This window comes from Thunnus thynnus, chromosome 15 (genome assembly GCF_963924715.1).
Source record: "Thunnus thynnus chromosome 15, fThuThy2.1, whole genome shotgun sequence".
In the NCBI taxonomy this organism is placed as follows: domain Eukaryota; kingdom Metazoa; phylum Chordata; class Actinopteri; order Scombriformes; family Scombridae; genus Thunnus; species Thunnus thynnus.
This window is the reverse complement of record NC_089531.1, coordinates 24,546,861-24,691,039: the sequence shown is the minus strand read 5'-3', so window position 1 is coordinate 24,691,039 and position 144,179 is coordinate 24,546,861. Positions and strand designations below refer to the sequence as shown.

At 40.0% G+C, this 144,179-nt stretch overlaps 6 protein-coding genes across 20 annotated transcripts in view; 3 read left to right on the top strand and 3 right to left on the bottom strand.

Moving 5' to 3' along the window:
- Positions 1-38,745: 38,745 nt before the first annotated feature.
- Positions 38,746-83,338, top strand: LOC137197956 (hippocalcin-like protein 1). Of its 2 annotated transcripts, XM_067611502.1 has the most exons (5): positions 38,746-39,204; positions 70,994-71,162; positions 74,522-74,803; positions 78,476-78,581; positions 79,806-83,338. In XM_067611502.1, the coding sequence occupies exons 2-5, from the start codon at positions 71,067-71,069 to the stop codon at positions 79,901-79,903; spliced, it is 582 nt and encodes a 193-aa protein (XP_067467603.1). In that variant the 5' UTR covers positions 38,746-39,204; positions 70,994-71,066; the 3' UTR covers positions 79,904-83,338. The 2 variants fall into 2 exon arrangements, with proteins under 2 accessions (XP_067467603.1, XP_067467604.1); XM_067611503.1 differs by lacking the exons at positions 38,746-39,204; positions 70,994-71,162 and adding an exon at positions 71,523-73,562.
- A 444-nt stretch (positions 83,339-83,782) lies between these two features.
- On the bottom strand, positions 83,783-92,389 carry tmem54b (transmembrane protein 54b). The gene is made up of 6 exons (XM_067611501.1): positions 92,253-92,389; positions 90,736-90,932; positions 89,669-89,728; positions 87,153-87,344; positions 84,909-85,055; positions 83,783-84,753 (listed from the first exon to the last, which is right to left on the bottom strand). The coding sequence occupies exons 1-6, from the start codon at positions 92,263-92,265 to the stop codon at positions 84,403-84,405; spliced, it is 960 nt and encodes a 319-aa protein (XP_067467602.1). The 5' UTR covers positions 92,266-92,389; the 3' UTR covers positions 83,783-84,402.
- Positions 92,390-93,281: 892 nt separating this feature from the next.
- Positions 93,282-95,069, bottom strand: LOC137198324 (gap junction beta-3 protein-like). The gene is made up of 2 exons (XM_067612078.1): positions 94,951-95,069; positions 93,282-94,406 (listed from the first exon to the last, which is right to left on the bottom strand). Exon 2 carries the CDS (start codon positions 94,315-94,317, stop codon positions 93,595-93,597), a length of 723 nt encoding a protein of 240 aa, XP_067468179.1. The 5' UTR covers positions 94,318-94,406; positions 94,951-95,069; the 3' UTR covers positions 93,282-93,594.
- Positions 95,070-96,532: 1,463 nt separating this feature from the next.
- LOC137197954 (gap junction beta-4 protein-like) lies at positions 96,533-99,861 on the bottom strand. Its single transcript, XM_067611499.1, has 2 exons — positions 97,077-99,861; positions 96,533-96,868 (listed from the first exon to the last, which is right to left on the bottom strand). Exons 1-2 carry the CDS (start codon positions 97,610-97,612, stop codon positions 96,574-96,576), a joined length of 831 nt encoding a protein of 276 aa, XP_067467600.1. The 5' UTR covers positions 97,613-99,861; the 3' UTR covers positions 96,533-96,573.
- Positions 99,862-100,070: 209 nt separating this feature from the next.
- Positions 100,071-117,447, top strand: zgc:91944 (uncharacterized protein LOC436941 homolog). Of its 8 annotated transcripts, XM_067611495.1 has the most exons (12): positions 101,813-101,903; positions 101,989-102,077; positions 102,421-102,509; positions 103,236-103,665; positions 103,947-104,032; positions 107,284-107,394; positions 108,745-108,969; positions 109,979-110,135; positions 112,628-112,710; positions 113,936-114,031; positions 114,161-114,279; positions 115,492-117,447. In XM_067611495.1, the coding sequence occupies exons 4-12, from the start codon at positions 103,244-103,246 to the stop codon at positions 115,636-115,638; spliced, it is 1,446 nt and encodes a 481-aa protein (XP_067467596.1). In that variant the 5' UTR covers positions 101,813-101,903; positions 101,989-102,077; positions 102,421-102,509; positions 103,236-103,243; the 3' UTR covers positions 115,639-117,447. The 8 variants fall into 8 exon arrangements, with proteins under 8 accessions (XP_067467594.1, XP_067467592.1, XP_067467593.1 ...); XM_067611493.1 differs by lacking the exons at positions 101,989-102,077; positions 102,421-102,509 and adding an exon at positions 100,071-100,292 and having other exon boundaries at positions 101,792-101,903; positions 114,164-114,279; XM_067611491.1 differs by lacking the exons at positions 101,989-102,077; positions 102,421-102,509 and adding an exon at positions 100,073-100,292 and having other exon boundaries at positions 101,792-101,903.
- Positions 117,448-142,437: 24,990 nt separating this feature from the next.
- The window catches only part of khdrbs1b (KH domain containing, RNA binding, signal transduction associated 1b), a 15,867-nt gene continuing 14,125 nt past the window's right edge, over positions 142,438-144,179 (top strand). For all 7 annotated transcript variants that reach the window (XR_010931541.1, XR_010931546.1, XR_010931545.1 and 4 more), the window contains exon 1: positions 142,438-142,866. Coding sequence is in view for 1 of the 7 variants with exons in the window: in XM_067611489.1 (XP_067467590.1) it covers positions 142,773-142,866 (94 nt within the window). In the remaining 6 variants the exon portion in view is untranslated. The remainder of the gene's footprint in view (positions 142,867-144,179) is intronic.

Below are 144,179 nucleotides of genomic sequence, written 5' to 3'. Positions count from 1 at the left end.
CATTTTTTCAAAGCTTTGCTAGAAGTTTCCCCCGCTTCCAATCTTTGTGCTTTGCTAGGCAAATCACATCCCAGACCTACAGTATCTCTAGGCGCACAGGGATCAAATTGACATTGCATTTCTCATCTTTTCTTTTGTGTACTCATCACATTTGAGTGTTTCCCAAAATGTTGGACTGTTCCTTTCATCCCTGAACTAAATCCTGGACCTGCTGTATTTCTATCCCAGACTCAAAGACTGGAGATGAGATAGGATGCCAGTCATTGTGAATTGAATGTTACTACTGCACACTTAATGACACTGGCTGTCCAGACTCCGAGACTCAAAAGGTACACTCTCTTAATGCAGATCATTTACCATTTACCATGGCCTCTGATGCACAAGAACAGCAACTAATAGCGTGATTTTGATTTGCTAGTGACAGTGTTCCTACCTAGCTGCAGCTGCTGCTCCTGCTGAAAGTACTCTACAAATCTTTCATGAATCTGCAGAATAAGATGTGTCCAGACTAACCGATGCCAAGACTAGGACCAGCTCAACCACAGTGCCGATAAATCTTGCCAGCTTGTGGATCATTGTTGCATTATTCTTGCATGTGACAACAACACATTGCAGGGTAAAGACACTGCGAAGCTAGGAGCTATTCTGTAAAACCCCATCTGGAAATGAACTACTTTGTAGTTGTGCCAGTGGTTGCAATGTCAGAAAACACCTGTTCAATTGGAGCTGTTTATGTAAATGACATGCTCAGTGCTAAACATGTAATACTATATTGAAGGATAAGGCTTGCAATATTCTCTGCTTGTGTTACTATCAACAGATCCCACAAAAAGACCAAAACCGACAAAACCCTGTCAGTCGCTCTCATTTGTTTCTACTGAAGATGTAAATGTTGTAGTGAGAAAGTCAAGTGGATGCTGGGATGTAGTTTAACTTGCAGTGACTTTATTCCTGCACTTTACAACAAAAACAAGCCAGTGTATGATTGCTATATTGTCCACCAGCCTGTTTAAAATTAAAAATAAAAATACTAGCTTCTACCACCAATTGCAATACACGATAATAGAAGGAGAGTTGCTCTTCTTCTACTACTTCTGTTTCAAAACTTGTTTGACTCTCTCTAAGGCACCACCTGGTGGTGGAAGCTGTGCAGCACATTCACAAACATCAGTGCTGCATAAAATCCGAAATTATGAACCCTGCAGTCTAGATAAACATTGCCTGCATATAAAGGAATAAGAACGCAATTGCAAGTAAACTTTTTAGCTGAATTAAATTGTGGGTACCTTATTAAATAGTTAACAATTAGCCTCTCACATAAACCTTTAAAACTACAATTTATATTTTAGTTTATGGAAAAGGCTAAATAATTTTTTACATTTTACATTTTTTACAAATGTTAGTCAAACCGGGTTAAACACTGTACTTGATTGAACTGATTTGGTGCACTAGTATTCCTAGCAGCAGAACAATGCACGTGAGTGACACTAAATAAACTAATTGATGTTTTTTTAATTGTTTTTGGACAGCAATGTTGCTGTACAGCACAGAGGAATAAGATACATCAGGCTTTGGCTACACAGGCGATACTTGTTCAAAGGATCAATTGATTGTGTACACTTTGGAGTGCTTCCCTAATCTTTACTATTACTGTAAGAAATATTTGCTCTTCACACAGATAAAGTACAAGATCATACACACGCAGACGCACACACACAGTCAGTGGTATGAGTCACAGAGCAGCTGGATAACACACAGCACAGATGACAGATAGAAAGAGGGAAATAGAAGGGCAAAGAGATGTAGACTGTAAATTTGCAGAAAAGAGGGGAGGTTTAGAGATTTGGAGAGATAAGGAGGCCAAAAATAAAAGAGGGCAGAGGAGGTGGATTATTAAAGCTGTGTTTCCTCTGCCCTGTGGAACCGGGCAGCGTTTTATCCCAGCAGAGCAGATGAAGCAGCCAGCTGTCACTCAAACAACAACCAGTACAACCCACCAGCTACAGTATGCACATTCATTCATTTACATGCACATTCACACACAAGTTGTACACACATACACACACACACACACACAAGCAGGAGTACACTTCACTCCATCGCTGCCATAGTGCGTCTTTCTCTCCCAGAGGGCCACCTGGCAGCGACCGCTCTCACCCGCCGCGGTACAGGGATTCAGTCATGACTGATGGCCTGTCACACACATGACAACACACACAGCAAATGAGCAGATGCACGGCTGTGCTGTGAGCACACACACATACACACAGACACGCAAACACACTCACTCACTACCTTATTGGGGTCAGCGGGGTCTCGGCAGAATGTGTGTTTGTTGAGCTGGAAATGCTGGTGTGCACTGGTGCTCAGGTTGTAGAGGCAGTTTAATTCTGCAATTTCCTACAAACACTCCATTGTTTACACAGGAGTCCTAATACTTGGTGTTGACTCCTACATGTACTTTTGACTTGCTGTCAGGTTATTGAAAGATCAAAACCATAGCACAAAAAGTAACAATCAATCACAAGCCAATCACTACAGTGATGCACCCTTCAGGCAGGATTTTATGTTTGCTGTTCAGAACACTGTCTTGTTGGTGTTTACTTCAGTTAATGTATGAGTACACATGATGTAATGTGTTTAAATTTGCAGGTTTAGAATAAATAGAAGAACTGGGTAGTTGCTATGAGCAGTGATAGTCACTACTGAACAAAAATCAACAGAAATCAAATGTCTGTCCACCAATTTGGTCCTGACTGAAATATCTCAACAACTACAGGATGGATTGGCATGAAATTTGGTACACACATTGATTGTGAGCACCAAACTACCTGTGATCTGTACCCAATGTAGTGCCATTATCAGGTCAAAATTTTAATCTGCCAAAAGTGTTTGGCATTTGGGCATAAATACCTGCAAAAATATATTCCCATATATATAGTATATACAGTATAAACAGTATACTGTATATATAAAATACAAATAAAATAACTTCAGGATATTAGCATGCCTCACAGAGTTGCTAGCATGCCTGTAGACTCTTAGTCCCCACCTATGTCTCCTTTTCAACATCCATTCAAATGTCAGACTATATGCTCTATATGCACAACATCACAGTTCCTGCATTGAAAAAAACATATGGCTGTTAAAGTAATTAATTTAGCTAGTTTATAAATGTAATTAATAGAGGACAGGGTTGGTATCCACATTTATCTCTTGTTGTTCCTCTGTGTTGTTCTGTGTATATCTGTGTTGGTAAGAATTAACAACAACTAAGAGTGACAACAACATGGATTTTGCTGGTATGTGAGACTAAGTTGTTGAACAATGCTTCATGCAGCAAAGGCAGAAAAACTAGATTTCACTGGAGATCCAACAAGAGAGTGAATAGTGTGAGTATTCCTTTGTCAAGATTTAAACTGCTGCAAAATAAGAAGCGTCTATGGCCACAATAAAGCTCATTTCTTCCCTCTCCTTGTTGCCTTGTGTGAAATCCAACAGGATGCGACAGTGATGAACTGCAGTGCCTCCCTCGCCTCTTGTGACAGGCAGGGAATGAGTGTATGTTCGTGTTTGGCTTGTATCCATTAGCTAGCCAGCCCTGCTGCTCATTCCACCTGGGTGGTTGAACACACACTGTAGCACACCTTGATAATCACTGGCACTCACTCCGGGCCCATGTGTACATTGATGAGTGGAGTGTTCAATATGTGGTGTGTGCAATGCACAGGCTTGTAGAATCAGTACACAGTATGCATGGAGGCGGGAGTGGAGAGGGGGCAGGAGGAAGGAGAGGGTGGAGGAGGGAAAATGGATGGTTTATTAGTGAGAGGAAGCAATGAGGTGTTTGTGAAATGAACTTTGACTCAAATTAGAAAATTGATTAAGTGGAAGGGCAAACTGTAAAGTGATTTAATCAGTTTTTCTTGATTTTGGCAACAACTCTCACACATTCAAAATTTCACAGCAGAGTTAAATCAATGCAAAAAAATATATGGATGTAAACTGGTCATTTAGCTCATTATGTGTTAAGGCTAGGGTTAGGTTCAGGGTTAGTGACTCTTGTTTCTTGAAAAGTCACAAGCTAAATTGCATTTGCAGTCTGCATTGCATTAGTGACTCCTAATTTTTTGAAACGTAATCTTTTAATCTGTCCCAATATTCATTACTGTTGCACTCTACTCTCCAAGCTCTGATTTGACAGAAAATCTGTGAAGCAGCTTTTGCGGTCCACCTCACCCCCACATTTAATCAGCCACCACCACCGGCCAGATGTGCACAAACTAAATTGACTTCACGTGCCAATTTCCACGAAGGACTCGGCCAAAAATCTTCACTGTGAATATGCATATATCTCCATGCTCTGACACCTCTCGGTGAGCTGAGGTGAATGTAATGAGACAGAGGAATATGAGTCTTTTAGGAGCTTTAATCTTTCTCCACAATACAGAAAAAATTATATTTAATGGCATTTGTAGATTTATGTGTTTTGTCCCCTTTACTGCTAGCAGGATTTTTATCTTAGGGCAACTGAAAAGCTTTACATACTCACAGCACTGCTGTAAAAATGCTCATCAGTCTGATTAGAGCTACACATGCATAGTGAATGAGTTGTGGCTCCATAAGGGGTGTGTACTGTAATGATTGTGTATAATGATTTCAAAATAAAATTCAAGAGACAACAAAATGGATTATATGGCCCTTCTTGATGATTGTCTGACCAGGTTAAACAAGGGTTTGTTCCAAATTGTGTAAGTGGGCTTGAGCACTTGAACGCAGTTGAGCTTGATTTATGAAATGCAATCATGTATGAACCATAAACCATAATGAAAACTTAGGGTAACTGAGGGAAATGAGACATAGATGACTCATGTACCAAAGTCCAGATTTGGTTTACAAAGCCTTAATCATACAAGAGAAGCTCACAGTCCCCCAGGAGAACATATCAGACCTGTTGTTTGAAACCTACCTGGCAACAGCCGGGATCACTCAGGCTCCTCTCCTCCCAGCGGCAAATGTAGCAACAGATTACACCAACCACAGTGGAAACCTCGCTCATCCCACCGCCTGTGGGAATGATTCTCTCAATGGCCCTTGAAGCAGAGAGAAGTGCCTCTCTCGACCGCATGCCAGAGATTATTTTTCGCTGTACAGTTGGTGGCCATCATAGCTTGTTTGGAGGAGCTTGTTTTGTCAGGTATCGAAAAGAAATGTCTGTGTCAATTGTATCTGTACACAGTAAGCAGAATGTCACCTTACATCAAGCACTCAAAATTACTGTTTGTCACACACTCTTCAAAACACTTGCTGGCAGCAGACTATAATTTATTGATGGCTTAGTCTTTGAGTCAGTTACTCAGTTACATATATATATATATATTTACATACTGTCATTTGGATTTTTCTAGTCTGTCTAAATACAACACTCACATCCCATATGTTTGTTGGCAGATGTAAGAAATACTGTAAGAAAGAGTTGCTCCAAAGTTAGATGGTCCAAAAACTGTTAATCTATCTTTGACAGTGATACTCCACTCAACATTTAGTGAGGATGAAAGAGTCTGATGCTGCTATTAATGAAGTACTTGTAGCACCATTCACATCCTGATTGAAGGATAGATCAGTCCTTGCGTTATAAACTCACACCTCACTGAAGTGTTTTTTGGCATCATTTTCTGTATGTATATTAATTTATTATTAATGACATGAGCACTTTTCTACATCTTCCTTAATCAGACGTGATTTATTACTAAAATATTGCTTCTTTAAAGATCCTCTTCAGACAATGTTGTTGTTGTGTCTGTTATGGTTTTTACTCAAAAATTAAAAATTAAAAAAAAATTAAAAATAACTGTATATTGAACCACAATTGGCTTCCAAACTAGCTGTGATGCTACAAAATCATGCTTGTATGTACAGTACATGTTTTAAATTCAGACTTAAGTTGTGCACAGAGAAACTTCCAGTGTCAAACATCCAACTGAAGGAACAAGAAGAAAAACATATTTTACAGATTTGATCATAAATTATTACACTTATTACTTTACTAAGCGATACAGAAATGTATTTGGAGTTACATGCTGTAACTAGTTCTTGGCACCCTGCAGCTGGGCACAGTAAAAGAAAAATTTGTAACTCCCAATAAAACATACATTTTGATGTTTTATCTTAAATGTACAGATTAAACAGGAAACAGGACAAGATATGTGTTAACAAGTGCACTTTTGAGTTGCATGTAGGCATATTTTTTTTAACTTTGGGGTGAACCATGCTAGCTGTTTCCAGTCTTCATGCTAAGCTAAGCTAATCACCGCCTGGCTCTAGCTTCATATTGTACTTAGCTCTGAGTGGTATTGATCTTTTTCCATCAAAGTGGATCTCCCAAAACATCAAAATATTCTGTTAATGATTATTAAGTGGAGACTGATGTGATTGTGTCTGATTTGCTTGCAGCCTGAATATAGTCACAATGAAAATTTAATTTCCTCCTCCTCTCAGCGAGAGACACAAGAGTGTGTTTTACTAATCAGCGCTGAATTAATGTATGTAGCTGTGTGAATGTAAAGTACAGCGTTATCTGCATAAATGTTAAAAAGCTGTCTTTTCCCTGCTGTTAAATCAATGATGACCACATGCCTTCATCACCATCCTCCCAGCAGCCCGGCCCTTCCCCAGCGCAACAGCGCAGCTATATTTAGATCCAGGACCCAGAATACAGTAGCCAAGTAATCACCCCCATCCTGTGTGAGTGATGAACTGCTCCCAGCCTCCCCCCCAAGGCTCTACAGGGGGCTGAGGAGCCTCTGCCAAACAGCACTGTGCTCTGTATCAGCTGGTATGTTACACAAACCTTCACCTCAGCGTCTGCAATCAGATGCACGCACCCACACACACACACACACAAACACACACAGGTCCAGAGAGCTGTGAATGTAACAATCTGAAACATGCACATAGGTGAGCGTGTAAACACACACACACACTCACACACTCACATGCAATGTTTACACACAGAGAGAATTCTACATATAATATTCTCTGCGATTGAGATCATATCCTTCTGCTAGATAGTCTGTAAAATTAAGTGGAAAATCAAGACTGACTTCTAATTTTTAAAACTTCCTTTTGATGAATAAATATTAATATTAATGTAAAAATAAAGCTGATATCTCAATAAAACAGATTAGATCTTAAGTGATGTAAAACAGTAAGGGCATGTGGAATATGCAGTATGGTACAGCCCTCTCCTCCTTTAACATGACTTAAGATCTCAATCTACCCAAACTTGGTTTCCATAGTAACAGTCCCCTCCTCTTTACCTCTCTCTCTCTCTCTCTCTCTCTCTCTCTCTCTCTCTCTCTCTCTTTCTCTCTCTTTCTCTATCTCCAATCTGTTTTAATTAAAGTGTGTTAGATGCCAAAGGCCAGTCAGCCAGTCTAGTCGTTGCCTCCCTGACTCTATCCTGTCATGTTTGCTTTGACTCATGCAGACATTTCCCTTCCGTCACTCCATCCCCACCTCCTGTATATGTAAACAGTATTCCCACTGTTTACTTTCTCTATGTCCTCCCTCCCCCGTTCTCTAAATCATCCATTTTTTAATAGTACCTGCCTCCGTCACAGGTTACTGCAGATAAAACAACTCAGGCTGGTATTGTTGCAGTCGATTTGTTGTCGACAAATAAAAGCTTCTGAAGTCGGATGATGGAATGGAGATGGATAATAAAAGTTGCATTTTCCTAACTTTTACATTCTTTTATTTTTTACTTTAGCTTAACGCAAAAAAGTCAAAGTTGATGATGCTTGTGCACTCTGTCCTTATATCTGCTCTGCCAGATAAAATAATAAAATAAAAGAGAGGATATACACAAAGATGTCACATTGTGTCTTGGAAAAAATATGTAAAGGCAAGTTTCAATAATTATAGCCTAACATTTGTGAAAAATATCCATAACAACTTCCCAAGGTGTTGTCTTTGAAATTAGGGAAGGAATGTAATTAAATACATATACTCAACTACTGTACACTGCAATATTGATGTACTTGAGTATTTCAATTTTATGCTACTTTACACTTTAACTCCTTTAACTAATATTGTCCCTTTACTCCATCAGCCATGGTTACTAGTTACTTTATAGATTAAGACTGTATACAAAATATATGCATGTTTTTAAAAAGATTGACTATAGTATGTAAAGTATAGTTAAATTATCTGCACTCTGACCAAATACAACATTAAAAGGCTGTTTACATGTGAATACTTATAATAGTGATACAATAATATAGCATACATTATATTCAATAATATAATAATAAATCATTTAAAAATGCTCAGGAAGGCACCATTCTGCATGTGAGGTCAGCTTTTACTTGCCACTAATACTTACATGTACTATGTAATAAAATGCTGAATAAGGGGCTTTTATTGTAAAACTGTAATATTTCTACCTGAGCAAAAAAAATTCACTATTTCCTACTTCTTTCACCACTGTCCAAAATACTTGTTTTGCTTGACCAACATTCTCCAAGCTTCAAAGTTACAATTTAAGTTACAATGTTATTGTTATTGTTATTATTATAGAGAGAAAAGCAGCAAATCATCACATTAGCTAAGGTGGAACAAAAGGTTTTGCTTGATAAATGACCTGAAGTTGCATTTAAAAAATTTTTTTGACACTTTGGAAGAGCAAAACTAGCTAAAAAAGAAATAAAAACTACATCTTTCTTATAACCATATAAAGTCATTATAGCAAAGCTAACAGTGGTGTATTTATTCATGCAGCAGATGCAGTGCAACATTTATTTGAAATCATGTTTCTGGCTACATGACAAATATAAGTCCAACTTTCTCTCTACTTTTAGTTTTGTTTAAGTCTCCAACAACTCTTGAAAAAAAACAGTGTGTGTCTTTAGCTGCTAAAAGCTCCAGAGCTAACTTTGTCTGTCTGCCATTTGGTGCTGAGCAGGTAGTGTTCAGTGGATTTATTAAAGCTTTTCAGGAAAAAGATGTTGTTTGTTTTTTTGTCAAAAAATTAAAAAATGGTTGATGGGATTAAAGTTCGAGGGCTAGGAAACCAAAAAAATTAGCTAAAAGATGCTAAAATAATAATTCTCTATGTGTTCATCACTGCGAGTGGCCCCTCTCACTGATTTGTGAAGCTTATAGAATAGTTTTGTTTTGATTTTCTGTCAAGTCATCTAATCCACTGTTAATTTCATTGATTCAGTATTAGCTTAGAATATATATCAAAACAATTTACACCTTGAAGCACTCTTATTTCTTTCCTTTTGTCCCACACAGCAACATTCACTTCACTCCATTTCCCCAATCTTGTTCAAAAAAAGCTAAAGCACAACTTCAAGAAGGAAAACAAAAAACCTTAATTGACACCCAGAGCATGGATATAAGCTGTTTATGATCATCACATGGTCGAAGCAAACTGTGTTTTGCTTTCTAACAACATGCCGTCCCCTCCCCCACATCCCCGGAGGCGAAATCGGAGGAATTAGATATCAGACCACTCATCTGTCACATCATATTCTTAACGCAAGCGAATTCCAGCTAATTAATGTGCAGAGAGAACAAATCAGAAACATTTGACCTCCTCCAGCTTAAAAATAAGTCCCAAAATCCTTTGGGTTTCTAGAACTGCGCAATGGGATGTCCCGATTTCCAGCGCATAAATGTGTGCACATGTGTGTGCGGCGGTGATAATTATTGCAGTGCAGAGGCTAATTGGGCCAATGTATATTAATTCATTAAAATGTCTCCCTACTGGTATCCACTTCAAATCTGGGCCTCATCTATGGAAGGGTAGGTGTCCTAGCAGGTTCCTGAGAGAAATACAGAAGAATTATTCTCAGGTAATATCCAGAGATATCGAGATGTCTGTCTGAGTAGAGCAGATATTCAAAGCTGCCTTCTACTGTACAACTTCTGATTTCCTCTCAAGTGTGCTTGAAATAGAAAATCCTCTGAAGATGTCCGATCTTCAAAAAGAACATCTCAACTTTATGACACCATTCATCCTCTCCGTTTCTTCCTGCAATTAAGACGTCTTTGAAAACTGATGTCCACAAGGTCCTTAAGCTTTGTCGTGATCAGTGTATGGATGTGCGTGTGCATGTGTGTAAGACAAACACAACTAAAGGCTTGTGGAGCCCATAGGGGCTGTTGCCGGGGCCTCGGTTGAGAACGGTTGCCATAGCAAACTGCTTAGTATTGACTTCTTTCAACGGCTGAGATCCTTTGGTTTTTGTCTGATCCCTATCCTGTGCGTGCGTGTGTGTGCATATGAGTGTGTATTTTTAAGCTGCTCATCTGAGAAAGCCTTTTATTACATGTTAAATGAACCAAATGAGCAGATAGCAATCAGCTAAAGGGCAAAATGAGCTTCTGCACAGCCACACTGAATACAATAGAGACAGGCGGTGACCTTAAGCCATAGTGCATGTGTGTGTGTGTGTGTGTGTGTGTGTGTGTGTGTGTAAGTGTGTGTGCAGCCTACCTGAGGCCATTTTATGCCTATATGCACCAAGGGATAGACACAGAATATAGTACGCCATAACCATTCATCCACTCAACTATAAAACCAGAAGAATATGAGTCACAATATGTCTTGTCTATGTTCTTTATGATTTTTTTAGTCATTTGAAGAATACATAATTGAAGCTGTAGGCAAAAAGGCTATTTACTTGAATGGAAGAGGATGGTGGAAAAAAATCTAATTATGGCTAATCAATGGCCTAATAGAGCATTTGAAAAGCAGCTGAAAAGGAAGAGAGGAAATGTAAATAAAGGGGGGGAGAGCCAGAGTGAAAGGGTGAGGGAGAGACATATGACAGAGTCGTGACAGAGAAAACGGGGAAAAATGTCCAACTGAGTGGTTTATGACAGTGGGAGAACCAGATGATGATGAGGGGAGGAGACAAACCAAGTTGGAGAGAGGGAGGAGGATGAAGAGGAAGAGTAGGAAGAGGGAGGGAGCACTGGGAGGCTCAGCAGGGGCATTAGAGGGAGTAAAGCTGATGAGCTAAAAAGCAGAACTGCCTCGACCCATTATTATCTACAACAAGTCTACACTGGGAACTGAAAGAAGAAGCGAGCAAAAAACTGCTTTTACACATATGATTCAGGAACATTTTACTGTACACAGACTTGAGTGTGTTATGATTTAACCCCTTAACATCCAGTTTACTCCTTTTATTTCTCATTAAAGCTGCTCTAATCAATATGTCACACTAACAATGGATCAAATGACTGTGTAATCTGAAAGGTGTTGGTCATAATGACGAACCCAGAGAGAATAATCACCCAGTTCTGCACTTCATCTCCGTTCTATGAGGCCTTTCAATGTCTTCCAGCTCATGGTTTTGGTTCACTGTTTTGTTTCACTGTTCACCACTTTCATCAACTTTGTTTCCAGCAGCAGCAGGCACCTGTTTTTTTCTTTTTAATCTCTGTGATGAAGGCACTGTGCTACCTGTCCAATACCAAACAGCAGACAGATGACGTTAGCAGTTAAAGACACAGATATTTCCCTCAGGAATTGGTGGAGACCATATAGAGCTAAAGGAGAGTGAGTCTTGGCCACAGCTCCAAATTAATGATAATGTTGCTCTGTGTCTACTTGTGATAACAAGTAAATGTTGTGTTTACAGCTTTTTGCACTACCCTTAAGTGGTCAAAAAATGAATTAAGGCAGCTTTAAATAGTGTTAAGGTTGGAAAAAAACACCTTTTCCCACCCTGTCAGTGTGTTTCATAGATATTCATGTTAGCTGGACTGGTTGTTGTTGTTGGCTAGAATGTTTTTAGGTGATGGTGCTAGCTGGTGATGTTATAGACAGAAGTGTATGCTTTATTGCTTGCTAAGGTGAAGTAGCTGAGCAATATTTTGAGTCCAGCTGCCTGCTGACAGTAACAGCAAAATGCTAAGAAGCTTAAAGATCCCCTCCAGAAATGTTTTATGTATATAAAACACTCTGCTTTGCATAATAATTTGTGAAAAAGTTCAACCATCTCATTAAAATTCTTAAAATTCCATCTACTCCTATTCCCTCCAGAATACAGAAAAAAATCCAGAGTCTATGAATATGCAAATGTTTTTCATTTCAAAAGTTGAATTGATGGACACAAGATGTCCTCTCCTTCACTGAAAATTCTGTTATGTGCAGTGGAGGCCTCATGTTTCCACGTTGCACACTGGACCACAATTAGCTCCAAACTGATTGTCAAGTCACAAATCCTGCTTATAGGCCCGCCCCTTAAAATCTGATTTTCAATGAGCTCAGAGAAACTTTCCACTTTCAGCAGATGAATGTGAAAACAGCTTTCTAGTGTCAAACTCTCCACATACATTACTCTGCACAGTGAAGCTCAAACATCCAACTGTAAGAACAAGACGAAAAACACATTTTTGAGTGGAGGGGGACTTTAACATGTTGCGTGCATGCTGTTTTGGATAACTTCATTTATAGGATCCGTAGACTGAATCTGCTAACAGTTCTGCTAAGATACACGTACATATCTGGGGATCTGCACTGAGGAGGCTTGCAGAGGATCCCACACGCACACACCTCCCAAATCTCAACAATGTGTCACACGGTCTGGCGTGTCACTCCAGTGCTCCAACTTTCTGTCAGGAGGATGGTTTCTGCAAGTTAAATACAACATAATGGCTGCTACAGGCAGCTAGCTTCTCTGTCAGACTCAGAAACAAACTTTTGAAGCGATTCATGTAAAAATCATGTTCATTTGAAATAATGTAGGAGGCTCAGCAGCTTGCCCCGATACTCGTTGCTTTGTGCATTTATAACTCAATCTCTATAATGGAGCTGGAGAGAGCAACAACAGCATGACACATGGAGCCACAATGGCCACATGTATGGGAAATACATTAGATTGAAATAAACTGGAATTCCCCTTTCATGTTCGTACACCTGCTTATGTGCAGGAAGGAAAGAGATCAGAAATGAGGACAGAGAGGATCTGCGATCAGATTAGCTACAGGTGAAGCAGGTGTTCACTCTCTCCTTAGATCTTGCAGTTACTCAGTGTGAAGACAGCAGAGGAATCAATAATCAATAAACTCTCTCCAGCTTTCAGCTCAGCCCTCATGTTCCCACTAACATATTCTGGTCAGTCTTCTTAATAGCACTCCTTATAACTCTAGCAACTGAAGAGACTGAAACTTTGAGGAGAGGTATCCAGGAACGTCACAGTAATTAATTGATGTTGCAGTCAGCGCAGCCCAGAATATTTTCATCTTTAATGGTGCCACTCGGGTATGCACTCAAGCAAAGTGTGCATTACTGCTTATCTATAATTGATGTGTCACGTTCACCACACAGAGCCTTGGCTGTGAGAACTGTAAAGGGATATGCCACACACTCCAGATTGAAATGAGACACACATACACACACATAAGAGAGACACATATGTTGACATGACCATATTTCTTCATTCACCACCTTTATTTCCCAACGTTAACTCTCTCTTCCTCTTTCATAAATGTTATCCTAATTCTTAACCAAACCTCATTGCAAATTTTGGCCATTTTAAATGTTAAGCCCCTTTTGACTGTGAACATATACACCAATTAATCTACGTTTACTGAGGAGTCTAGCTTTTGAAACTCACTTTCCGCATATTCTGTTGGGTGAACAGCGATGTAAAATATTTCAGGCAGGAAATGCTGAGATGAGAGAAGAAAGGATGAAAGGGTCCCAGCTGGTTTTGAAGTTTACCCCTCAGTTCAGACAGGAGGAAGTTTCCTGTGCCTACTGTAGACTAACACTAAATACCAATGTAATTACTGTATCAGCCTTTCAGACTCAAAAAGTGATGGTTTCATTTTGAGTATTAGGAATATTTATTACATTTATTTGAGTTCAGGTGTCGAGAATGGTGGGCTGTCCTAGTCAATTTCAGGAGACAGTTGGCTGATGGTGAAGGTTTGTCACCTGGGATCTCAGCTATAAAAGCTGGCACATGAGCTACTTCTGTCTTTCTGTCTTCTTTTCATTTTTGCTCCATCCCACACCTCCACAGTACATTCATAAATTGCTAACATTGTTGATCTCCACACTTTTTGTTTGCTTTATTTAAATTCAGCTTAAGTAAGTGATGTTAGTTGAATATTGTATATATTACTGTGTGGACTCTTCCTTTGTCACATTTCCCCGAGCCAGTTTGTGACAATTCCAATTTTCCAATTCAATATATCTTCATTGTGTTTTAGAGTTTGTACAGAATACTCAGAATGTGACAGGAGGTTTGAAAGTCCAGCTGATATACAGTATAAGCAGAAGCCAAAGGTGACTGGATTTATTGTTGAAACCCAGTAACAGTACCTTTGTTGCTTCCATATATCCAGTTCATGAATTTCAAATAAAATGAGAATCTCGTTGTCTAGAACTTGAACTTAATATTTTTACACCCATTTCCATAATTTCATAACTGCTCTGTTTGCAGTGTCACAGTCAAAAGACTATTTGAAATCACTAGAGCTCAACAAATGTGTTTCCAGGCACTGACAGGTGCACTGCAAATGAAAAACAAATTCACTAAGATTAATTAAAGTTAAGTAAAAACCTACCTGTGGAGTTCAATCTACCAAACAGTGAGTGGTGTGGGGATGAAAGAAATCTATTGAAGCTTTAATGATGCAGTGACAATGCTTACTGACATGAAGGCGACTGACTGTGCGTTTTGCTTGAAAAATAAATGAGATGGGGTAAGAAATGTGAGTCTATCATTAAGGTCAAATAAATGCAGGTACAATGTCCTAATTTCCACTTAATGGGGAAAAATTGTAGCTGCTAGTTCACAGTTCAGCTCTGCCTGATAACATTACCTGGCTCGGACCCTAATTTAACCCCTCGTCATCTTTGTGCCATTTGATGATTCTAGAAATAAATATACATGACTACACACACACACATATTAACCCAAGTATTCTAGGAAGATTTAATCCCAGAATGTGTGAGTAAAGCCATTTCACTGCCTCGGCTGGCTGCCACTGTTAGTACATGCATACTTTGTCAGGGGCTTATGGATGAGGCCAAACATCGTCGAGGCAACAGACAAAATCCACCCAGCAACACTCACACTTTCTAAATGAGGAAAACTCATCAAGGGATGCGCACTTGTACATTTGCACACACGCACAAATACACACTAATACGACAACACTAAGTAATCCCTTCATCCTAGCGCATTCATAAATACACACACACACACACACACACACATACATGCTGATATCACTTAAGAGTCTGATGTGTGATCAATTGCCCACAACAAGGTTAATGAGTTGCTATTGTAAGACGCAGCTGGGTGACCCGTCCCTGACGCCATGCGACGCAGCTACAGTCGCTTTATGCTAATGCACGCACTTCAAACAAGAGTATGACAATAGTGAATTATTTTAGTGTGTTGTGTTGCATTACAGGAAGCATTTGTCAAACCTAGAAAGTTATTGCTCTTGTGCTGGGTGAGGTTGGCTATATTGCCTTAGTCTCTTATCTCTCTTACTGTTGGCAAAATTGCTTGATGTGTTGGTTGCTGATATGGGTATAGTTTTATTGAGTTGGTAAAAACATGAAATTAAGATAGAGAAAGGCAGAGGGAACAGTAACAGAGAGATACTGTGTCATGATATAGGCTTGAGAGTATCTGTTTGTGTGTAATGTGTGTGTGTATTTGTGCAGATCCTGATATCCTCTCAAGGGCAGTGAGGTGAGAAAATTGGTTTGGGTTTAAGGTTGGAATTAGAAATATTATCAGGTTTATTTTGGAGTTAAGTTTCACTGTAGGGAAGGTTAGGATTAGAGTTTGGAAAATTATGTGGTCAATATGAGGTTCTCATAAGGGCTGTACTAAAAATGTGTGCGTGGAGGGCATGGGATTGAGCCCATCCACTAATAAAATCACTTGCCTCTGGTTGATTTGCCTGCATTCTGTTTTTTGAACCACCCACCCTGGACTCCAATCCAAGGACTCATCACTCACTCAGTATTTGATCAAACTTGTGCTGAAGAAACGCCCTCCATCCATTTTAATGAAGAACTGGGCAAAATGCACATATGGATTACACATGGCTTTCATCATCACGCTTCTCCTTATTTCCATTACAGTTAGGCTGGCAGGTATGATTTAGTAGAATAATCAGCACTACAGTAATCAACCTCACCCAAAGTCAAAACCTGTCAAATTTGTCAAATGTGTAGTAAACTACTGCCACTACCAATCAGAAAACCCTCTATAAATTCCAACAAACTGTAAATGTATACGTTGAGTTATGTCTAAAGGGCAGGTAGGGGTGGCTGTTAGGTCTTGAGGATCACGGTTTACCTATTTTTAACCCCTGCACACAGGTCACACACTTCACATTTAAAAGTCATAATCCTTAAGATTTGCAGTATATCAAATCCCATTTTTGATTATATTAATAGTCAGCATTTTACAGTCATTCAGTTTATTTGCTTTGTAATCCCCTCTTTATGAAGTAGTTTTATGTAACAAATACTGGCAAAGTCTGTGTGGGATTCAAATCAAGTACCATCACACAGGAATTTAAATCAAATCAGTCTTTATTTGTCACATATGTTGTTATACAAGAACAATGTGTAGTGAAAGGCTACAAAGCAATTTACAAAATATTAGTTATATGATGTAGGTATATTAGGTATATTATTGGCTAAGCATTCAGTCATCAAGCAAGGTCCATGTTTAAGAAAGAAACCCCTTGCAGGTCTTCAGGCTGTGTCAGCACCACCTTGATAGCAGCAAGGAGAAGAGACCATTGTTGGAGTGGCTGGTGTCCCTAACAATTTGCCTTGTTTTCGTCCTGCAGTGTTTGGGTAATGCACCACCAATGGTGCACTCTGACTGCACCACCCTCTGTGCTGCTCCCAAACCAAATCTCTGGCGTGCCTTCTTAACTGGGGTGTCAATAATATATGTTGTCGAGCAAGTGAGGTGCTCAGTGATGTGAAGCTGCAAGTATTTACAGCTTTTCACCCTCTCCACTGAGTCACTGGTGATCCAAATGTGGTGGTAGATCCTGTCCTGCTACCTGGTGAAGTCTACAATCAGCTCCTTTATCTTGCTGACATTCAGGAGCAGGCTATTGTATATGGTGTTGGAGTTGTGACTCTGTATTTGTGTAAAGAGAGTACAGCAGGGGACTCAGGACACATCCTTGAGGGTAGCCAATATTAATGGTTGGGGTGGATGAGTTGTGATTGCCCACACATAGTGCCTGGGGTCTGCCTGTGAGAAAATCCATGGATTCATGGATGTATGAACATACTGGACATGATGCAGAAAACAAAAGTTGATGCTGGACGACACTGTTGACCCTCTTCTTCAGCCCGTTCACATTCCCAGGGTGTCAAACTTTGTCACGCCCCTCGGTGATACAGACGCACAAGGCATCCTTTAGCGTCTCTGTATGAGACGCCAATGTAAACCCATCTGTGCCATAATTAGATGCCATGAGACCAGATGGCTAGATAGTCAGATGGCAAAAAGTGGACTTTCAACTGTGAGTGTCACATTTCCAACCGCGATCCAGGAGATTTTTGTTGTGGTGTTTACTGCTGCCATGACGACATATCAAGAGATTTTAACCCAAACCATGATCTTTCCCTAAACCAAACAATTGTTTTTTCTGCCTAAACCTAACCAAACCACACCAGTTGCTCTGAGCATGTAATATTGCCGCGAATGGGTTTACATTGGATGTAGTTGAAAGCCCTTGTGCATCTGCAGGGGCATGAAAAGTGTCGGTCACTTGCAATGTGTACAGTCCGCGCAGACACAAATTTTGGGCTGCACACAGACGTCTGCAGAGGAGTCCATGCAGATATGGGCAGATCACGATATTTACGTCACACAGACCAATGCAGACCCTCGCGGCCATGCAGACGCGGAAAGCATGAAGTGGCCTTAAGTTAATTGTGGAACAAGATGACACAGCTAGGGAACAATTGTGGTCATGGTTAAAAAAATCTACATTGACTTATGTGCTGCAAACCTTTGAAAAATGGACCATTACCCGCTTTCTGTGAAGGGGTTCCTATAAATTATACAAATGTACACATAGTGTGATATCTATGCATCATAATGTATCAGGATGATCTACCTCAGTGAACTCAAATATCATCTACTCTCTGTTAATTTATTTGCACTAGTGCCCAAAGTACTTACAGTAACCTTCACGAGAGTATGTCTGTCTATTTCAAGTACGAAGTTAATGCAAAGTAGTGAAACAGCTCGAGGAAGAAAAAGCCCAAACCATAAAATCAGAATTGTTAGGATGATTACCATCACACATCCAACTTGTCAACATCCATTTGTCTTCTGTCATTTCCTGTTGGTTCTCATGCAGCACTTATGTCCTGGGGCGGGTTACAAAATGGCTGCTGTGCTGTAGCATGCTAATGAGGTGAGAATCCAATATTTCAGGATCCATAGCTGAGGCCTCCTGAGGTTGCAGTTCGTTAACTTGGGCTGCGAACAGAGGTATGTGTATAGAGTGATGGAATATGAAGACTTATTGTAGGCTAGTATACAAAGATTAACACATATGCACATGTGAATAATTAATTCAGCAAAGGTATGGGTTTACATTAGGTATTTTATCAAACTCTTCAGATTTCTTTGTTTCACTGAAAAGTGAGTATGGTTTAGCAAATACAGAGCCACACCCACATTGTTGGATCAGATACAAATGACTTAGACCTTAAAGGGAAACTTGTGTATTTTTCAACCTGGACCTTATTTTCCCATCATTTCGGGTCTAAGAAACTAATGGGGACAAAAATTTTTGAAATTGGTTCAGTATTGAGCAAGAGCGCGTCAGCCTGCAAACATGTAATGGGCTGCAATGTAATCCTTGGGGGCAATCGTGCCCGTCAGAGCACGTCCACTTAAAGTGATTATTTTTGCCACTGACAGGCTCATATTGTTATTATAAGTGTCTGACAATTAATGTAAACACGAGAACTAGCCGCTTGTAGCAGCATTGTGATTATTTTTTTTTAGTTTCCTTACAGTCCAACCACAGTGAAAGTCAGCTTCATAAAGGTAAACTGACCGGCGAGCGCAGATGAATATGTGGGTGACTCACGCATTGTAATTCCTCACACAGTTGCATGTTGAAATCGCATTTTTCTAACCGTGTGGGGCTGAATGTTTGGTCCAGCCGGCCTCACTCTTTTCATCCAGTTGATTTTGTGGAGATGTCTCCAGGACGACAATTTTGATAAATGCTGTAAATCAATGTTTAGTAGTTACACAGCTGGGATTACTCATCTGTGGACACTTCTAGATTATCCAACTCTGGCAGCAACAGGTCCCACTCTTTCCTCCTCACTCTTCAGGACAGCAGTGACTGCATGAAAACCAGCAGTCAGAAAACCATCAGTTACTTTGACAGGCACAATCGCCCCCATCAGATTACTTGGCAGTCTGTTTCGTGTTTGCTAACTGAAGCACTCTTGCTCAGTACTGAACAATTCCAAAATCTTTTGTCCCCATTAGTCACTTAGACCCAAAATGATGGGAAAATAGGGTCCAGATTTAAAAGTATTGAAGTTTCCCTTTAACCATATTCCTTGAAATGTAAACAATGTTTTTGCCAAATACTGAAAGTTTTACTAAAAATGCCATACTGCTTTGCTAACTACTACAACTCACAAGCTAATGGTCAAGTGCTAAGGGGCGGGGTTAGCTAGTCGCAACAAATCACATTTGATTGGATAAATGACATACCACTAAGAGATAACTGAACAATAGACACTTGACCATAGAAATAGAACTTGGAAAATAAATGTTTTATTGCACCATCTTTAAAAGGGAAATATGCAAATTTTCAGGTCTGTATTTATATATTATGGGGCTCTACTGATATATCTTTGCATGGTTCAAAAAACTCTTTATTTATCTTATACCAGCCCACACTGTTCTGATTGGCCAGCTCTCAGGAAGCAGCCCCTAAGCAGACTTCTGGCAGCCCAAGAGGCTACATAAACAGACAATATTAGTAAAATTAATTTTTTTTTTAACTTGAAATGGAAACCTCTTAAATACATGCCTATATTCGAGTCCAAATCCAGTCTGAAATATGGGAACGCAAACAACCAATGGAACAACCTTCGCAACATAGGCTTACGGAACAGATGGCCATTTGTAGGCATGCACAAACAATCTGACGTTATCACGGGGAGGAAGTAGAAGTATACATTTTTTATGGTCCTGCTTAGCCAACTGAACACAGTTTGATAAGGTTAGGGGAACATTGTGGTCTGGGTTAAATACTGAAGTCATCACGACCCGTCATCAAGTCAGCATTGGCATTTTCAGTATTCAACCAAGATCGTAATCTTTCCCAAACCTGAACCAAGTGTTTTAGCCTAAACCCGACAACACGTGGGACACAGAACACAAAGCAATTGGAAATTGAATTGGAAAAAAGAAAGTTGACAGTGAACATAGTCCAGGAAGCAATTACATGTTCTCCAAAATGTTTCATTAGAAGTAAGAGTTGTATTATATAAACATATCTGTATATAAATATATTTTAGGAAATAGGGTTGACAGGAAAAACAAGTGAGTCATATAGGCATTAAGTGTGCTGTGTGGTTATTGAAAAATAATACACAACACAGAGGTTCATTACTTTTTAACATTTTATGATAGCCACTCTGCATTATATCAAAATATTTTTTTTCATATTTCGGGTCAGTACACCCTTTGAATATAAACTTTGTGTTGGCTCTATCTACTCCAACATGCTGTAGGAGAAGCTGTAGCCTAGTAACAGCTGAAACCATTAGTCTGAGTATTAATTTAGAACAGTGATGAGGCCACTACGTCAGAGCAGATAATGCCCGTCATCTGTCCAATCGAGTCTTTTCTCTGGTCATAGCGGGGGCCAAAATCATGTCATCAAGGCAGCAACATCATCATTAATTATCTTCAACAGTTTGTGTTTAGTGCTCAATTTGGAGCTATGTGTGATAGTATTTTCTATTAGTAACTCCCCAGGCTTGGACAGTTTAACAAACAGTTCCAGTAGCAGATTTATAGCATGACTCACAGGCAGTCTCATTAGCTCAGTGATACAGTATGTATGATGCTAATTTCTGACATCCACAAAACCCTAACCCTCCAAACATTTTTGTCATCTTCATTTGAGATTTAGATATTGATCCTTTTTGTGAGGACTGTTAAACAGGGCCTGCAGCTGCTGGAAAAGCAATTTAAACATGATGATTTTAAGGTCACCAGTTTTCCCATTAAGTCTCCTGATCTCTGCAGAGGACTATTGCCAGTAGGATTTCCCCTTTTCAGCAAATATGTTTTCTTCTAAGGGACATGAAGAATTGACTTGCTATTTCCTAGTTCATTTTCAAAGAACATAATCAAAAACTCATTTTGCACACATGCATTATATTGTACATAAGAGTTATGAGTTAGTGGCATAAATCTGCAATCTGTTAGATGTGTATGACCACGTCATTGTGTTAATAGCTTTGTGAATCTTGTGCTCTCGGACATGTGTTGAGCTTAGTTTGGTAAAATAATATTTCAACGTTAACTGTTGCTTTGACCAGCTGGGATTTCAGTGCTCATTCATGACATTACTCCATGTTGTGATTTTGACAGTCTGGTCATTCACTACAACTTGACCCATTAAAGAAAGAAAGCTAAACCTAGCTTGACCCCCCTCCTTTGTATTATGTTGGACAAGCACAACACTGAGTATGTGGGAACTGGTTGAGTGTCAGAGCTGCCGAGGATGCAGCAAGTGTTGAAATAACATGAAAGAAAATGAACATCTAGTGGGAATCAGTGCTCTTTTTAGCATGGTAGGCTAGCTTTGCATTTTCCAAGTGAAAGCTAGCTAGCCTAGCTTTCTAAGCAGGTAACAAACTTAACAGCAGGTCCTCCCAAGTGGTGAATTGTGTAAAGAGACAGACGGTACAAAACCAACACCATGAGGGCTTGAATAAGAATTCCTAGGATATGCAGTCTGCAGTAAGTAGTGCTCCACAGAATGTACAGTATGTCTACTAACCACACCGGCTGTCAAATGTCAGTCAACCACTGCAAAGCGTAACACCCACCCAGAGCCCAGAGTTTTATCTTGAAAAATGGAATATGCACAACAGCATATTTTATATTTCCTTACACAAAAAGCAAGGAGAATTCCAATTCTAGTTCAACTTTAAAGAGTAATTTAGCAACACCTGAAAATTGTGTCTTTTTCTTGGTGTATCTACTGAGGTCAAGTGGTTTAACTTATCAACTTGCTGCAATGATGTACAAGTGTACTCAAGGACGCCACAACATCACTGTTGGGTGTTCTTTCAGCCAGAGAGGGCAGCAAAACACTGCTTTTCAGCCTGGTGTTAAATTACTCTTTTAACACTGTACTGCAAATTGTATAAAAAGGTTCTGACAAGCCACAGACATTTATAAAGTGTTTTGTCTGTGAAATGATTTGGAGATTTGGGGTAAAAAAAAAATAAAGTCATGACTTGTACTGTTGGTTTTATGCTCTCCTTCATCCCCAGCTCCAGATGAGTCATTCCTGCTGCACTCAACTCATCAATATTACAAAACCCTCCCTCCTCATGCCAGCGGGCCCAGGCCGCATTACTAATTTAACTTTTATTTTTCAGTTTTCACTCCCTGCCTTACCTCTGTCTGCGGAGAAGAGTCTAGGAGGTTAGAAGGAGCATAGTGATGAGCTGGGAGCTGCAGGAGATCAAACCTTGCTGTCGAGTCATTGATTCAGTGTACCAATCTTACGTATCCCTGGTGAAAAAAAGCGTGCTCACATGCAAGCCAGTTATGTGAGATATTTTAATGCAAGATTTAGCTTGAAAAGATCACAGAAAACATGTACTGTGATCTATTTTTCAGAATTGCAGAACTGCATTACTTATGTTTTTAGTTTTATATTTCTAACCAGGAGTATTAGTGTGCATGCTGGCATTGTACTGTATTGTTAATTAGCATCCTCAGTGCTGTGGGATTTATTCCTCTAAAAACCACAAAGGTCACTCTCAGCCTCACCTCATTGGTCTCCTCTGGCTTTGACAGTTAGGGTGTTATTGGACATCGATCCTGCATTATGCATCCTTGAATTGGCGAGAGGTCAAGCTTCAGGCCTTGGCTTGTTTTTCAAGGCTGCCCCTTGACAGTTATGACAGTTATTCACAGTTACAGTCCAATGGTCAGATGTTATTGTAATATTGATCACTTCAACTAGTTTGTATTGATTCGATGGGTTGTGGGATTTTTTTTCTTTAGATACAAAGCCAGCAAATGCAATACTTTTGACAAATTTGTGTGCTTAGAAATAGGCGCGCGTGTGTACTGTATTTGTTACATAACCACAGTGTAGCCTTGGTGTATTCTCCACTAGATGCTATTAACTAGCCCTGGGCATTTAGCCAAGTCTAATCCTCTCATACAATTGGTGGTACTGTCATAGCTTGCTGGTGAGCAACAGTTGTATCAAGTGCTACTCATCACATCACAGTTTGCCATTATACATTATAAATGGTCTGCCCTTGTTCTACTATAGCTCTGTCTTTGGACGCTGAAAAGGCTTTTGACAAGGTGAAGTGGAGCTTTCTGTTTAAGATTCTGGACCGATATGACTCTCCTCCTTTTTTATTTATTAGTTGTACCTTAAGTTTATATTCAGGGGATAATGCTTTAATTATCAGAAAAGGCAAGCATCCCCCAGTTTTATTGTCATTTCCATTGGGGTATCAATCAAGGGTGCCTTCTTTTCCCGATGCTGTTTGTTCTGGCCCTTCAACCCCTTGCCATTGCTGTGAGAGGGGATGGAAATGCATGGGAGATTAAAGGCTAAAAGAGGGTTTAACCAACCGAATATTCAGCTGTGTCACTGGGCGTTCACTATGTATACATATCTGAAAATGTAGTCATCAAATCATACATGTATTTAGGCATGGTGAAGTAGGACAGTGTATGTTCATTATTTCAAAACTGTTATTGTCATCCATATTTGAAATTAAAACTAGAGGAACTGGAAACGATGAGCCAAGTGTTGTCATCTACAGTATGAGGAGAGTGCTTTCAAAGCCAGAATGCCAAAGACATACACAGTGAAAAGCCTCATTATAACAGGAAACTTTCATCACGATGGGGACGATGCTCTCGCAAATGAACACTTGCTATCTCATTTGCGGCTTTATGCATAGTCACTCGGCTTCATCTGAGAGATGACACTCTTCATCTCTGCACCAAAGTCTCTGCTTCTCTGCTTCATTAGCGGAAAGCAAAAACAGAGTATCTTTTCACCTTGGTCTAGAAGCCCTTGGACCATCTGCCAATTTCATGATTAGGTTATGATGCACAGAGTACTGTGGGGATGGAAAACACTTGTGTATGGAGTAGCTTTGTTCTATAGGAATATAACTCCTGGAAAAATATGAAGAAAATAAGCCTGCAGAATATAAAATATGCACAGTTTTATTCAGCACAGTGCATATTGACCTGTAAAATGTGACTGGGAGATCCACAATCGACTGAGATAATGTACTCCTGTTCTTGAGGTTAAATATCTCAAAATGGTTTATTAGAAGTGGAGTTATCTCATGTCTGTCAAATGTTTAGAGGTACAAATTTAATATCTGCGTAGCTGTAACAGTCATTCATCATAATCGGTCCAATCACAGCTCCCTCCCCTCTGTTACACATTCATTAAGTCCTCCTTCGTTGATCTTACAGGTGAGAACATCCTCTACTCACAGCCAAATGAGATTAAATGGAAGCATTACAGTGTGCAGTCAAAGCATTAGTGAGAGTTGCTAGGTGCATTAAAACTAGCCATCTCTGTCTGGCTGGACTGGCTGAGTGTTTAAGTCTGTGAAACCAGAAGAATAATGCATCACTGAAACAGCAACAGATTACAATTCTGACTCACTCACTGGTTCTCTTAATTGGTTGTAATGTTTTTTTTTTTCTTTTTACAGCGGTAATGTGTTCCATGTTTGAAACAAGTTGTTTCAAACATGGAACACAGTTGCATGTTTAAAACAAGTTGTGTGAAATAGTTTCCAGGGATGATTTTCACTGGGATTACAAAAAGAAAGTCCATCTTCCTCTCTCAGAAATAGCTCTGGTATAATCCCTCTATCTGAGCACAGGTGATATCAGCTGCTGCAGGATTAACTGTCACACAGTGGACAGGTGTTGAAGGAAACCTGGCTCCCCCCCTGATAAATAATCTGGTCCATGAATTTTGAAATCAGCATTGTCATTACTAAAACCACATTCTTTAGTAAAAACACAAACTAAAAAGAAACCACCACTCTAAAGCTCACAAACGTGAACTTACTCTCCACATGTTTGAAATTATTGTAACTACCTTAGGAATCTTGAATGTGTTTATAAAACTGTATTTTCAATATAGGAAGATCAAGTATATCAACATACAGTTCATGTTCCACTAAATTTGAAAATAAAATATTAAAATCTAATAAAATATTGCAGAATATGCTCTTTATTTGTTTAGGGAAAGTTTATATTCCATCAAATCCAGCCAAACTTAAACTTGAATTATGTAGCATTGTGTATGCCAAATTAATGAACTGTTCTTCATCCTCAAGTTTAAGTTTAAGTAAGCAAGTCAGCTACAGCTGAAAAAATCTGCTATCAACAGCTGCCATTTCAGCCAACAAAATCCACAGTCGTTGGCCAGAAATGAGAGGTCTGATTGTGGTTACCTCTGTGTGAAATCGACCTGTTGTTTTGAAAGGTCTGCAAATTTTGAGTCATACATCTTCCACCACTATCATGAACTGCATGTTCAAGAATGAAAACCTTGACAGACATAGCAACAATGACTAAGGGGGGCTGGGCTTAGTGAATGGTCAATTGTAGATGTTCAAATTGCATCTTTTTCTTTTAAAGTCTTCCTATCCATGTTGGCTTAAAAGTTGAGTTATTATGGAATTGTAAATGTTCACTTTTACATTTCCAAAAATGTAAGTAATTCCATATATTCAAACGTTTTTTTTATATCTTACATTTTTCAGTGTTAGTGTAATTATTTCCCCCCAAACCTTTCTGCTGCCACTCACAATAAGTACTGACAGGTTTGTATGTTTTAGGAAACTATTTTTTCAGTTGAGTTAAATTTATATTGCCAGTAACCTTCAGGTGGATTCATTCTTGGCATACTATCAGTCTGGACACCCTCCTCTGCACATCTCCACCCATAACCCCAGTGAACCACACAGATTTATTTCTGCAGTTGCATCAGCGTGTCATACAGCAAGCCAGACACATTTCAAGTAACACACCAACTGGACAAAGTTGAGCTTCAGCAGAAGGTCTTGTAGATCTAAATTAACACTGCAGCTATAACAAAGTGTCATCTGAAATACACCTTGGCAGAGGTGATTTCTTACCAGATCACCTTGAAACCTTGGAACTTTTGCTTGAAATCTGAACACATAATATATTCTGTAGACCTCAAACATGATATATAGTCAAGTTTGTGCCGCTTCATCAGAACAGGCAGAATAACCAAAGTCCCATCAAGTTCAGATGCTAAAGGGAAGCTTTTTAGCCACACTAGCTATGTGGCGCTACAGATGGCAATGTCGGTCAGTCAGTTGGTCGGTCTACCACTTGGTCCAGACTGAAATATCTCGACAGCTATAAGATGGATTGCCATGGAATTCTGTACAGACATTCATGGTCCCCAGAGGATGGATGTTAGTGATCCCCTGACTTTTCCTCTAGGTTCAATACTTAAGTTTATGAACAAATATCGCCAAAACTAATGACATTCCCATCAGCCTAAGCTGTACTTTGTTTTTAGTGCCAAATGTTAGCATGTTTATGTGCTAAACTAAGATGGTGACCATAAACATTACATAGTAAACATCAGCAAGTTAACATTGTCATTGTGAGCATGCTAGCATGTTGACATTAGCATTGTGCTCAAAACACTGCTCAGAACAGCGTTGTAGCTGGTTTTTAATATATCTAAGTCCCTGTCTACTCAAAATTGTGCTTTTCTTCCTGTTCCTATAGTTGGGTGTTTGAGCTTCATTGTGCAGAATGATGTATGATTTTGACACTAGAAGGCTGTGTTAACATTTGTCTGCTGAAGATAGAAAGTTTCTCTGTGCCCATTGAAAATCAGATTTTAGGGGTGGGCCTACAAGCATGACTTGTGACATCACAACTAGTTTTGAAGCAAATCCTCGTCCAATAAGGATCATATGTGACCCAAAAGAGAAAACATGCATATGATGAATATGTAAAAGAAGGGCTTATTGTAACATATTTGGTCCAGTCAAGCTACTGTATAACACATTGAGCAAGTGTTTGATTCACAGATTTAGGATTGAAGTTCAGATCAGGTGGCGGGGTGAGTAAGAAACGCATACAGGGTCATAGAAGTATGGCTATTTGTGACTAACCATCTCTCTCTTGAAATGATATCTGCTCTTTGTTGAATGCTTAATTCTTGGAGACAGAGCTCCCCCGCAGAGCTAGTATCTACACTGGAGATGTGAGGTTCAGGGCAATGCTGCTGCCATTGTATATCCTGAAAAGACAGATATCCAGTTACATGTCCAGCTCTATTCATGGATTTTCCACATGTCATGGAGCTTGGGTCGAATGAAGCAGTGGAAAAAATACACTGACAGACACCATTAATGATTTTTTTACTATCACCACCTGTCATGAGATAATAGGCTCTCATAGCTTCTCCCAATAACTGCACTATTGAGGCTTCTTCCCCCCATCTCAGCACTGAGGAACTCACTTCCTTATTTAATACCACCTGCTCTTCTATTCTGAATACTGTTGCTCCCCTTAAATTGAAAAAGCCTAAGCCTAAATGCCTGCTTTGGCTTAAAGACATCACCAGAGCCCTGAGGAGGGAGTGCAGAATATCCGAACGGAAGTGGAACAGTGATAAGCTTCAAATTTCCTTTGAAATTTTGAGAAACAATCTTCACAAATATCAAGAGGCAGTTAAGACCGTGAGAGCAAAATACTTTTCTGACCTAATTTCCAACAGCTCTTATAATCCCAAGGTCTTATTCAGTACCATAAATTCTGACATCTGCCTTGCCCCCAGTACCAGTTTAGATGTGTCCTTTGCTAAGTAGGAAGAATTTTTAAAATTTTTCATTAGCAAAGTTGAGGACATTAGAATGAACATTCCCCGCCCCCTGTGACCTAGCTGTCTCACTGATCTGTTCCTCTAAATTGGACCGCTTCCAACTCATCATGCCACCCTCCCTTACAAAGACTGTTTCTATCATGAAACCTGCAACTTGCCCCCTTGGCATTGTCCCCACTGCCCTCCTGAGGAATGTCTTTGACATAGCTTTGACATCCTCTATTATCAACAGCTCCCTGGCCACTGGTACCATTCCAACCTGTTTGAAGCATGCAGTGGTCCAGCGCCTCCTGAAAAACCCAACTTAGACCCTACCTTGCATTGTAACTACAGAACTATTTCTAAACTTCCATTCCTGTCAAAGGTTCTCGAAAAGGTTATTCTCAGTCAATTGCTGCCCTACCTACACCAAAACATCTTGGAAAGATTTCAGTCAGGTTTTAAGGCTTATGATAGCACAGAGTCTGCCTTGTTCAAAATGTACAATGACCTGCTCCTCTCTATCAACTTCAGTGACTGTGCCATCCCAATTCTTCTTGACCTCAGCACAGCTGAATGAAGGCAAGTCTAATTTTTTCCTGTTTGGCCCCCCTGACTGCGTCAAAGTGATTAACCAAAAGTCTTGGCAGTTGCAACCCCTAGACTATGGAACAGCTTTCCCCTCCCTATCAGATCTGTACCCTTCATCGACTCTTTTAAGTCCAGGCTCAAAACTTACTTTTATTCACTAATTTTAAATCCTCCTGATGGGGCTGATTTTTGGCTTGTGCCTATGCCAATGTGTGCCTATGAGCTTTGTGCCTTGTTGTTAATGTCGGTGTTTCTTGTATTTGTAATTTTAGCTATCTGTTCTGGGGTCTTATTTATAAAACAGTGCTTAGGATCCATACTAAAAGTGTATGTGTGCACAAAAGCTGAAAATGGCATGTGCCAAAAATAATCAGATTTATAAAACCGTGCATACACACAAATGCACGTATATTTCCCATTATAAATCACAGTCCACCTGGAAATGTGCACACATGGACCTGTCTCATATCCGGCCCTCTACACGACCACATTCAACCATAAATGGTTGATGCAAAAGTATTCATGAATATTTATGTACATGTGTTTCTTTCGCCATACCAATCAGATTCTCTGTCTTTAGATGCCTGACCAATCAGTATCAAGAGCTGTATGTGCCCTTTCACTTGTCACTTGTACTGGGGCAGAGGATCAATAAACATTTCTGTGGATCGTAACATCAGACATTTCTTGTTAAGTTCTTACCAGACACCCTGCAGTGGGCCACTTCCCACTCAACCTGTTTTCAGTACTTTTCACACCACTCACTCAATATCTAAAGTACAATAAGCAATATATTCATTTATATTTACTCCCAGCATACAGGTGTTTCTCTAGTTAACACAGTGTATATATGATTAGCTAGTGAGGGTGCGCCAGTGAGGTGATTGGAGAAGGCAGAGTGTGTGGCAGCCACTGCAGTGTCTCCAATGCACTTTGTACACCTGGCAGACCATTTGTGTTTACTGCAGCAATTTTACACACATAAACTATATGGAAACTGAAATCATACCTGGTGATATATGCACAGTATTAGAAGATATTATTAAAAATCTATTAGCGCTCTGTTCTGCTTAAGTTACTTTTGTTTAAGTTATTTGATGACATCTTGGATTTCTACAACCAATGATGATATTTTCATCAGTTAGTTAACATGGTTGAGGTGAAAAGGAATCAGTATATTCATGCTTGATGTCGGGGAAAGGCAAGCCAGACTTTCCAGAGCCCTGTCACATCCTGACATCATTCATTTCAGCTGCTGCTGTGCTTCTCCTCAACTGACCCTCTTGTCTGCACTCCAGGTGAGACAGCACTGATGAAATGTTGAATGGACTTCAATTGAAGATTTGAGTTGGCTTATATCTTTTCAAATTGAAAGGTGCTTATGGAATAGTTATGGCTCACTACTTAAGCCAATTTCAGCTGTCTCCAAAATATTCATAGGCTTGGGTCAGAGTTTATGTGCAGGCGTGCACATTCTCCCATCAAGTTTGTTTTTATAGATCACAACTTTTGTGTAGTGTACATCTCGTCTCATTCAGGCCCCGTTTTGTGCATATGCAACGGTTATAAATGAGACCCCTGGTTTATACAACACTTTGGTCAATGTTTATTGTTTTTAAATGTGCTTTATAAATAAATTTGACTTTGAATAGTTGCGGTGCTGTCAAGTCATCTTGAAATCATAAGTTCATAATTTGCACCACAAACAAACTAAATTGGTCCAAGTTTATTTCAGGTTGCATTGTTTTTCTATGTGAATAGCTGGCAGGAATAAGCATGAACCCAAACTGTTTACTAGCAACATAATTGCAGTGCAACCATCTGTAAACTGGTTGCAGGTCTTTAAACACACCATAGCTGTGTTTGTTTGGCATTTGACTTACTGGCTTACTGACTGCAGCAGCGCTCTGGGAAGTGGAAAACAGACCCTGAGCACTTCGGCTTGATAATAAAACTTTACTCTGATAGATGCCTGCAGGACTGAAAATGTAAATGCTTAAGAACCTGGCTGTAATTCACAGGAGAAATATCTTGTTTTGACAAAATTTAGAATTCTTCTAGACATGAACCTGCAGTTTAAAGTGCTGTTACGATATATGCAGAGAGTGTAGGGAGCTGCAGAAAGCAGCAACACATTACTCAAATTCACTCCTCTTGTGGAAATAACATCCTTCAGCTAATTTAGCAGATCTTCTGAATTGGCACCGCAAGCAACTCATAATGTTTAAAGCAATACGACTCTTGTGTTGGCAAAGCCTCACCTAAACAGCATATTAAAAATGTTACTTTCTGGTAGTTTTTTATTGTTTGTTTTGTTTTTATTGTTTTGCCTTTGTTATGTGGCCTTAGCTCCTGGCTCATCTACAGTTTGACAGTCCATTACTTTTTCTCCTCACTTTGGACTACCTACTTATTTCATTAGGACTACTGCTGGTCTCATTACTTTGGTTTTCTGTTTGGCAGCAAAATCAACTTTTCACAATAACAGCTCTGAAATTGTGAGATGCCTATGGTTTTTTTGGCCTGTTCTGTTGCATCCACATCACATGACTGTCAAGTTTGTCTGGAAAACAACAACAACAAAAAAAAGGCTGCCATTCCTTTTATTCTCTGTAGAAAATGCAATATAGTTATAGTAAATTGTTTTGCATCAAAATGCATTTTGATAACATTTCTAGTGAGAAATGTGCATTTTATTTTCATAATCTTCATTCAGTGAATGTATATGATGTTTAGTTTGTTAGTTATTACAGAGATTCTTGCAGGCTTTCTATTGTCGCTATGGTGGTTGCTATGAATGCTGCTAAAACCACGTAGTTGCATGTTGTTTGAATCAGTGTCTTTGCGTTGTGTAGTTATCTGAGCTGTTATGTTATTTGTGTTACTTTATGTAACTGTTTGATGATGTTCTTTCAATAAAAACTTAGATTTTTGAGCGCCCCAGGCATGAACTGAGTTTGAAATTCAGATTTTGAAGCTTTTTGATTGGCTGACTGGAGTACCCGCCCAGAAGTATTTTCCTCACTGTCTCCATGTTAAGGTTTTCTTTTAATGATTTCTTTGACATTTCTCAACACAAAAACACGAAAGTATCCTTGATAACTCAACAGTACGATAGATTAATGTTAAGGCCATAACTTTTAGTTATTTGTCCTTCGATTCTGAGAAATAAGGTTTACTTGTCAGTTTTTGATAGTGGAAGAGCATTATGTTGTGGGCAGACTTGACGCGTTCGACTATTGTTTTGGGTTTCTTCCATTGGTGGGCTTCATTCCATTTCAAATTGCTTCCGGTTGGCTGTAACCTGAATCCAAACACCACTATCTCTGTTAAGAAAAGGCGTTTTATAACCTGAGATTGTAAAAGGTGATACATTTTGTTCTGTGGACCAACATAGCTATTACACATTTTGATGTAAAAATGGGTTGGTAAAATTCATCAGTTTATATCTGTTTACTTTTGATATTGGGGGGGAAAAATATAATACAAAAATCTGGTAAAAATGTAAAACACAAACATCTCTTGTTTTACTTACTTCACTTGGACTCTGTCCAATAAGCATCTTCTGTGACATTTCTCACCATCTTTCTTGTTCGTTTTCATAACCACAAAAGGACTTTGTTTACTATGAACTATGGTGATCTGTAGTGTACTACATAACAAATTTTGGCTGCATGGTTGGCATTTGGTGCAGACCTTTTTTGAGGGAAAGAATGATCCATTGTTGCCTTTTAGTTCTGGTCTGGTTCATGACCACTCTACTTTGCAAATGAATCAAGATGAGTAAATATTAAGTCACATGGACTCACTCACTAATCAGTTTTGGTGATGTCATCCTGCATCATCAGTGCTACATAGATCCATGAGGGGAAATCAAATCTCAGAGACACTGATAGCAAGTCACTTACTAAACTTAACCTGATGTGTTTATTTATATTCTCTGGTGTCACAAAGAATTCTATTGGAGAACTGCTACATACAGAGTAGGACGCAAGCTTAACACACCTCTGGTTACACTCTTACGTGCTCTAAGAGTGCTGTCATACTTCACTTTCTTCACACAATCACATTCAACTGATTCAAAATCACATATCTACTGCATCCTGTGGTTGGTCTACTTTGTATTCACACTGCAAACAAACTGCACCAGAAGTCACTGACTGCTTTGATCCTTCATCCTTGACTGAATCACAACAAGCAGGTTAGGTGTGAAAGCAGTTAAATTGATCTGCTCCTTTTAAAAAGATCTGGGTATTTTTTTGGAAACTCTTGAAAAACCATGAAATAAAAGATAAACTTTATAAAAACACTCAAAACACACTACAACTAAATCAAACTGACTGTGGCACCTTTACTGTATGTTTAATCTTTGGTAAGGTGTTCCTTATGCTGACATAATTACACAAGTCATGATCTGGATGATTTGATTTAACGTCTTGGCGCCGACAGGTCAGCTTCTCTTACAGCAATTTCTCCCACCAATTAGTTTCATCCTCTCTGCTCACCTCGTGTGATAACATGGTGAATGATATTAATAAATAACTATTCGTATTTTGGCTCCAGTCAAACTTTTAAAGGTCACCTCCAAGTGGAGATGCCTATAGAATATTAATGAAACCAGGAGACAGGAGGAACTGTAGATTGGCTGATAAAAGTGAAGAAAAGCAAGAGTTCATGCACACTTTAACAGTTTGACAAACACCTTCCTACTGGCAATGAAGCCATTAAAAATAACAATGGCTCACTTAATGGCCCACACTCACATCAATCCCATTTCCAGTTATGGACAGTCTTATCAACTGTGATGAAATATCACCCAAAGAAAAACCACCTTAACCCTTCAGTCCTTAGAAAATTGATGCTACTTACTCTCTTACTTACTTACTCTCTCTTATCTTTAATTTCCCATGTTACCACTAATGCAAAAAAATTATTAAAATGCACCTTTTGAGTTTTACCTTTAGTTAAGTCCTATAGACTTGCCTTCTTCAATGACTTATTTTGTTTGCAAAATACCTCTGTCATGTTACCAGCAGATTTGATGTTTCTGGTGTGGCGGTACTGATTCTCCAGACCTCAGCTGATCAGAAAGAAGCCTGAGAACCAGTTCCTAACCACATAAAAGATACAAAAATAATATTTACTCGGAGAAACAACCTCACAAATTTCTGCACAATGAAACATGTCCCCTTAATAAACAAATGCCCCTTCAATAATAATGAACAAATGCCTCTGATAATAAACAAATGCCTCTTCAATATTAATGTATAACCAATAAACGAAATAACAAAATAAAGCCTGCAGGCGTTAGGCCATCATTAGGCAAGCAAAACCTCTTGCAGGAATAGAACTAAGATCTACCCTAATGCAGGTAACTTGGCTGAAAGGTTTATTTTTTCAGTATTCCCTCAACCTGGGCTACAGAATGCTCAAAGTCACCCTCGATCAGAAGTGCGAAAGACAGCAAAGAAGACTCAACCTGGCCTGAACAGACCAGAGTTTCTGGCTGACAATCTGTAACAAATGAGGTCTGCTGCAAGTCAAGGAAAGATCAGAGTGACCTGGGTGTGCAGTTCCTCTCCTGTCTTAAATCCCAGACAAAGGGCGTTGTCACACCCTGATTGGCCAAGAGGGAAATGTACCCAGCTGCTTTCTATTACTATTTGGGAGCCAATCCCCACACTCTGCACAATAAGTTAAGTCTGAGTTGATTCGAATAACCCTCCAATCAAGGAGGGATTTCAACATGTATATACACAAATTCGGAACAGGGATATGACAGCAAGTCCCAAGAATGGGTGACTGCCACACTGGTATCAGCTGTTTCATTCAAACTTCACGATCCCTACACTTTTTCAGCCGACTAGTAACATCCAATCATATTAATGCAGGTGTACAGCATGGCCATTACAGCCCAACACTTTTCACTATCACTCTGCTGCTGTGCCAACTCTGTTTACTGCAGCTCCCTCTCCCACCCCCAACCACCTCCAAATGTTGTATTTTTGGTATTGTTGACTTGACTTAGATTTCATGTTCATGTGTGTTTACTGAGGCAGCGATTTGTTCTATCAGCAGAATCCTCGTTGCTGCTCGGATTCTTTGACAACTCCTTGAAACAGCAGAGCCTTTCTGACAAATCTAACTGTACAACCATTCACTATGGTCCATTCCTTCTTTTTAAAATAACTTTTGATGGTCTTTAAATTACAGGTAGTTAAATTACAATGTATTCAGTTCCAGTCATATTACTGATGAGTAAAGAACATTTCATTTACTTTGTTTCCTACAAATTATATGTTGTAATAAACCCCTACTGTGTTATTTTTCTTGAGTTCCTTATTTTTACTTCAATTGCAGAGAACATGCTGCATGGGAATACCTGTATTTAAACACCTGTGTGTCCCTTGTGGTGAGTGACATTGAGAACAGCAGAAAGCTGAAACATTCCCATCAATAAATCATGAAATAAACCAATTGTGTCTTCTGTCATTTAAGAGTGCGAGTCTTTGTCTAAAGCATCTCCCTATGCCTTATCCTACTTCAACTAAGGTCAAACAGGTCTAATGACGCGCTCCTTTGGGGAGGCGAGCTCAGTGCGCAGGGAAGGAAGTCTTTCTAGAATACTGAAATGAAGGTCAGCTTTCTGGGCCGCTGTTTCCCACAGTGACCATTCCGCCTGGGGAAGAAGAGATGGAGGATGCAAAGCAACACGACCGCTGCACGGTTACGCAAGACCAGAGAAAGTGCAACAACAGCATTGAACCCTGGCTCAGAGGAGGGAAAGTGCCAACAGTACACAAAAGACAAAGGAGAGCGGGAGGGAAAAGAGAGGGAACAAGAGGAGGAGGGGGTAATTCAATCACATCAGCGTCCTCATTCACAGGACAGAGAGACAGAGAGAGAGAGTTATGAACAACTAATGAAATAAGCAAAAGCTGAGTCAGATATTTGTCCCCATCTCGCTTTCAGTGAAAGTGTGGGTGGAGGAAACACCAGGAGCAAAGCTGGACAGAGCCCACGCTTTGCTACAGTAACTCCTCCATTCCTTCAGGTCAAAAGGTCGTGAGTACAAGCAAGAGAAAAATTCCGCCATGTAACTTCCCATCCACCCTAATCCCTCTTCCCATCCACTCTAATCTCCAGTGTGAGGCCTCTGGACTCCTCCAGCGACTCTGATGGTCACCAAACAGACCTCTGATGATTCAAATCAACCCTATGGTCAGAAAGAACACAAACACAGAAAGAATTTAATGATTCCACAACACTTTTGCATGTCTAATGACACTTCTTTACGCAATATCTGTGCATATATACAGTACAGTAATGGTTAAGATTAGGGGATGATTGTGGTTGTGGTTAAAAACAGCAAACACTGACTGCAGGTCTGTGAGAGGATGCACGAAAGGCATACACATTACCTTCACACCTTTACTTTCCACTTGGCTACATAAGGGCAACACTACTTCCTGCATTGACACAGATGTAAATCATGCATTACAGATTCATCTGATAAGAATTCCCAAGGATACTGGGCTGCTTTATATAAATGCAGAGGAGTCTCACCACTAAGATTTCACCAAGACACAAACAACAAGTCAGAAGATTCATATCTGATACTGATGGTTTACGTTGGTCATATCAAATCATGTGATTTAGAGAGGTATATTCCAAACAGAATACGTCAGAAAAACGAGTACATTTAGGAAATTCTTGGGGAAAACATAAAATACCTCATCATATTTAAGAAAAACATATTTACATAATGGAAACCCTGCTGCTTCTTTATGGAAAGTCATGGAAAAGACTGTCTTGAAGACTTAGAGAAGTTCTCACATCACATCCAGTCTAGCCTCTGTTTCACTTATTTCTGTAACTCAATGGGGAATTTCTTTTGTAATCATTTTTTCTGAAAAATGAAAACACTTAACTATACATGTGCAAAAATAAATGAGCATCTGCTGAAGCACTTGCTGTTACACTTTGAACCCTTTATGATTTGAAGAATGATGAATTTGTTAGCGGTCAAAAAACTACAGCTCCCATGACATTTTTTTGGCAGTGTGCATATTATGTTTGTTATTATCGTATGCATGATATTCAATTTTCTCTTCTAATGTTATCTTTTCAGTTTTTTATCTGCAGTCTCTGCTGTTTAAAAAATCTCCTCACCATTCAGCTTATCTCAACTGACCCTTGGTCTGCCAGCCTGGTTTGTTTTTGTGGGAGTGAACTGCATGAGCAAAGTTATGGTCAGGCTGGATTGTTCATAATTTTCATTATCACAAATGTCAGTGTGATTTTTAAATGAGATTCACTTATTTTGGAACAGATCACAGAATTTCCAGTTTCACTTTAGCCCTCTATCTTGAAACCTGAAGGTTTCAAAGTGGTTTCAAATACCTCCTGTTCACAAATAAGGTCAGCAAGAAGTGGCAAAAAAACAAAAAAAGGTTCAAGGATGCTCTCTCAGTGTGTTTCAGTCTAAAGTTTAACCTTTCCATGTCTTTCATTTATACTTGCAGCAGTGTCTTTTCACTGGACACCCCTGCATGCATAAATATAACATCATCCTACAGACATCTGAACAGAGAGTTTGAATGCAGGAGACTACACCTCCCCTCTGTGCACGCTATGAAACCCATGCTGCGCACGGAAATTGTAATTCCACTCCTGCCATCCTCCAGTTGTATCTTATTCTGCGTTTGATTTGTCCAACCCTGCTGCGACTCCTTCTCCTATCCTTGATGTATATGCCAGTGTGTATTATATCTAAGCAATTACATTCATCTATAAATTATTCCTTTTAATCAGAAACATAACTTTGTATCTGCAGCAGCCTCAAGCTTGTGTCATTCTTGCACTCTTTGAAGAGGTGGAAAATTGACTGTGATTTTCTGATCCACATTGTGAAATGATAACTATGACTGGAAAGAATCTGTGGCTTAACTGCCAGAGGGATTCATCACACAGCAGAAGTGAATGTGGTGAGCGGAGAGGGCGCACACGGGCCGTGTCAATATGTGTTGCCTAAATGACTGAGGGCTAATGAGACATGATCATCGCTCGTTACAGCAGGTGATTAAGAAGCTGACCATCCTTGAAACCCCTCTGCCTCTTTCCTCATCTAAAATCCATCTTGGCATAGACTGGCTCAGAAAGAAATTGTTGACTGGTGCTGCTCCGAGCACTTAGGTGCTCCCTTTAGGAGAGTGTCGTTTTTGATTTTTTTTCTGTTGGGGTAGCAATGGATACGCAGGCCAGCTGTCCCTTCAATGAGCAGCCAAACGAAGACCGGAGAGACCACCAACTGTGAGTCATCCCCAACCTTTGGAGTTAATAAAAACTGTCCCACCGCTCTCTCAAGTTCTGTGAGGTGTGACAAAGTATGGCTGATGTCTGGCTCACATGGTGGACCTCAGGGCTGGTGTTCGGCCTGTCCCATCAACACTGATATCCACTGACTGTCTAATGTATGTCTGGAGCCTCTATTTTCTGAGGTATGTGTGTGTGTGTGGTTGCCCTGTAAGATGAAGAGCATACATTCCATTTAAACCAAAAAGCAGACTTTTATGTCTTATTGAACTATATGTTTTTCCACTTCTGTGCGAATGAATGCTTTTGTGAGGGCAGAAGATAATTAAGATAACTGAATCATTTTTCACCAAAGACAATGTAGTCTATTGGATGAAATATCACAACATATGATATATAGGCTATTAGTACATGTGCATGTGTGTGACCCCTATGGAAACCTTGTCCCAGCTTCTCTAATCACTACCATAAAAATGTGGCGCAGTGAGTTATATTATTAAACACGCAGCATGGCGCGCCATCATTCTATGTTGTGACACACATCTGTTTTACTGGAAGAGAGAGGGAGGTGATAGAGAGGGGAGGAAAGTAGGAGGAGGGCTGTGCGCAACGTCGGTGCCAATAGGCGCAGCGCTATCTAATTAAACCCCTGCCACGTAATCTCAACGACACCATCCCCCCGTTTAAATCCACTCCACCGGCGCACACCATTTAAACACACTGTCCTCCGCCGCTATCCCGTCCCATCCCGGCCCCTGGAGGAGAGGAAACGCCAGCAGCACCGCGCCGCACCGCAGCACCGTCACTGCTGCCTCTCGCCTGCACGGTGACATGGTTTGCAGGGCTCGGCTGCTTTAGCCAAGGGCCACTTAGTCAATCACTCAGCCACTCGGTGCGTGTGGATGTGTGTGAGTGTACAGTAAGGAGCAGCAGTAGTAGTAACCAGCCGGAGATCTCGATCGGTCCTGCAACGCTATTCATTAGGAGCTCTGGAGGGAAGCGTCCAGAGCGAGCCGAGCATCCCTGCATCTCTCCCCGGCTGTCCTGCACACCGGCCCCGCTGAATCGGAGCAGGGACACCCTCCTCCTCCACCGACACTACCTCGGCTTTATCGGGTAAGGACAACATTTAGTCGACATTCGTATACCTTACACATGTCTTCCAGATAGATTAAACCTGCATGTTTGCAGTAATGTTATCACTGCAATGAGGTTCGTGGAAAAGCGACGCAGCCGCTTTTGTTTACCCGTGGAAGCGGTGCGTATTTCGGATGTGTGGTGACAATAAACCGCGGAGTATTCAGCAGAATAGCCAGTGTGGGCTGAAAACATTCCCGTGAACCCCCTGCAGTTCGTTTCGTTCCTTTCAGACAGATGTTTTGTATTACTGTACGTTCTTCGAGCTATTCACTACAATAATCATGAAAAGGGTACTTTGTTCAGCCAATAGGATGTTAGCGATATAGGCCTGCCATATTTATGAATGATCTCAACGCGGGACAAGAGGCGGAGGACGGATGCGCGTGGTGGTGCTCTGGATCCTCACCTCTTCTCCTCAATGAGCTGCATACTCACCTCCCTGAATGCATCATCTTCTCTGCTGGCGAATTTCCACACAGTTTATAATTACTTGTAATATTCCCGTTGCGGCTTATTGTGTGACACAATTAATTACACAGCGCAGTAACATTGTTATGGTAATATTCCTATAGACGCTTGAATTGTGTCTATTGTGTTTCAGTAGTAAGTTTATGGTGATTTTTATTAAATATCTCTATCTTGTTACACAGGGTTTGCTGTATAATTAGAATGTAAATAATGTATAACTGTAACATAAGTTGAATGATCAAAGGTGTAAGCTTCTTTTCAGTAAGACTGAGGTTGGGGACTTTGCAAATGAGGCTGTCTCACTTCTTTGTAACAGGATGATAACAGCCAGTGCGGTTATAAAGCAGTTTACGAGCTGCTCAGTTAGCCTACACCCTGTGAAAGTGACGATTTCTGCATCCAATCATGTAAATTTTATCATTTTATCCATATTGGACATAGAAAATTGAAGCTGTCTCACTGATTGACAGTGGTTAGAGACTAAATAAATGAAATAAGAGACAGGGGCCCAGTGGCCCTCAGGGTATTGAATATGTCATCTTTAATTATCATCTGTCACATAGATATTTAGGATCTCTGCTCCTCTTTTCCACCTGCCCTCCCCAGAGTTCAGGTCTTGCTGTGCCATGCACTGATATGATCCACTTGCCTCCACATTTCCTCCTAAATGCCACCCAGTTGTTATATTCCTTCAGTCTAATCCTTTCAGAATTAACTGGTTCCTGTCAGGCTTGGCATTAGGCACAAAGATGTGGAATTTGTGCAGGAAGTCACCTGTCATCCATTTAGGAATATTCAAAAGAGTCGTTCGCACATGAGTGGCAGTTATAGGGTGGAAAGACATTCTCTAGTTGTCATTTAGGGACCCTATAATGAAAAGAATGATGAGAGGTACGATAATTTGGCTGTTATTGGGTGTGACCTCAGGTTAATAGGAATGTGGTGCACAGTGGAGGCACGACCCTAACAAATTGATTTGTATTTGGGGATCATGCCCTAAGGAAACCCGCTCACCTCTATCTGCTTAGGTCGTGAAATGGGCAGAGTCCCGCCTGCTGCTAATGTGTGTTTGGGTAGAGGCAGCGCTTAGCTTGCATGTGCTAATGCTAGTCTAGTTGTTACATAAGAAGATAAATGTGTCCTGGAGCACTACTCTCTCAGTCACTCAGGCTCATAAACACACGCTCATACACACACACACACACACGCTCATAACTTGTATATATACACATCAGCAGAGGCTTTAACCCTCAGGCAATAGCTAGCAAATGATGGATGTTGTAGTCAAGGTGTTTTGCAATGAGGCAGGTGATTCGCAGTGCAGAGAAAGAGGTAAAGCAAGAGGGACTTTTTGCAAAAGGTTTCCATATCTTCTCTTACTCTTACTTTAATGGCTATTTCATGCATGCCTCCTCTGTGTACAATGCATTTCTTTCTATATTCTAGACTGCAGGCTTTCACAGGAACAGGAACAATCCAGTGTTGCTCATATATTGTAGGTGACCTTGGTTTCATACTGTATGACGCTGCTAGAAATATTTTACAAGATGCCCCTGACTGCTTGTATGCATGGAATACATAAGCACAAGGCCTGAAAGTCACTTTGAGTTAATGTTTCTGTCTCATCACATGAAGGCAGGTCAGGAGTGGATCATGAGATACAAACACTCAGCTCTGTGGCTTGTTGCTCTTTCTTCCAAGGAGACAAGCGAGAGCTTTCAATCTGATGCTCCGAGACCTTGGTTGAGCTGCGGGTCAGCTTAACTCCCCCCACAGAGGCCTGCTGTTTGTACATCTTCCAGCAACATGATGGATGTGGAAGGCCAATGGAATTATCTCGGAGGACAACTGTAAGGGCTTTATGGAAAAAAAGAGAGCATAATCATTTAGAGAATATTTAATGAGGTGGACATAAAGGCTCCATGTAAAATGGCTCTGTGGTCTGGTGGTATAGCACAGTAATGGGGAGGAAATGGTCCTGTTTATCCTTTTCTGAGTTATGTTACATTTTGTCTTTAGTGTTTTTTAGTAATTAGCAAGTACTGAGCTGCCACTTTGCAGCAGTATCACCATTACTGTAATGATGTTGAGTACCATTAGGTTTTGAGGCACTCAATACAAAAGACTGTCCTCAACACAAATACAACAGCATTGGCCATTTGTTTGAATGTATAACCTTTTTTAACATTTTTATGACATGCAACCTGTAGTTGCGCAAAATATGACAGTCCTCACTCAGAGGCCAAGGTGGAAGTAGTGTAATGTTGATATTTTGCTGAAAGTTTCTGATTTTGACAATAGAGACTATGGTTTTATTATTTAAATATTAAGTATTTCATGGAAAAATAATCAATAATTAAAGTTAAAGAGCTAAAGCATTAAAAAACTCAATTAATCTGTATATTAGGCCCACAACTTCCATCAGATGTTGGTTTAAATGTTGGTAAACTCAGAAATGCATGACATAACCGCATTACACCAATGTTTGAAGCTGCCTGACTAATAGTGTTTTCAAGAAACTGGAAAGAACTGAAAACATATTAAAGGGGTACTCAATTGATTTTGTATTGCACTTCCAGAAAGTTTGGGGACTCACAAGTGATAGATTTAAAAAAGAATAGTCAAAATTGAGGCAGCAGAGGCCAAGATATTCTATCTTTTAATCCTTAGTACATGTCAAACCCCTTAAATGCTGAATCATACAATTCCCATAATGCAACTGAAAAGCATCTTTCATTAGACCCTCCCTGCTTCCTAAATGCCCACTTCTTTCAAACCCCACATCTAGTTTTTAACACAGGCTTTCTGTTAAAAATGTTATATCTCAAGACCAAGCAAAGATAACCCTGATGACATCACTATGACATCATCAGGGTTATTGCTAAAGATTTGCAGAGCTCCTCCAGAGCTGCAGAGGATATTACACAACTGTTTTCACATGCTGAGTAGTGCTCCTCATGACGAATAAATTCATGTTCAGTGCAGTGCTCCTTTAACGAACTACAGTTACCATAATTCATTATACTTTGGAAGTGGTGCAGAAGAAAGAAAATCAAACTTCACACATGCGCATGCACGCGCAATCCAAAACAACAGCTCTGCCATAAATTCTGCATTTACAAAGCTTGTTCATTCTCAGTTTTTGTTGACATTGTCAGTAAGATGATAATTCTACTTTATGTTTATTATTGAGGTCATAGTGTGTGGTGGGGGTGTACTGAGGTGCATTATATTGAAATGTGTTGCTAATATTTTGCGTCCCGCATGTATGTTAATGGAGTGGACTAAATATTAGGAACACCATTCAATATAATGCACTCCAGTACACCTCCTGAGAAGGTTCGCTAGTAGCTGCATGCTACATCCTCCACTGAAGTGAAGAGTCATGTTTTCATGCTTTGTAATTCCTCTCTGGGTGACTGTTTTCATATGTAGGGGAATGGGATGAGTGGGATGTGGCCTGCATGGGTTGACATGAGGTCTGTGTTTCCCATGCGCGCTGCCGGCCCTATAATCTGCTCTGATCCTACTGGGAGGGGCATCTCCTGCCCGTCAGACATCCAGTCTGATAAAGCCTGCAACGAGACTGAGAGAGCAGCTGCTCTGCTGGAGGCAAAGGGCTTGAAGGAAAACACAGTGCGGCCCTAAACCAAAGATTTTCCAATTGCTCCAGGGTGGCACTGGATATAGCTTAGAGCTCAGAGTCTGTAGTAAACGTTAAGGCGTCCTTCGTGTGTGGTTTAACCTGGGAATTGTGGTTATTATTGTTTGGATCTGTTGCTTCTCTTTTATGAATGGACCGGACTGACTGCACCTATGTAGTATGAGCAAATCAGACATGAAGCTTGAGCACAAATCCCTTGTTATAGGAAGGTCTAGCTGCTCAGCCACGAGTGAATCCAATCAAAAGACACTGTGTGGAATAATTTGACAGAACCGGTATGTGATTCCTCCTCTTCTCTTCTAATAAAAGCATGAAAACAAATTAGGGAAGTACAAGAAGATGCTACAAAAGAGCAAGCAGGAATACAAGCAGTGGTTCAAAACAACAGAGCAGCTCACATGAAGGATAAAAGAAATCACATTTAAGCAATCGTGAAAATAAGTTTTCGAGCGGAGATTTTTAATAAATGACAGCAATTCTACTATTTCACCTCCTGTTCTCTCCTCTAGCCATTAGGAGGCTGAAAGGGCAGCCAATTACTCCCAGAGCTCGGCATGTGGTTAGGCTAATGAAGTCAGGGGAGGGAGAAAAGTGTGGGAGTGTGTACAGTATGTGTGTGTGTTCCTTAGCATAAAAGGGCCAACAGCTCTCAACTGATAAGGCGTGGTGGAGAACACACACTCGCCGCACACTCCAATACCTCTGTTGAGATGATATCTCAACGCAGCCTCTTCCTCTTTCCCTCTATCTATCTGCCTCTTCTGCCATCCATCACTTCTCTTCCTGACCACAGCATTATTTCTCTCCCTCCCTTGCGTTTTTTGGATGCGATTCTTCCCTCCATCTCTCCCACTCAATCATTAGATCTCCTCTAGTCCCGGTTTAATTTTCCATGTTTTGCCTTTCATCTTCTTTCAGTACATTTTTTTTTGAAGTTCTGTCCATTTCAAAAGGCTCCCTGAGAAAAACAAAAATAGTTTAATTAGTCCCTTCACACTGAAAAGCTGTATAGTAGGCATAATGAAAAAAATATTTTCTGTTCTCGTGGCTCTCCCCTGACTCTTGACTCCTCGAGGGTTTCTCTCTCGATTTAGATGCCTCCTTTACGCCTGAGCAGAATGTCAGGAATTTTATGGAAGAATTATCACCAGCTGTGTCTCCACCTTCACAATATAAAATATAAACAGAGTGGTAGATGTTGTGTCTGTATTTTTTTTTTTTTTTTTATGAGAGGAGAACAGTAGTGCCACAGTGAGTAGAGTGAATTACAATGTTCTGGTTGAAAAATTATAACCTGTTTCATACCGTGACAGCATCAATTAAACTCAGCGTTTTCACCCGCCTGCCTCTCGCAGGACTCTCTGGGCAATAACAGAGGGCCAATCAGAAATAGAAAAATCGATCTGGCGCCGGCTGGCTTGGATGCATTTACAAGCAGCCATAATGACTGCAGACTCATTTCTCCAGCTGCTGGTGCAATCACATAGCAACCTTTTTCTGCGGAGCTGTGAGCAAAAGAGCAGCATTATTCTGTTGACTCTGTTCAATTAAATATGCTGTCTGCCTCTCAGGACGCAGCATGATACTCTTAACATATAAGATCCTATAATGCTGTTTTCTCCCATTTGTCTTATTTGACAAGCAGTTGTTTGTTTATGAAGATACTTTCATTTATTTTGTATAAAGTGTAAAATTTAATTTGTCATCTTCAATCAATCACGAGTGATTAGACTGACTGATTTAGGGGAGGCAAGGCTTGACCCTGAATATAGGCATTCCTGTTTTAGGGAGGACTGTAATTTCTAGCAGAACGATAGTGATCCGTAGTGATGAAGCAGTCTCACCAAGCCCCCATAAACAGCGCCAGGCTTTTAAGCCAATTTGTCACAGTGGCCAAACTGTGTAATTACAACTTCCACGTCCATCACGTGATGCACACTGGCCCAAAAAGACTATCAGAATTGGATCCATTCAGTCTTATAACATTTGGCAAGTCTAGAAGAACCGCACAATTGAATTAATTTAATTCCAAAGTAACCCAGTCAATCATTCCTGTGTAGCCGTGGAGTAGATTAACCATAATGTAAAAAAAAGAAAAAGACTGTTTTCTTTCCCAAAAACGTGACATCACAACTTGATGTCAATTCAATTACAATGATATCACAAAACGTATTCATACCCACCTTGAAAATCTCCTCTATCTATTCATATATGTATATTTGTGTTGAATCTTCTGGACATAGGAGACACAATTACAAAATGTCAGTTTACATTTTTAGCTTTTTTCCATAAAAAGTCTCCTAGAACTGTATAGTGCTACTCACATGCTAAATGATGGCATTTCTAACTAGTCGGACTTGTCCTGAGTGACATATATAATGACTTTGCCTATAAATGAAGGAAATTGAAAATGAGCAAAAACACCCCAGGGTTCAAAGGATTAAATACTTTAAATGACAACCAACCAGCAATATAAACAAAAATTGGAAGACTTACTGCAAAACCATTCTGCATCTTTCCTGTCAAGACGATTACTTCGGCAAAGCAGGGTTTTATAAAAATTGGATGGTAAAACACAACTAATACGATTGTTTCTTCTATTTTAAAAGTCCATTCCCTCAAAGGTCAGCACTGTCGAGACAATTTACAAATTGGTCAATGACACAAATTTATATGTCAAAGTCCACCAAAGTTGAACTTTCTCTTACTGAAATGATTTTGGTCCAAAACTGAAATAACAACCCAATCACCAGAATAAAACATTGGCATTGTATGTTTCTGCACACCACAGATATGTTTAATCTCTACATTTCATGTGTGTCATTTAAAATCACATTAAATGGCCTTTATCAGTTGAATAATTATTTTTTATGTTGTGACAATGTTGTGGTTAACGTCTGGTTAGGTTTAGGCACAAAAACCACTTGGTTAGAGTCAGGTAAAGATTGTGGTTTGGGTTAAAATTCACGGTTTTGTCCCCAGAAAAATGGCTGCAAATGTCCCAACATCTTGCTAAAAATACCTTGTTATGTCAGTTTAAACAGGAAGCAAGCAGTGGTCTCTGCTGTATTGATGCTTTTGCAACTTTGTGCCATGCAACCAACCTCCTAGCCAGCCACCCAACTCGCCTCCTCCTAACATGAACATCAGCTCATATAGATGTCATCTGAACTACATTACTCTCCCTTTGATGCGTATTATAGAAATGTTATGCTACGCATTAAACATATTGAAACAGAGATTCAGCGTATCCGTGGTTTGCAGAAATGTACCATGCCAACATTCTATCAACATTTTTCTGGCGACCGGGCTGAAAATAAATGCAAGAGGAAATAATCTCATGTTGCAAATCACAACTTGCATGTTACAAATTTGGTGAATCAGACCCCTGGTCTCTATGTAACCATGATTAAACAAATAAGAATTCTCATATTACATGTATGCATGAATTTAAAGAAGTAAGCTACTTAAAAGAGCACAGAAAAATCTGGATCCTAGCTGCGTGTGGGTTTTTTATACTTTGCTCCGATGTCTAAAGACCTTTCAAATAAAATGACATTCCAAGTCTTTTTATCATGCACTCAGTTTCAAATAATACTTTCTTTCATGATTACAGTCAGACAATACAGTTCAATTTCATTCTTCCCCCTGGTGTGGGAGGACTTTGACAACACATGGTTTCTGGACCAAATAACCATGATAAAATGTAAAACCACCCTCACGCAGACCACAAAAGCCAGCATTTAATAGGATAACATGTTTGCATGTGTCATAATTATACATTATACATTTTCAGAGGATCCCAAATATGTTTTCATGTTTCTCAGAGCAGGGATAAGCAGGTTGGCTGTCAGTTATAAATAGAACCATGTCTGTCTATTTAATACATATAGCAGAATATGTACAGTGCCTCGCAACTTACCAGGCTGTCACTGATAGGGGTGCTGTGCTGCTGTACAAGCTGTGACTCTCTGCGGTGGAGATGTGAGATGTGTCGTTGCTCAACCAAAGAAAGAGAAAAAACAGATGGAGAGAAAAAGAAGGATGGAGAAATGAAGGAAGGAAGGAAACAAAGTCAAGAAAGTGAGAAAGGACTTATGCAGGATTTTCATACAGAAATTAGTGGCGTATTAACAGCTATCAAGGAAATTCAAGCTAACATGAGTGAACGCAATGGTTGCATCGCACAGGCAGAAGATCATGTATTCACCACTGAGGACGCAATCAGCGGTCTACAATCAAAAGTCGACGTGCTGTAAGGAAAGGTAGAGTTCTTTACAACCAAGACAGAAGATTTGGAAAACAGAAGCTGACGCCACAACATGAGAATAAAGGGCATACCAGAGAAGGAAGCAGGGATCCTTGTATTTTTATGTAAAAATGGTTATAGAAACCCTTAATGTGCAACCCCCAGTGGTACTGGAGAGAGCACATTGTATCACCGGACAAATGCGCAATTCTCCCTCTCTGTGAACTTTCATTGTGAAATTTTTAAACTATCAAGACAAGGAACGCTTGTGGAAAGTATTAAGAGCAAAAGGCCAGCTGTTCTACAAAAAACAACAAAATCAGGTTCCATCTGGACCTATCGGCTGAAACATACAAACAATAATGAGAATTCTATGCAGCACAACAAAAACTACGGGAGAAGAGGATCGTCAAAAACTGTATTCTTTTCCCAGCAAATCTACTCATGACTCACAGAGACTGCACTCACACTTTCGACACACCAGCAGCAGTTAACCAGTATATCGCTGGTCTGGGAGAAGAGGCGTAGAGAGGAAATGGTGGATATTTGACGGTAATAGACAACTGTACACTCTGAACATTGCCCCTCTTTACTTTCATTTCTCGATGCTATGAATGGCCCATTTTTTGTTTGTTCCTCTCTTCTCTCCCAGAAAGAGAAAGAGAATGCAAATGATAACTAATGGCTCACTACTTGACTATGGAGGTAAGCTATTAATATTTTGCTTGGTTAATGATAGCCTTTTTTATTTAATATTATACTTTTACAAAAAAAAAAATCCATTTTTTATTATTTTATAGGCTGTTTATTATTAAAATTATTAGAAGCCCTTTCTCTTAAGACCAGACGAGGTATTGGAACTTGTTGCTGTTTTTCATAAAAAAGCTGTACTCAAATACTGATGCACAGGCTCTGAAAAATGAGATGGCTATAGAGCAAATATAAAACTACCAAAGTTGTCTGATGAGGCATCACAAGCTATAGATGGTCTCATAACAAGAGAGGAAATAGTGGAGGAAATTAAGGGGTTGAAAAACGGTTTCCAATGGGTATTCTAATGAATTCTATAAGGTTTTTATAGATAGAGATAATTACCTCAGTGATACATAAGGAGGGTAAAGACCCTACGGAGTGTAGCAGTTATAGACCCATTGTACTCCAAAATTCTGACTGTAAAATATTGACCACCATAATTGCAAAGAAACTTAAATCAGTTATCACAACTCTTGTAGATCCAGATCAGGCAGGCTTCACTGTTGGTCGCCAGCTGTCTGATAATATTTGCAGGATAGTAAATGTTATGTGTCATGCCAAATCAATGCCAATAGCATGTATGGCGCTGGCTTTGGACGCCGAAAAGTCATTTGACAGTGTCTCCAGGCCTTTTCTTTTTAAAGTATAGAGGAGATATGGTCTAGGGAATGGCTTTGTTAAACGGTTCAGCTTTTATGCTCATCTCCACAGATGTTAGTGAGATCAAATGGGCAAATGTTTCTTGCAGAAGTTCCATCTGGGGAGGGGTTGTAGGCAGGGAGATCCTCTTTGGTCTCCTCTATTTGCCCTCAGTATAGAACTGGTCACACAGCTAATAAGGGGTAACACAGATGTAATTGCTATTGAGGTGAATGGAGAGGAGCACAGGCTATGGCTATATGCAGGTGATGTAATTGTATATATCTCTGACCCTGCAAAGTCTATCCCAAATTTAATGAAGTGTCTTGAGACTTTTGGACTTTACTCAGGTTACAAAATAAATGTGACCAAAACAGAAGCACTCCCCATAAACAGTTTGATCTCCCCTCATTTGAAATCCTTATTCTAATAGCCCAGGGAAGGCAACAGGTATTTGGGAAATATACCCCCTGACCTCAGTCTGTATCAGACCAATTATACAAAATTGGTATAAAAAAAAAAAAGAAGAGACATTTAAGTCACTGTCCTGCACTTCCCCTTACTTTAATAGGCAGGGTAGAGGCTAATAGAATGAATATACTCCCAAGACCTCTTTTTCTTTTACAGACTTTACTAATTGCCCCTCTTAAATCTATGTTTGCCCTTATAGACTTATAGTCTCATCTCAAGATTTATATGGCAGGGTAAAAGGCCCAGGCTCAGATACAAAGTATTACAAAGTAATACAAAGTAAAACAACTGGCAAAGCCTGAAACATTACTGGTTAGCGTCGCAAATATGAGCAATGATGATGTGGTTATCAGATGATACAAGTAGAAGATGGCTCAATATGGAAAAAAGTTATAGTACTAATATGCCTATCGGTGGTCCCCTTTACTGGGATTAAATCAGTCTCCTCAATCAGAAATCTCCTGGGAGAATGGTCAAAGATCACATATGGAGCTTGAAAACAAGAACAGCAAATGTTTAAGTTGCTATGTGATCTCTCTATCTTGAGCTCAATTATTAATATTAAAGACTTTTGCCTTTAAAACTTGATACAGGATTTAAAAATTGGACACACTTGCATAATTAAGAGCAGATTTCAATTGATCAAGAACATTATTTTTAAGATATCTACAGTTAAGAAACTATATTCAAACACCCAAACTGGAACATATTGATAGAACCCTCCCTCTTAGAACAGTATTTATTGAAAATTCAGGATGGAAAACATGGGGATAAGCCAATAACTTACTAATATAGAATCCTAGCTTTAATGACAAAGAACAATACTTATTATGTGAAAGAAAAGTGGTACAGAGAGCTACAACAGGAAGTAAGGGAGGAAGATTAGCTGATGATCTGTGCTCAGGCCCATACAGTCACTTACGCCAATTTGTGGAGAGAATTTCAATGGAAGATAATAGATAACAGATTATTCAGAACACTGCAAGTTGTGGCAAAGATGAACCCAAACCAGTTAAGGAGGGACATAGAGAGACCATGGTTTCCATTTGCATATATTTTGGCAATGCCCATTGTTACATAACTTTTGGAAATCAATTTTTATCACTGTGAACAAAGTATTAGATGTTGAATTGGCAAGAGACCCTCTGATAGCAATTCTTGGGATGAATCCAGATATAATTGACAGTAGGAAAAGGATGTATCTCTTACAAATATTATTAATAGCAGCAAAGAAAGCAATTACAATAAGATGGCTTAAAAAGGACCCGAGCCTATGCTGAGTGGTTAACAATCCTAAGAAGTATTTATACAATGGGAAAAATCACATATATGCTAAGATTACAGAGGGATTTTTTCATAGAAAGATGGACACCACTAATGGAGGTAATGGGGGAACATGGGGATTGATAATTGAATGATCATAAGGAATTGGACTGCAGGTGGTACCCTGATAAATAATATAGATATTTTCCTGTGTATATTGGACTGAATATGCATGTCTGTGTAAAGTGAACTTATATATAACCCATGTTTAGTTTTACTTTGAGAAGTTTGTATTATTTATGTTAGTTATTCTCGGTATTGTTATTATTATTATTTCAATTTGTTTTGATGTCTTTTTATACATATTTTCAGGTTGAATTGTTCAGATATATAAAACTTTATAAACATTGTAACCCCTTTCACCCTATGCTGGCATATGTTTGATGTAAAGGGGGGTGGGAGAAGAACAAGTTTTTTTTTAAAAAAGAAAGTGAGAAAGAGGGAGAGAGTGAAGGAGAGAGTAGGTGAGAGAGCTACAGCTGGAAATACAGAATGTGCATATCCTCAGATTGAAGCAATAACTGTCATTGATCTCTTCTGTGGAAAATACAGTAATGTTGGGCTTATTGATTGCTTATACAGCTTGGTTCTTATAGACTTTTGGTCTACAAGTATCCTATTTCATGTCATTTACAGTAGCTGTACTTTGCAATATAACTGTATCTCAGCTGTAAATGTAGTCAAATATACAAAGAAGTGCAAGAAAGTTGTCTTGTTGTGTGATGTTGTCAAAGGTAAATTTTTTGTAAAAATGTGAATAATTTGTGTGTTTTTAATATTTTAATATTGGATTTAATATTAAATTTTAAAAAATGCCTCACTGTATAGTATATATTTAAACTTTTTTTATACTATGATATACTTTACACTGTTGTGTTACTCATTTCTATCCCAAGCACGTTAAAGCAGGTTGTCCAATCTTTGGTTTTGTCGAAGCTGGACTATTGTAACCCAGCCAACAATGATCTAGATTAGCTTTCGATCTAACTGAGCAGCTGTATAGTCTGGGTCTGAACTTATCATTTAGACTAGAGGTTGAGAAAAAGCATGTTAGTCATTTCCGGCTGAGAGTGGACGAGAGTTTGATTTATAGTCATTTTCTGGGGTGTATGTGTTTTTAAAAAGCCAAACGGTGTTTACTCAAGGATAGCCCCGTCCACGGAAAAACACAATAAAACTGAAAAAAGTGATGACAGATGCAATCTCTTTCACATCCCATAAGTAATGCCCTAAAGACTTTGAGCTCATTTGATTAATTTACCATGCATTATCATCAAAGGCCAGGGTAAAATTTCCTTTCTAAAAACAGTTTAAGAGTTAATGAGTTATTGTTAGAAAAAGTTCAAACAACTAAAACTAAAATGCATACATATTCAAATTTATTAGAACACAATCCAGGTAGCCTAAACCTAAACTACACTGTAAAAAGGTTGCCACTTGTGTAATGCAGAATAACACATAGATGAAGTTTATGATGCTTACCTTTGTGAAATATTATAACTGAATGACACCTTGTTTTTATGAATCCAACACTCTTTATGTCTTGTGCGTGATTTGATACACAGGTCAGGTTCAGGTTCAATATGCAGCGCTAATTTAAGGAGCAGAGTTGATTTTCATCACGTGATGACAGGTTTTCTTATCACCCAGGTGTAGTAAAGAGCCACACTTCCAGCAGTTGTAATCCACACTTGAGTGGTAAAAAATCAGAATGAGAATTAGATGTGATTCTTTTCTCGGTAGTAGCAGAGTGATGTGTGAACTTCACAGTCAAGCCTGCGGGAGATGAGGAGGGAGGATCTAGAGCGGCAGCATAAGAGAGTCTGCAAGCAAGACAAGGAGTTGTCTGAACGTGTGATCTTTCCATCTGAGCCCACAGCGAGCCCTGCACACCAGTACTGTACAAGTCACGGCACTGCATTGTGGGATATCTCCATCACGCAGCTTGCGGGCCTCTATCAGTGTGACATGATCTCTTGTGAAGGGGAAATTCTCGCTGAGTTGGCTGTTTGCCTTCCTGACAAAAGAAGGGGCTTGCTGGTATTTTTAGATACCTTTTCTCTCGTTGTCACCAGCGCAGGAAATGGTAAAGTGAGACTGTTATAATGTGGAGAGGTGGTATGGCGTCGTCCCCTCTCACTGCAGCATCAGATTTAGGTTAGCTTTCTCCACCTCCCCTGCATATCATACACTGCATACCTCTGCCTTGTTTGGGTGTTTTGAGTCACATATGTGTGCTCTAGACATTGAGTTTGCTGATGTATTATTCTCCTAGCACTGTTAAAATACTATCAAGGCATTTGATTTTGCTTTTTGAAAAAAACCTGCTGCATATGCGGAAATGTGTAATCAACTATATTTGATCAAATCATCATTGGATAAAGAGAAGTTGGTGAAGAGCATGAAATAAACAAGACTGAGTAAGAGTTAGATTATGGTTGTGAGAACGAGAAGTGGAGGCTAAATCCTCTTTATGTAAGTATATTAGAGAGCGATGTCCTTTGCCTTATATTAATGTGATGACTTTTAGGCAAGAGCTTCCAGGCCTCCCCCCCCCCCCCCCCACTCCTTACTAGAGGGAGACACTTCAGAGCCCCAATCAACGTAATCGCCAAGTGTAGCACACCAAGGGGATTTTGTCTTCGTAACATTTGCAGATCTACTCTGGAGAACTTTGCATTATGTAAAGATAAGATATACAGAGCGCGAAGAGCAGCACAAGACACGCCATGAACAGCAGATATCTTCATTCAACATTCATTACTCTGTGGCTGTGTGAAGATGAAGCAATATGGCAAACACTCACAGTTCATCTATACATACACACACACACACACATATATATATGTATATATAGACACACACAGGCTGTAAACACAAACAAAAATGTAGTTATTTTTATAGATTAATTCATTCCGTGTATGATATGAGTCATACGTTTCCAGAGATATGTGATCAGCATGTGTCGGATGCGAGGGGGAATGTCAGCCGAGGAGTAATTGGGGGGGATGGGATCGACAACGGCCTGTGCTGGTGTCTGTCACTGGGTGATTAGAAAATGTCATACATTAGATGTGCCTGCGCTAGGAGAGATGTGATAAGTGGAAAGAGTAAGATAAAGAGAGAGAAGGTGTTAGAAGATGAAGTGGAAGACAAAAAGTGAAAGCCAGAGGGGTCACAACCTTGTCGTCAGTATGTGTGCCAGCAAGCAGCTGGAAAAGACTGATGCTCCTGCCTCCCCCATCTGCCTTTCTCACTCCCGCCTCTCCTCAACTACACATGATCAGAGCTTCCTCTTTTTTCCACCATAAACTCACCTTCTTTGTGTCTCTGTTTCCACCTTGTCTTATGCATTGCTCCCCTTCACTATTGACACTCTCTTGACTCGTGTTGTGCCTCAAAAACCCCAAATGATCTGACACTTGTCCAGTGTCAGATCATTAAGCTCTGGCAAAGTCCCTGCATGTAATTACATTTACTGTAAAATCGTCCAAATCCACTTACACTGACTAAATTTCTGGGAACAATGTAGAGGAATGAATGATGAGATATGATTTGGTCTATGTCTGATGAAATATCAAACCTACGTCACCACAGCTTAGAGGGTACACTCATCCTGGATTGGATCACACCATCAATTCTTAAATCCATCACAAGTTTGTGTTTAAAGTCCTTCTTAGGTCTTTAGTAACAAGTATAGCTTCTAACACTATTTAAAATTACTTTCATAATGTGTACATTGTGGCTATGAAACAAACTGTAGAGCTGTCCAATCAAAAGCAATCAACTATGTAAACAGATACATGTGTGTTTCAAGTGTTAGATTGACTACATGGGAAGTCTTGTTATGCTAAGCTAACCAATGTTATTCAATCATTTAATAGAAAGTATTGGCACAACTTTTGGAATTTGAGATATATTGTGTTATTTTTGTTAAATGTAACTTAAAATCCTCTCAGTACTTCCCAATGTTACCCCTTTTACTCTTCAAGCTAACTGGCTAACGTTAGTTTTGTTAGTTCAGTTAGCTACACAACAGTTACACCTGGCAGTTTGTAAAAACTAGTTTGTGTAGTGTAACCCAGTTTAATTTAGTGATGCCTATTCTCCTGTAGTAAACACTCACATTATCTCTGGGCTAAGTGTGAACTTCCGAACAGCTTGTACAACCAACCTCAATGTTCCTCCGAGGTCCAGATTTCCAACAGTTTCTGCAAATGCTTTTGATTGTTTGAACAGAAATCAAACTGGACTCAATTAAGCTAAACCATGGGAAGTGCCACATCTTGCCAAACCCAACTGATGCCCATGTAACAATAAGTGTATCTTTTTTATTACTCATTTCTCAACGCCGGAGCAATCCTTGACCTGAATAAGTGAATAATTGCCTCCAGCTACAAAGGAAGGAAGTTGATGCTGGGAGAATAATTACCATCTTCATCTGGGGAAGTGTGTGTCCCTGCAGTGTGTGTCTTTTTGTGACAGAGGAGTGCATGTGATTCCTGCATGTGGCCGTAAGTGTGTCTTTTGGGCTCTATTGCTGCTGTGCCGGTGCAGCATGCTGCTCTGGGACATGAGCTAAAATACACTGCGGTGCCTCGAAAGCCCTTCACCCTGGAGGCCTCTCACAGTGAGGGATGTCCCCTTTTTCAGAGCCTGTAGAGAGCTCAAAAAGCAGCGCAGTAACCCTTTAAGGGCTTTTGCATGTGGGACAATGCACTTCCCAGGCAACGTGATACTGTTGGCAAGTTGAAAGGAGAGAGGTTTGATTCAGTGTCCTGTTTGCCCTTACAATATCATTTACACTGGAGCTACAACTAACCGCAAGCTTCAGTATGCTGGACGGACATGAGAAGAATACAGTCTCTCTCCTGATGCATGCAGGTTTGTACTTACACAAAACTTTTTGAATAATTGCATAGTGGTGAATGGGCATGCATGCAGAGAACCGAGCCATCTCATTAAACCTGAGTGCTGGTCAGGTGTACAAGGTTTAGAGTCTGACTGTTCTCAGCCTCCATGACTCCTCTAGTGTCTTTTCCAAGCAGCCAGGCAGCCAAACCAGGACACTGCGACAGCGCTAATGAATCCTAGCACAATACAGCGCATCTGAACCCAATTTTCGGTAGTCTAGTAAGGAGGAGAAAGGCCAGAGGGCTGGGTTCTAGCGGTCCTCTTGCCAGTTTGCGTTGGCAGGATCAGGACAGAAAGATCTAGAGCAACGATACCAGGGGAGCTCAGGCAGCAGCAAGCTAGGCCCAAGGCATTTAGCAACGATCAGGGGCTGTTAAGAAACGACAAACTGACATTGGAGACGGTTTAGAGGAGAAGGGAAATGGATGGAGGAGGGAGGAAAAGAAAAAGGAGAGACTAAATGAGAGGATAGGGAAGACGAGTGTTGTATGTCAGCAGATCGATTGCAGCTAAGGATAGAACTATATCAGGATTCTCCTTCACCTCAACAGCAGGAATAGCTACACTTCTGACCCCTGAGGGGAATGTGTGGATGCTATAGATTTGTGTAGGGTCAGTTTCACAGACAGTGTCAATTATATCTTCGATGGGAATCTTGGAATATTATTTTGGTCTAGGAATACACTAAATGGATATTTCTCAAACTAGGAATTGCCCCCCATTGACTTTGTTGTGGAAATATAAACTATTGTGAGGTTGATTCTGAGACTTTTGAGTTTCTGGCCTCTGTTACTTCATCTTAAAGGTGTTCAGTACGTGAATGACCAAATCTTTAACATCAAATCCTGAAGAGTCTGCTGACACATCAGTATCACTTACCAATTTAGTAGTATTTAGCACCGAAGCTTACCTCACTGCTGACAGAAAACACTACCGTCAGCTCTTCCTGGCTATTGAAAGAGTTTTAAGATTCACAGAAACAATCGTAATGTGATAACTCTGTTGAAGATATTTGATTACTGAGCTATAAATGTTATAAACAAAGCTTAAATTGGCCTTTTGACTGAGCTGAATGAACAGACTGAACATACAAATGGTTTCAAACAGAATCTACGAGTTGCTTACGATGATACAATCACTTAACATGAGAAAAAACAAACCGCATGGTCAGTGACTGTTAATCTTTTAATTGAGCAAACCTATTCGAACCAGCAAAGTGGTTCATAATTTCCACCTCTATTTCATATCCAGAAGGTGCTTGTGCATAAAGTCCGTGCGTGCATATCATTGGTGAGAACTGCTCCAATAATCTGCCTATAATCCTTAGTTTATCCACAGGATTACCCTGATAGCTGTAATGTGTTGTTGCTATACCTTAGCACGGATGTTAGCATGAGACTAAATTAACTTGCATTAGGGTTCAGATAATGGTTTGGCTCGAATGAAGGACGGATGTGTGTTTAGTGTGATTGTTTACTATTGGAAATGGACTTATTTAAGAGGCAGATTTTGAGGAAGTCCTTGCTTTGTTCAATGCATTTTGCACAACAATTTGTACATGTTCTTTTTTGAAAAGCAATGTGATCAATCTTTGGTTCCTCACTACAGTCCAATGACAAAGATAATTAAAGGTTTCAGTGCTTTTTGGAAGGCATTTATCTTTAAAAGCTTCCTCCTTTGACTGGATTCATGGATTTTTAAGTTAGTTTGTATTAAAGCATGAATATCTGCCAAAGATTCCTGACAATGCGTAGGATTAACTTGGAGGAGAGAACAGTAGAGGTGTCTTAGATTGCATCTAAAAATATCAGTGTGCACTTGAAGTACTGTACCCATGTCTCCTGAAGTGTGACTAGCTCAACTGATGAGGTCAAGTTGTTTCCAAGAGGAAGACGAGCTAACTTGTGGCCGCATCTCGCCCCACGGGAGCGAGGCTGCTGCTGAAATAATAGGCTGTCTGGGTGGAGGGCCACGATTTGGCCTGTCAGCAGCCGAGCCTCCAGTCTTCACTTCACTCAGTGTGCTGCAGACTCTATGGATTTTCATATATTATTATGCTTAGGCTCCATGCTAGAATTACATACTCGTTAAAGGTCAAAGCGCTGCATGGAGCAGATACCGAGACAAAAACAGAGGGAGAGGGGGGAGGAAGAGAAAAAGAGGCATTAATTATCCATCAGTGTTCCTCTTGTCTTCTTTAATCTTTTCATTTTGATCTGCTCTCCTTTTCCTTTCTGTCTTTATCTCCACGCTCACTTCACTCGGTCCTCCACCTCTACTAAATACACTACACCCATACCCCGAATTATAGTCTTACATAATGTGTAATCAACAAATGCAAAAGCTTGACTCCCTTTGATGTCCCAACTGTGCAGGCACTCGGCTCGTCATCTCCCCGAACCTGCCCATTCCCACAAACACATGGCGCGCTACAGTCAGGAAGCTAGCTCGAGCATAGACAGATGCAGCGCTGACCTAAGCCGTATGCTGGTGAACACGAGTCTTTCTCAAAGCAACAGCTCAGAGTGTTTACAGCGCCGAACCAAATGCTTGATTTCCCGTGTGTTTTAACACATAAAGCTGTTGTAAACAAAACAACAAGACTATAATAACTGCCCACACTTTTCTCTTTGTGAATGCTCACCTTGCTCTATTATTGTGTACTTTAATCATTTGCATGCATGAAATTGATGGCGTAAACAGAAGAAAGTGCATTTGAAGGATTGCTTGTGCAGTGTGTGTGCGTGCTTCTGTTTATTGTTCACCTCCCAAGAGGGTACAAAATTAAAATTGCATAGTTACAGCACAAAGTCTTGAATGAATATTGCTTTTGTCTGTGACTCAGCGGGACAAATTTCATTCATATCATGGTGTGCATTTGCTTATTATATGCAAATGTCCAGTATAATTCAGCATTAATATGCAATACTGTCTCTTACATGTAGAGAGGGAACAGTGTAGCAGATACAAGACTGAACTGGTTAATAAATGTGTTCCGGCTACATGGTGAATTTTGTGATGCCGACTGTGGAGATGAGCTTCCCAGTGTAAATATTTCATAAGGAACGGCTGAGAGGAGGCTCTCTACGAGTCCCGCTCCTTGAAAAATATTATATAAATGGAATATAAAAATATCTCTTGTTCCTCTTGTTATCAGCTGGTTGATATGTTGACCCTGCAAGGAAAGAGTAAAGAATATTTGTGTGTATATTCCCGTATGCTGACATATTTGTTCATGTGCATATTTGAATTTTTTTTTTCTTTCTGATTAAAAATTAAGCAGCCAAAGTGGATTTTTGTGGTGAAGGATATCAATGGAAAAAGACACTCAGAAGAAAGTTGTTTGCTGGGGATGATTGGAAAACAGCGATAAAGTGAGATGTCTCGTGATTTAAAGCTACCAGTTGGGCAAGAAAGAAACATGGCTCCTTGTTTAACAGGAACAGGAATGAAGGTGCTTCAGTCTCGGGGAAATGAAATCCCTGTCCAGTGCCAAGAAAGCTATTATCACAAACTGCCTTATTCTCCACTGAGGTGTTTCTGGGAATAGATTTACCTACGTGACTTAAGGGCCCTTAAATAGTCCCAGATTTCACGGCAGAGAATTGATCTGTATTTACTTGCTTGGGATACGTGGTGGCACTCTGCTGCTTGAAGTTTTCGGTCACGTAATCGAGATTGTTACTTCTTGATGGAGGACATTATTTCTTGTCTTTGTGACCCAGATGGAAATAGCATTGCCCTCCAATGGACATGATATAAATGGGGTCAGTCTCCTCCAAGATGGAGTTCTTGAGAAGAAAAAAAGAGGTCTAGTACTGTGTACCCTCTTTCTTCTCCACGATGAAGTGTTTGTTAAAGCGACATTAAGACATTATACATGCTTGAAATCCCATAGAGTGGCAAATATACAGTCCAGTGTTGCAAAATATGTCTGAAAGGTAATGCTTTTAGTGATTTCTATGACATTAAAAATCCCCTATGTAAGGGAAATTTAATATTTTTTTCACATTCATCATTTGAAAGCAACCAACAGATGGCGTAAACTGACTCTTTCCTTCCTTCACAATTATTCAAGTCTGTCTTAAAACAACAGTCAGGTGTCAGGTGTATATGAACACTGAAAGAGGTTTTCCTCACTGAAATCATTCCTCCTGTTGATACTGGCTATTAAAAGATCCCCTTCAAATGTGCTTGTGATGGGGACCAAAAGCATTTCATGCAAAAATGCATTAAAAAGTTTATCTGGAGCTTATATGAGGCTTCAGCAGTCTGAGTTAGTCATATCAAGTGGATATCTGCCACATTTACAGTCTTTTTAGCATCAGATTCCCTCTTCGTGTTTCCTCAGACAGTGTTTCCCTGTTGAAATACGATAGAAGTATAGTAACAAAAAGAGGGAGTTCGGCACTACTTGGTTTGACTCATTTGGACGACTGGAGCTTCATATTAGCTTCAGTTCAATCAGGAGTTGTTTATTATACAAATGATATTTTAGATTAAGTGTTGACAAAAGTCTTTGGCACTTAGACTCTACAGGGAGATCTTGAATCAAAGGACACCAGTCCTGAGCAGCAGCAAGGTAGATCCCCTTATGGAGTCCAGATACTGGTGGTGGTGGTGGCTGATGACTTCTGCTGAGGCTGATGAGGTTGATGAGGTTGATGAAGACTGGGCAGTGATGGGGAGGTGGCGGGGCGTGCAAAACAGCGGCATGAAAGCACTAAGGCAGAGAAGGAAAAACGTATTTAAAAAGACAGCTGCATTATGATAAGCTGACAAATGACGGTGTGTCACCATGCTGTTGGTTAGATGTGATCAGCTGATGTGAACGGCTGATGTTTTAATTGACACTCAGTGGAATGACAGCAAGGAAATTATAAGTGAGCGTGCGTTAGGGATGCGAATGACAGATGGTTTGAGAAATAATACTAACGACCCGAGCATGCAATAGATAGTCTTCCTGACTGAACTTTCACTAAGCTTCATATAAACTTTTAAATACATTTTTGCACTGTGGACTGTGGATTTTGGCCCCAATCACTTACATTGTAAGTGCATTACGAAGGCCAGTATGAACAGGAATGATTATGGCAAGAAAAACCCATTTCAATGTCCATTTGTTTTAAGACAGACTTGAAAAATTGTGAACCTTTACGTTGGTGAGTTAAATGTCTGGCTGGTGGGTGGAAGTAGCAAAGATGTTCAGCTATGATGGAATATTCCAGTTTTCTCAACACAGAGTGCTTGCTGCTTCCTGTGAGACAAACTGTATCTTGGTCTTGATATTCACTCTTCACATTTATACCCAAAACCAAACCCCAAATCAGATTATTTTATGTGGACAAATAGTGCAAGTCTTTGCAGTCTTAACTGGTGGGAATGGGATTCTCCTCTTTGTTTTGGCCTCATTTTATTACAAGATATAAAGTAATTATCTCTTGCATTGCAACTTCTCACATTCCTCTTAAAATAAATGAGACCAACATGTTAAGAGTCACACTAGAGTGCATGGATCCAGTGTTCAGCATGGAGAATTCATATTCAGGTTAACAAGAGAGAGTAAATCCTTTTTGCAGAATATGATTTTTCCATCAGTAGTTATTTCACCATGAGTCCCATCAAAAAAAAAAAAAAAAAGACATCCCTGATTTACCCCAACTCTCCCTCTCTGTCTGTCTGTTTCTCTGTCCGTCTCCCGTCGTCTCTCTCTCCAAAGTGAATACCACGTTAAGCCTTTTTTTTAAGCCTTTGCCTTTGACCTTCATCATATGCTCCTCTTTCCTGCTCACTCTTAACCCCTCACCAAATCATCAGCGGCTATATGTTTTATACAGCAGTGATTCTAAAATAAAAAAGAAGCGAGACTTGAGATCATTCCGTGCTACAGTATAAGGTGTGTGTGTGCATACATGTGTGAGTGCACGTATATGCATGTACTCTCTTTTTGACACAGAGTTATTATCTGGATTTGGACATGCTCTGAAAACTCTCTGAGTGCAGCAGGAGAGAGCTCCACACTGAGGACCAGGCCTCATTCTTATTTTTAACCACTCCATTAACGTCTTTTCCTTCAATAACTTCCCTGTGTTCTCATCCTTCCTCTATCTCTCCTCCCTCCTCTCCCCGTGCTTCTCATTGCCTCTTAAGATGGAAACACGGTTAACGTGAATTATGAGACATTAGCACTTTTACCACAATTACATGAATTGATCAGCAGTGTTAATCAGATTAGCAGTGGCTAAAAAGGAAGTCTGGAAGCATCTGATTTATAGGAAAAGTAGTATTTAAAGTCCCCCTCCACTCAAAAAGTACGTTTTGCTTGTTGTTACTTGACTTGGATGTTTGAGCTTCACTGTGCAGAATGATGTATGTGCAGAGTTTAACACTTGAAGGCTGTTTTCACATTCATCTGCTTAAAGGGGAAAGTTTCTCTGTGCTCACCAAAAATCTGAGTTTAAGGCGTGTACCTATGAGCATGATTTGTGACATCACAACTAGTTTGGAGCCAATCATGGGCCAGTATTCAACTTATACAAGTGTGATGTGGAAACGTGAAACCTCCAGTGCACATACACTGAGAATGGACTTTTCGTGAAGACACCTTGTGTCAGCAGTTAAACTTGAAATGAACTATATTTGCATATTCATAGATTCAGGAATTTTAATGAGGGAAAAGGAGGAGATGTAATCTTAACGCTATAAATGATAATTGAGATAATTGAGATCATTGACCTTTTTTGCAGAAAAACTATACTAGATTATATGTAGAGTATATTATATACATCTTAAAACATGTCTGAAGGGGATCTTTAAACCATGTTTTAGCACACTTTAACAAGCTTTTAAACAGAGTTTTAGGTTGATTTTAAGTTTAAACTTTTAACAACTTTCCTGGTTCCTGGATGGTAGGGAGAAGAGGTTGGTGTTGGTGTAACGGAGGCTGCGGTAAGATGTGTGGTGGTGCAGAAGGTGAGAGAGGTAGGAGGGAACCTGGTTATGGAGGGCTTTGTGGGTAAAGAGAAGAAGTTTGAATAGAATCCGTGGGACAGGGAGCCAGCGGAGGTGCTTTAGGACCTTTAGGAGTGATGCGATCACAGGAGTGGGTGTGAGTGAGCGGGCGAGCAGTAGAGTTTTGTATTGGAGTTGAAGGAGTTGGAGGACTTTGGAGGATGTTAAAACGCTATCGCAGTAGTCGACTCTGGATGTGATGAAGGCGTGTATCGGAGGAGTTTCAGCAGCAGAGAAGAAGACACATGACCGGAGACAAGATAGAGTGTGACTTTCAAGTGGAGAAAGGCAGTTTTGGTAATGAGATTTGTATTGTGGTTCGAATGAGAGGTTTTTTACTCCAAGGCTGTGGATGTGCGTGTTGGGGCACCATGATATCACAGAAGGGAAGAATCTAGAGGATGAACAGGAGAGGACCAAACAATGATCCTTAAAAAGATCTCTTCAGCCGACACTCAAGTTGACAATGGCAGAGTTTCCTGCTAGTCCCTGAATACACCAACAAGGATGAGTTTTCAAAACCATCACTTCTCAGAACATCATTGCCACATTTACCACATTGCTATATTTTAACTTGTCAACTACACAATACACCTCACACTGCATTTACAACTCATAGTCACCATCAAAAGTGACAAAAAGAGGAAGAAATAAGACTACGAGCCGTCAGCGAGGACCATTTGAGAAAAGAAAGTCAGATAATGCAGGGCTATCACTTCTCTCTCTAGTGTGACACGGAGAAAAGATAGGATGGAAGTTCCATGAGAAGAAAAGCAAAATCACTAGGCATAAATTATGTGAAATTGCGAGCAGGATAAAAAACATGAAAAGCAGGAGGGGGAGAAACAGAAAGAAAAGAAATATGGATGAAAGGTGTAAGCTGCCCGCCGTCTCAGGTGGCCTCTCAGATTGCAGCGCTTTGAGAAGAAGCAACGGGAGACGGGAGGCAGAAAAGTGAAGAAGAAAAAAAAAAATCAATGGTGCCTGTCAGTTTTTTTTGATCTGTCGCTTTTCTCACATGGCACCAGCTCTGTCTGCTTTATTCTAGTGCTGCATACCACTTCAGCAACCCCCCCCTACCCCCACCCCCTTTGTTGTCTATTTTCCCTTCCCTCTCCAGTCCTCTTGCTTTCTTTTCTCTCTCTCTCTCTCCATCCCTCTTCTCTAATGACTGAGCTGTTGGCAGGCGATATGAAGGCGGCATTTTCTCGTCTTAAAAGCACATTAAACAGTTGAGAAAAAGACTGGATCTCTAAAATGTTAAATTGGACTTTGGACTTATCTCTTCTCTAACTCTCTCTTACTTTCTCTTTTTCTAGTTCACATTCCTCCTGCCTCTCCTCCCATTTCCCTCTCTCCATCTCAATCTGCTCTCCACTGCTCACTTTCTCCTTCTATTTATCGGAGCTGAAGTTAGGCTGACGCACTGTAACAGCCCCTTTATTGAAAACCTGATATTGGCCAGCCGGTGCCATCTACTTCTGTGATGATGATGGTTTTTTCCCTGACCACAGCTAGTCAATATGCTTTTAATATTTTTTATTTCACATGGCTGCCCAGAGAAATCATTTCAGTCTGGCGTGGGAGGATTCTACTCAACAGTCTGTAAAACCTGCAATGAAACCTCCTTCAGTCCTCCTTAAGGAGCAGCTAACCCAACTCAAGGAATTAAATTAGTTTTAGTGTCCACTGATGTGCTATATGGTGCTGCTGAGGGGTTCTGGTCAATAAAATTGCCATATTAAAAAAAAAATCCAATTATGCTGTTGGCACAGACTCATCAGCTGTTGGCAGCTTCGATAAAATAAACATCAGAATCTGCTTCAAATACTTTATCTTTATATTTTCAGTTTAGCTCCAGTTTGTGCCTCTTATGTATTACCGTTACATTCAAGTCACAGACCTAAGTATTCATTTCTGAAAGATAACGCTTACCCCATTTTTGAAGATGTCATATTCTCTAACCATCAAAGAGTCCATCTGGAGGAGAAAATATTCCTTCTGCTGCATGACAATAAAAATATAATTTGACTATTTCTTAATCTAAACATGCTAGTATATTTCTCATGTCATATAAAAAGCAAAGTTATGCTAGCCAGTGTTGTTAAAAATGTCATCACTGAAAGAATAATTACTCTACTAATTTCTCAACAACAGAATTAGTATAAAATTAGTCACGTTACTTATACTTTAACGTTAGCTTAACTTTAGCCCTGTTTTACTGCACTTTCCAATATCAAACAAAACAGGTCGAATCCTGAAAGCATAAGGATAATGTTAGCAAGGCAGCTAAGAGCACACAACATGTAAATGAGACAATTCTGGAGTTACTGGGAGTGGCATTTCTCCTCTTTCTGTAGAGGTTAACTGCTCAAAGCTAATACATACAGGACCAGTCTATCTACTGAACGCAATTGATATCACTCTTCATCAAGCTGCCAGTAATACAGCAAACAGTTGCCAATCGTGAAATAGTAACGCAGCGTTACTGCAATTAGTAACTGATATAATTGCTGAATTTCAAATTCTAATGCCTTACACGCTGTGTTATAGTTGCCACTTTGGAAACAGGATTTTTTAAAAAGTGTTGTTACTGGCATGCTACATAACGCAAGCTTGAATCCGGCAGCGGACCCTTGTTGCATGTCACCTCCCATCTCTCTCTCCCTTCATTTCCTGTCATATCTACACTGTCCCTGTAATAAATGCATAAAATTCACCCAAAAACATTTTAAAAAGTGTTGTTAATGACCTGGGTTTATGAAAAGTTGCCATTACTTACAGTAGCTGTGTCATTTAATGATAATACATGAGAGGCAAAAACTGGGGCAAGTAGATATTCTGTTATCAGGCAAAGATGTTCCTCATATAAGAGTCTTTGCTTTACTTTCTCTGATAGACTTTCTACCACCTGATAACACCCTTTTTGCCTTGCAGTACCTCTTGTCCTTGGACCTGATTTTCTTTCACCTCGGCTCCCTTTCTCTTTCTGATCCTGGTCTTGCATCATTTTTCTGCATGCATTGTCTCTCTCCTTTCTCCGTCTTTCTCTCCTTCCCCCACTGTGCAAGGATCATCAGCGCAGAGGTTGGTGACCCGCTTAGTAGTTCTGGAACAGCTGTTCAAGGGGCAGAGACTGCGTATGTGTGTGTGTGCGTCGACTCAGACGCACACACACACAGATGAGGCTGAACAACAACTAACAAGCACTGGGCACTTAGACTGGAGAGATGGATTAGTGCTTTTTGCCTCAGGATGGAGGGATGAACAATAAAAGGATAGTACGAACGGATTGCAAGTAGGGTTTGGGTTCTGGGGGCGGCGGGGGGATTAAAACTACTGTGGCTGGTAAGGATGGAAACATGGCAATTGTACTATTCTGCAATTCTCAGACCAACAGGGAGGCGTACAGTGAGCTTTTACAGGTCACAGCTAGGTTACAGAAAGAAAAAAAAAAAACTACAGGGATGGGGAGAGAGTAGTGAGTGTAGTGAAAAGGTCATTGTGTTAGAATAGGATTTGTTGTGTGGTTAAAGAGTGCTGACAGCCTTCCTGTCAGTTTACACTCAGCCACTTTCTGTAATTTGGTCTCCAAGGGATTTTTCAAACCTGTAGAGGGCTGTCAGATGATCGAACAACTCTGGCCACCATGTTGGATGCCCATAGGATAAAGAAGCAAAATTGTGTTTCTAATAACAGCACTTTCAACTTATAACAGTCATGGTTAATTTCTGTGATACTGAACAAGGGTTGATGAATTTTCTAGATCTTATCTAAACAATTTTGTGTCTTAATCATGTCAGCTTGTTAGCTAAACACCGGATGTGTCCTAGATCTGTACTACATGCTAATTTAAAGCATGGTTTTAGTATGTAGTGTGTGAAAAAATTGAGTATACTCAAAGCAGTTGGTATGCATACTAAAAAACCCTTTATGTTTAAGTATGCTGTCAATGGACACTATTTTACCACAATGCAATTCACAAAGGAAAAAAAAATTAATAATTGTGTTTCAGAAAACAAAAAATAACTTAATTAAAAAAAAACATTTTGCTGTAACTTTAAGTTTAATTGGTCATTGCATTGTAAAATTGCAGTGCAAGTATTGAATAGTTTTCTGTACATTCTGTTGTTGATTTATAGTATACTAACAAAAACACTACATTATTAAGATTAGTACAGTATACTGTACATAACATACATATACATACATAATTAGCACAGTATGTAGGATGGAACTGGGACACAGCATGTGTGTGGCTAAGTAGCTACAGGCTAATTAAGTTTTAATGGTTGTTAGTTCACATCAAAAGTGGTTAGTCAGCCAAATTAGCCTGCTGGGCTAGTTAACAAACCCAAAACCAATAGTTATAGTAATGTTACAATACAATGATATGGAAATAGTATACATTACTAAACAATTTCATTGTTCTGCATTACACTCACCATATATCTTAGAATTGTGTCAGAACATACTGAATCATACTGTGAATAGTAAAATCTGCTATGATGGCGTTGGCCATAGTTGAAATACTCAATACTTATATCTTTATTCACTTACTTCATTCACTTTTTCCACAAGCCAATTAGGCTGAATGTTTGCTCTGGGTGTCATCAGGAAGCATTACTAGCTGTAATGAGGGTGTAGAGAATCTTTGTCTCTCCAATTAAATTGCATTCTTCTCTTCCATGCTTTTCTCTTGATACAACCCCCCCTACCCCAACACGCTGCCAACACACCCACACACACAAACACACAAAGGCGCAGACTGTTTGTTTTGTGGCTTGTGTTCTCTAGATGACAATTGGACCGCGTAGGCGGCTATTATTAATTTCTGCAGGTACTAAAAAGTGTGTGCGTCAATGCGTGTATGACAGGTGTGCGTTTTCCAAACACTCGGTGCTCTCAGTCCTTTTTAAGCCCGCTCAACAAAAACGCACAATTTACAGGTTTATGGTGAGACCCACTGATTTCACATATGCGCAGTTTTCAGTGCTGCAGACACAACTCAGTTACTCCTTGAGGAGAAAGTCATTTGTGGCTGCCTTTGTCCTTAGACTGTGTATTGGGCTAAGGACTTACTGACCTGTGCTGCGCAGTAGAGCAAAAAAAGAGAAAATGTGTTCACTTAAACCACTTATTAGTGACATTAACTGTAAATGTTAGGATAATATGTCACCATTTCACATGTAGACACTAGAGAAGAAAGGAAAAAAATCACAAAAAGGACACACTGTATCTGTCAAATGTGGATCATGAAATTACTCAACAAATGAAATGAGATGTGTGCTGTCAGTTTAATAGGACAGAAATATAAAGAAAGATGTTCTTCTTTTGATGTGTTTTTTGGAAAGATGTGAACAATTGAGCATTTTAACAACAATGCAGTTCAGCAAATCATACCTAGACACAGTCTAGGTCTAAGCTTTTTTTATGCCAGGTTTCCTAATCCTCAGAGTGTGCAGTATTCACTACTCACCAAGCAGAGAGAAGGAAATCATAATTGATGGCTATAGTTCTCCCTTCAGTAGCTCGGGAATTGGCTGCAAACATTGCTGTCAGTGTACAAGCATTTACTCTAATGCCTTCAGGATAAGGGACTTAATATTAGTCTAATTGTATTAGCTGAGTTAAGAGACAATCAAGTATGTGGGTTTTGTTTTGCCAGGCAGAGATAAAGACCTGCAACACCCACACCGTCCATCTTATGTGTATCGCACATACAGTATGACTTACTCAAGTTCATACAACACAAACAGTGCTTCTTCTCACTTTCTCACACACATGCATAAAGTTGTTGGTGTAATTACCCAGCATGACTGAGGAGAGGTTGGAGTTCGGAAAGGTCGGCCAAGACACATCAGATGTGTTCAAGCCCTGGTGATACTGTAATTTATATCACCATTCACACACACTTACACTCAAGCAACCACTTTGATGGTGGATGAACACAAGCTAATTAATTGTCTAGTATATGGTAGAAAACTAACAAGCACAAGTTTGTTGCTTTTTTTTTTGCACAGAATATTAACAGTGTCATATTAGTAGTAACATTAATTAATAAATGTGGGCACAAGTTTTCTCTACATGCACTATGAATACCAAGAATTTATCCTGAATTTACCCTGAAAACACACCAAAGACCTAAATCATTTACACAAAGGCCTGAAGTGTTTTCAAATTTAAGAGATTTGTATTCGAAACAGTATTCAAATATTTGTGCCTCAAATTCAGGGTTAATTAATGGGTAAATTAACAGACTATTACATATTAAGATTTTTTTAAAGGATTTTATGCACAGATTAAAGTGAGTATATCCTTTTGGAAAAAACAAATGACACAAACATTCTTTCTCTTGCAAAGTAAAAGTTGAGTCATAAGGCAATAAAACACTCTTACTCCATTCAGTACACTTGGGTTTTGCTGTTACAACCTTATTTGGTCTGGTATGACCAATAGCTTATGGTGGCTAATGTTAGCTAACGTTAGCAAACTTAAACTAGATTTTATTGTGTAACTAACATTAATGAGTCAGTTTGTGGACTTTTTGAATCAAAACTTTACTTGTGGTTGCGCTCTTACTGCTTGTTACACTACAATTTGGCATGTAACAGATGAACATTTCGCTGGTTTTATCATAAAAGTAAAACTTCACCATTTTTTAAAGGAGAAAAACCCTTTAAAATGTACAAACTAACATTACAGGTACTACTTAATTTGCACCTTTTAAAAGACCTTAATTTCTCAATTCAGGTGCAACTTCATGGGTCACCAAACATGGAAATCATAAGTGGATGAGTACATATTAAGATTTTTTAATGGATTATATGCACTATTTAAGGGTTTTAAGGGGGATAAAAAAAAAAACATTTTAAAAATTGGCCCCAGAACTCAAGAAAAACCATTTCTGATTTTCACCTTGATTGAAAAATTAGAAACTTTTTCAAGTACAAATAAATGCAAATAAAGGAACGCTTTTATGATTTTTGTCCATTTAAAGAGGTAAACCATGCCTAGAATCAATAAAATACCTGAGTATATTATAATCCATTAATTCATTCATTAATTATACCCTTAAACCCCATCACAAATACCCTAATTACATCATTAGTAATGGGTAAATGAATAGGATTTTAAAGTAATAACTTAAGGGATTCTGTTTCATAATGATGGTTGCACTACATGGTTGCATCACTGAAATCGTGTTTTGTTACTGTAGGCATGTGGAGTTGAGATGAAGATTAGGAGATCTGAACACACACAGACACACACGTACACAGACACACACACCACACAGCTGATTTGACACACAAACACACAGCTGGCCAGATAAACCCATAAATGTGATCAGTGGGCTAGACGTCACAGGGGTGCGTTCAGGATTATTTAATGTTTTGCGAATGTGATGCAGCAGTTTAAAGACTTGCTGTGTTGCATAACATCCCGTGTCAAGGGGATTGGGACACAATACTGTGACAGTATGTAATACAAGGCTCGCTTTGATTTTATTTGAAAATGCAGAAAGTCATTGTGTGACTGGTCAAAGTCATGTGGTCAATTTGTCAACGTCTTGCAGGAAACTGCTTTATGTTACTTATCTATTGTTTGCTTGGTGATTAGATTTGCACGAACTCAATTTCTGTCTATTGCAGTTGTCTGGTAATGGTACCATCTATTTAACCAACTTGGTTTTTAAGTGCTTTTTCTTCTACTTCCAACTGTGGCTGACAGTCAGTTGTGCCTAGTGTTGCTTTATGATTTCTACCCTCCAATTGTTTTTTTCTATTGTGGTGTGACTCTAGGGACGTGCCAGTGTTTGCTTACCAAAACCTTTTTGATTCTCGTTTGTCACCAGAGTTCATTCTCTTCTCTCAGGGTTCGTACAGGTGCTGGAAATCCTTGAAAACACTTGAATTTTAATGTGATATTTTCAAGGTATGAAAAGTGCTTGGATTTTGAATAAAGAGCTTGACACTGCTTGAAATTGTAATTGCAATTTCATAATAAATCACTGGGCCGGTGTCACATTTTGAAACTTAAAACTGTGTTTTCCTTATTAATTTGTCTCTCTTCTGTAGAATGTTCTCACTAAATATAATTTTGGTTGTTTATAGCACAATAACATCTGATTTAATGTGATAAGGAAGTGAAATAATCATTTTATCTTGAAAATGCTTGAAAAGTGCTTGAATTTGATTATTAGAAAAGGTGTATGAAACCTGTTCTCAGTTGAATTGTTGCTGACCTTCTGTTTCTTTATCTCTGATTGACAGGTGTGAAAAGTGGCCTGGCTAGTGCTATAGTCACTGCTGTTGTCAAGGAAACCCAGAGCCCTGTCCCGTTGCCATGGGGAAACAAAACAGCAAGCTGCGGCCAGAGATGCTGCAGGACCTCCGGGAGAATACAGAGTTTTCCGACCACGAGCTGCAGGAGTGGTACAAGGTAGACAGACACACTGCGAACAGAGTTTCCAGACTTTGTTTGAATTTGTTTTACAAACCACTTGTACTACAAATTCAGAAATGGAAAGGAATTAAGTAGTGTACTTTACTTGAGTCTTTCCCCTTTTATGCTACCTTATATCCCAATATTTCAGATGGAAATATTGTACTATTTACTTCACTACATTTATTTGACAGCTATAGTTAACAGTCACTTTGCATATTAAGATTATACATACAAAATATGCAATCATCCCATGTATGTATACATGAACTGTTATGAATAACAAGAAGTCTATAAAGTAGTTCAAATCGAACAGCTACAACATAAAAATGCTGCTTACATTTTAATAAGATAAACTTTATTAATACAACACAGGGAAATTCAAGTGTCACAGCATCAGAAGTACAAGAACAGATGCATATTATAGTTATGTAACTAAAATAGAATACTGTATACATTATGAACATCTATCATTTACCAATGAAGCATGATAGCATAGTAACTATAAAGGTTGGAGACAAAGAAGTTGTAATAAAAAATGAAATACTAGAATTGCACTTGAGTGAATGAAACGCAGTAGTGGTTGTATTGTGTCTGCAGATAGCAGTTAGCAAACTTAGCTGGTGAACATAGTGGAGCATTTAGAAGCTAGTGTCAGATATTTCCCTCAGGAGTTGGTGGAGACCAAACAGAGTTAAAACAGAGTGAATATTGGACTTAGTTTCATCAGGTGGCCAAAAAGCATGACTCCAAATGAATGGTAATGGGAACGCTCTGTGGATGTGTAAATAAGCAAATATTAGCTAACATTAATGCTAGCTAATGTTGTGTTCACAGCTTGTTTCTGCTACCCCCAAGTGACCAAAAAAAAAGGTTTAAGTACAATTCTGAACACGGGACTTTTAATTGTACTTGACTACTTTTATATTGTTGGATTGCTACTTTTAGTTAAGTAAAAAAAAAGGGATCTGAATACCTATTACAGCACTGCATGAATTGAAATTAAATGCAGCAATTAAATTTTTTCCTTTTATCTTCACCTTCTGAAAGTATCATGTCGAATTTGAGTTTTTTCAAAACTTTAATTACATCAGACCTCCCAAACCAGAATGTCTGAATAAATTGTCATTATCTTCCTACACTGCTCAGGTTTATTTAAGAGATGTCAGGGGAAAAAATCCCAATCCTTTGATTGTATTAAGGTGAAAATCTGCTCTATTGCATTCCATTGATCATTCACAGGACAGGAAACTGTTTAGAGGATAATATCAAAGTGTGTGTGTTAACTCTGAGTTTAAAAGTCACCAGTACAGTATAATAGTGTTGTTAAACTTGTACATCCATTAGAGGTATTTTAAACTTCAGTCACTGCCAAACAAGGACAAATAACACTTGTTAGCACTTGTCAACACAGATGAACACCAAGTACAATAGATCAATTAGAACAGTTGAAGTTACATATTTGAGCAATAAGCTTAGTTCAGCGGTCCTATACAAAAATGAATCCTTCAGAATACTTCCTTCTTCTGTACAGTCATGTTTCAACAGTAATGAGTAACACTGACAGCAGCCTGCAATCTGACTATTTGTCTCCATCTGAGGCCGAGCACCATCCGCCATCAGTCTGTTAATCCACTGGGGAGACCAGATTAGATCTGGGCATGATGAAGTGCCGCAGTGACCTGACCGCAGGAATTATCTCATCTTGTGTGCATGAATGTGTGTTTGTGTAATGGCTATATGGCTTTATGTGTGGATTAGACCTATGGAACAGCTGTGTGAGCTGTCCTGAATAAGAGCTATTCATGTTAAACTGCCACCTCCCTGACCTGTGACTTAAGCCTCACTGACCCTGGGTTCCCTCACACTGACATTGGTCATGATGGTGTTCACTCTCAGCAGATTAACAGCTCCTGGATGCTGGAGATGTCATATAAACTGTTATTATATTCCACAGAATGCAGTCTCTTTGAATTTATCCAGCACTTTTTTAGCAATAAATCTGTTTCTTTGAGTCAGCAAGCCTCTTCTAAAAGTGACGCACTCTCACAGAAAATGTCAGACACTGGCAATGAAATTTTATTAGGGGCAGGGCCATGTTCACTTTCCACCTTCACTTATGAGAATATTTGATAAGATGATCAAAAAGTAATTCCAGCCTTCAACTCAGAACAATGACTTTGCCACCTCGCTGCCCCTATCTTAAGGCCTTTGTAAAAAAAAGAGCTTTATTTCTGCTGAACAAAGACCAAGACTGACATGACTTTTACCTACCTTTTCTTCTCAAGCACAATGCGGCTTTATCAATTGTGACTCCCTGAAAAGTAGATAGAACTGCCTTCAACCATCCTAGACTAAATTTCTCTTCCACAAGACTATACGGCTGGACTGTGTATGGTAAATGTGCATAATTGTGGTCAATTTGTTATAGAGCAATCAGTGATAGTTTCTGTAATGTGAATTCCTGGATATTAAATGCATTCATCTGCAATTTTCTGTAGTGGTCGTAGTAATATTTGTTGTTAAAGTGTGCTGAAGTATCATATTACCTGACATGGTTAAGCATCGTAGGATTAGTATGCTAGGCTAACAGTCTGTCAGCTGTGTGACTTTATATCTGCTCTGCGCCGTGACATCTTTCAGTGCACACAAACACTGTAAACACACCTGTCATCTGCCCAACACGGTGCTGTTAAACCAGAAACACCACGGCTACACCTTATTATTATAGAGTCTATAGGCTACACACAGCACGGCACAGCTATGCTAACAATGCTAGCCATGCTCATTAGCTGCAAGCCGTCGTGCAGGCTGGTAACATGGATCCGTCGCGTCTCATTGTATCTGCGGGTTGGGGCTCCTGTCAGTGTTGGAGCCTCCGTGTGAGACGCTTCGGTCAGTAATGTGTTTTTTTAAAACTTATTTCAGGGCTGCACTCACTCAGGGTCTTTGCTGTAAATGCCCCATGAGGATGTAATTGAAACTGTCTAATGGGAAACACTGGGTCGGCCGACCAATGTTGTAACTTCTTCACTCAGTGAGTCGGTCAGTCAGTCAATCAGTGACAGACATTCAGGGTTATAGGGCTGGTCCGTGGCTGGTCCAGGCAGAAAGTACTTCTTCACTCTGTCCAGAATAAAGTGTTGCATGAATGAAACATTTACTGGTATAAGTTTTGTTACAGAGATCCAATTCCTGGTTGTTCTGAAGTGATTTTAAAAAGGTTTGATTTTGATAACTTAATATGATATGTATCATAGACATGTATCATATTGTCCTGGAGACTGAAAGAGAGAGTGAAAAGGACTCCACCCTTGTCTCATCTTATCTCATCGTGTCTTTTTTCTCTTCTCCAGGGTTTCTTGAAGGATTGCCCCAGTGGAACCCTGAATGTGGAGGAGTTCAAGAAGATCTACGCCAATTTCTTCCCCTATGGTGACGCCTCCAAGTTCGCTGAGCACGTCTTCCGAACGTTTGACACCAACGGTGACGGGACGATAGACTTCCGGGAGTTCATCATCGCCTTGAGTGTGACATCACGGGGCAAGCTGGAGCAGAAGCTGAAATGGGCCTTCAGCATGTATGACCTGGACGGAAACGGGTATATCAGCCGTGAGGAGATGCTGGAGATTGTACAGGTGAGCAAAGGACATTGGGTAGTGAAGTTTGGTTGGGGGCAATGGATGCAGGAATATAAATTATGATGTTTTTAATTTTGAAAATAATCTTCTTTTTGTTGTTTGTTTGTAGTAGCTGGCCATCCTCAGGCCTCAGGTGTTATTTAGTACTGTTATATAGTGCTGTAAATTACTCCATACCAGCTGTTTCACATTGGAACAGCAGTGGAAACATTTCCTGAATGGAAACATTTAGGAAACATTTTATTGATGTACTCCAGCAATTTAGTAATCTACCATCATAAAAGTGGGGAACAGATTTTAAACAAGACCACAGTCTACAGCTATGCTAGCACCTTTGTGAGGTTGTATTTTGGCCCAGTGGTGCTTTGACCTAAATGCTAACATTAGCATGCTAACTTCCACACAGTGCCAATCCTAACATGCTGATATTGAGTAGTTATAATGTTTACCATGGTCACCATCTTAGTTTAGCGTGTTAGCATGCTATCACTTGTTAATTAGCACTAAACATAATGTGAGAGAATGTCATTAGTTTTACAGGTATTTAGTCATAGACCAAAGTATTGCACTCTGACCTGATGATGGCGCCAGATGAAAAGTTAAGGGATCACCGATGTTACTACGCCCATCTGTTAGTGATAAATGTCAACCTCATGGTGGCACTACAGGAAAAGTCAGGGGATCACCACAGGATTTATTTCCTAGGAACCATTGAGTGTCAGTACAAAATTTTGTGCCAATCCATCCAGTAGATGTTGAAACATTTTACCAAAATCCAAAATTGTTAACGTCATGGTGGTGCTAGGAACAGTCAAATGATAATGCACTCCCTAGAACCACAGCACTAGTGTGGCCAATAAGAGAGTTGTTAACTGACTTTTAGTGTCTAGTATCAATCAAGCTCCAAAAATGCTGGATTCTACACTTCCCATAATGCAACGAATAGCATCTGTTTGTCAGCCTCTCTTTCTACAGTAATTACTCATGCCTTTCAAACTCTATGCCCCCAGTCTGTAATGCAGACCTTCTGTTTTTGAGCAACCCAAAATGTTAGTCACATGGGACTGAACATGAATCATATGTGATGACAGAAGACCCCAAAATAATGTCATAAATCTCTTTGTTATTACACCTTCAAATTTACCAGAATTCCACTGCTGTACATTTCACTTGCACCAGCCAATCATATAGACTTTTGCATAGACAGAGAGATATGATATGATAATTGCTCTCTTCAAATATGTAACTTAATATATTTGTTTAACTGCATACAGGGAGGCTTGAGCTAATATGTAAAGACTTTAATAGACATACTTAATATTGGCACAGGCAACAGTTTGTATGGACACTGTTAAGTACAACACTACATTAGTGCTGCTTGTAATCCTTTCACTATTGAAGAGAAGAAAATATAGATGCTCATATGCTGAGATATTGGGCTGGGGATAGCGCAGTATATTCTGCGTGTTTGTGTGTGTGTGTGTGTGTGTGGTGTGTGCGTCTCTGGGTTGTCATGGATTAGCGAGTTAAATTTAACCAGAGTTTATCCCTGAGTGTGCAGAATACTGGGATTATCCTCAAGCTCATTGAGGTTACGCACCACTGGATGAGAGGAGGGGCCCATTGTGTCATTGTATACTGAGAGAGAGACAGAGAGAGAGAGAGATTGTCATGATAGAGGAAGTCAGATTTGTTTTAAACCAAATTATCGAACAACAGACCATCTTCACCCTTCACACTCTGATCAGTAGATATATAACTTTTATCTGCTTTGTAGATTCTTGAGATGTTTTTTACTTAATCTGGCATATGTCTGTTCTTTAAAAATTGAAAATGGTTGAGGGAGAGAGAAATGTATGACATAATTAAAATAATCTGTAAAATCATATGTTGTCATGTTCTGTAAATACTGGCAATATTGAGACATCTGACCCAAAACAGAGGTATAAGACAGGGCTGCAGCTCCAACCATGTTTAATAAATATATATATATGAATAACAAAATCATTGGAGCAATAAGATACCCCGCTGTTAGATATTCAAATTAAATGTGTTCTTTGATAAAAAATATCTTTTTACACATTCACAGGATTTTACATATCAAAGTCTGTTTACAGGTCTTAGGGAGTACTACTGCAAATGTAAAACAGTAGTATAAAGCTTTTTGTGGTTCCAGAGGGAGCTGCAGCAAGTCTAATAAATTGCTTCAAGTGATGAGGCTTGAGTCAGCATCGGTTGGGGCTGAGGACTACAAATTTGAAAATGAAAAAAACAAAAAATCTGGGGGCTGTGGAGTTAGAAAGAAGTGAGGATACCAGATATCTATAGCTCCTCATGTCTGTTTTCAGGTTAGCTGCTCAAGGCTACATTAGCCGCTACTAGCACAACACACCTGAATCTCCTATGGAACTGTTGGTGGTCATGTTGCATTGTGGGTAATATAGGCACCAGGTTTTGACAAGGAATAAAGATTCAATCTCACGTCTGTATGTCATGTATGCAGTCCAAGCCCCTCGGAAGAGCGCCGGGCTTTGAAGCCAATTTGACATAGTGGCAAAACTGTGGAATTAAAACTTTCAGGTCTGACAGATGCCCATTTTTTCCCGCACACAATCATGGGAAAAGGAGCAGAGTATGTTTTCATCCGGGTAATTTCTTACAGCAGGAAGTGGCATTTTGTCTTCGTGCGCCACTGAGCAACCTTCGGGGGCTCGCCTCTGACGCTGTATCTAGTTTTCTTAAGACATCCATGACGCAAACCTGAAATCAGAAAGTGGTTAGCCTAGCTTAGCATAAAGACTGGCTGCATGGGGAAACAGCTATCCTCGTTCACTCAAGATTTCAAGTGAGCATGTTGTATCTCAGTTTGTTCAATCCGTATGCAAACGGAAATGAAAAAAGTCCAGAAAATGTGAAAGGCAGAACTGTACATCCAGTTATCACCCTTTTATGGAGGAAAATATTAACTCTCGCTTTTATAGTCCAAGAAATAAAATTTTAAAGCTGCTCCGATGTACCGAAAAACACAGCGGGCTTATTTCGTACGAGCTACCTTCCCTTCTGAGGTTGCTGCTGTGACACTGATGTACAGTCTGTTTTACACCCTATGTTCCCTATGGAGAGGATTTATTGGGCACCTCAGCTAATTGTAGATCTGTACCTGAGGCTGGCTGATACTCCAAGCTTTTCCATGCTCAGAAATTAGTTTAATGCTATCAGGGGGACAGGAGGCAGTCGTATAAGTCAACAGATAAAGATGTATCAGATCAATACAGTAAGCTATACTTGTAAGCCCCCCTGCCCTGCTGGCACATGCAAGCTGTCTCTGTGGTACAGTATGTTGGTTTGGCCTGCTACAGCCGTACAGATCCTGCGTGGGTATTTGTGGGAAAGCTGCCCAAGGAGCAGCTCTTGGCATCGGGGAGTAACAAATGTGAGTGAATCAAGTGGACTTCAGAAAGCGTGTTTATCAGCATCTTGAAAGCTACAGTGACTTTATTTTTCAGTTCAGTTGTGGTTTAGTTCTCTCCTGCTGAGTCGTCTTAATGGGTCCCAGTGCTGGCGTGAATTCACTTGTCTTTCTCCCCCCCTTCCCACCCCCACCCCCACCCAAACACCAACCCTGTCTCTCTCCTTCTTTCTCTCCCTCTCTCACGCTCTGTCTCTCAGGCCATCTACAAGATGGTGTCATCTGTGATGAAGATGCCAGAGGATGAATCCACGCCGGAGAAGAGGACAGATAAGATCTTCAGACAAATGGACCTCAATAATGATGGTGAGGGGAGGAAATGGTAAAATGGCATGATGAATACGCTGTGGAGAGGGGAGGGGAGGATGAAGAATGGATGATGAATATGACAGTTTATAGAAGATGATCTTTGAAATGTGCTCATTTTGTGTTGGAAACGAGATTTTTTGAAAGAATATGTTAGTTTTTATTCCCGTGTCAGGTCAAACATTTGACACATCACACATACTGTAGAGAAAAGACACCGTTATATATCTAACATCAAAACACATCATCCAGTCGCACATATACACAATCAAAAGAAAACATCATTTACAACATAAGTCCCCCTCAAGTCCAAAAATATGTTTATCTTATTGTTACTTCACTGTGATGTTTGAGCTTCACTGTGCAGAGTTTGACACTAGAAGACTGTTTTCACCTTCATCTGCTTAAGGGGGAAAGTTTCTCTGTGCTCCCCTTAAATCTGAGTTTAAGGCGTGTACCTACATGCAGGATTTGTGACATCACAACTAGTTTTGAGCCAGTCATGGTCCAGTATGCAACTTGCACAAGTGTGATGTGGAAACTCCAGTGAAGCCTCCAGTGCACAAACACTGAGAATTGACTTAATAGTGAAGTAGTAGACATCTCGTGTCCAGTATATTGATATTGATAGATTCTGGATTTTTCAATGAGTGAGAATTTTCTAATGAGGTAATTGAACTTTTTTGTGGAACAATCATATCAGACACTAATTACTATTCAAAGCAGAGTATTTCTATATGTCTTAAAACACACATCTGGAAGGGATCTTAATAAACAAATGTTAACCTTTTCACTCTTTTTATATATATAAAACATATATTTATATATATAGAATATGTGGGTTGTTTATCCTGAATAAATATCTTTCTGGTTAGCCTGCTTTCTTTCATATCAACTAGCCATTTCAATAACTAAGCTAGGCATGTTACTTTAAATATATATATATATATATATATATTATTTGTTACATAAATAAAGGTAATTGCATCACTTTACTAAGATGTTTTGGTTCAACAAGCTGCATCTTCATTTTGTAGGTATTTACTGACCATCAACAGCTAGCATGTGTTATACTGTAATGTAATTACAAAATTTCAAATTATAATCCGCTACTCATCACTGAAAAAAAAAATCCCATTTCTGTAACAAGGGGAGAACATTTCATGCACCGTCCTTCGAACTAATAGCTTCTTTTCTTGTTTTCTCTCTCCATCTACCTTGCAGGCAAATTATCCCTGGAGGAGTTTATCAAAGGTGCCAAAAGCGACCCCTCCATTGTTCGGCTACTCCAGTGCGACCCCAGCTCGGCCTCCCAGTTCTGAACCCACCGCCCCCCACCCGCCCCCCCCCGCCGCGACTGCTTCTTCCTCACCCTCTCCGTTGCTATCGAAACAGTCACTCAAATCAATGCATGATGGTTCTCGTCTCTCATATCATCTTCATTTTTTTGTGTCTGTGTGTGTGTTTGTGCGAGGATGGAGGTATTTTAAGGAGGATTAAGAAGAGTCATCACTTTCATTTTACTTTCATTTTTATATTTTGGAAAAACGAAGGGACACGCATACATTTAATGATCAGTCGACAGAGGGGTCCGCTAATGTTCCTGAATATCTCTCTCTCTCTGGAACATCGGATTTCCAGGGAGCTGGTGACAAAGTGTGAATGTTTGTTGTTTTTTTTTTGTTGTTGTTTTTTTTTGCAGGATGTGATGATCTTGAGAAGCGTCTCGCTCAGTTTCTCCTCCACCACACATGTATATCATGTATATACTGTATGTCTATGTATATCATAAGATGAAGTACATTTGTCTTCATGTATGGTGCACACTCTCTGGCATTGAAAGGCAGTATTATGTAGCGTAGCCTCCTGGTCTGATCTGAATAAGTGGGTTGGGGTGGACGTGGGTGGGGGTCGGGTTTTGGGGGATTATTGGGATTTTACTGCTATATGATCTTTCGCTGAGAAAAAGAAGGCCTAAGATCCCATTGGATTTTTATTGATATCTACTGGCATTTTGTTGATTTTTACATTTTAAATGGTTTCATTTGTACATAATATTGTTTTCCTCCTTCATGTTGTTTTATTTATTCATTTTTATTCTTATTATCGTGCTTTCACTTTGATATGTTTAAGATGACCATAATCTAGTTTACAGTGACAGAAAGAGAGAGAGAGAGAGAGAGAGAAAATGTGAGTTAAAGTTGATCTCTTTGGGATTTGTTAACGTAGGAGAATATCAAATTGTATTGTTGATAAGTATAAGGAAATCCCATAATGCATTTGATCAATGACACCAGTAGCACATATCGTTTGAGCCGCCATGTGTTTATAAAGTATGGCTGTGCATTTGATCTGAATGCGTGTGTGTATGTGTGTGTGCATGTGAATATGCACTGTATGCTCGAGGCTGACTTTTACAGTATTATCATGTTGTGTTGTTTCTTAATTTGTAAGTATTTTATCAACGAGCAGTAAACTTAAGATAGTCGTAACCTGTCACTATACTGCATGATCCTACCGACCAGACAGCGTAAAAAAAACAAAAACGACAAAATCCACAAAAACAGTAACGCACATCGGTATCTTTTTGTAGCTCTGCAGCCTCCTCAGCACTGTACCAGAAACACGTCGACATGATTGAACATTTGTCTTGCTTTGGGACAAACCCTCCCTTCTCTCTTTTCCTCTGACAGACAGAGAACTCACTAAGGGCTTGTTCATCACTCTAGCTGAATGCTTTTATAACCTCCTGGATTAGTCTGCTTACTGAGCAGTTAGATGAAGGGATATGTCTCATGAGAAAAGGAACGAGTTTAGATACTTGGTCTGATTTGAATTCTTAGGGTTTCCGGACATACAGTATGTAGTAACCTGACAGAAATCAGTGGCTGTGTTTACATGTACAGTGGTGTAAATCTTAATTCATATATTTATTCTAATTGATGCGATTTATTATTGTAACACCGAGAAAGTGAATCGTTTTGAGACGAAGCATCAAATTAGCCTCTGAAATAAAATGAAATATAAGATTTTAAACTATTTATAGTCTGTGTGCTATTGGAGTTTTAAACACTAAATAAAACACGCTCCAGAATACAAGCCTCTATCTGCGATACTGTGCACATGTAAACATAGCAACTTGTTGTAGCACCACTCTCATGCAACCATTCGAGGCCCTCATTGCCAGATCACTACTGCTATCCTGCAGGTTAAATACACAGCAAATTCAGTTTGTGAAGTAGCTAAGCATCGGGCGAACTGGAAAAAACAAGCAGACACTCAGATGCATCTTCATCCAAGAGAGCAACGGTGTTCTCACTGGAGACACAGTATGGGACAAAAACACAGTTTTCAGTTTAATAAGTTTAAAGCATTTAAGGATCTCTGTGTTCTCATTAAATTATTATTGTTATGCTCGCATTTCTTTGGTGTTGTGTTTTTGGTATCTAGCAGGGGTGGAATGTAACAATTTCAGGGTACTTGTACCAAAGTATTTTCATTTTAAGCTACTTTATACTTTGAAATGTTGTACTATTTACTCCACTACGTTTATTTAACACCTGTAGTTACAAGTTACTTTTCAGGTTAAGATTTTACATCCAAAACATATCTTCAATTTATAGTATATGATAATTTTTTATAGATAAAACTACCCCTAAGTATATAAAGCAGTTAAAATGTAGCTCCACTAAAACTTGCTGCATATAAGTGCTGCTTATATGTTAATGCATTAATACTCATCCAGTATTACCATAATACATCAGCTGGGCCATTCTGCAATAATGAGCACTACTACTTTTGATTCTTTAAGTACATTTTGCCGCCAATACTTCTGTATTTTAAGTAAAATTTTGAATGCAGCACTTTTATTTGTGATGGAGTATATTCATATTATGGTATTGCTACTTTAACCAAAGTAAATAGTTTCTGTACTTCTTCCACCACATTTATCAAAGCTGATATTCAACATTCTGTGCTCTTATCTTACCCCTGCTCAGTGAAAAGGAATGAGGATTCGTGATCTTTATTATATAATTATTCCATAAATTTATGATGTTAAAAAGGCCTTTTGAAACACTCCATTGAAACCCAGACTAATGTAATTACTTCAGGTGGGTTAGCAGCTCCATAAAGCAGGTTCATGCAGGCTTCACTTTACACACTGTGGGAGTTGAGGAACACTTATATCACACTTGGATGATTGCTCTGTCTGCCATGTGAGATAAAAATAACTTTGCTGTAGCTGGTCAGAGAAGAAACTCAATCATACCAGATATGTCAGATTTTTTTAAAGCCCAATACAGGCCCAGTGTATCAGACGTTTCACTACCTCACAAACTGAATTTCTTTGTGTAATGGTGGCAGAGTGAACTAGCAGCGAGAGCCTAATAAGAGCTGTGCTGGTCCAGCTGTAGCCAGATGACATCAGGTCCGATTTAACTTGTACAAAACATTTGCACAGGAGCTTCCTAACCAGCCGCACCTCTGCTTTGGGATCCTATAGTGTCACTGCCATCTGCTGGTAGGATAAGGAACAACAGTTGCTAGACCCCGAACTACAGTTTAATCCTTTTCTATTCTCACTGCCTCTGATGATCTGGTACCTTGTGTTGGATAAATACACCCCCTTCTTTCTTCCTCCTTATCCCCCCTTTCCTTCCTCCCAATTTTCTGTTGCATGAAAACCTCACATGAGGATGTCATGTTTGTTCTGTTGGGCCTGAAATCGAAATATACCTATGTGTTTCAAAGCTGCATGTGTGGGCTGTTTCTTCATTTCTGGTTATTTAGGATATGTGAGGAATGCATTAAAGAGAAGTGTATTTCACAAGGCTAATGTCTGCTCATGACAGCTGAACTACTGTGACTGTTGCAGCCTGTCAATGTTCTCCATAGGTCCTTATTAACACACCCCTGACACAGGTGAATGGTGGATGTGTTTGTACCAGCCTGTCAGGATCTCGACATGTGTGTCTGACTATAACCAGTCATTCCTGTCAGACCACTAGCTGCTGGCATTACCAGTTATTTAAAATGAATTGTTTTCCGTTAGAGAGACACAAAGCACAAAACACACAAACTAGCTGCAACATTATGAATAAAAACTTTATTTTCTTAATAAATACAAAAACTTGAAGAACTAGTTTCACATGTAACCGGTTTCTCTTGACCTAACATCAGAAAAAATGCACACACACCTGATTCCAAAATACTCAAACAGGCAACAAATACCAAGGACTTCACTCTCAACAAAAACAGGTAGAAGGTGAAGGCACACCCACGTACTCTCTGTACACCGGATTACTTCCCTGTACTGTACCTGCCTCCACTATGTGTAACACAAAAATTAAAGGAATAGTTAGACAGTTTGAGAAATTTGTTCATTTCACTTTCTAGCCAAGAGTGAATAAGCCTATTTTCCAAAATGTTGAACTATTTCTTGAATTCTGAACTAATTCCTCCTACAAGAGTGGCATCATACTTTGGAGATTGCCTCATCTTTCTATCCTGTCATGAATAATTTTGCCCTCATAAGTATAAAAATACAAGAACAGACACACATACTGTACAGTAACTGGGATTCTGCACACTATGAAAACAGTCTCGGAACTGTAGAAAATTCACACATCAGGTTTTAGCTCAAGTCCATTTCTAAAAAACATCTCCTGCCTCTGAGCCCACAGTTTTAAAATACTGACAGGAAAAGAGAGTTGTGAGTATGATGTTCAAATCTAAAATATTACAGCTAGAACTACAGCATATACCTTCACAGCACCTTGTTTTCATTCATCAAGCAGCTCCAGCATCTCAAATGCAGCAGTTAAATCCAGAAGCTGGATCTTTCCAGCGTACCTCTCTCCAGCAGTTGGTGTTGCTCTGGTGCCCTTTGCTGGCTGCCAACCCTCGATACCGGCCTTTCTCGGTCTGACCTTTCTCTGTGTGGCTGGCGAAGAGGCTGCCTCTCCGAGTGAGGAAGACTTTCGTGCTGACTGGGAAGATGCTGTGGAGGAGGAGGTCGGCGCTGCTGTCTCGGAGGTTCAGTGTTTCGTCTCAAAGGTTCACTGGAGCTTCTTGAGGCTTCAGAATAGCGTGTCGGAGTTTCAGTGTATCTTCTTGGAGGTTCAGTATAGCGAGACGGAGCAGCTTCCTCCATTGGCCTTACCACATTGATCTACACAAATGCAGAGAAATGATTAATGACGGTTTGTAAATTTGATTTTAAAATACTACTCAATTGAAAATGGTCTTATGCACCGTCTAAAGGACTCAATTTTGGAAACAGCACAATGAATAACTGAGCTTATAGTGTCTTAGTCCAAATCTCACCGCTCTGCCATAGTCTCTGGGTCTCTTCCTGTGAGGGCAGCAAGGCAGACCAAGGAATGAAATGCAGACAGAAAAGCATCGGGAGGAAAACACCAGCTGGATAACACAAGTTACGATCAGAGGCATCCACAGGATCAGAGTTGTACTCTGGGGAGGGATGGAGAAGGGAGAGCAGTCAGCTGTTAGTGGCAACCACCAGCTGGACCATACGGAGCACAATTTTAGGCAAGAGCACCTTCACATAAATGGGGATACAGTGTATAATGGATAATGATGTGGTACAGAACTCAGTTTCTCTCAGGCAGCTGCGGAGCACTGCAACACAACAGCAGCAAGTCTGGGAGTTTATGTTCGCACAGGAGAGTCAGCATTGTGAATAAAATATGCAGAGCAGAATGTATCAAAGTAAAAGTGTAGGGGGAATTCAAAGAAAAAGAGCTGCCTTTTGCATGCTGACTTGCAGACTACAAAGAGAATAAAAGTTTAAAGTTTGGAGATTTCTTTGAAATTCAGGATAAAATACGCACAAAGCACAAAAAAATAAACCTTGCATAACCATCATTACTGCCTCTAAGTGATGTCTATCAGAACCAGAAGTTCAAAACACATTACATCAGGTGATGTAATCCACCCTCTGGCAGCCATACTGGAGGTCCCTAGCCATTAGACAACTCTGACTGAACACCACAGTTTGCAGTCTCAGTAGACAACAACGAAGGGGGTTACTTCTCTGCTGATTTAGAGTTGAAACTTAGTTTCTGACTATGGGATAAATTTGGTTTATTACAACTTTTATCTCATTGGTTATGATAAGATTGTACTCATCAGATCAACTAATGAGATCTGAAAACACAGCAACACCACTTCATTACAGTCCAGCAGGGGAAGAAACAAGCAGCTAGATGATAAGATGAGTTTTAATCAAGTTTAATCAACAATTTAGCCAGATTATCTAAACAACTTTTATTTGGAGATAAAAATCAAATGTGAGCGCCTCCGAAATGTCAGCCCATAATTGCACAGGAACATTCTGTGCATGTACAACTACGGTAAATTGAAGTTGAACCACAAAATCTATAAACTGATGGATGTTAACAACAGTGTGGGTAATAATTTAACCATTCACCTTCATTCTTTCTTCTATAATAGTTTGTTAGCTTATAGCGGCTAACCTGGGGGTTTGTTTAAAAGCTTTTTGCTTGTCTGACTGGTCGTGTTTCTTTCTCCCTTTTTTTTTTAGCAATGTCCCCACGTCCCCAGATCTTAAGTATTCAATTGGTTGCAATCTGCAACCTCATCGCTAGATGCCACTAAATCCTACACACTGCACCTTTAACTGAAGTAAACTGTAACATAATGTTTTTGTACACTTTTGCTACAGTGAAATTTAAAGTAGCCCTGTGGAGTTTTCTTATAGACAAACAAAAGTTATTTGAAACTTTGACAATTTTTTAAAATATTTCAAATCATGCGTTGTTTACATTTACGTTGGCTTGCTAGCGGTCTCCTTTTTCACTGCCTTTGTTGGCACCAGCTGTCAATGAGCAGAATAGTGCAAAAAACAACGGCAGGATGTGAATAATGCCACCAGCATGCTTGCATATGTGCATGTGGGTACAAACCAAACTGGGACCCACTAGCTCCATAGCCTTGCTAGTGTTCAAAAACTCTACAAGGTACCCAAGCTACATCAGCTGCATGTTATGCACAGATGTGTATTTCATAACTCTGAGGTCACTACAAGCAACTTGGGGTTCACTGTACTTTTGCCTGCTGTAGTGGACAATATGTGCAACTGAACATTTCAGTTACATCAAGAGAAAGGTCACTTAACTGACAAGTTGTAGACTACTGGGTTTGCTAAAGTGCCCAGGTCGTACTGATGTGTGGATGCAGCTGTGAGGCTGAGCAGGCCTGACAGGCCATCTGTAAGACACTGGAACAGGACTGGAGCCTGAAGTGGACCGACAGGGTCAGGTCAGCATTTCTGCCACCAGCCCAGCGGCTCCAGAGTGTGACTGACTGAGTGACAGAAAAGACACCCAGCATCCAACACCCTACACACATACACACACACACACACACACACAAAAGGGACACAGTAACCATGATGCGCAGCCTCACTGCTCTGTTCTGTTTGTGCCGCAGTGACAATGGGCAGCTGTTCAAAGAGCCAGCTGCTGCAGAAAAAGTCAGAGTTCATGCTTTGATGTAAGCGTTTGTCGTACACACTAATACACTCACATAGATGCGTGTGGGGTCAAAAGGACACTCGTTGGTGATGCTGGAGTAGCCAATGGCATCAGGGAAGCGGCAGTGAGTCAGGAGGCTCCGCCCACCGTGAATGATGGCCCTCACCACAGATACAAGGAGTCCGATGGCTGAAGCTGCTGCCATGAGTGCTGAAACCAAACTGACAGAGAAAAGTGCCAAAGTCTGGGGAAAGGAGAGAAGCACACAAGTCATATAATTAGGAAAGAAAAACTTGATGATTGATAAGATCAAATAAAGCTTTAATGCACCCAGCGGAGCAGAGCAAAGAATAAACATTCATAAAAAGAGAGCAAATTCAGCAGATTTAAGGCAAGAAGTATTTATTTGGAGCATGATTTTGATTTGGCCTTAAGTTCACTGTGTATCAGTCCAGACTTCATTATTTTGTTTCCTGTCATTTATCATATAATCGCATAACTTCCCCAAAAGCTTTACTTTTGAGGAACTCACTCCTCTTCTGCAGCTTCTCATTGGTCTTTAACATGTCTAAAGGAGCCTTAAAGGGGCACTCCACTGATTTTATAGATGAATTTTAGTTTGCTTATCACAAGGAGGACTATTCAGCCTGTGAAAATTGTTGTATAATGTCTTCTGTGGCCCTGAGGGGTGCTTTCAAAAGTTTGAAAAAGGTTATATTGGTTTTAGGCTTAAGACTCAAAGTTTTTAAGGGAAAACCTTTCCTTTTTAACATTGACTTACAACACATAGGAAGGCCTGACTGTAAAAACTCATAGTTCACAGTCTGTGTGAAAGCCAACATCTAAATTCAGAACTTCGAAACATTATACACAGTATATAGAAGTAGACATTTCTATAGGTTACAGTTAGAATATTTTATCGACTACACCCAAACAGGATCCAAGAATTTAGGCAAAATAAAATGTAAAAAAATGCTTTTTTGGAATATTTAAAAAGGTCAGAATTTACTGTGAGCTTTGCAGTTTTTTAAAGAATTTTTCATGGCTTTTGAAGGGCTAAACAATTAACCCATACTGTGTTGAAAAGATAAAGCTGGCGATAGTCTATGGTTTTCTTATTGTCAACAAATCCAAAGAAAAGACCAAAATCAACAATGTATTGATCATACTAACAAGTATTTCCATTGCACCCATTTATCTTATTCCTCTGCACCATAGAGCTCCACAAAAACTATTAAAGACATGTGAATGAGCCTCACTGTTGCACTGGGTGAAATGTTCACGACTCGTGTAATTTTGAGTCAATCTACATTAACTGTCCTGGTACCACATTTGCCGTTGAAAATAGTCCTCAACAAATCCACAATTGACCCCCTTTTCACATAACTTTGCAAGTTATGTCAGTGTCCAGCTGTTTTGTGACCCGTCTTAAAAGATTTTTGTCTTCAGAAGTAACCAGCAGGCTTGGGGTCACACAGTGCCACAGACAGGGTAGGGTTGTTGTACGTACTGAGAAACACTATGCTGGTTTCTAAGTGATTTCTTGATGATAAGAAAGATATAGAACAATGCTAGGCCTTATCTTTTAATCCCAGTAAGAAGCTGCAGCATTAGAAACTAAATCTATCAGCAACACACGATAATAAATGATGTTCTGAATACTAAAACAGTGGGCCTAACCTTAAATAAGTTTACAGAAGGTGCGCCATACAGTAGGTACAGAAAGTCTCTAGACTTTATATCGCTTTGTGAAGACGACATGAGTTGTTCAGTCAAAACTTGATAAGAACATTAGAAAATAGTGCAGTTCATCAGGAGATTAGAAGTTGCAGTAGCCAGAAAATGTGACTAAAGGACTATGTTAACATGAAAAGAGGGAGTGTTGAGATTACATGTTACTCATGCTTTATGATGCCTGGATGACTGAATAAGATAAGATGAGTTGAGCTGCTGCTCGTCAGCGCTGCCTTGCCCAGTTCACGGTTACATCGACTAACAAAGGAAGCTGGGAGTGGTTTATCACGGCAGGTTTGCCCATGTTTACTCATTCTGTTCAACTCACTGCCTCGTCGGTCCCGTCTGAGCAGCCCGACAGCTGATTGAATAAACAGAGAGAAACCGTTGTGCACGACTGGAGGCAGAGGTGGAGAACAGAAAGTCTGCTAGCTCTGCAGGGCTGGATCTTAACACCTGAAGCAACATGCAGCATGTAGGAGCTCAAAGGGGTTTTTTTTTTATGTCCTCCTGACTAGACAGAGACAAGAGCTGAGAATAAAGTATGAGAAAACAGGAGAATACAAAAGTGAAAGCAAGTGTACGTGCAGAGCAGTGAGACGGAGATCAAAATTGGTACATAGTGCGCCATGAAAATACTGATGTGGTAGGAGGGATCAATGAAAAGAAAGCTGGAAAGAAATCATCACTTAACATCAGGGGTCATGATTGACAGCAGCATTGCCAGAATGCACAGTAGATAGTTTCCTGTCTGCATTTTTAATGGGTTTATCTTTTTTTCAAGAGCATTTAAATAAAACAAAAACTGAATTAGAAACTAAAAGTGATACTAACCAGGCTTCTGCTCTTCTTGTTTTTGGACAGGACAATAGCCAGAATGCCAACAACAATCCCCTGCAGTGAGAAGAGAGAAAAGATCTAAGAAAATGTCCGTTTTGTTTAAATTAACATCTTCTGCTACTACTCATTTTTGACAGGGAACAGCAACAATGGATGATATCCAAAATTACCATAGAGCTAAAAAGGAAATGATTTCCTTTGATATACTTCCAGATACATATGTAAGTGTATTTGGAAGTATATTCCAGTCTCTGTTTACTGAAGTTAGCAACATGAGGAAAGTCAAACCGTCATTTCTGTCACCACCTCAGCACTTCTGTGTGTTTAAGTGCCTATGTGGGTTTTGAGAGTTGTTTTTGTTGGGCCAGGAAAAAAAAGACAATTAGCATCAAATTCAGTTCATCAATTAGAATTATCACATATAACCATATAAGACCAATGCAGCCACTGTTTTAAACAACTATTTTCTGCATTTTTTAGTAGAAATTAAATTTATTATAAGAATATGTGCATAAAAAAATGAGGCTTTTTCAAGGGGTCTTTGTTTAGAGAGGTAGTTTTACAAGTAACCCTAATGACTGATCAAAGGATCCAATGATTTGTTTGACTGATAATCCAAATCATTTGCAGAATTGAACACTTTCCTACATTATTTTAGAAGAGTTATGTGAAGCTATTTTAACAAACACTCATGTTACTTTTACCAAATGGTTCCTTATAGCAGCAAAAAAAGATCCTCTATGGTACAAGCCCAAAGAACTTTTTATTAAGAAGGTCTCTACAGTATATTATGATTAATTCTAGTACATTTCTTGAAGGAGTAGGCACATTTGTAACTGTTGTAGGGAGGCACTAATGGCAAAGCCCATGGCTCTTAATAACAAAGTCTCAGCAGTGAGCCCTGAACTGAAAATACTGCCCTGATATGGTTTGTTGGCATTTTTTTAATAAAATGGAAACGTGTAAAACAAGTTCCCTTATACTCCATAATGCCCGCAGAGATGAATTCACTCCTTGATATTGCAGAAATGCCACAGTACAGCCTGTGTATAAGCACTCACCACCAGGCCAGATGTGAGAGCCACCACATTAGAGATGGCGTACTCCATGGCCCTGGCCTGCTGGTGGAGGTTGATATGTCTGAGCACCACACCGTGAACCAGCGCTCCCAGCAAGAAGTTAACATGACCAATTAGGACCATGCTCAACCCCATCTTCATCAGGGCCTGAGGCTGCTCCAAGCTGGCACAACACACTCCTGAAGAGAGGAAGGAAGGAAGGAGGACGGGGGATAAGAGAAGAAGAGAGACGCTCCAGGCAGTGAAATACAAAGACGCGTGATACAAAACAGAGAGAGTTGCAGTGGTTTTAGATAATGTTACATCATCCATGTTGCCCAGGTTCAATGTCCCAGTGCTATAATCCCTGTTGTATTGATCAGAGACAAATGCCAGGTCAAAACCACAGCAGGGATGTCACTTGTATTAATGATTAGCTGCTGAGCACATAACTACAGTACAGGCAGTACAGACTGACATGTCCCTAACAAGGGTATTAGAGTGGACTGAAAATTACATTTACAGTAACTGAAAAAAGTCAGAGCTGGAGTGAAGATGAAAATATAGCAAATAAATCCAGTACGTTCTTATACAGTGCACATGAAAAGCAACGTTGGACACACTGTGCTTGTTCATGGAGTGAAAATATCAAATTTTAAACTAAATCTAGACCTAACTTTTTAGAATCATAGAAACCAAGCAATTTCCTTCTGAAAAGAAACAAACTGAAGGGGGACAACATGATGCATTTTCTATCCTGATGCGTAATAAATCCGAACAATTTGTTAAATTTGGTTCATGAAGTTGATCTGTAAGTTTTGCATGTCATCCAACAGCCCATTCTACATTCAGTGATGCTTTCATATGTTGCAGGTGATTAATATTCTATATGGAATAATGAAAACTGCCTCACTTTAGACATCAAATATTAAGTGCTCCGTTAGAGTTAGACTTAATAAAAAACAATTTTTGGTTGTCCTACACCTCTATATTTATTTGTTTGTGTGTGTGTAACATTGGATATTTCCATCATAACTCCTATTTTGACAAGATAAGTCCATTTCTCCACAAAATACATCCCTGCACTGTTTGAGACAACCCACCTGCATATGAGTCTATTTGCATTTCACATGAAGACTGTTCAACCTCTGACATTAAAACACGTCAAAGGATGTGGGCTCAAAACAGTTTTTATGACATTTTGGTATAAGGGGTGTTATATTTCTAGTGTTAATATCAGGATTATCAACACTATTTGATGCAAGCATTGTTGTTAAAATTGTTTCAATGTGCTGAAATCATACACATAAAAGATTCTTAGAAGTGGTTTAGACAAATTATAAAATATATTAGTATGATAGTACAATTTCAAAGGTTTTTTCCACGAGACACTGCAGAGTTCATCATCTCCAGACTGGTGTGTCACGCCACTACCGCACCCAAACAAACACCGAAACTTTTTAACAAATACTGTCTGCACCTTACATATATTTAAATCATCTTCACAGGTGATGTTTTACCTGAACCGGCCATCTCGGCCTGGTCACCATTCCTTAAAATTGACGGTGAGTCTCGTGTGTTGATGTTACCAGCGTGTCCTTTTCCCCTCTTCAAATTAAACACCACACATCAAAGTGTCACTCAGCAAAGCACGCAGACAGTGACGCTTCTGCTAAATCATTTCAAAATAAAATTTGACCTCAGAATGTATGTATGAAGCGTGATGAGCATGGCATGATTTTTGAAGATTGAATTTGATATGCTAACAAATAATATTTTATGCAGCTTTGGTGTGAAAGTTAGAAAATGACACGAAAAAGTCAAAACTATATAGCCCAATTTAATTTTTTTAAGCAAGTGAATGAAAATAATTAATGTGAAGGTTATGTTTAAGACATAATTTGCGGTAAATTAATACTTTAAACACGTTTTTATCTTTCAAAATGTTCCTTCACTCCAGCTTTCAATTGTCCTTTACGGGTTGCATTTTATGCTTTTATTTTGAAGCCAAAGTTGGCATGACATGTAGATAGTGAGTCCGCAGATACACCGATTGCAAACGAGCGCAGGTGCACCTATTAGCACCTCCCTCTTTATTTTGTGATAGGTAAAAAAAAAAAACACTACACTAAAGTTAACTTACTTTATTCAACAAGTTTTTTTTACACTAAAGTGCACTTTGGTTAAATGTGGTGCGTTAACCTTCAATGCTAGTTCTGATGTCAACACCTGGATCAAAGCCTGGAAAAACATGACAAATGGCCTTACCATTTGATTATTCTGTGATACATTTTAGAATATTAAGATTCCTTTTAATTAAGTTACTAAAGAGTACCACAGAAGCTATAGTGTATGAATCTTGTCGAAATTGCAAAGTTGCCTTTTTAGCAACTTATATACAAAACAATTGATCTATGGGATTTTGTTTTCTGAAGGCTTCACAGCCCTCACATGATAATGTAGTAGGCCTTTAGTGCCACCAGGTGGAGAAATGGTGCTATGAAAGAAGAAGAAAACAGATCTTTCCCATGAATGTGCATTTTCTCTGGTTTCCAAGTTCAAGAAACTTTATTCTCAGTGCTTTGATAAACTTTGTAAGAGAATACAATAAACAAATAATGCCATTGTCATCAATGACAATGGTCACAAATATGAACATTCCTTTAGTCCTTCATTTAACATTGATCAATTGGTTCATGATGTACAGTAGACTAAATCATTCAAATCTCTTCTAGTGAAGAAATGTTTATTACACTATAATATCAGCATATATCATATAAAATTGTATATAAAATTACTTTGAAAATTAAAATACCCTCAATGAAGAAAAAATATGGCCCTATAGTTGAACAGTTACTCCATCTATGATGTAAGAGACTTGCGGCCATCCATGTCAGCATGGACCATTCTAGACGAGGTGTGAACGGTGCCTCTGTGTTTGAGATTAACCACCCGGGCAGCGATTAGATAGAAAATCTCGCAGATGTTGAGCACCACACACATGAGGGATGCCCCCACCATGAAGTAGGTGAAAATGGTCTTCTCAGTGGGCCGGGATACATAGCAGTCCACTAAATTGGGACAGGGCGAGATATCACATTGGACCTTCCTGGGCAGCTTGAAGCTGTCATAGATGTAGTGGAGCAAGTAGAGGAACGTGATCTCAAAGGCAGTCTTCACGAAGAGACTTATCAGATAAGTCCACCACAGACCGCCATGCTTTTGGCCTGGGTTGTCATACAGCCGAGCGTTCTCACCGTGCTTTGCTCGGTACTTGCGTTCCCGCTCTTCTCGGTAGGCCACGTGCAGCACCACCATGAAGGAAGGGCAAGTGACGAAGATGAGCTGGAGGGCCCACAAGCGAATGTGGGAAATGGGGAAAAAGTAATCATAGCAGATGTTGGTGCAACCTGGTTGGCGGATGTTGCAGTCAAAGTGTCCCTGGTCATCGCTCCAGACACGCTCAGCAGCCACCACATAGACCAACACCCTGAAGACGAAAACCACTGACAGCCAAATGCGTCCGAAGGCAGTGGAGTACTTGTTGACTCCACTAAGAAGACCCTGGAGAAACTTCCAATCCATGAGTTCAGCTTTGATTCACTTCTTTTGACTTGTGTCTCTTTAGAAGTCTGCTTCGAATGTTGCAGAAAGTAAACTTTTTCAAGAGTGAGCTAGAACACGATAAAAAGACAAACACAAAGGCAGAGTTACGCAATTATCCAGAGAATTACAAGAAACTTAAGGAGCAAAATGAGATAAAATCAATCTTTGATTTGCCAAAATATCATACTGTAACTCTGTTATCTGTTCCAAATATTTCATTGCCTATTTTAGACAAATGTTCCCTTTTCTGATCAAACCTTTTTTTGGTAGCTCTGACAGCTGAATCCCATCTCCCATTTCTCACAGTTAAAAGTGCTTTCACTCACAAAGTTTAGCACTTTGAAGAAATGTTCCTTGAATAATTAATGAAATACTTGGTTGTTCAACACATAAAACCCTCCACAGTGTAGAGGAATATTTGTATACGTATAGGAAAGTTTAGGCTGAAGCTCGACGGTAGAGCTCTCTTACACTCTCTCTGAATAAATTAGTCCACACTGAATTCTACCCTTAAATCTCATGTATTTTGTTTTGCAATGAGTCTTAAAACTGAATACAACTGACTCAAAATATCCAGTTACAAAATAAATACTAAAATTTCATATAGCTTACCTTAAGAGTACAGGTTGTCTACACAGTCCATAGTGTTCCCCTGTCTGAGAAATAGACCGACTATAGTAATAAGTTCAACAGGTAGCTTTGTGCAACCTCCCTCCTACAGTGGGTCTCTGATATTGACTGGGTTGAAGAATCAACTCTTGGCCATAGTTTGGAGGTGTGGCCACTTTTGGCATCCACCCAGAACATCCCTTTAAAAATCCAACTCATGACGTACCCCTTTCCTGCTCCTCATCAGCATCAATTTATCAATTTAACTGACTTTCAGGTAAGACAAGAGCTCCAAGAACAATGAACCTTAAACTCACTGGGGACAGGGTACCTTTACCGAAATTGGTCAAAGAAAACAGCAAAATGTACACATCAGTGGTTTGACCGAACTAGGACTTTGGTTGCAGAGTGTGATTTTGTGCAAATTACTTGAGGTGATACCATATAATACACAACAAACAGACCTTAGTAAAACCCATTTAGGTGTGTCACTGTACTCTGATGGTGACTGATCCCCACGTTTCTTAACAGGTGATTTGGTATCAGTTCCATTAGGCAACTGGAATTTGAAGATATGCCTTTTGTAGCTTTTGATTAAGCAGGATTAAAAAGGGCCACCACCTAACATTTGTTTGAGCAAGCACTCTGGAAGAACAGGCACTCACATACACCTGTGATATGGAGAGCCAATATCGCAAAACCAGATATAGCCAACGTTTGCTTGTTCATTTTCTCAGGCGATAATGTACCACAGTCTCTGCCTTATTAGTACACTCAGTTTTACGATACCGTCCTACACATGTGTACTCTCTGTCTGTTGTTTTGTTATGGAGGAATGAAGGATGTGGTTAATTGTCAAAGAAGTGGTCTGAAACTTAGGAGTGGTGGTTTTATCAACTTTTGTCAATAATGCTACTCCCATCACCAACCACATGTAGATCATAATCTAACCAAGTTTTCTTAAATCACATTGTGATTTCTTTTGCACATGTTTTAATCCACAATCTGGATCTCTATTGGTTCAATTTCCTTTGCAACCATTTTATCTGCCCCGCATGTTGCAGAGTCACTACAGGTTCCAGAAAAGACATTTTACAGATTTGAAAAATGACCTGAATGATGCAAAGGTTATCAATTAATAAGTACGGTTTCCAAAATGTTTCCTACGGAAATAAAAGAAAGATATGTACAAAAGAACATTTGACAGGATGTTTTATTTTTCTTTTAGAAAATATAATTTCCATCTCTCTTTGATAATGGGACAGGTTCAGGACATTATATGTGCTCATATACAGCTCTGCATAAATTCCAGTCTGATTTATGTTCACACAAATCGAACAATTTTGTTTTGTGGCTATGATATTCAAGAAACAGGCAACAAAAAATGTAACAAATAATCACATAAATAGTCAAAGTACAGCAAATAATCTTCTGCACATCAGGCATTGCATGTCAGATCAGAAGCTTACAAAAAGCATTACATACATGTTCAGCTTAACAAAATTAAGGGATAAAAACATTACATGGTTTTAATGTAAAATTGTTTTTAAAAATGACCTTTGTAAACAAAATTTCCTTTAAGCTACCAAAGAGTTTATTTTGTTCTCTCATGTCTCATCATGTCTCTCAGGAGACTGCTATGCTGTACACTGGGGCTGGACCGTCTTTGCCTGTGTCTCCATTGCTGTTGTCCATCATCTTGGCCTTCTCCGGGACAGGCTCCTTGTATGCTGAATTCTCCTTCCCAGTCAGAGGAGTTCTGGTCATCATGAAGGAATTTTCTCTCACGGAACGGGGTCCTCCTCCACAGCACTCCACGAACCTCTTCCCGCAAAGATAGACGATCTCGCAGAAGGTGAGGAAGATGCACACGAAGCTGGTCACCACCATGAAGATGGTGAATAGTTTCTTCTCTGTGGGCCTGAGGAACACATAATCAAAGATGAGAGATAGTACCTTATTAAGATTTATTGATTCCTTTAGAAAATGTGGTTTGCTAGTGCAGGCCAGAGGCCAAGTTTAGCCATTGAGATTCCAGGACCTCAAATAAATTAGAGTCTTACTTGAGGACACATGTTTTTTGACAGATAGATAGATAGATTTCATTTAAGACTAAGAGCTACCCTTACCTAGCAATGTAGCAGTTCACCACATTGGGACATGGCAGCTCGCTGCATTTCACCAAAGGTGGGAAGAAGGTGGCCTCATAAATGTAGAAAAGAAGGAAGACAAACACAGCGTCCACCGTTATCTTGAAAATCAAGCTAAGGAAGTAGGTCCACCAAAGCCCCCCTCGCTTCTTTCCAGTGTTATTGTAGAGAGGGGTGCAATCCTCGCCGTACTTCAGCCGGTGTTTGCGCTCCCGTTCTTCTCGGTAGCCCACATGGAGTGTCACAAGAAGGGACGGGCAGGTGACAAAGATCAGCTGGAGAGCCCAGAGTCGGGTGTAGGCGATGGGGAAGTAGTGGTCATAGCAGACATTTTGACAACCGGGCTGGCGGGTGTCGCAGTCAAAGTTCTTCTGCTCGTCACCCCAGACCTTCTCACAGGCCACCAGGAAGACCAGGAGCCTGAAAATGAAAACGATGGCGAGCCAGATGCGACCAAACGCTGTGGAGTACTTGTTCACCCCATTCAGGAGGCCCTCGAGGAAGACCCAGTTCATGGTGCTGTTTCAGAGGATGCAAAAAAACAAGCACCAAACACCCCAAAGATGTGGCAAACAATCTGCTGAGTGCTCGAATACAGATGGCTTGGACACAAAGTGAACTGAGCACGTCAAGCACAAAGGTTCTTTAATATAGTGCTTATTACTACTGCTGTTTTGGCACAGGCTGAAGGGGAGGGAAGAATATCAGGAAAAGCAAACATAGACTCATTCTTCTGCTACAGTCACTGTTGGACTTGATGATAGCAAACGCCTTGACTAACAGGCTGGAAAGGGAGAGAGAGAGAGAGAGAGAGAGAGAGAGAGAGGGAGGGAGGGAGGTAGAGAGATTGCTATAAACACTAATTCACAAGTCCATTGCTGTTCAGGGTACTACAGGTTATTTAAGGATTAAAATAGACATTTAAGGGTGTTGTAATGCCACTTCAAATACAATTATCTCCAAAAAAAAAAAAACTAATAAGAAAACCAATAACTGCTTCATAATATGAAAATTCCTAAGGGACAGAAAATGCACTAGTAGTTAAATATAATCATTTAAAAGAGCTTTTGCAATCAGAAAATACATTTTCAAGATGGGGTGAAGCAGAACACCATTACATTATCTTCAAGCTTCCGGGCAGGTTTGATCCCTGGCTCTTCCTGTCCATGTGTCGGAGTGTCTTTGAGCAAGAAGTTGCTGCCAGTGGTCAGGCCAGCGCCTTGCATGGCAGCTCTGCCACCATCAGTGTGTGAGTGTGTGTTTGAATGGATGAATGAGAGGCAAAAACTGTAAAGCACTTTGTCCATTAAGGTAGAAAAGCGCTATATAAGTGCAGTCCATTTACTATTTAGCATATATTATTAGATTACTCATCAGTTCATATTCAGTCTTTCCAGCAAATACGTAGGCTGTCAGCAAGGTATAAAAATGCAAGGATGCAGCTGAGGCCCCTTCATATCTAGGGCTGAGGGGAGTGGTAGCCAAGCACTACCACATTACTTAGCAGAAACACAAGGCTGCAAACACAAGTTCAGGTTGACCACTGAACCCACCTTTTAGAAAGAGGCTGAATGCCTATCTCACTGAAGACTTCAGTGGCAAAATCAATTTATTTCACCTTGAAGGGCTAACAGGGAGGGTTAAACAACCGTGATATTGTCCAGCTTGATATCAGAATGCAGGAGCTTAATATTCAGGGCTGGTACATAATAGTGCAGAAACTTTTTTGTTTGGAATTCAAATTATCACGATGCTAAAATGCATTGTCAGTCTGACCCCTTGCTTGAAAACACCCTACAATAATCTGAGGTAACTGGGATCAAGCCCCAGCAGCATTCAGCTCAGCTCTATTAAACACAATTCTGTCTATGTGCACTGCAGCACTGTGTGTGAATGTTTTGTTTAAAGGTGAATATAAATGATTAAGTTGGGTTGCACAGATGCACTTTTGGTTCAAATGGTAAAGGTACAAATAAAAACCTTGCCAAGAATGGCTGTGAGCTGTTTTTCTCCAAAATGTACAATTCTTGTGTCTTTTTTTGAAAGTGTAGCCACTTGGCTACTTCATCATCAACCTTCAAATTGGCTCTGCACAGGTAGTATAAACTAGTTTGTGTGAGCTACATCAGCAAAATTCACCCCGAGGAAAGGTATGATGGGACAAGTGAACCAAGCAATATGTTCAAAGCAGCTGAAAGCAATACAGAGCTGTTAATGTTGATTCTTAGCAGTACTAACAACCTTTCCACACTGCAAGGTATCAGCCGCTAATATTTCAATGATTTATGATGAGAATTTCTGGTTTTAGACAGTTACCTTCACTTGGCTTCATCAGTGATGATTTAGCAAGAAGGCTATGTTACATACAAATAGCGACTGAATCCATTACAGGACAGGTTAAATATTTTTTCCTTGTGACAAGTGCAAGGAAACCTTGAGCAATAGCCTATAAATCCTTACCAGTGTGTATGGGATTTGGAAAGTTGTTAGGACTAAACTGAATTTTGGCATATTGTTATTATCATCATTATCATGCATTATTATTATTATTGTTATGAGCATTATTATTATTATTATATTACTGAAGTTGTTTACTTCCCTTTCATATAACTACTTGCTCAATCAATGCTTGCAGATGAGAAAACCAGTTTATATGTGTTGGGTGGTGCTGCGTCAAGACAATCAGATTTAGTGCAAATGTTTCCTTTAGCAACAGTCAAAATAAAAGGGTAAATGTAACTGTTGAAAAGTAGAAAAACGCTACTGAATAGTCTGTTTACTGTAAATGTACTGTATGCGCATTGTTTTCATTCTTTTATTATTTCGAAATCATGTCACTAAAATGTAGCCTTTTCTTTTATTCTGGCACCATGTGGTGGACAAAAATGTTTCAGTAGCTGGATCACAACCGGAAGTCATGAACATAATTCTTGCCGCCTTGACAGTGGTGTCGGTGAGGGGTCATAAATTGAGACAGACTCCTCACATTTGCATACACTGTTTCCCCACTGCATAGCTGAAAGACAATATGACCCTGCACCGTCCCCCCTTTGCTCGTTAGTGAGCATCCAGCCCCGGACCGAGGAGTTACTTTCCGTAGCGGGATTTGGCGGACACCCACTTTCTTTACAGTTCTTTTACGGTCCCCTCCTCTCCGTCCAGCCGGCTGCAGCTGTCTCTCCACGGCTACGGGAGGTAAGAGAGAGCTGCTCCGCGGTGGGACACTCCGCTGCTAGCTATCAGCTAACGAAGCTAGCTAGCGAGCTAACTCTCAAGCAGCTGGCTGTAACCCACCTTCTCGACGAAATATCCATAATGTTTAACTGCAGTCACGTATAACCGTATATGTTTCGTACATAGTGGCCAATTTGAAGTACTGTCACTGTAGCCTCCAAGGTGCAAGTTTTAGTTAAGTTGTTAGCTGATACAAGATAGACAGCGTCAACGTAGTCAGACTGAACGGCAGAGCTTCCTGTGTCCTTCAAAATAAGTGTGTCATTTCTGTCCCCAAACATTTCGTTCATTGATCATATTTAATGGCCAATATCTGATGAGTCAATTGATAGAAACATTTTCTACAATTTTGATAATTCACTATTGAAATCATTCACCAAGGACAAATGTGAAAGCTGCTTTTCTCTGTTCTGTATCATCTCAGGATGTGGACTGGTAAAGGATCAGTGTGTAAGATTTAGGGGGATATATTGGCAGAAATTCAATACAATATTCATAAGTATGTTTTAACTATTGTATAATCACCTAAAAACAAGAATCATTTTGTTTTTGTTACTTTAAAATGAGCCCTTTATATATACAAAGGGAGCGGGCGCTCTTCCATGGAGCCCGCCATGTTGCACCACGTTTTTTACAGTAGCTTAGAATGGACAAACCAAACACTGGCTCTAGAGAGGGCCTGTCACATTTTTCCCAAGTTTCTCTGCCATTGTAGGTTCACCTACACACTTGGAAGGGGAGGGTGAGAGGAGGGTTAGTCAGTTGGTTGCAATCTGCAACCTCACTGCTAGATGCTACTAAATCCTACACACTGGTCCTTCAATTGTCATGTAGTTGGTGTAAGCAATTTAACAGCACCTCCTGGGATGCTGTGAACTTCTGAATGGGATATTGCACTTTTATCCATTTTACACAGTAAAGATAGAGTGATTAGACAAACAATAGGTTAAAAAGTAATGAAAATAATAGTTATTTGTGCTCCTATAGCACGTTTTTATATATGTTAACTGACAGTGCCAGGACAGACTTTGTCATTCAGGTGAATGGGAAAGTTTGGCCAGACTTTTGACTGGTAATGTATTTATTTATTACTTATTCTTTTTTTTAAGTGAAAGCTCCTGAGAATATAATTTGAGGGAAATAGTTGTTCTAGTTAATTATGTTTTTCTGGTAAACTTTCAAGAAACTTTCAAAAACTTGCTTACACAAAGATGCCACAAACGTGCTTTTATTCTGAATATAAAGGTTGTTTCCGTGTGTGTAGTACTGTCTGACTTGACACAACGTTATGGCAGCCAGCAGCTATCCAGGCTGGTGCTCAGGGGAACCAACCAGAGTTGACTGTGATAGCTTAGCCAAGATAGCCTGCTAGCGAGTCATCTGCTGTTGTAGGTTTGCCAGCATGCTGATAGAGGCAGCTTAAACCGCAACCCACTGCAGCAGGTCTCCTGTCTCCGTAGAGGTCCAGCCGAGCCGAGCTCCGCTGAGCCATGCGACAGTGGTGTGTCCCCGCTGCGACCCCACGCACTGAACCACTCCCGGGGTGCCTGTCCGTGTCGCCCCCTCCATCAGGTAAGGTGACGGGACACCGGTTTACTTTTTTTAAGTCAAAGCAAGCTCGCTGCTTAGTTGCTTAATCTTTTTGTTTTTTGCACAGAAAGAACTCCCGATGTGATTAAACTGTCTGACTGTTTCTTCAAGTTATCCCTGATAGGTGCCAAGATATGACCTGTAAACACACAAAAGGTGAAACTGAGATCTTTATAAACAAAAATCTGGCAAGTTAACTTTTTCTTGCTTATTAACAAAGATACACATGTGACAGTGCTGGATCTGAAGCATCTTTTAAATCCTTGTATCATTCTGGTAAATCCGGCATACATCCTCAAAACAAGATCAACTTTTTAAAGACAGTTGAATCTGTTGTTGTAGCTCACCGCTCTTTGTTTTAGCAGACATGTGGGTGTGTAAAAACATGAAATCACACTATGCTGAGCTAAAGACCGGTTTCAACACATTTGTATTATAAGTTATGTTGTTCCAGATGTGTACCTTTTTTCAAGTAAGCAAGGTCGTGTGGAATTGCCAGATTTTTCTGAATGATCTCTCAGTAAAACAAACAGAGAATATTATGGCTGACCCCCCCCACCCCCCCGCAACCCTGCACTGGATAGACAGGTACAGAAAATGGATGGATGGATGGATATGACTAGGCCGACTGGACTTGAAGTTAGGTTATGTATGCCAAGGTGATCTTACTTTAATTCCACCCTGGACAAATGGAGCAAGGTTAGCCCCAAGAGTCTGTGCCAAGTGTTTGAAAGGGTGCCAAAATTTTGAATGACCCAAGGGTTCTTGAGAGGAGAGAATGCAGTCTGTTTTTGTCCTAAGTTCAGTTTTATTAACCACTCTGATATGTGCATAGCTCTGAAGTTTTTTTTTTATTGTAATGATACGATCAAAAACGGTTGTCACATTGCATTCAATGTGTATTCACCCTGACAAAGGAAGTGTAGTGTTTGAATTCAGCCTTACATGTCCTTTTTTATTTGCGTTTCTTAATCTATTAATAATCCTTTCATCATTTATCAGTGTGTGTGTGCGGGTTCTGAAAAAGTCAAAATACTGTATTATCCAAATTCCAGGTCTATAAAAGGAGCTGAATAGAGATAAATATAGCAGTATATGTCTTGGTAACACTTTGTGAAGTCTTGGCGTGCTGTTTATCTGGTGAGAAATCAACTCAGCCAATCAGAACCTTTGGTGTATTAATAGGGCTACAGTTGGTTCATATTCACTTACAAAATTGGTGTTGTATTTCATTCTAATCAGCACTCAAAAGGCCAGTCTCATATTCACTTTGACAAAACTTACACCTCCCCCCCCCCCACATTATGTTTGCAGATGCCAGAATGGAGTGTTATGAGGTGGAGCCACGCTACACCATCGAACAGATCGACCTCCTGCAGCGCCTGCGCCTATCAGGTATGACCAAACCTCAGATCATCCACGCTCTGGAGTCCCTGGAGAGGCTGGACCCGGACCACTGCCCGTCGCACTGTGACTCTCACCCGGCCCCATCCAACAACACGCCCACCACAGCCGCCCCGGCCCCGTCCTCATCTTCTTCATCCTCCTCCTCCTCGCTGTCCCTCGCCTCTGCCACCACGCAGACCTCCGGCTTGGACGGCGCCGCGCTGTCCCCCAGCCATAGCTACGAGGCCTCCCCTCCTCCCCTCTACCCTCCCAGCGTGGCTGTCCAGCGGTCGTTCAGCTACGACATGATGGGAGAAGAGGAGTGGGACCTGGAGGAGAAGGTGGAGGAGTACATGAGGTGAGCGGGGAGAGAGCTAGAGATGAATTAGTGCTGGGTGAGGACGAGTTGGAAAGACTAAAAGAATAGTACAGACAAAGAGAGACTGTTATAACATCAGATAATGACAGCTACTGTCCCTGGAGCTGCAGGCTTCTTCTCCAGAATTTAGTTGAGTTAATTCAGGTCAGGTGTTTGGGGATAGCTGAAAAAAGAGAGGCTTCAGTGAATAAGGTTAGTCAGAGCAAAGGCTGGTGTTTTTAACCACCGTGTAATGATGGGATTTTTGTTGCTTTTTACAGGAGAGACAGCAACCTGGTGAAAGAAGAGATCAAAACTTTCCTCAACAATCGCAGGATCTCTCAGGCAATCGTAGGACAAGTCACAGGTACTCTGCTTTTACAAAGTCTGAACACCTTACTGGACAGCTGCAAGGATACATGTCAAATATCTCTAGTGGCTAGTTACAACTAGCGCTAATGACTAGTAGATTAAGAGATTAGTTATTAGATAGACAAACATTCACTGGTTCCAGCTTCTCAAATGTGAGGATTTGATTGTTGTAACTTGTAAAATTCTGCGGTTTGTTGGCTCACATCAGACTCAGCAAATAATGACTAGATAACTGATAATGAAAATAATTATTAGGTGTAGTTTTAGCGTAAATTATGACATTATAAATGGTACAGCAATCCTTTATTAATTAAATAGAAAAAATGTGATATAAAATACACAATAATTATAATCTTACATAATAATAATAATGATAATAATAATAGGATAAAGGTCGGTGATAATTCATATTTTTTTTATTGTCAACAAATCCCTTGAACTACTCTGCATTTTCCTCCCCTGTCTGTGACACTAAGTCCATCGGTACCTACTGAAAATGTAAATCTTCAAAAATGGCTCACAAATGTACACTCTCTTCTTCTTCTTTTTTTTTTAAAAGGTTAAATAATTTCCTAAAACAGCCGGGCGCTGTAGTTCTAGCAAACGTTATTTAAACAGGAATAAGTAGTGCGTTTGTGGAGGACTGTTTTCAACAGCGGCTATGCTGGTCTAACAAATATTTATGGCTCCATGACGATGAACGTTGGATCAACTTGAAATAAACTACAGTACCCATGTTGATCATTATGAAGGAACATGTCAGTGTGACAGTGGGGCTCATTGATGGGGTTTTTTTTAATAGCATTTGGACAACAATGAGGCTCTATGATACAGAGCAGTAAGCTACACGTCACCAGACTCCTTTAAATCCCCTCTGGTGTATTTTGGCATTTTTAAGATGTTTCATATTTTTTCAGAGTCGTTTCCGGACAATTTTGATCAGCCGCACTGTTCAGCAAATATTTTTTGACAAAGCTGCTGCTGTTGTTGTTAAAGCTGTTGCTAAAACAAAACTATGATGTATGACTGTAGCAGAACACTGCAGTCATACAACATCCTTATAAAATCTCAGCCACCCGTGTCTCAAACTATATACTCTGCAGACGTGCTGCAACAACAGATTAATGCTTGAAATATAATTAGTTTCAATTAAACACTCAGCACAGAAGTTAAGTGTGGTCAAAGCAGGAAAGTCAGTCTGCATTGATCTATAAATGAATGCTCAGTACAGTATCTGTTGTCTACTGCTGTTTATACTGTATGAAAAACTTCTCTTTCACTTCATTAAATCCCTGCAGCGTCTGAATGCAGCAGGACTGATGTATTGATAAACCCCTCAGCCTCTGAGAGGCGCCGCGCCAGAGCGCAGTGCCGTTACGCACGACTGTTCAACCTGTGTGTGTGTGTTTACCTTCATTAAATCACCTGAATGACACCAGGCTGCTACAGTATAACCACACACACAGACACCTCTACACACATCACACTGGTTGGTTATTACTCCATATTCTGCTTTTTATGAAGATGAAGGCTTCTTTTCCAACTTTCTTTTTAGCAAAAGTAGCGTTTCATGTTTTATCCTTGAAACACATTGCAGTGTAAACGCTGTTGTGTAACGTTAATTATGTGACTTTGTACAATTAGAGATAAATTAGAATTATTGCTGAAATAGCGTCGGTCCCATATAATGATATAAACGGCTTCACCAAATCAATTTCTTTATTTTTTATTATTATCATTATTATAGTAAAGACTACTCCATGTGTCTTTGGCTGCAGGTTTGAGGTGATGTGTGTTCATGTCGTGATGCTCTGAACCATCCAGACATTTCATTTGTTGAGCTGTCGTTATCACGTTTAACTGTTTTCACAGCTATGAGAGCAGTGATGTTAATAATCACCACACCCGCTGATCTATATCCACCTTCACTCAGCCCTTTTGCATGTTGCGCCGCCGAATTTTCACCTTGCAGTTACTCACGTGAGTTTCACCGCGGGATCATTTGTGTTTATTCGCCCCAAACAACCAGCAAGCATCTGCAGGAACCGACCAGTCCCCACCCGGACAATGAGGTGCCATCACGGTGATGTTACTGAATCTCAGCCTTCCTCCCAACATGATGGCTTCCTGCTAACAACAGTCACACCGACACATATGTGTAAACACTGAGAGATACATTATCAGCTCCTCTCTGTTTGTTCTGCTGTGTTAAACTGCTTTAACCTGTCTCACAACACTCCCCCCAAAACTCTGTTGATTTACTGCACTTCCCAGACAACAACTACAGACCTTAAAGTGCTACGAGCCCAAAATAAACTCAGATTTTTGCTGTGATTTAATTGCAATAAATGAATCAAAAGGATGCCAAAATAACGACATTATGATGCCGACCGTCTGTCTGCAAGACAACCAGCAAACAATTTTTAAAATGCTTGTTTTCTGAGTGGAGTTCAGATCGATCAGAGCTGTAAACATCAGCTGCTCCGTCTACACTCAACATAACAGCATGAATATCACAGCGACATGTTTATACACATTGATATCTACATACAGCATCACTTTAAAACATAAACTGATGACAGCGGCTGAGAGGGGGGGATGTGACTCCGGTGTTAGCTCTGGCTAAGTTAGAAGCGAAAGTGAAGATAAATCAATTTTTTTTATCCCAGAAGTTTAAAAAATAAACTCCTCCTGCTGCTAAATGCCTCCGGATTAGAGCAGAATCCAGTGTGACTGGTGTGGTGGTCTGGTGTGTGTTTATTCCTCCTGAAATCATCAGCAGCACCAACATGCTCCCCGGTTCTGTCCTCCAGAGCTGGCCGGCTCTCAACAGCTGTCTGTCAGCAAGCTGCAGCTGAATCCCCCGGTCCAGCCCCACCATACACACATTTTTCGCTCAAGTTGAATATTTTCAACAAAAACGATGTGAATTTCGCTGACTACAGTCATAGTACAGCCTTTAATGGACTTTTGAAAATGGGTTACTTGGTATGTTAATAGATTGAGAATAATGCAGTAGGTTAATTCTGCAATCACAAGCTGCAGCATGTTCACATAAGTTTCCCATCCTCCTCTGGAAAAGGATTGCACCAATCACAAGTTCTTAATGAAAGTATTGATATTAGGACGGCTTCATAACAGGAGCATTTCAGAGCTCTCGATACTACAGATGCTACCGGCACACCGCGAGATAAAAGAAATGTCTTTTATGTGTTAAGACAACATTACATTACTTCTCTCACACAGGCATCAGCCAGAGTTACATCTCCCAGTGGTTGCTGCAGCAAGGCCTGGAGATGAGCGACTCTAAGCGCAGAGCTTTCTACCGCTGGTACCTGCTGGAGAGGAATAACCCAGGTGAGGGTTGGACTGTTACGGAGCAGAGGATGGGATTATAGATCATCACAGGGATGATGGATGTCAGGCACACAAAGGCTAATTATGAGATTGAGCGCAGATCGTGGTCCTACGGCTGAATGTTAATGATAATAGATTAGATCAGTTGTTCTTTAACTTTTTCACATCAAGGACCCCTAAACTGACACAAATTAGACCCTCATTTGAATAGATTTTGTCCCAGGTTCCCCCATCTGATAGTATTTTTGCTTTTTAGATGTTTTATTACAGAAAGTGCATGAAACCCATGACCAAAACATTCTGTCATTGTGTTACTTATGGATGGAATTAAGGCTTGTATGAAAAAGGGATATTATTTTTTGTGTTGTGTGAGCTGCTGCCTGCTAACCCTCCCCTTCCATCTACCTCCACCCCAACCCCCCCCACCCCCCACCCCTCCCCTTATCCTCCTGCATGGTAAACCCCCACATCACTAACTCCATCCTGGTCCTCGAGGGCAGCGAGGCCCCGGAAGGACACGAGACAAATCTATAATTTCAGAGGAAAGACAAATGATAAAGGTAGTCCTGTCACAAGAGATGCTAATCAATACTGTTAAGGCTTCTGGTTTGGAAATGAAACAGTAGTGGGTGAATGTGGTTTGTCTGTACAGGGTAGAGTAACAGCTTGGGTCGGCGCTGACCTCTCCATGTCCTAGGATACAGGAATGGGGGCTACTTGGAAAAAAATCCGTATGATTTTTAAACGGCGACAGCATACGTACGGCTAAAGATGCTCACAGCTTTTTATTGGTTTGTTTTAGGTAGCATGCAATACATCATGTCAAAAAGTCACATTTTTTACATGAACAGTTCTATGTTATGAACAAAGCCTCTGACGGACCATCTGCTGCCCCCCTTCATCTTAATCTTTCTGTTTTTTGAATTTTTTATTTCTACTCCCCCCACCCACCCAAGCTTTGCCGTAGCTCCTGTGTAGTTCTCAGCCCTGATGCTGGAGGTACTCTGGTGCTGGTTTTCATTCCTACATGGCTAACAAACTAACAAGAACTACTTCTCTCTGCAATGGTTCCAATCCAAAGTGGCCACAATGCTTTGCTTCTGATTTAGGCTTCTATTGACCTGCCAATCTCGAGTCGCAAAAGAAGCGATGTCATCAGTCACATTGACTTCTAATTGGCAGATATTTATTTTTGAATTGACAACGACTGAAAACTGCCAGGCAGGTCTACACGAGTGTCATAATCAATACTGAAACTCTCACTCTCCAATTCCGTTTGCCCAAACTGGTGTCTCTAATCTTAATCTAAGGCCTCGGCCTGCCTGACCATTGGTTTTGTCCCGACTGAAGGGCTGAGGTGGAGTGAAAGCCAGCACAGCGTGAGTCCCATGCCCAGGGCCAGGGGAGGGGACAGAGACGGCACGCTAGCAGGGGCAAGTGGCAGCCTCCCCAACATCCTCCCCAACCCCAACACCAACCTCAACCCCAACCCAGTGTGGAGCAGGCAGAGAGAGCTGCTGATGCACTTGCTGCCGTGGTACACTGCTGCCGCCACAGCCGCCCAGGCCCAGCCAGGTAACCATGTCCTCCCTGCCCTGGCCTCAGCAGCTCGCCACAGGAGACGCCTGCATGCCACTCACCCCTTAGCCTCTCTGCTGTCTGGGGAAGCGTTTCAGCTGTTTCAAATCGCTTTTCTTTGCTTGGCAGAGATAAATTAGAAGATTTTACCCCTAATGCTAATAATGAAGCAGCTCCATACTATAGAAATTCTCTTGACTTTGCCAAACTACCAGCAGGCTGTTGCACTACCTACTACTATGTGTTGAAACTAGTAGCTGAGCTACTTGGCGTAGCCATGGAGTTAACTCTTCGTTGTAAGTCAATCTAGTTCTACGTATAATTAAAGGGAAACTTCAGTATTTTTCAACCTGGACCCTATTTTCCCATCTTTTTGCGTCTAAGTGATTAATGGGGACAACAGTTTTTTAACTGGTCCAGTATTGAGCGAGAGCACTTCAGCTGGCATCAGACCGGATCAAGCGAAAGGTAAAAGAAAACATTTTATTTCTCTGTACGGTCCTGTCCATAATGTTGTCAGACACCTATAATAATAATAATCTGAGCCTGTCAGTGGCAAAACAAGCACTTTTAGTGGACGTACATTGACGGGGTGCTGTTGCTCCGTCAGATTACACTGCAGACCATTTAGCGGTCGCCAGTTGAGGTGCTCTCTTATTACTGGACCAATTTGGGAAAATAGGGTCCAGGTTGAAAAATACAGAAGTTTCCCTTTTGAGTTATAACTTAAAATGTACATACACAAACACTCTGTATTGTGTTGTACAGTTACTCCTCACTGGAGATGGGGATTACAACCGTTGATGTGTTTACTTTAGTAGACTTTTTGCCAAGAAGGGAGTTTTTCAGAGACTTTCGTTAATGTTTCATTATTAACGACCATGTTTATATGTGATTCAGCTATCCTAATCAAACTTCCATTCAGGTGGTGCAACAGGCAGCTGGAGTCCTCTCTTTTCATGTAACTTCTCCACAGTCAAATCGTCACATGTGCTCTCTTCCTCAGGTGCCACCTTATCAATGCGTTCTTTGGTGAAGGAGGAACCTGACTGGAGGACGGGGATCATGGCTGGCGACAGGGCGGGGATAGTGAGCGGGCCTCTGAGGTTGCGTAGAGGAAGCAGGTTCACCTGGAGGAAGGAGTGCCAATCAATCATGGAGAGGTGAGTGAACGTCTCAGCTCCTCCCAACAGGGACGAGCTAGAGATATGCAAGAATAAAGATGCAAAGATGGTGGGATTGTATGTACCTCATGGGAAACTCTGGCTCATTCCCGCATCATTTAGAGATGATGGTAATTACTCATAAAGCACAGCATCTCAACAAATAATCAAGTAGCAGTTTTAACTATTAATACTAATACTGATCTGTAGCACCAGGGCCTCATAGTAATAACTGTGTGTGAACACTGATAGTAACATTAAAAAAGAAATAAATTTATTACTGAAAGGACAGAGTGGACATGCAGGAGCAATAAAATCTGATATAAACGCTCAAAATACAGTCTGTAAGTTGTTTGTCAAAGGCTGAAGGTTGTTCAGACTCAGACTGGATATCACAGGACTAGTGATAATCACTATTGTGCAGCTGTATAGGACTAATATTCGGACCTCCTTTTTTCTGTATAAGTTAAGATGCACATCATAAGAAAAGAAAAGCATTTGGACTGATGAAGAAAATATTGTGACTCAGATTATACACACATCTACAAATGTTTACTTTATGAATAAACATAAATAACATTAAAGCTGCTGTCGCTGTTTCCATGGGTCATTTGCTTAATTTACAGGATTACATTCATGCAATAATTCCACAGCAGCTCGTCCGTTTCATTTGTCAATTTCATTTATGGTAAATGGACTGCATTTATATAGCGCCTTTCTAGTCTTCCAATCACTCATATGGCTTTACACTGCATGTCAACACTCACACATTCATATACTGATGGCAGAAGCTGCCATGCAAGCTGCCAACCTCCTCATCAGGATATTCACACACCGATGGTACAGCCTTCAGGAGCAATTTGGGGTTCAGTATCTTGCCCAAGGACACTTTGGCACGCGGACTGGAGGAGCCGGGGACCGAACCACCGATCTTCCGATTAGCGGACGAACCGCTCCACCTGCTGAGCCACAGTGACCCATTAGATCAGTTAATCAGCCTCCTCCTTCCTCGTCACTTCCAAGACACATTTAAGGGATTGAAGCATCCTCGATGCCATCCAGCCTTCCGGGTCATGGGCTAGAGGACGTAGGAGCGAGGACGGGATGAAGCAGGATTAGTAGAAAGGAAGACACCCTCTGTGCTAGACCAGTCTTACGTGATGTAAAAGGAGTATGAGCTGCGTTCATCTCATGTAGGAATGACGGGAGTTTTCTTGAAAATACCATCTCACTCGAGTTTGAAGGGGTAATAAACACTACTCAGGAACTCAAGGTTTGCCTTTCTTTATTCAAGCATCATCACTAATTAAACGTCAAGTGAAGATTTTATGTTAAATAAAGAGTCGTTTTGTGATAAAATTGTAATTACAAGGTTTTATTTGTTTTTAATTTTGCATCTCAGTGTTTGGTTTACTAGAAAAGGCAAACTCCAGTGTCTCAATATGAAAAGCTAATCATGAACAACTTAAGTCTGCAGAAGACATCTCTTTGTATTTGATGGCTTCAGATCAGTACTCGCAAGTTCAGCAATCAAGTCATGTACCGTTATTCCCACATGATGTGAATGCAGCATTGCTCGAGATAAATGTGGAATTTAATAACCTTCCCAGGGTGAATGTCCTTTACTGGCTCACCGTTGACATCCTGCTTTTGGCTCTTGGCATTACCATTCAGTGTATTAAGCAGTTTTTTTATTAGGGGTATTGTGTCTCTGCTTCTCTGTAACACATTTGTCCCAGACAGTCTTTCTCAGAAGGATGCTGAGAAAGAAGAGTAGGCATCCCTCTACAGTCCCAACCCACTGTGTGCCATTGATTTCTCTCTTTACACGCTTGCTGTAAGTATAGGGTGCAGTCAGGGCACTCACAGTAATAAGACCACACAGGCCCTCAGACAACACTCACCAGCAGTGGGCCCCGGATTACGCAATACTACCGCAGTGCTGATCCTTATGAGCTAGTTTAGACCCAAGGACGATACAGTAGAGGTTAAGATGATGTGGAGTGTGTGTGTGTGTGACAGAGTGGACAGGATAGGGCAAACCGGGAGGTTGAGAGGATGAGAGGGCTAGAAGAAATTGATCCCTACGTGTTTTGAAATGTGAGATTCTTTTCCAGCCTTAGAGCGATATAAAAAAGCAAGACATGAGTAAGGAAAACTGGGAAAGTAAGGAGAGAAAAATGGTTGATCTTTACCTGGACATATTTTTCCCTTTTACTCAAGAATGTTTTCTATGCCTAGGAAGAGATTTAAGCTTTTAATTGCAGAAATGAATCCACTTAATGCATCCATTAATCTGTTCTTTTACTGCGAGGACCCGTCAAGATGCTCTTTAACTGTATAAATATTTTCCTGAGACTAAAAGCTGATGAGGTGTAAAATGAGGGCGTAACCAGCGCTGCTCAGACCGCTGCCATCCTCCTGAAGAATGCAGAGCAATATAATTTAACTGTTTTCAAACACTGTGGATGTTTTTTTTTTATCTCTCACAGTTTCTTCATGGAGAACCAGTACCCAGATGAGGCAAAGCGGGAGGAGATTGCCAACACCTGCAACTCAGTTATCCAGAAACCAGGTACTACCAGGCAGTTACCAACTGAACTGAGGCCTGTTCCTGTTAAAACTGTCCTCAGGCAACCGTTCAGAATAGCTCAGATAAAGCCTGTCATCCCTCTTTAAATGAAAAAGGCATTCTGCGTGCTCGATCAAAATGAGCTCAGTGAGAAATACTTTGATTAATTGATGATTAATGTATAACTGTTTTGATAATTGATGAATAATTTCAGTCATTTATCAAGTGATAATACAAAACATTTGCCGTTTCCAGCATATAAATTACATTTTTCACTGCTTTTCTTTACTTTAGGGCGACAACTAACGATTATTTTCATTATGGATTAATCTGCTAATTATTTTCTCGATTAATTGTTTAGTGTATGAAATGTCAGATAATTGTTTAAAAAAAAAAAATCTCATGATTCCCCACGACCCAATGAAATATATTCAAAAGTCTATTTTTATCTGATCAACAGTCCAAAATCCAGGTCTATATTTTTTTTTTTTTATTCTGGGGCTCTGCTGGAATATCTTTGCATGATTTACATGTCAAAATGAATATACAGTACCAGGCAAATGTTTGGACACACTGTCTCATTCAAGTGAATGGGAAAGTGTCTCCAAACTTTTGACTGGTACTGTATATATGTATGTATATCTTATACTGGCTCTTTATGTAGCTCCTCAGTTCACCCTCTGTGTGAAACAGGCTGTTTTAGAAGCCCTAATATATAAATATTATTGCTGTTGACCGAACTAATATTTAGTGTGATCACTGTTGAATATACACACACACAAACACACACATATATATCTCAGTAGTACACTACTGTGGTTTAGGGGTCACAGGTTTCCAGTGCAGCAGGTTTAACACAAAAACATAAAAATGATTGATTGTTGAATGATTGTTTGTTTTTGTTTTTTTTGGAATTGCATTAATTAAAAAATGTAAGCACCACAAAGGAGCTCATGAGCCATAATTCTTGTTAAGTAGAGTGAGTGGCGTATGTACTGTGTGTCCTATTTTGATTTTATCTGAATTGTCTTATCTTAAAGTCACCATGTGTAGAATCTGAAATATTCAGTGTTTGCATCCCCAGTGGTAGTATCACAAAGACACTGTGACAGGCAGCAGTAAATGTGTGTAAATGATAATGCAAAATTTCTAACAGAGGTCCATGTAAAATTGAATTAGTTTTTTCGGCTTAATGACAAATACAAGGTTTTGTTGTTTCACCACTCAGGTTGTAAGCTGTCTGAGTTTGAGCGTGTGACGGCATTGAAGGTGTACAACTGGTTCGCCAACCGTCGGAAGGAGATGAAGAGAAGAGCAAATATAGGTAAGAACATGATGCGTAACTTTTCATATCTGTAATTATAGAAATTACAGGAGGAGGCTTTTGTCTCTGTGTGCAGTACATGCACATTTATATCTCTACAACCTCCGCTTTCATGTCTGACACAACCAGAAGCTGCCATTTTGGAAAGCCATGGTATTGAGGTGCCAAGTCCAAGCTGCCATTCAAATGGTGAGGAGGGAGAGATGCAAGAGTTTGCTGATCAGGTGAATCATCGATTCTCAGAGCAAGTAAGTCAGTATTCTAAACAGACCACTATCAATAAGACTCATGGCTCATGATGGTTGTAGCTAATTCAGTTTATATACTTTTAGATGGCTTTGGCATCTCAGAAACCACTCTTCTCCTGCTATTTGTCCAGTGTCTAGAATTCAAACATAAATATAATTTTGATTTGTCATTGCAGGAAAAGCACAGGTATAATAACGATGGCTCAATTCCATGTAGCTGTGCCAGTCACACAGCATGCACAGTACTGGCAAACCTAAGTGGAACACAGCCATGACGAATTTAATTAGGCTTGTGTTCAATAGGTGGGAATGTCTACCATGGGAAAGCTCTGTTAGCAGCAACACTGAAAACTGAAAACTGTTTGCCAAACATGTTACTGGCATCATAGCCTCTCTACACACATTATGTTGCAGTCAAGTCAGAGGTAGGTGGTTGTAAGAGCCAGAGTACATTTTCAGATATTACAGGGATGGTCAATATTTGGTCACAGCAGATCTGGAGGACTTAAACAAGCAGAACTGGCCAGAAACTGCTCGTGTGGACTACAAAGACTGAAGGGAGCCCTCTGAGACCTCAAAGAATCCAAGAAGGGGCCAACTTTATCCACCTTACTACTAGTCCCATGATACCTTGCGTAAAATAACGGGTGTGACTTCCGGTTATTCCTTTCATTGAAGCTGTGTCTGAGAGTTAGCAGTATGCTACAGATGTCTTTTATTTTCTTTCTGAGGAAAATGCATCATGTGGAAACAGCCTTGAACGGAATAATGTGATCATACCCCCACCTTCTACTACTGAGCGATAGGAGGACGTGAAGGAGTGGCCATGTATAACAACCAGTTATTGATTCTGATGCGACCAGTAGCCTGCAGCAGTAAACAATCTGAAAAGCTCTGAGGCTCATCAGTACTTCCGTAGTAATAAAGTCGGGTGTGTTTTCTTTAAAGAGGTGGAAGAGAAACTTGTCATCTCAAAGCAGACATAGAACCACATCACTTATACCCCATTTAGACTGACACAGAGACGCGGAGGTCTATCTGTATGGGCCAATCCGTGTCAGCCAACTCTCTTTATGACCAGGGTTGGACAGGTCGATTTTTGCATGAATTCATGGAGCAGGAATAAGGTGGATACCAAAAAAGGTGCATCTAATCAAGTGCATCTAAATGCTAATCCAAATGTTGTGTTCACACATCCACGCTTTTCCACAGGAAGAGTCATCTACCCAGAGGATTGTTGACCAACAAGACCCCTCTGCATTGGCTGCTTCTGAGGTCACGGCCCTGCCGAGTCCCACCCCGCAGGTCCTAGAACAGAAAGAGGAGGATTCAAAAACGGAGACTGTGGATGAAGAGTGACCAAAGCCGGTGGAGTTCGGAATATCATATTTGAATCAGATGAAATAGGAAAAACAAGAAGTGTCTCCTGCACCCATGTAGGGCCTAAGACACCCATAAATCAAAGGGAGAAAGGGTGCTGAAGCTCGCTGAGGTGCCTCTGATGGTAAGGAGGCAACTGTATTTATCGAAAGTTATCCTGCTTATATTAACGGCAATATACAGTATATATATGAATATATATAAATATATAGTGCATTCCAAGATGGTATTAAAAAGCCTAAATTCCTTAGAGGGAGAATTATGTAAAGGATACCTCACCCATTTTAAGCTAAGCCTTCTTTTCTTCGCTACATGCCGCCTTTTAGCTTTCTCAGAGTGGTCATTTGACGGACCTTGGTGACATGAATGTGCTGAGCCTGCAGGTCAGGTGTGTTTTGGGTAACGAGAGTTTGGTGTGGGGATAAAGTGTGGTATCAAGGGTCTAGTTTGTGGTGATACGAGTGCCCTCTGCTTGCTTGAATGTCTTTGACCCAATCTGGTTTGTAAGACTCTAACCTCAATCAGTCGATTGATCAAATCATTCGATCAATCAACGAGTGCTGTTGCTATTAAATCCGTAAAGCCCTGAGGGACAACTGGAATCTCAGGTAATCCCAAAAATGGTGGATAAAGACGGTGAAGAATTGATATATATTTTTTTTGCTTTATCTTCAAATGACTTTCTTCATCTTAACTGTGTTTAACCAAAACAGGACGTGTTATTTATACCTTTTTATATTAGCAGAACAAGCCTAGGACAATATATCATAATTATCTTTGTCATTCGTCTTCTTTGTTAAACTGAATGCTGCTGTTTGGTCATTTTTGTAGTCTACCCTCATTTCAAAGTCTGTCTCAAACCTGAACTCAGCCTGTGAAGCTAGACTAGTGAATAAGTCTACTCAGTTTTCTTTTTTTTTTTTTAACGTTTGAAAAAACGCTAAAACAAAATGTGATGGAAAAACCATAATGCGTCGGCCTACATGCTACAAGCACCTTCTCTCGTATTGGAATAAGCTAAAGCTTTAGCTCATGTAAGTTTGTACGACTGCAAAGCTGCACTTCAAAGTGGATCTCACTATAATTGAAAGAGGGGAGCGTACCTGCGTTTGGGCCTAGACATGTACATAACCCAGAAAATATACACATCTATGGGTGCTTTTCTTCAAATTACACTAGCAGTATATAAAAAAACTGTTATTTGTCAAACTTGAAATATGAATAGCTGACTTAAACTCTGTATTAGTTAGTCCCCTATATTCACTGGCCCAAGGCCTCGGGAAATACTCCCTAATGTTCATAAAATGAACAAAGACGCTTGTTTTCAAATGGCCCCTAACAGGGCGCTACCATGTTACCTCCTAATGCCAAAGCTATGCCAAGGTAGAGATGAGCTACAGACTAAACTGTGCTTACAGGACAGGACATGACTCAGTCACAACACTATAGATATACAGTATGTATAGATGTTTTATTTGCTCAGTACAACACTAGCCAACTCTAGCTTACCTCAGAATAACTCTGTGTCATCAATGTGTCACAAGCTAACTGTCATATAAACTGACAGCAGCCGTTGTTGTGACTGTTAATGATGCGGACAGTGTTATGTAGCATTTATGACAGTGGGGTTTGCCCTGTGTTGTTAATGTATACTCACCTCAGACAGTTCTCTCGTCCGGCTTTGGACAGGAACCCCAAAGCTGCACGCTGTTTCTGATTATTATGCTCCTCCCTATCTGCTTTTATCTGACAACGAGAAAACAATAACAATAAAATTGTTAACAATGACTGTGATATGTCTCCATTTATTGTGTTTTTAAGGTTTGGGATAGGAACACTCATCTAGTATCAAGAAGAAACTTGCTTGAAAGATGAAAGTCAGTGCCTTGCCCTTTCAGCAAATGTTAATAAGAACTACTTAAATTATTCAGTTATTTCATTATTTCTGAAAGATTAATCAGAACCTATTTATTTTAATGCTATACTAAATTACCTTGTCATAATTAAAATATAAATTATTATATAAAAATTCTGTTTACTAATGCATTCACGTCTGATCTTGGGAATAGTGCCAGTGTGTTGTGATCATATCTGGTAGAGCTGAAGCTCAGGGTCACTGATGATGGTACTGGCAGCAAACTGTGAGGTAAATAAACAACAGAGTGAACAGATCAGTAACTTTGAAGTATGGGAACATTTCTCCAGCTAAAATCAATTTGACACATTGAAACTGTTTTTAAAGACTAAAAGTCTGAAGTGACTAATACAATATTGGTGTGTGTTATATTGGATATTAATCACAATACCATCAGTTTATAGGGAACATTGTAATTAATTTCTACCTGATGTGATATATATGTTGTCATGTCTTATTTCATTATACTGTATATGCTCTTTCTCTTACTTTTTTCTATCATAACTACTACTCATTTACACTTGTAGCAAGTTGTTTTTGAACAGAACATCAAAGATATGTAAAATTGCTTAAATCAGGAGATAAAATTGATTTTTGGCCATATTGAAACTAAAGTTCTGTATTTTCACTAAGTGGTAGTGTCCTACTTCTCACCACAAGATGGCACCATTGTTACTCGTCTATAAATCAAAGAAATGCGGTTGCTAAGGCAAGGATAAGGTAATGCAGTCTGAAAATCTGAAGTTATAATGGAGGCTGTGAATTCAGCTTGTTTGACTACGAGTGTATAGAAGGTACTGTAATATTCAGGCCTGCAGTGTTCCAGGCTGAATTTTAAAAAGATGCTTTGCTGAAGGCAGAAATGTATATATATTCTTTAAAAAACTACCAAGTATAGAAATAATTGAAATGTTCCTGAAAAGAATAGTACCTTCTGGGAACTATTCAGCCCTTGACCTCTTTGGTGTTGCAGCCTGAATTCAAAATGTATTCACTTTTTACATTTTCTACTGCCAAAAAGTAACTCCCAACATGACACTTGACCCCTCTTATTGAGTGATGTGGTGTAAGATGAGTGCTAAACTGTTCCCGGTTTCCACCACCACGCAGTATATCCAGTGACCTCTATAGTTGTGCCAGTGTTTGTTTGGTTCCAGGTGTCTCTCTGAATAAGGTTTTTCTTGCAGGCATCCAGTGTGGTTTAACACTGTGGGTACGGCTGGTAGACATTTTGTTTCCCATTGACTGATGACTATAGAAACTGTTATACATATTCCCGGCCCCTCACAACTGTCACTGAATTCATTATACAGTTCTCTGGACATTATGGTAGAGTTTCTCCTCTGACACACGCTGTCATGTGGATGACTAATTTGACAGGTTGAAGTAATTTAAAGGAATTAATATGTTTTTCATTTAGATACAGTACCCTAACTTACTTCAATGTTAATTCAGGGTGCAACACCACAAAATGCAGGATAGTCAAGGGGCAGGTCACTCTATCAAATAAAGCTTTTGTGTCATTTCAGTTTATTTCAATATGTTTCATGTGAACATGAGAAAATAAAATGATTAATATATATCAGAATTGTTTGCCATATGATGCCATGTAATTCTCTGGAAGAAACTTTTCTCCATTTTTCCCCCTCCCCCTACATGACAAACCAGAATGTCTCAACATAATACTGTATGTTGATTTATGTGTCTTAGGCTCTTCTCCACATTTCCTCCTGTGAGATGTTTGTGGGCTATTCACGGGCATGTCAGCCACTAAGTTTTTTGCCTTGTGCTCTAAAAGTGAAGTCTGCAGGTTAAGTAAGGACATGTTAAGAGCTGACTCCCCGCCAGGCTATGTTGTATAACCATTAGCCATCAGATGAAATAAAGGAAGTTGTCCCCATCAATCAAGACTGAAGCCATTAGAGAGATGTTCCTGCAAAATGAAACCTGAATGATGTTTATCTAAGACAATTTTTAAAATAAATTTCTTACAGTGATAGAAGATAGCGAGATTCATTTTAATGGAGTTTGGCAATTTAGACTTCATATCTGTGTGATGCCAGATTTTAAAAAAGGAGCTTTACAACATTCTGATCACGGCTTGAACAGTGAAATTTTCATAACCTTTGTTAATGTATTATACATGCAGTGTGTAACATAAGCATTTCTCACACCCACAGAGAAGATTCACTGAAATGGACTCAGAAAATGATTATATACTCTTATATTCATGTTTTCCAACTTGTTAATTGATTTCCATTTGAGCTGTGTGCATGGAGCAAAGGACTTGGCAGAATGTAAAATGGTGAAATTAACTTGTCTGGAAATTGGCATTTAGAAAAACATTGGTGCTTTATTGCCCATAGACACATTGACTGATGTAATGTAATATCAACAGGATAACAATTTGCCCCAAATCCCTCAGAAAGCTGTTATGTGATGAAAGTTTGGCCTTGAGGCTGAAGTCTTGAGCTACTCCAAATGTTTTTAATCCATTAATTAAATGAGTTTATCAGTGTGTGAGATTGTCTGCGTGTGTCTAAGCAGAGATGGGTGTGTGTTCATATGTATGCATGCTTGCAGGCTTAATCATGCCCTTTACAGGTTGAATCCCTATGGAATGCAAAATACATGGGTGAAATATAGTATTTCTCTTCACTTGTTAGTCCTTCCCTAAACCACAAGAGGGAGTCATTGTTTACTGTTAAGCATTGGAATCAGGTGGAGTCCTTCCTGCTGTGTCTAGTTGGAAATAAAGTGTTGAACTGATGCTCCTAATTTTAATCTCACTTTGTTAGACACATTTTGTAAAGAAAACCTGACATCGCTTATGTTCTCAAATGTCTTAAACTGACACAGGAAGACAAAACTACAATGACAATGTTTTTACAGAGAAGTCCTCATTTCTTTTCTACATGGACTGCTTTACTGGATAAGACAATATGATGGGTGTCAGCAATCACATATTTGCAAGTCAAATTAGGACAGCACTGTGTTTGTCTTGTTGTCTGGCATTCCATGAATCACTGTGTTGCAGTAAAACCCCAACCATCTGGTACATTTAATAGCCTAAAGCAAACTTGGTATCCTAAAGACCAACTGCATTTGAATGTGCTTTTGGTTGCTAATTTCTGTAGTGTAAAAATGTTGATGTCAGCTTGTTTTTTGGTGTCATTATTGTGTAAGATCTCATTTAAATTAGAAAGCCGGTTTATCAGTGCAGGGAGATGAATCCAAATTTTAACAGCGTAGTTTGATGATAAAAGGGAGTACATCCTGCATACTATAAATCCAGATTCTCAAGTTTATTTGAATTTGATTGTTGTTGGGCCAAGAGTGTTTAAAGCTGTCATTAGTTGTGATCTGCCTTGTCATGCCACGTGTAAAGATCTATGTGGGGCTTGATAAGTTCTGATTCCAGAGTTTATTTGAAACTCGGAAGAAGTTAAGATATCCTCAAATGTTGGTATTTTTGCTTGGGAAATATTGTATGGGAGTTGCAATTCAAATTGAAACAGTTACAGCAGTTGAAGGTAGTTGAGGTATCAATTGAAATGTTAGAACTGAGAAGTGTAATAACTGAAAGCAAATGAAATCAGTCTAATTCTCAATTTATGACACAAGTCAACTAACTGATTTTGTTCAAATTAATAGTTTTAACATTTGTGGAACTACTCTCATTCACTTTCTTTCTTAGAGTTAGGGGAGAACATGTCTGTGCGTTAAAGGACAGAGCTGGAGCCAAGAGGCGATTAGCCTAGCGTAGCATGGAAATGGGGAAACAATGAGCCTGGCTATGGAAAAAGTGAGAAATGTAACTTACCAACATAGTTACAAACACATTGTATGTCTGCACACAAATACACATGTACAACAACAATTCGGCGTTTTAAGTGGAGTTAATGTGCTGAAACTATTTGCTCACAAACAAAAGCAGTGGGTCACAGTGGGTTGCTAATTAATGGCTTTAAAGGTGCTGGCAGGTGTATTTTTGAACTTTGGAGATGTCTAGGGCTAGCTGTTTTCTCCTACCTCCAGTCCTATGCTAGCTAGCCAAGCTGGGCTAACTACCAGTCAGGACCAGTGGTGACTGTGTGTCTGTTGGGAAAAGGGAGGTTCTGTTATGCTTGGCTATGGCTTCAGAGATCTAGGCGCCGATTTACAGATTGTGTACACGTGGCGAAATACTTTGAGTTTTCACTTATTAAGTCTCAAACTACCACTACTGAAGTACGCATTCTATGTATTGTATTTTCACTTTATTTTATTTTATTTTTATTATTATTACCAAGTGGGTTTCATTTTACATCTTATGTTACATAGGTGCTGAGGTCAGTGGTTGGTAAGTTTGAGAAAAGACTGTGATGTGTATTTTTAACTCCCAAAGCATCACTGAGGTTGGTTTCTTTCCGGGCAGCTTTAGGTTGTGCCTGACACAGATAAGACCCACAGTGAGGTTCAACCTGTGGGAAGATGCTCGGGGGTAAGCTGAAAGAAGCTTATTTTGGTTAATCAAGGCCGGTGGTGAGTCTGTCTGTTGAGAAAAGGGAGGTTCTGTTTGCTTATGGCTTCAGAGACCTAGGTGCCGATTTACAGATTCAAGATTGATTTATTATTATCATTCTACAACACAAGATTGTATAATGAAATGTAGTTTGTTGACCCAGAAATTATATAAATGGATTAATAAATAATAAGTCATAAAAATAAAACTATTTTTTAGATTGGAGTGCAGAGGATGAATTGAGGAGTCTCACAGCCTGAAGAGAGAAGCTGCTCTGTAGTCTGGTGGTACAACAGCAGATACTTCTGTATCTCTTGCCAGACGGCACCAGGGTGAACAGGCTGTGGCTGGGGTGGGTGTTGTTGCAGACACCTCACCTCACCGATATCACTGATGCTTGGTAAATGGGTACTGATGATGTTCTGGGCGGTTTTAATTACCGGCTGCAGGGCCTTCCTGTCTTGGGCCGTGCACATCTCATGCCAATTTGTGATGTTTCCAGTCAGAATGCTTTCTATTGCTCCTCTGTAAAAGTTAACAAGAAGTCGGGATGGGAATTTTTCCTTTTTAAGTTTCCTTAAGAAGTACAGTGGTTTCTGAGCTTTTTTTTTTTTTACTAGGGTGGAGAGGACACAGGTTCTCTGTGATGCTGATACCCAGGAACTTAAAACTGGTCACCTGCATCACCTAAGCTCCACTGATGTGTACAAGGGTGTGTGTCTTAACCTCCTTTTTTCTAAAATCAACAATCAGCTCCTTGGTTTTGTTGACATTGAGCAGTAGGTTGTTCTCTGTACTCCATTCTGCAAGATTGTTGATATCCTCCCGATATGAACTCTCGTTGTTTGAAACCCAGACGATGATGAGGGCGTTGTCCACAAACTTCACAACAGAGTTTTCTCCATGTCGGGGGTTGCAGTCATGGGTGTACAGCGTGAATAGGAGGGGGCTGAGCACACAACCCTGGGGGGCTCCAGTGTTTAACACTAGAGTGGAGGAAGTGTGACCACCAATCCAAACTGTCTGGGGTCTGTTTGTGAGGAAGTCCAATATCCAGTTGCAGAGTGTGGTACTCAAGCCCAGAGTACAAAGTTTCATGGGGGAGATTGTATTGAATGCTGAGCTGAAATCAACAAACAGCATTCTGATATAGATGTCATTATTTTCAATCTGTGTGAAGACTGAGTGGAAGACAGTGGAGAAGGCATCGTCTGTTGATCTGTTGGTTCTGTATGCAAACTGGTGAGGGTCCAGCCTGTCTGGGGTGTCGTTTTTGATGTGCTTGAGAACTAGTTTTTCAAAGCACTTCATCAGAATGGGAGTGAGTGCCACAGGGCGGTAGTCGTTTAGACTAGACACAGACGCAGACTTTTTAGGTACAGGGATGATAGTGGCTTAGAGTTTTTTGCTGATTAAGTCTCAAATTACCACCACTGAAGTATGCATTCTATGTATTGTATTTTCATTTTTGTGCTATACAAATAAAGTTATTATTATTACCACCCTGCTCCAGCTCTGCACAGACACATGTGAGAGGGGAACAGAGTTGGGAAGTGAGAGGAACTATTCTGGGCACCCCTGGTTCCAGAAGTAATCATCCCTTTTAATTTGCAAGACTCTAAAGACTGTACATAACAATTTCAGGGTAGAAGTTAACTACAACTCCCAAAGTGTAAACAGCCAATTGCCAAGCTTAAAATTTCTGTGACATACACTGTCTAACTGTGAGTGGAAGCTAAAGATCACAGTGGTGAGAAAACTGATTTTACAATCCCCAGTGCAAATCAGTTCCCTTTTTTATTTCTGGGTCACCTCTGAGTGAATTCAGTAACTATGGCGCTGCGTTTTGTTTACAGCTGCAACGTCGAAGCGCTTTGAATTCATTACCGCTCTGATTCGTGCCTGACTGGTTTCTTCTCCATAGCAACGGTGGCTGAGTGACCAGGGGATTTATAATATTTTTAGCCGTCCGACATGCCAAAATGACAGACAAAACATGATTTCTCATTGAAACCGGTGGTCATAACATAATCCTATAGGATCATTTTTTATTCGGGAGAGTCCTGAGCTTCTATGTTAAGAAACATCTAGGAACATTTTGAAATGGGATACAGACCCACAAAAAACACATCTGGAACCAGCGGCCTTTCACACTTTTCAACTCTATTAATCTTCTCTTTTAACTCTTGAGAAAAAAAAGCTTAACTATTCTTTTAAGGTCTGACTTTTGAATATATTTCTTTTATTTAATGGCTTCATGACCTTTCTCTCACACACACACACACTACCCACAAACTGACATTCAAACCTTAACATGTTCACACACACAAACATGAATTCAGTCCCTTTTCAGGCACGCAAACATACAGACTCAAACACCTACATACACATAGAGGCCGCGCTGTGCACTTTGCTCGCGCACACATACACCTGCACACAAGCACGCAGCGGTGTGTTTTGGCAGCGTCAGGCTTTGAGACCAACGTGGCTCTTCTATCATTCATTCCCTCAGAAGTGTTTTTCATCCTCTTTTTCCCTGTGGAAAACAGAATTCATGACCCGTCACCTTTTTTGCTGACTGCACAGGCCATCCGCTGCCTTGGTAAACGATTTCCCAGCTATTTTCGTTGCCTCACAAAACACTTGATGACACAAGTGGCATGAAAAGTATGCAATTCAATTTGTCAGTGGTTATTACTTTGTAGCGAGGGCAGTTACAGTTATGTTTTGATTACGGGCATTTTCTGTCGAGCTGGCTGTCTCTTGGACTGTTTTTAAAAGCAGAGAAAGTGTTTATTTCTCCCCTTTGGCGATCTATTGAATGTGCCCTCTTGTCTGATTAAATTTCATCTCATCGCAGGCTCACCTTTAAGCGAGGTGTCCTTTTGTGCGATGAGAGAAAGGAGGTGAGAAACGAAGTGAGGAGAGGGTGTTACACAGACGAAGATAAAGGGAGGAAGGGAAAGGTTACCTTCAGACTGGCAGCATACTGGGGATTTTCTGCGAGCGCGAGAGAAAATTCCATCTATTCCCTTGCTCTGATTCCTCTTACAGAATGTGTACGTACACTGTCAGTGTGTGTGTGTGTGTTTTTATTTGTGTTTTAATAAGACATCAGAACCAGCCACATAGGTTGTTTGCCCTTGAAAGAATGACACGAGAGTAGATGAGCAGGAACCTTTTTACCATGTCCTATTTCGCAGGACAAATAAGAGGAAGAAACACACACACACACACACACACACACACACACACATACACACTTTGCCCTGAATCTGTCAGGGCCTTCGTCCCCCTTCCTTTAGTCAGATAAGCATTTCCACATTTCCACAAAGGACTTGTCGCAATCTCACCATGCTTTTTTTTTTTTTTTTTTTTTTTTTTACCCCTTGCCAACTTATTCTTCCCTTAATTCAGAGCATCTCTCAGCAGCAGCAACTTCTCAAATGAACACGAACAAGTTCAAATAAAATGAGCAAAACTCGTCTCTCCTCAGAGGCTTCTCCTCTGAGCTAGATATGTGTTTTCTTTCTCATTCTCTCTACCCCCCTCTCTCTTCTCTCTGGCCTCCCTAACTTTTTCTCTTTACTTTGCTTTTCCCATCGTCATCCCCGCTCAGAAGGGCTGCAGACTGCAAAAAAAAAAAAGCTTTTCATGTTGAAAGAAACCCAACCTCTGGTTACTGAAATACCGAACCATCAGCCATCAAATGTTCATAAGACACAAACGACAGTTGCACATATATTTTTAACCTTCTTTATTTTATCAAGGGAAGGGGTTTTTGCTGAGCTTGTGTGCTCTTCGCGAACAATTCCCTGTTTCATTTTCACAAAGTCACACATATTCACAGCGGGATCCTTATTTCACTAGCTGCTGGCCGCTGAACAGATCCACTGCAGGGTATACCTTGCCTCAGGACTTTTTTTATTCATTCACTTTCCTAAACCAAATGTTCTCATTCAGTCAGGGACTAAGGGGACCTGGGACAGGACTATCATCTGTTCAAACATGTAATGTACAGTAGTTTTAAGTTGTGATGACAAGCGTTTTCTTGCGGCTGTGCGGAATTACTGCTGTCTTTGAGAAACAAAGGTGAAAAGTGGTGAAGGTGCAACATTCTTATGCTGCAAAAATCTCTTAAGGTGTGTTCAGACTGACAATGAAGTGAATTTTAGAGTCAGTGTAATTACATGCAAAATCTCTACAAAGACATCATGAACGGAGGCAAAAATGTGTTTGCACTAAAAATCTGCTTTTATCCGGAGGCTGTATGACTTTATAAAATTAAAAAGACAAAAGGGAAAAGGAAAGGAAAGTAACAGAACTGTTTGCATCAAATAAAGTCGGACAGAAAAACCAAACCCTGTTTCCTAAAATTTGCAGCAGCCTGGATTACATTTTAAATTAACGAAGGGGTAAAGTCATAAAAATGTCAATACTGAACGTCCATTCTCAGCAAAACATTCACTGATAATGTATTCCATTTGTTTTACTACAATATCTGCTTATGGCAACTAACGCATGATTAACATTTTTATGGTTATGTTTAGGCAAATCACTTGGTTAAAGGAAAAGGCTGAAAAAATCCTTTAATTTGGTTATTGTAAGCAATTCCTACTGAAGCAGTGAATCTTCAAAAATGGCTCACACAATATACAAGGCTAAACAATGCCCTAAAACAGCTGAGCACTGTAGTTTTTAGCAAACATTACTCAAACAGGAGTAAATAGTGTATTTGTTGGGGACTATTTTCAGCGATTGTACAGAAGGAGTAGGACTGGAAAATTGTGCCAGTGGACATAATCCACTCAGCAATTACTGTGTTTTCTCTAGTATGTATTAAGGCAAATCCATTTAGCACTCTGGTAACATGATTCTTTGTGAAAACACACTAGCAGTGAAATAAAGGCAAATAACACAATAACACAATATAACACGATGGTTTCTGCTTGACTGACTCTGACACTGGAGGTCGCTTTTCATATTTCATCTCCTACCTGCAGTCAGCAGTCTTCCCTAAACCTGACCAAGTAGTTTAAGTTGCCAAACCAGATCAGAAAACACTCATATGATCACTCATAATTTTTGTAACAGTCATGGGTCATTTTGTCTACTATTTTGTCCTTTAGGTTTGGAGGACTCGCTGGACATCTCTTACCATTTAGACACTTTATATTTTGTTAGTGTGTTGCCCATGGATACTGGCTTACCAGACACCACTTCCCCATATGATCTCCTGTTCAAGCCGTCCCGCTGTTTCATAAGGGTTTAGGCTTACTGGCAGAGGACACACGAGATGAAGCACCTGAGTGTGCTGAGCTTCAGAGAGTGCTGCTCTGCCCCGCGATAGATAAGACTCCGTCTCCGCCAGCCTCCTACGCCATGCGCTCATCCCTCAGTGAAAAAGATTGAAAAGGAAGATTTCCTGGAAAATTTCAAAGCAGCAAACAGGATCAACAGCTTAGAAGGCTTTTCACTTCTCAGCAACTTCCTCGTGCCTAATGTTTATGCTTTTTTTAGAAGGATGCGATGCCTGTGTGTGTGTGTGTGTGTGTGCGTCTGTGTGTGAGAAGGGAAGGGTGGTCTTGTGAGGGAATTTATTCTCTTGTGTATTGGAGTGTAAAAGATGCCAGAATGCTGTCTTTCACTTCACTGATGATGTGCAGCAACCACATGAAGCAGGAAAGTAAACCTCCCCTCACATACACATACACACACACGCACCACTTGCACTGTAATTCCTGCCCTTTTACCATCACACACTTGTGTGACATTCATATAAATATACCCACTCAGTACATTATTACTTTAAAAAAGGCCATTACATTACGCTCCCGCCTATGTCACTTTTTATGGCCGCTGCTTTGTCATATGAATGCAAATGAGACTGAGAGCATCCAGACACACAGCAGACGCACGAAAAACCAACAACCTGAGGATAAGAGCTCATAGCTGTCTGTGCTAAAGCCGGTGTACATGAGCTGATTCTTATTTCCGCCGCTAATTCCACACTTACATTATTGTTTGCTTGATGAAGTTGAAATAAAACAGTAGTTCAGCAGTTCTGGGCTGTTGTAAGGGATTGAATCGGCTTCTCTGTGTTTGCACTGAATGTTTTCTGCAAGCAGCAAATTCCACATCGTCACAGGAGGCCATAAACGGATCAATTGGAAAAGAAGAGGAAGAGGATTGGAATACACAGAGCTGCATTCTGGATGTTGACAGAGGACTGCAGCAGTCAGGGTCAAACAACTGAAAACATAAACTCAGCACCAAACAGTCCAGCATGTCCTCAGCTGAATCCCAGTCCAAATAAAACTGATGGACTAAACTGGAGAGGAGGCTGGAATCTGGAGGTATTTTGCTCACAGGGTTGAGGAATATAGAAACCCAACTGACATCAAATTCCCTGTGCAAAATGATGTTTATCTTATAGAGTTTTTGGCAAATTTGCACTTGAGTGATAACAACTAGTTTTGGGCAATCTGTGTTTTCAAAGGGTTGAAAAACTTAGTCTCTCGGTAATTACTTGAAAGTATTTATCAGAACACTTCACACTCGTCTTAGCCACAATCCAGCTTGGAAGCACCCACTCAGTGACCACCAGAAATTAATTCACTGTGTGATTTAGGTTTACAAGATAAGTGTATTTATGCTTATTAGCTTCCTTGCCAAGACTTAGACAAGGAAATTGATACTGCTCTCATATCTGTATGAAGATAAGTATCTCATATAAGTATAAAGCTACAGGCAGCAGCCGGTTAGCTTAGCTTAGCATAAAGACTAGAAGCAGGGGGAAATAGCTAGCCTCACTATGTTCAAAGGATTCAAGAAACTGCCTATCAGAACCTCTAAAGCTCACTGACTGATACATTATATGTTGTTTTTTTAATTTAGCTGTTTTATGCTAAGCTAAGCTACCCGGCGACTGATTGTAGCTTTATATTCAGTGTACAGAAATGATAGCGGTATCAATCTTTTCATGTAGCTCGCGGCAAGAAAGTGAATAAGTGTATTTCCCCAAATTTCAAACCATTCCTTTAACAAACCTATTGTTTTGAAGGTTAGTTTGACCTATTTGAGCTTTTTGAGTTGAACAAACACATTTTTACCTTCATCTTTACGTCTTGAAATGTAATGACTTTTCCTTGTTTGGTGCCCTGTACTTATAAGTAACCTTTTGACACAGTGCAGATTGTGCATGTTTAGATGCTGTTAAGGGTCATTTTGACCTGTAGACTTGTATTGATTGGTTTTACACATATTGAATGCCTGTGAGTATACACCAGGTGTCACGTGAAAGTGAAGTGTAAATAGTGGGTCAGAATCAGGTTAAATTCTCATCTAAGTGGGTGTATGACAACTCAGACTGACATTACCTCTTGGGAGATGTCTGTACCTGTTGGCAGACGTGTGATTCTCTGTATGTGAAAAAAAAAAAAAAAATCTGTGAAGATTGAGATGCAGGTGTAGTTGTCCCTGCAGTGGTCCACAGGAGTCTGTATGAAGCAATTGGGGAAAAGGAGACATCAGGCAGTAAACATTGTGTTTAATTCTGTATTACAACAGCAATGTAGATGGATGATGTTTCAGGGCTAAAGCACCATGTTATTGATGATACAGATTCTCCTCTGAAGAGTCAGATGGAGATTACCTACAGCTCTTTTCTACAGCTGAAAGAGAGTTAATGCAACAGCTATTAAAAAAGATGAGGAGCATTAGAAATGTAAACATGAGCTAACCCTAACCCTGTAATCTGATTGCATCCGGGGCCTACAAGTTTTTATAAAATTAACATTTAAGCTCTTCACCACCCAACTTTTAGAGAAAAATACACCGGATATGTGAATATGGATGTGGATGGAAGGTGAATGAAATGTAAAGTAGAGGTTGAGGGATTCAGAAACGACATTGGCTGTTTCTACCATCACCTGCGACTGTTCAGAAAGTTCACCTAGTTGAAAAATCCAGTCATCCAATAAGACGCGCAGATGTGCTGGCAAGAAATGCAAATGATGTCCAGTCTTTCTCCCCAAGACAAATATAAATTCAAATCACAAGAAAACATATTTTCAGTCTGGTCAGACATGAAAAGATTACATTCTTATGTTTAAACTGCGACAACTGGACGCATCTAATGATCATTTTCATAATTGACTAATCAACAAATAGAAAAGGCCTCTCCAAGTTGCTTGTTTTATCTGACCAACAGTACAAATCTTAAAGATATTCAGTTTATAATGGTCGAAAGCAAATAAAAAGCAGCAAATCTTTTCAACTTTTGAGAGCTGTAAACATAGAATATTTGGCATTGTTGCTCGCTAAATGACTTAAATGATTAATCATTTATCAAAACTGACATTTTTCTGTCGACCAACTAATTGTCTCAGCACAGCCTGAGAAGTGAAGGGAATCTACTGTGTGTTGTAGGTTAATTTAACCACAATAAAATGGATGTACTTCTCTTTTTATAGGTAAAAAAGGTTAAACATTGACTGTTGCAACTTATGAAAGTTACAATTCTGCTATCCCGACAGCACTGGTGTATACCAAATCCTATAAGCATTCAGAGGAGAAACTCTGCAGCTGAGAAATGAAATCCTGCTGTTTGTTCTGCTTGTTATTTGGGCTGTGGGCAACTCCAGTGTGCTGACCTGTACTGACCTCTGGCTGTACATGCTGTACACGCTGAGCTGATGCTCTTCTTCTCTGGCTCTGCTTTTGGCTCTTTCCACTGGAGCTTACTGTGAAAAGGCACCTATGCCCTGGCATGCCCAAAGCGCCAGACGCATCCACATTGAAATTCGCAGAAGATATCGCGTTATTGTGCAGTGTGTTCGATGATGTGGGTGAGAGCGACGGACATACAGTCATATCAAGCGAATCTATGAGATTCGGCTCTTTTTTTTCAGAAATGTCGGGACTTGTCATGCTGTGTGTGCCGTCTGTTAATGTGTGTGTGTATGTGGGCTTATGCCTAACAGAAAACTTTATGTTCTGACAAAGAGAGATAATTAGAAACTTAAGTATCTAGCTGTGATTTCATCCAGTCTCCAGGAGGATTACAATTTCCTCATTCTCTACTTTATTCTGTTCTCCATTCCCCCTCTCTTTCCATATCCCTCTGTCGTTTTCTCTGTCGTCCTGCTTGACCTTGTATTATTCTAATTCTTCTCATTACTGTGTGACTTTAGAGATTTACAGCAGGTAGTGCGCTAACAGCAGAGCCTTGGCTGACCTTGGAGACAGTCAGGCGATGATGGCTCATTTAAACACAACAGTGATGGTCCTTGGTTGGTGTGTGGGAGGAGGGGAGGGGGTTTGTGGGCTCGCTCTGGGAGCTGGTTTGTCTCCTACACAGGTAATTAATACGCTTATTAACTCCTCAGCTCATATCATAATCAAAACCACGAGAAGAGAGTGGTGGGGGTGGAATATCTTAATGGAATTCACACAGCTTTGACTTGCAGGGTTGAGCCTGATAGTAGAGGGGAAAAAAGTACTTTAAGTTTAGAGGTGACTGAATCACTGAATCGTTTGATTGAGTGTGCTGTGTTTCTGACAGGTATATGCATGGAGGTCAATTGGGTATGGCGAAGTGTGTGCAGTTGCCATATCTTAAACTATAAGTGAGGCCAAACTAGATCTTGTAGTTTATATGAGAGTGAAGATAGAGCAGAAAATGTCCAGAAATTTTGCAGCCCAAATCATATCAGGAAAATATAGCCATTTGTAGTTGTAATATTCCATGCCTATTCTAATATTAGACATGTTCCCTTTTGTCTCAGCATTATGAGGAACATGATGGAGGCTTGTTTGAGGAACATTAGCATGCAGGAACGGTGACAAAGTAAACAAATTGCTGTAGCTACAAGTTATGGACAGACAATGTGTTGCTAGCAGGGATTATGAAGAGTAATGACCAAACCAGCATCTAATGGGACTGAAGTGACATTTACAGGTGCAGTTGCGTGCTGTTAGATGTGCTGCAGCTGAGTTGAACTATCCTGATAACTGATGTTAGCTAAGTTGGATAAGAAATAGATTCTAGCAGGAAAGCTAATGTGGATTGTTGTTGAGAGTCTGTGGTTCTTGTATTGTGTAGCAGGGTGCTATCAGGCTCAGTGTGACCATTGTTTGCATGTGAAGTGTTTGGGAATTGAAGTTGTAGTTGAAACAAAGGAGTTGAAGTGTCAGTAGAAGTTGACTCACTGAAAGGGTTAAAAGTGCCAGTTGAAGTGTAAGCATTAGGAAGAGTTAAGGTATCAGTTAAAGTGCTGAGTAGTTGAAATATAATCATTGAAAGCAGCGGAACCGTCATTTGAAGTGTAAGCACTTAAAGTTTCAGTTGGTATGTAAAAGCTGAAAGACGTTGAAGTGTTCAGGTGTAAGCACTTATATGAGCTGAAGTTTCAAATGAAGTAAAAACAATGAAAGCAGTTAAAGTGTTAGGTGAAGCATAAGCTCTGAAAGCAGCAAATGTCAGTTGAGGAGTAAGCACTGAAAGCCATCGTCATGCCAGGTGAAGTGTAAGCAATGACAGCGGTCATAGGGTCAGTCAACATAATGGGCTAAACTTTCAATTGAGGTGTAACAGTTGAAAGCAGTTGAAATATCAGCTGACGAGTTGCTGAAGGGAACTGAAGAATCACTCGCTATGCAAGTGCTGAAGGGAGTTAAATGTTTTGTTGAAATATAGAAGCTGAAAGTGCCGGAGCATCAGTTGAAGACTGAAAGATGAAAGCATTTGAAATGTCACTTGACGTAGCTGAATCACATCAAAGGAGCATCTGGGACCAATGTTCTCTCTCAACTGATGATTTGGTGATGCGAAATATATCTATTCATTTATTATACTGACCAAGTAAAACTATTGTGTCAGTCATCTGTTATTGTTCCCATTTCTCAACAAGAATGAAGAAAGTTTAGGTGTTTCTTTTTATTTGAGACTTTGCCAGTGATGTAAGCTTTACTGAACTGCCATTCCTGGATGAAGGTGAGGGTATTTAATGCACAGAACATTGTGAGAGCAAAAAAGGTTTCTTTAAAATTCATCTAAGGTACGCCCTTGGCAGCTGAAGTTGGATGGTCTGCCTGACCCCGGTACTATAGGAAACACTGCAGGTAGTTGAGCGGGTCTATTAAGAATGTAGAGTTTCAGATGCCTGAGGCCACATCAGACCTCATCAGGGCAGCTGTCTGGATCCAGGTGTTGTCTGAGTCGAGAGGCCTCACCCTGCGCTTTGCCTGTGGCTGTATTTCTTTCCTGAGCATGTGTGTGCATTGTTTGTGTGTGTGTGCATGCTTTTACTTAAAGGCCAAACCAGACAAATCTGACTCGACACTCAAGAAGAACCCCGTAACCTCGACATGAGGAGAGGGGTTACACCTGACAACCAATCGGATTACCCAAAACGACAGGAAAGAGGTGGATTTCCTTATATGTGAGAAGACAAAAAACTTCCCAGAGGCTTTGATTGATAGCGTCTTTCTTCTCTGCTGACCAGACTGTAAGCTATTCCCACCCCAAAAAAAATTCATACAGTGTACGTTTTGTTTATGCATGCCTACTGAGCCGAGCACCGGGGTGAGAAACAAAACATTGCGTTTTAAATTAGCAGGTGTGACAAGATTTTCCACTGTAAGACTGATCGGATGGTGGGCTGAATGCAAAACAGCATGTACATATTAGACATACAGCTAACATACAGTTGCACAGCTTTACCCTTACCACGCAGCAGTGTAAAGATAAACAGAACATTACATAGCTGTGGAACAAGGACAATGCGAAATGCTAATGTCTACAGAACGAGCCAAATGTCACAGATGTGCTTCTTTACTGTAGACAGCTGCAGAAAGCTGAGTCAGATCAAGGATATTGTTCTTGGGGAATGAACAATAAAAGGTCTCCCCCGCATAATTATGAATTCCCATGAATAATTTTTAGTGATATGTGGAGCGAAGAGATGATAAATTGCATTTCTCTGCATTTGTTGCGTGCATGAAGCATTCAAAGCAAGGGGTAATGATGCAGGGAAAGTTGCGTGACTTCTGCGGCGGTGGCACTTTCCTTTTTCTTGTTTGCATTCAAAGTTCCGTCTGGGGCGTCTGTCATTAGCAATGAGGAGCCAAACCCTCTCATTTCCACACATGCACACACACACACACACACACACACACACACACACACACACACACACACACACACACTCTCATATACCTCAGAGGGTTGTATTTGATCACACATCTTTGACTCATGGGAACATGGTGTTTTTGTTTACTGTTTACATGAACACATGCTCTCGTACACACACCCGTGTACGCGTCTGCATGCACACAGCCACACACGCACATGGAGCTCGATCAAAGGGAAGCCTGAAAAGAAGCTCAAAGGCAGGATTTCTCTCCTCTCCATTACCCTTCTTTTTACCTTAAAAGAATAGCAGCTTTGAAGAAGCACTATAAAGAGAGGTATACCATTTACAGTCATTAAAAACTGTATGTGGGATGAGTTACGGCTGTATTTTTTTTTATAAATGTCCTGAAGGTAGAAAGCAGGTGAAGGGAGAGGGAAAATCTCACCACTCATGACGTCTTTACAGAGGTTTAACGCCTAAGAAAGGCCTCTGATCTCCATCTGCAGCCAGCCTTTGAAGGCCTAAATGCATTTCTAATTACTAGAGGCAAAAACCAAGTGCTAAATCCTCTATTGGTTTCAGAGATTATTTTTAGTATCTGTGCTTTGTAGACACTATTTAGCAGAGGGAGGTATGAGACCATGGTCTGACATATCAAATGGGCTGTGAGCCCTCTTTGATGTTGCTGTGTCACTGAACCACCAGCGCAGGTTCTGAGTTTTAGCTGTGACAGTGCACCTGTGTTGGACACATAAAAATAGCATGAAACATACTTATTTTTCTGTTTTTCATTTTCATTTTGAAAATTAACCCTTAAAATACATCATCGGGACCATATTTCAGGGCCAATATTTGCTCATTGCACGTGTAATGGGTTTACATATACAGTATGTTGGCCAATATATAACAAATCAGTAAAGAAAAGAGGAGGACCGCACACAGACTAGCTAGTTTCATCAACTTCCAAATTAATGTTTATGTAAAATAATTAATATTATGGCATTTTAAAAACTCTCAATATTATTATTTAAAAAAAACAACTATTGGTTGGGCTCTACTGTCATGTACCCTCCACATCAGTTCTGTTAAAACCTCCTTGTGGGGTTTAAAAATGTCAGACTTTGGCAACTCCTAGTGGTCGCATCAAAGAGGACAGTCACCAATACAATTGCATAAACAAATCTTCACATAGGGGCTTTAAACCTGCAGTAACCTACTTTTTAGCCACTAGGGGGAGCAGAAACAAGATGGGAACACGACATTGATATATCATCACCTTTTTGTTTGTTATGGCGTACTTGTTAGCAAACAGTTTCCTATTTACACATCCAGCTGATACGGAGCAACATTAGCATTTACATGTGTTCCTGGCCAATTAATGAACTGGTGCTGGGCAGGTAGTGTACAGTGTTTTTATGAACATTTTAATTGGAAATGACAGTATGAGAGTGGTGACGATGAATCAAACAGTAAAGTTATTGGCTGGAAAACCAAAACAATGTGATGAAAGAAGCTATAAAACTCAATAGAGCTGAGGGGAACAGCAAAGTCGAGTGTTAGTTGGGTTTGTGTCACTACAAGCGACACCTATCACATTACAGATAGTCATTTGACCCATTGTTATTTTAGAAATATTGATTATAGCTGCTTTAAGTTCTGCAATGATCCTCCATTATTAATGCCATAATTAATGGAAGAAACACAAGGAGATGGAGATGAGTCACCATGCTGCACATTAAAATTAGTCTTCAATACAGTGACACTATTTATGGGACAACAGCCCTGCCGGAAAGCTTAAATATCCCCCACTGCCACTTTACTATTTGCTTACTGATGACACACAACCAGGGTTGAATGCAAACTGTTACCTTAGCGATCTCCCAGAGGTAACACTGGATATAAAAACTTAACGAGCAAATAGGCATTATGTGAAGATATATATGTGTCCATAAACACCTTATTGGCTTTTCATTTGGGTCCAATGAATGTGGCTGGGTATCATCAATCAATTCTGAAGGTATATCATTCAAGCGAAGAGCATTTACATCAAAATGTGAAGGAGAGAGAAAAAGACCCTTAGTTTAAAACATGTTCTACATAAATCACACACACACACACACAGGCAAAACAATAATAACAGCAATCACAGAGAAATCAGAACATCAATGAAAATATCAAATGAAATCCTTCAGTGAGTAAGACCCGACCGTACCTCTGCCCCCTGGGCTCAGAAGTGGCCTACTTACTCTCAGCACAAATCACACTCAGTCATATCAGATGATATAATTCAAGGTAGAAAGTAAGTGTTTGGGAGACTCCAGGTGGTCAGCCAATAGATGTAATACACAGTAAACACCAAGAGATGTGGCAGATCACTGGCTTTCATGCGCATGCACTGACTGTTGTTGTTGGCAAGGACTGAAAATCCATGGTGCAACAGATGAGTATGATGCTCAGCTGCGGTAGTTCCTGGCTGTGTCAGTGATATTTCTTTATTGATATTATATTTTATACCAATAACTGACAGAAAATATGATAAAACCACTAAAAACTTGTATTACTTAAAGCTGTATTAATTGTTGGCTACTGTACAGCCTGACGTAAAGTAAGATGAAGTTTGTACGGCTAATATGTTAGCAAATGATAGCGTAAACACAGACACACACACAGAGCAACATTAATATCCAGTTGGAGTTGTGTTTTCACCTAACAAATTTAAGTCCAAGTAAAGCCTTTTAAGTCTGGTTTGATCTAATATCAACTTCTGAGAAAAATATCTGGATATCTCTAATTTGCTAGATGCTAACGTGGATTTTCTTCACCACCTAGATAGCTCGCTAACTTTGACTGCCGTTTGGTGCTGCGCAGGTACCGTATGTGCAATGGGGTTTGAGAGATTTTTTGCTGGAAACTGCCTGCTGCTGGAAACAGTGTTCATAAGAGCAGTGAGATTGAACAGTGCAGTAACATTATAGGACATAAGGCCAAAACAATGAGCAAAAAGCATCTGATAAGCTCAGTGGAGCTGCAGAGATGTTTCTGTCACTGCAATTCTTGTTTGATTCAGTGTTAAAGACTCAGTTCACCTAAAGCACACACACACACACACACACACACACACACACAAAATGATAGTATTGTTTTTATTTACCCCAATGAAATGAAAGTGAAAGAAAATTTCTTCGTAGTTCTCGCAACACTGATAAATTACATCTAAAAGATTCAACAGCAACGTGTATTTCCAGAAGCAATGTTCTGGGTACTCAAATTAATCCAAATCCACTATGAATTGTTTTTCTGTGTACCTCTTTCCTATCAAATAAATAGTCCCTAGAAGAGTATCTCAATACCAGAACAAATAAAACAAAAGTATTAGGTTGGCAAGAGACAGATTTCCTAGTTACACATCTAGCAGACACAGAGCAACATTATCACCCCTTTGTTTCCTGGCTTCATGACAAATGTAAGTCAATAGTTCTGGTTTATTCTGCCGACTTGAAGCTTGCCAGAATGCTAACAGAGACTTTCTTCACCAAGCATAATGCCATTTTAAAGACATATTAATGAAAGATATATTTCATATTACAGAATAATGCTATTCTGTTACTATGGTTTAAGTGTTTGCATGGGGAACATGAGCAAATAGAAAAGATAAGATAATTCAGGTGTCTATATTCCTCTGACTTACAAGGTTATTGGATTTTGTCAGTTCCAAGTGTATATTTATACTGGTCGTACAATACTTTGTTCTATATTTCAAAAGAGTATTCACAGAGGGGTGGAATTATGGTTTCTACATTTCAGCAAGCCTGACTATAACCAGAGTAGAGTTATTGGGGCATAAAATATTCAACCATTTTGTTACACTAAAATCAGGCATTACTTTTAAATGGAAAAATTGGAGTAATTTCCCCAATCCCTCTCAGCTCTGTCAGAAATAACACAACCTGAAATGTCACATTACTTATTTATTGAAGCAAAAGACGTTGTGATTTCACCTGCCATGTTTTTTCACCCTCTGGTTTGTTAAGAGGGTAAATTAAAGTTTTTGGCTGCTGGGTCTCTGCCAGTTTTTTTCAGTACCAGCAGAATATGTAAGTTCCCTTCCCTCACTAATGGCTTTTCCTAGAACTCCTGTCTCCAAGAAGAACAAAACTCTTGCAATACACATAAAAGTCTCTATGTTCCAGAAGAATAATGCAATGCTCTATTGTAAACACTATATTTTTTACGTTTGCTTGCTGGCTTTTAGGTTTGTTTCTTGCAGGCACTTCTTTAGATGTAGATTTCTCCCTGGATGGTCTGATCATCAACAAAATAATCACCTTGTGGGCATGACAGGGACAGAAAAACAGTCAGGGGGATGGGATGTAGAGAAGGCTTGTTTTCTGTGGTGGGTGGGTGGGTGACAAGGGAGGGATGGGGAGTGAGGGAGGGTGGGAAGAGGGGGAATTGGGGGAAGAGGAGGGGGGTGGGGTGGTGTTACAGACCTAAGCAGGTGTGACAGTTCTGAAAGCTTTCATGGGGAATAAAAGGTTTCTCTGGCCTTGTAGCGATGCTAAACTGAGCGTGACCCTCAGACTGAACCCAGCCATCTCTTTTCGCTCTCTCTCTCTTGCTTTCTTGCCTAAACTGACAGTGTGTAGACTACGATTTAGTCTTACAAATTCCTTCTCCCTTTCTATTTGTCTCTACCACTTTCATTTTATATCTGTTATCTGTTTAACTGTCAATTGATATGCTGCAGCGATGAAAGACTTTCATTTAAATTGGATATCATCCATTTAGTGTCTCCTCTGATATAATGGATTCCGTTATATGATCACATTTACTCAATATATATTTATTTATATTTATTTTTATGTCAGATGTCTGACCAGAAAAAATCAGGTGTGGTGTGGGAGGTTTGGCTGACAGTCAACTGGTCCACCACCTAAGTCCAGACTAAAACTTCTCAACTATCGGATGGATTGCCATGAAATTTTGCAGACATTCATTGTCCTCGGAGGATGGCATCTACTGACTTTGGTCATCCACTGACTTTTCCTCTAGCACCACAATGAAGTCGACATTTTGGGTTTTTAGTGAAATGTCTCAAAAAGTATTGGAAGAATTGCCATGAAATTTGGTAAAGACATTCAAAGTTCCCAGAGGATGAATCCTACCAACTTAAGTGATCTGCTGACTTTTCATCTAGCACAACCACTCACTTAAATATCTCAGATTCTACAAGACAGAATGGAACAATGTTTTATACAGACACTTGTGTTTTCCTGACAATAAATCCTAACAACATTGGTGAGCCCCTACATTTATTATTCACCATAAAGTTCACATTTGTGGTTTTTGTGTAAAATGTCTCAAAAACTACTGATTGAGTTGCCTTGAAATTCTGTACAGACGTCCATGTTCCCTTATGATGGACTGTAATGACTTTGGTGATCCTTTGACTTTTCATCTAGTGCCATGATCAGGGCAAAAATTTACCTTGTCCAATACTTTAGTTTAGAACCAAATATCTGCAATACTAATGACATTCCCATCAGTGCTAATTAGCAAATTAGCAAATGTGCTTAGTGCTAATTAGCAAATGTTATTATGCTAAAACTAAGATGGTGGACATGGTAAACATTAGTTAACATCAGCATATAAGAATTGTCACTATGAGCATGTTAGCATGCTGCCGTAGGCATTTGCATCACTGTACTTAAGTATCAGCCTCACAGAGCTGCTAGTTAGTTACTTATGATATTTATTGTGTCATGCACATGCAAGTGCCCAGTCAGTATGGACTTATAAGATGCAAAAAATACTGTTGCAGCAGTGAAACACTTGCCAGACATGAATATAACTTATTACATTAGTCTTCTTGTCTTGTCTGCAGTTTGTAAAAATTGCAGTGAAACCTGCCATAAGGAGCTGCTAAGAATTTCATTAGTTTGACTTTTAGTGGAATGTCAGAGCCCCATGATGCTCTAAATGCTGTTTCACAGGCTCCTCTGCCCTAACAAGGCTAAAACTCCAAGGGAACACTGAATCCTTGCCATTTTTTTTTTTTTTAGAATCTTTGGGGCATGAAAAATGGTCAGATGCAAAGATCTGAAGATGCTGCGGCTTATATAAGCCTAACCCCACTGTTTACCCCCTTCCATCTGCCCCTGTTTACCCCAGACTGTGGCTCTGTATGTTAGGGGACAGGGGATGTCCACACAAGCAGAAGGCAAGAGTGCGAGCTATCGGATTGGAACTCCTCCACCTGCCAAGAGAAGTAACTCTTCCTTTTATGAGCCAATTGAAATTCAGCTCACAGGCTATCCATTCTGTCAATGACAAGAGGAGTCAGGACAACCTTGCAACCCCCAACACTAATAACACTGTAATGGTCAGAGATAGATCAAGCTGAACGCTGATAGTTAGAGCGGGTCTTCGGCCTCCCATAAGTGTTTATTGCAGACAATTTTTGCCTTCATTTGTTTTGAGCAGATGCATGCCTGGGTACACCTGCGGTCGATCGTAATAGTTTTCACTCTGACAGCGGACTGACAAATGACCTGCAGTTTTTGCTGTTTGTTCAAAGAGCATCCGCCTGCAGATAATGCATGTTACTGTATATTCTTAAAGACCCAATACACAGGGAATAGCCCAGTCTTGTTTTGTATGCATTAGACCAAATCTAACCTCTGACCTATTGCGCTCCACTCAATGTCATGACAGGTTCATTACCACCATCTGAATCAGAGAAATCAATCCTTGAGAGGTCTGTTCCAGACATTCTCCTCACTGCGCTTTTCACTTGCACAGATCCCCCCTTAAGTGTTTTTGAATCAATAGAAGTGGAGAGGAAAAGGAGGGGATTAGACTAAGAAAAGGTTTCTTCTGATAGACCCAGTTCCAGCAGCTTGTGGCCCACTCTCTGTCATGATCAGCTCTGGCACTAAGGGGCAGTAGAGAGCCTGGAATGAAACTGCCACATCTTCAGGGCAACCTGTATATATGAGCTGAAATTATATTAACAAATTATACAGAAGATGTGTCATCATCTATCAATATGCTATTCACATCAATTCATATACACTTGGTGAGAAATGTCTTACACTGCAGTACATAAAAATTCAGACATATCATTCCTATTCTCAGACTTAATCTATTTGATTTTCTATTATGAATAGCTTGAGGTATATTTTATTTTCTTGCAGAACCTCCTTTGTGTCATTTGTGATTGACGTGACTTGGTGACACTACACTATCTATCTATCTGTCTGTCTGTCTCTCAATCTATCTATTTTATACTCTCCTTACTCTGTCATATTATCTTCAAGTGATTGTTTTTTTGGAGAATATGCTGTAATCTCTTTGTAATTAACAAATTAAAGGTCACTGTAATGAAGATTAAGGTGTTTGTGGTGATACAGTTAAACATACAAAAGCTTCACCTGCTGGAACTGATTCCAGGAGTTATATAGGTCATATTATAGTTAAAGGTAATCTTATAAAAGAGAAAAGCATTAAAAAAGATAAATAATGGACATTCCCTTCCAATTGACCTGTCTATAACTTGTTGATTGCCTTAAAGCCTCTAATTCTATAAAACACTACATCAAAGGATATATATCGGCTAAGTGCCTATAGTGATAAAGTGACATATTTTCCATATGATCATTGATAAATTAACTTTGAGCACCACAGACACAGACTATAGCCTACCTTTAAATATACATTTAGTAGAAAGTTGCCTTGTGAGGTTTCAGAATCCAATTGTAGGGAACTTCAATACCTTCTGAGTAGTCCAGACTCAGAAAGAGGGGTTCTCAAACTTTTTCACATCAAGGACCCCTAAACTGACACAAATCAGACCACGGATCCACATTTGATAAGATTTTGTCCCAGGGTCCCCCATCTGATAAGATTTTTGCTTTTAAATGTTTAATTACAGAAAGTGTATGAAACCCATGAACAGTCATTCATTCTGTCATTGTGTTACTTATGGATGGAATTATAGTGAAAATAAATTATTCCCCTTTTTGATGGGGACCCCCTGGAACCCCCTCAAGGACCCCTGGGGGTCCCCAGACCCCACTTTGAGAACCACTGGTCTAGACGTTTTTTTATTTTAATAGTGCCACACTCCGTACAGCAGGCACACCCAGACCAATACTGAAAATGTGATAGCGGGATTATCGCTACTGGAGGCACATTCACTCAGCACGCAGTAGGCGGCGTCAGTCTCGAGAAATACGTCCTTCTGAGCTCACTTCCGTCTGCTTGAGTCGGATCGCTATTCTTCCAGTCTCTCACCGCTTTTGTTCTCCCATTTCCATCTAGCCAGCGCTGCTGAAAAGACGGAACCCACCGGCCGGGAAACCACATAGACGCAAAGTAGCGGAGCCGTCCGTCGCAGAAACGCCCGGTAGCCACATGCAAAGCGCCGTCTGCACAGAGGATACGCGGCACTCCGTAGTTACATAACTGGACTACTTTTTTTCTATTATTGTTGGGGTTTTTTTTCAAGCTTTTTTGTTGCACCGAAACTGACTGCCCCCCTCCCTCTAAACTCAAAATGGAGAACGGCGACAAATACCTCCCCGAGCTGCTGGCGGAGAAGGACAGCCTGGACTCATCGTTTACGCACGCCATGAAACTTTTAAACGCAGGTAAAGTGAGCTGACTTGCGGTTTATTTTCACTCAGTGAACGCGGTACACGCAGTGAGTTACAGAGGGGCCACATACGGCTCATGAACGCACCTTAAAAAAAAAAACTAAAAAAAACCCGCACACCTCCACGCTGTGAGCGCCATGTGTTTGCGGACGGGACGGACTGCCCCGTTACACCGCAACACAGTTCGCTCACATCTCAGTCACGGGTATGTGGAGCTCATGTGATGCATGTAGAAGCTAATAACTCTGATATTGGAAATAGCCGAAAGCTATCACAACACCACAGGAGGAGACACGCTTTCAAACCGTTTTCTCAATGATTTCCGCTTCCCCTCGAGCACCTGCGACGAGTCGAGTTTAAACTCTGACTCTTTTGTTGTTGTTGTTGTTGTTCTACTGGTCGTTTGTTTTCGCTGCCGAGCCCCTGTTGAGCTCATTGTCTGGCAGCTGCGTTGCGCAGCAGCCTATAAATGTGCGCCAGTAACCGTGACTGGGGTCACCTCAGTGCTGTAAAAGCCGGGTGAAGAGGCGGTGTGCCAGCGGTGACGGAGACCCGCAGGTCCCGCTCTCTGTCGGCCGCTGCCGAAGTGTCCTTGAGCATGAGACCGCAGACATGACAGCTGCAGGGCTCTGCTGTCCTGTAGCTGAGCTTGAGAAGGGACAAAAAGACACGACTACCTCTGGTATAATGTTTAACCTGTGTTCATCAGCGAGCTCTGAAAACATGGTGTCAGTCGGCCTTATCCTGTTGTTCACCTTTTTAGTTTTCGAGGCACAGCACTGTTGTTATATTGATTTTGTGATATGAGACTAGATATCATCTCAGATTGTGGGTATTGTAATATCATGATATGGCATAAGTGTTGTCTTTTCATTGGTTTAAAGGCTACATTACAGTAAAGAGATGTAATTATTCTGAACTCACCTGTTCCAGCTGTTCTGTTATTTGTCTTTACTGATGATTTATCAAAAATCCGATTGTGTAAATATTTTGTGAACGCACCAATAGTTGTCTCTACAATATTGTCTTAATATCGATATCGAGGTATTTGGTAAAAGATATTATATTTGATTTTATCCATATGGCCCAGCCTGACAGAAATGACCTCTATATAATGTAGTAATTCTGTGGAATGATGTGCTAAAAAGTATCACAGTGTCACCAAGAGTCCACAAGTCCTTACAGGGCTGTTAGACTGATACTATAGACAGGATATAATAAGCTGGCTGTTGACTGCTATAGCTGGGTAAACTGAAGGATTGTTAGTTTAGCGGTTATTTTGTTTTGAGGCTTTGTCGCCCATGTGC

Excerpts from the sequence above, each read along its gene's own strand:
- LOC137197956 (XM_067611502.1), top strand. The coding sequence starts at position 71,067 with ATGGGGAAACAAAACAGCAAGCTGCGGCCAGAGATGCTGCAGGACCTC. Across the intron at positions 74,804-78,475 it reads AGATGCTGGAGATTGTACAG|GCCATCTACAAGATGGTGTC; the intron begins GTGAGCAAAGGA and ends TCTGTCTCTCAG. Across the intron at positions 78,582-79,805 it reads AATGGACCTCAATAATGATG|GCAAATTATCCCTGGAGGAG; the intron begins GTGAGGGGAGGA and ends TCTACCTTGCAG.
- zgc:91944 (XM_067611491.1), top strand. The coding sequence starts at position 101,822 with ATGCGACAGTGGTGTGTCCCCGCTGCGACCCCACGCACTGAACCACTC. Across the intron at positions 104,033-107,283 it reads AATCGTAGGACAAGTCACAG|GCATCAGCCAGAGTTACATC; the intron begins GTACTCTGCTTT and ends TCTCTCACACAG. Across the intron at positions 112,711-113,935 it reads CTCAGTTATCCAGAAACCAG|GTTGTAAGCTGTCTGAGTTT; the intron begins GTACTACCAGGC and ends TTCACCACTCAG.
- LOC137197954 (XM_067611499.1), bottom strand. The coding sequence starts at position 97,612 with ATGAACTGGGTCTTCCTCGAGGGCCTCCTGAATGGGGTGAACAAGTAC. Across the intron at positions 96,869-97,076 it reads GTGAACTGCTACATTGCTAG|GCCCACAGAGAAGAAACTAT; the intron begins GTAAGGGTAGCT and ends TGTGTTCCTCAG.
- LOC137198324 (XM_067612078.1), bottom strand. The coding sequence starts at position 94,317 with ATGGATTGGAAGTTTCTCCAGGGTCTTCTTAGTGGAGTCAACAAGTAC.
- tmem54b (XM_067611501.1), bottom strand. Across the intron at positions 87,345-89,668 it reads ACAAGAAGAGCAGAAGCCTG|ACTTTGGCACTTTTCTCTGT; the intron begins GTTAGTATCACT and ends TCCTTTCCCCAG. Across the intron at positions 84,754-84,908 it reads CCAGAGACTATGGCAGAGCG|ATCAATGTGGTAAGGCCAAT; the intron begins GTGAGATTTGGA and ends GCATTTGTGTAG.